The sequence below is a fragment of the Dendrobates tinctorius genome, unplaced genomic scaffold (assembly GCF_039654945.1).
Source record: "Dendrobates tinctorius isolate UK_male_01 unplaced genomic scaffold, ASM3965494v1 ptg000083l, whole genome shotgun sequence".
NCBI lineage: Eukaryota > Metazoa > Chordata > Amphibia > Anura > Dendrobatidae > Dendrobates > Dendrobates tinctorius.
In genome coordinates this window covers 12811220-12955398 of record NW_027361751.1, presented here as the reverse complement: position 1 = coordinate 12955398, position 144179 = coordinate 12811220, and the positions used below count along the sequence as shown (strand labels likewise).

Sequence of the window (144179 nt, the reverse complement as noted above, 5' to 3'; positions counted from 1 at the left end):
GTTTCTGACCAAATACTTATTTTCCACCATAATATGCAAATAAAATGAAAAAAAAAACAGACAATGTGATTTTCTGGATTTTTTTTTCTCAGTTTGTCTCCCATAGTTGAGGTCTACCTATGATGTAAATTACAGACACCTCTCATCTTTTTAAGTGGTGGAACTTGCACTATTGCTGACTGACTAAATACTTTTTTTCCCCACTGTATATATATGTGTATACTTTCCTATGCGCTGGTTTCCTGATGTGTGGCACTGTGTGATATTGACAAATATGCATGCTATACTATTTAGCACTACAAGCCACCTCTGACTATTGTTTGACAGATTATACATCACAACCTAACTGGTCATTGCTAAACACATGGGATATTACCTTAGGCTAGTTTCAGACTAGCGTTTCTGGGCGCAGCGCAGGGCCACCGCTAAGACCCGCCCCCGGCTGCACCCCCTCCTGTCATCTCCTCCGATCGCATGACTGTGCATGCGATCAGCGTACCCTATACTTAGCGTTGGGTGCGCTGATCATGCGCTGGTCTGACTTTGCTGGCGCTGCGCCCAGCGCACAAAAACGCGCTGTGTTGCATTTTTGTGCGCTGGACGCAGCGTCAAAGGGGCGCAGCCTTACTTAGAATAATCTTTACAGACATATTTTGTTTTCACCTTGATACTTGCAGAGTGTTTTCTGGACAAACACAATTTGGAGCAATTTACATATACTTTTTTCAGTCATTGTACTGCTATATGAGCTTATATTTTATACTGTATGCTCTTTCTTGGTGTTTCTCTGCCCTGTGGCAGGTTATACATGCATTTCCTTGTAAGGTTTAATGGACATGTATCTCTTTTTAAATGGTTTTATATGTTTTTTGGCATAATGCATTAATAAAGGCTATTTTTATATGGCATAACTCCGTTGGTCTTGTTGGATATGTAGTTGTATTGAAGTGCCATTGGTTTAGGCCCACTCCCTTTGGATATATATACCATAAGAGTTCACACACAGCTTGATACATATAGTATGAGCCCTCTCATAGCCCATCTATATACAGTGTAAACACCCACATACAAATCCCCATAAAGCCCCCTGTTCAGGATGAGACCACACATAAGCCCACTACCTACAGTATGAGCCCTCACATAGCCTCCAATATACAATATGATCCTGCACATAGCCCACGTAAATATAGTATGAGCCCCCACATAGCCACCTATATGGTGGAAGCCCCATATTTTACATACAGTGAGCCCCCACCTAGCCCCTTTATACAGTGTAAGCCTCACATAGTCCCCCTATATATAGTATGAGCCCCCACATAGCCCCCTGCATACAGTGGAAGAACATATCCTCTCTATATAGAGTTTGCGACCCCACATAGCCTCTCTATATACAAAGAGACCAGACATACCCTCCTATATACAACATGAGCCCTCACATAGCCCCTATATACAGAATGAGTTTCCATGTAGCCTCCTATATACAGTATGAGCCCCCACATAGCCTCCTATATAAAGTAGGAGCCCCCACACAGCTTCATATATACAGTATGAACCCCACATAGCCCCTTTATATCGTGTAATATATTTTTTAAAATGACCAATAATATCACATGGGACAAATATCATCACACCATGGCCAGACCACATATTACCACCACATAGTGACTGAATAATACAACATACAAGGGACAAATACCGTGACATGTGACTCCATGTGTCTCCATTCTCCCCATATGTTCTCCCATCTTGCTCCCCAATGTGTCTCCAACCTGCTCCATGTATCTCCAACTTGCCCATTATGATCTCCCATGCTGCCCCATCGGTCTCCATCTTGCCCAATGTGACGTCTCCATCCTGCTCCATGTGACGTGTCCATCCTTCCCCATCTGACTTCTCCATGCTGTCCCATCTGTCTTCATCCTGCCCCATGTGTCCAATGATCCTGCCCCTTGTGTCCCATGATCCCGCCCCATCTGTCCCATGATCCTGCCCTACCTGTCTCCATCCTGCCTCATCTGTCTCTATCCTGCCTCATCCGTCCCATGACCCTGCCTCATTTGTCTCTGTATAAAAAAAAGGTTTCTCCTTACCTGGCCACGGTCAAGCATTGTCGTCTCCCCCATCCATTTGAGGTGCGGACTCCTCGACACATAACAGTGACGTCATACGCCGGCGACATGTGTGCCAAAGTCAGCTGCCGTCCTGTGATTGGCTGGCAGCTTTTAACTGTTGCCATGTGGGCCCACGCGGCAATAGATTTTAACTGAAAGTGCGTCATAAGACTGAATCGGCAAGATTCTGCCCTTGGGGCCAGATGAGTACAGGGGGCGGTCTGAGCCCCCCTCTGCTCACCGCGCTCCATACGACAGTAAGGACTGTAATGCCCTGATGCTGGTCATGTCCCATTGTATACAGTATGACAATCCACATATCCTACTATATACAGTATGAGCCCCCACATAGTCTCTCTATATACAATACGAGTCACCACAGAGTCTCTCTAAATACAATATAAGCCCTCACATAGCACACTGTATACAGTATGACCTCCAACATATCCTCCTATATACAGTATGACCTCCCACATAGCTTCTTATATACAGTATGAGCCCCCACATAGCCTCCTATATACAGAATAAGCCCCCACACAGCATCATATTTACAGTATGAGCCCCCACATTGCATCCTATATACAGTATGAACTTTCACAAAGCACTCTCTATGTAGTGTGAACCCCCCACAAAGCCCCCTGTATAATGTAAGCAGAGGCGTAACTAACGAGGGGCCCGCCAAAGTCAGCAGAAGCTTCAACTGGATTTACCCCCTGTTGAACCCAGATAGCATGTATGTGATTGAGGGCACATGGAAGTGATGTCAAGCGCTGCCATCGCTTGCACGCTGAAGTCAGCTGCCAGCTTCACAAGAGGACGCCGCAAGTCGGGGGATGGGATGGACAGTAAGTAATTTATCTATTTATTTTAAATAAGTGTCTATACTACAACATGGATCAATATGAGCTGTGAATTATACTTTATGGATGACTATGGGCTGTGCATTATCCTTTATAGATGACTATGTGGGGTGTATTATACTTTATAGATGACTATGTGGGGTGTATTATACTTTATGGATGACTATGGGGTGTACTATACTTTATAGATGACTATGTGGGGTGTACTATACTTTATAGATGACTATGTGGGGTGAATGATACTTTATAGATGACTATGTGGGGTGTATTATACTTTATGGATGACTATGTGGGGTGCATTATACTTTATGGATGACTATGGGGTGTGCATTATCCTTTATAGATGACTATGTGGGGAGTATTATACTTTATAGATGACTATGTGGGGTGTATTATACTTTATGGATGACTATGGGGTGTACTATACTTTATAGATGACTATGTGGGGTGTACTATACTTTATAGATGACTATGTGGGGTGAATGATACTTTATAGATGACTATGTGGGGTGTATTATACTTTATTGATGACTATGTGGGGTGCATTATACTTTATGGATGACTATGGGGTGTGCATTATCCTTTATAGATGACTATGTGGGGGGTATTATACTTTATAGATGACTATGTGGGGTGTATTATACTTTATGGATGACTATGTGGGGTGCATTATAAGTTTATACATGACTATGTGGGGTGCATTATACTTTATAGATGACTATGTGGGGTGAATAATAGTTTATACATGACTATGTGGGGTGCATTATACTTTATGGATGACTATGTGGGGTGCATTATAAGTTTATACATGACTATGTGGGGTGCATTATACTTTATGGATGACTATGTGGGGTGCATTATAAGTTTATACATGACTATGTGGGGTGCATTATACTTTATAGATGACTATGTGGGGTGCATTATACTTTATAGATGACTATGTGGGGTGGATTATACTTTATGGATGACTTTGGACCGTGCATTATCATATATGGAGGACTATGGGCAGCGCATTATACTTTATGGATGACTATGTCAGGTAATCCTCACATGTTTTGAGGCTGTCTAATATCCATGAATATGAAGCCGTGGGGACGCAAACATGTCTCTCGAGCACCCGCTCTACTCAGTGAGTACCCGAGCACCCTAGGCAAACTCAAGTAACAAGCACTTGCGCTCATTGCAAGTCATAGGTGACTAAGGGCTGTCTCAGGAGCAGAGCCTTCTTCATATGTGGCAGATGATAGCTATGTTACATAAGTGACACCTGCCGGTAACTGCAGAGACTGAACCTTCTGCTGATCTCTGCAGTTTAACTATATAAATGCTGTTGTAAATCTCTCACAGTGGCCTTCAGATGACACTATTGCCAGTGTGCACGCACAATGGCTCCCACTGCACTCCACCACACCCCCGACATAGAAAATGCCACCTTATTCTCCCTCTGAAGCTATGGTAAGCATTAGGCCAGGGTCACACTTGAGAGAAACTCGCGCGAGTCGTGCATCTCAATACCTGGCACTCCCGCAGGCACTCGGGATCGGAGTGTGCGGCTCCATGTATTTCTATGCAGCTGAGCGCGCAGGTCCTAGTGCTGGCGGCAGTGCCGGGTATTGAGAAGTGAGACTCGTGCGAGTTTCTCGCAACTGTGACCCTGGTCTTAGGCTGGCCTTCATAAGAGAACTGCAAAACCATGTAATAATGATTTAATAAAAATAAACAAAATAATAAAAAAACATATTTGTTATCTCTGTGTAAGAAAATGTTCCAATTAATCAACATATAAATTTGTTTAAATCGTACCTTAAATGCAAAAAAAAAAAAAGAAAAGTTTAACTGGCAGAACTGCCATTTCTTGGTTGCCGCAATTTCCTCAAAAAATATAACAAAAAGCAATAAAAATATCATATCTACCCAAAATTGTATAAATAAAAACGTCAGTTCATCGCAGAAAAAATAATCTCTCACACAACTCCACAGAGATAAAGATAAAAAGTCAGCATTAGTGATGGGCGAGTAGCATCGTTGCTTGGGTCTCCCCGATCATGCTCGGCTGATCTCCGAGTATTTTGGCGTGCTCGGAGATTTAGTTTTCGTGGTCTCAGCTGCATGATTCGTGGCTGCTAGACATGCTGGGAATTCCCTAACAAACAGGCATTCCACACATGTAATCAGCCTCCGATACCATCTTGTACGAGCATGCTCGGGTGTTATCCGATCATCTGGGGAAAGCTCGTATATTATGGTCAAGTTTCTGTGGCTGCATGATTTGTGGCTTTAGACAACCTGAACATATGTGGGGATTGGCTGTTTCATAGGTAATGCCCACATGTGTTGAGGCTGTCTAACAGCAGCAAATCAAGCAGCCACATGGTCCTGAACGTAATATACGAGCACTCTCAGATATTCGGATAACACCCAAGCATGCTCAGATAAGAAGATATCCCAACACATTCACACTTCACTACACAGCACAGCTGCATGATGTGGGTGTACCTAAAGTGAGAGGAGATCAAGAGGATGGATAGTGTGATCTAGAAGAGAGACAAGAGAAAGCGACAAAAAGGAGTGAGTGATTCTCTGGAGACGAGGTCTGGGGCAGGAAGCCCTGAAGAGTAAAATAGAAAGTGCAAGCCCAGGAGGTAAGGGGACGGATCAGAGCACGGAGCATGAGATGAAGAGAATGCCCTGGGCGATAGTTCCAAGGCTTTGGCGAGGAGAGGCTTAGTAACAGCCATAGTGGCAAACAGGGTCGGACTGAGGTGTCTGAGGCCCACAGGGGGAATTGACTCTAGGGGCACACCATACAGCCATATGCAAGTACCTGTTAGCCATTATCCTCGTTATAGTGAGGCATCGTCTGTAAATCACATCAAGTGTGCGCACATCATAACTGGGATGTACAATTACGGTAGTCTGCATTAAAGGTTTTCTTTAGTTACAAGAAGGTATAATAATACCACATACAATGGAAAAATACCGCCACTCCGTGAACAGAACAAATATTAACCCCTTTCTGACATATGATGTACAATCCCGTCCATGTGCCCTGGGACCTAATTCCCAAGGACAGGATAGTACGTCATAGCGATCAGGGAGGAGGAGGGGGAGCGCCGCTGATCGCTGCTGAGTGTCAGCTGATTATCACAGCTGACACCCAGCACTATGTGTCAGGGGCGGTCACAGACCGCCCCCGGCACATTAACCCCTGTCACACTGCAATCAAACATGATCGAAGTGTACCGGAGGATCAGGGAAGCATCGGCAGGGAGGAGGCTCCCTCCGTGCTTCCCTGCAACCCACAGCTGGGGGCCTCCTTCCCTGCAGGTCCCCGGATCCAATATGGCCAGGGTGGCCTTCGGGGACCTGCAGGGAGGCAGCTTCCTCACTGCCTGCAGAGCGCAGGCATGAGGAAGCCTTGTGCAGCGCCTGTCACATCGCTGATCTGACACAGCGCTGTGTGATGTGTCAGATCAGCGATCTGACATATGACAGTGATGTTCCCCCTGGGTCAATGTAATAAAGTAAAAAAAAAAAAAGTGTAAAAATAATTTATAAAAAATCGCTACATAAATAAATAAAAAAAAGAATATTCCCTAATAAATTCATTTTTTGGAAATAAAAAAACAAACAATAAAAGTACACATATTTTGTATCTCCGCATCCGTAACGACCTGCCCTATAAAAGTGTCCCACTAGTTAACCCCTGTTTTGGACCCCTTAAAAAAAAAATAAAAAACAAAGCAAAAAATAATGCTTTATCATCATACCGCTGAACAAAAAGTGCAATAACGCGCGATCAAAAAGACAGATATAAATAACCATGGTACCGCTGAAAACGTCATCTTGTGCCGCAAAAAACGGGCTGCCACACAGCATCATCAGCGACAAAATAAAAAAGTTATAGCTCGCAGAATAAAGCGATGCAAAAATAATTACTTTTTATATAAAATTGTTTTCATTGCATAAAAGCGCCAAAATATAAAAAAAGACATAAATGAGGTATCGTTGTAACTGTACTGACCCGAAGACTAAAACCGCTCTATTAATTTTACCACACGCGGAACGGTGTAAACGCACCCCCCAAAAGAATTTCATGAAATGTTGGTTTTCGTCCATTCTAAGTTCCAAAAATCGGAATAAAAAGTGATCAAAAAATGTCACGTTCCCAAAAGTGGTACCAATAAAAATGTCAACTCGTCCCGCAAAAAATAAGACCTCACATGACTCGGTGGGTCAAAATATGGAAAAATTATAGCTCTCAAAATGTGGTGATGCAAAAACAATTATTACAATAAAAAGCGTCTTTTAGCGTGCGACAGCTTCCAAATATAAAAACCCGACATAAATAGTAAATCAAACCCCCCTTTATCACCCCCTTAGTTAGGGAAAAATAATAAAAAAAAAATTTATTTATTTCCATTTTCCCATTAGGGTTAGGGCTAGGGTTGAAGCTGAGATTAGGGTTAGGGGTGTGTTGGGGTTAGGGTTGGCGTTAGAATTGGGGGGTTTCCACTGTTTGGGCACATCAGGGGCTCTCCAAATGCAACATGGCGTCTGATCTCAATTCCAGCCAATTCTGTGCTGAAAAAGTCAAACGGTGCTCCTTCCCTTCCAAGCTCTGCCATGCGCCCAAACAGTGGTTTACCCCCACATATGGGGTATCAGCCTACTCATGACAAATTGTACAACAACTTTTGGGGTCCAATTTCTCCTGTTACCCTTGGGAAAATAAAAAATTGTGGGCAAAAATATCATTTTTGTGGAAAAAAATATGATTTTTTTATTTTTCTAGCTCTACGTTATAAACTTCTGTGAAGCACTTGGGGGTTCAAAGTGCTCACCACACATCTAAATAAGTTCCTTGGGGGGTCTAGTTTCCAAAATGGGGGTCACTTGTGGGGGTTTTAACAGATTAGGCACATCAGAGGCTCTCCAAACACGACATGACACCCGCAGACCATTCCATCAAAGTCTGCATTCCAAAATGTCACTACTTCCCTTCCGAGCCCCGACGTGTGCCCATACAGTAGTTTTCTCCCACATATAGGATTTCACCGTACTCAGGACAAATTGGACAACAACTTTTTGCGGTCCAATTTCTCCTGTTACCCTTGGGAAAATAAAAAAATTGGGGACTAAATGATCATGTTTGTGGAAAAAATATGATTTTTTTATTTTCACGCCTGGGTGTTATAAACTTCTGTGAAGCATTTGGGGAAATAAAAATTGGAGGTGAAAAGATCATTTTTTTGTGGAAAAATATGATTTTTTAATTTTACGGCTGTACGTTATAAACTTCTGTGAAGCCCATGGGGGTTCAAAGTGCTCACCACACATCTAGATAAGTTCCTTGGGGGGGTCTAGTTTCCAAAATGGTGTCATTTGTGGGGGGTCTCCACTGTTTTGGCACATCAGGGGCTTTCCAAACGCGACATGGCGTCCGATCTCAATTCCAGCCAAAAAAGTCAAATGTCGCTGCTTCCCTTCCAAGCTCTGTCATGCGCCCAAATAGTGGTTTACCCCCACATGTGGGGTATCAGCGTACTCAGGACAAATTGCACAATAACTTTTGGGGTTCTGTTACCCTTGGGAAAATAAAAATTGGGGATGAAAAGATCATTTTTGTGGAAAAAAAAAATATGATTTTTTAATTGTACGGCTGTAAGTTATAAACTTCTATGAAGCCCTTGGGGGTTTAAAGTGCTCACCACATATCTACATAAGTTCCTTGGGGGGGGTCTAGTTTCCAAAATGGTGTCATTTGTGGGGGGTTTCCACTGTTTTGGCACATCAGGGGCTTTCCAAACGCGACATGGCGTCCGATCTCAATTCCAGCCAAAAAAGTCAAATGTCGCTGCTTCCCTTCCAAGCTCTGTCATGCGCCCAAATAGTGGTTTACCCCACATGTGGGGTATCAGCGTACTCAGGACAAATTGCACAATAACTTTTGGGGTCCGGTTACCCTTGGGAAAATAAAAATTGGGGATGAAAAGATCATTTTTGTGGAAAAAATATGATTTTTTAATTGTACGGCTGTAAGTGATAAACTTCTATGAAGCCCTTGGGGGTTCAAAGTGCTCACCACATATCTAGATAAGTTCTTTGGGGAGTCTAGTTTCCAAAATGGGGTCACTTGTAGGGGGTTTCCACTGTTTAGGCACATCAGGAGCTCTCCAAACGTGACATGGCGTACAATCTGAATTCCAGCCAATTTTGCAGTGAAAAAGTCAAACGGCGCTCCTTCCCTTCTGAGCTCTGCTATGCGCCGAAACAGTGGTTCCCCCCCCACATATCAGGTATCAACGTACTCAGGACAAATTGCACAATAACTTTTGCAGTCAAATTTCTCCTGTTACCCTTGGTAAACTAAAAAAATTGAACCTGAAATAATTTTTTTTGTGAAAAAAAGTTAAATGTTAATTTTTTTTAAACATTAAAAAAATTCCTGTGAAACACCTGAAGGGTTAATAAACATCTTAAATGTGGTTTTGAGTACCTTGAGAGGTGCAGTTTTTAGAATGTTGTCACATTTGGATATTTTCTATCATATAGACCCCTCAAAGTGACTTCAAATGTGATGTGGTCCCTAAAAATAAAATGGTGTTGTAAAAATGAGAAATCGCTGGTCAACTTTTAACCCTTAACGGTCATTAACGTGCAAACCACCCTTGGGGGTTAAGGGGTTACCCCATACAAGAAATAAATACAGCCGTGACTAGACCACATATTACCACATAAAAGGAACAAATAACACCACACCATGAACATACAAGAGAGAAATACAGCCACACAGTGACCAGACAACATATTACCACCACATAGTGACTGAACACTGATCATGAATTAAAATTACAAAACTAACAACACTGTTATTACCACCAGTGACATAATACACTGGAGCTCTGTATAAATGTCAGTGTACAGGTAATACATTGATCACCAGTGACATTATACACAGGAGCTCTATATATAGTGTACAGGTAATACAGTGATCTCCAGTGACATTAAACACAGGAGCCCTGTATATAGGGTATAGTGTACAGTGATCACCAGTGACATATTACACAGGAGCTCTGTATATAGTGTACAGGTAATACAGTGATCTCCAGTGATGCTATACACAGTAGCTCTGTATATAGTGTCAGTGTACAGGTAATACAGTGATCCCCAGTGACATTACACACAGGAGCTCTGTATATAGTGTATAATGTACAGGTAAGAGATACAAAGCAGCAATGGAGTAGCCATAAACCACAAGAATGGAATAAAACAAAATAAAATGTATTGAATACAATACATAAAACATTGAATAACAATATAGAAAAATATAGGTCTTATAGCACTTATAGCAAAGGAAGAACATAAGCACAAGGGGGATGTTCCCAACCATCAAAAAATAATAACCACTGGACCAAAATTCCCCAGTTACTATGGTGATATGTATGGGTAATGGGTAATGAATATAGATTGGCACAAAAATAAATATAGCTTAAAAAGATATATTAAGTGAATATAGAAATGAAGGTTAAAAGACAAAAGAAGTGAATGTTCTATCCTTAGATGTGTCAGTATGATATGTCTAAATTATGTGCCGAAACGTTCTATATATCGCTTCCCTTGCATTATTCTGTTACGCTCCCAGATTGTGTGTTAATAAAATTTAAACTATTTGGCATGATAATCCACAAGAGTGTGCGGTGAATTATATAATTACTCTATATTGGGACCACCAGGTCCGTTACACCAGCACCTCGTTCATAATAAGACCGAGTGCACGCTAAACCTATTCCTAAATTATGTGCTTGGCAATTAGTGCTTGGCAAACACCTTGAAAAAGTGTAAGCGAAACGCTTGTCGGGGCAGCGAGGGGCATTCCATCCTCATATACCATGGGTAAGTTGCGGGTCCCAGTATTGATTTGTGACCATCTGTGACTTGGGTTACAGGTGGGAACTTATGCATTATATTTGGTTTCATTATCTTTGATGATACTCTCTAAATCTGCAAAACCTGCAATTGGTATCATACTGACACATATAAACATAGCACATTCACTTCTTTTGTCATGGAACAGTGGTGAACCTTCCCAAGAGGTCACAAAAGACCCCACAACAACATCAAAAGAATTGTAGGCCTCACTTGCCTCAGTTAAGGTCAGTGTTCATGACTTCACCATAACAAAGAGACTGGGCAAAAGTGGTCTGCATGGCAGAGTTATAAGACGAAAACCACTGCTAAGCTATAAGAACATGAAAGCTCATCTCAGTTTTGCCAGAAAACAGCTTGATGATCCCCAAGACTGAATACTCTGTGAACTCACGAGGCAAAAGTTTAACTTTTTGGAAGATGTCTATCCCATTACATCTGGTGTTGAAGTAACACAGGCTTTCAATCAAAAAACATCATACCAACAGTAAAATATGGTGGCCGTAGTGTGATTGTCAGTGGCTGTATTGCATTTTCCATGCACTAAGAGACGTTCATGAATCTATGCACCCGCTATCATAATACGCATTAAGCTATTGTTCAGTAAAAGACCTTTTGTTTTTCAGTGGTGGTCTCCTTCATTGAACTTTAGAAGACCTGGTCCTGGCAAGCCGAAGCCAACGGCATCAAGCGGCCTGCATGGACCCCCACCTTCATGTTATGTGTCGGGGTGTACTTGCTCACAGCTACTGCCCTGTGTAACCAAAACTAATCCCTATAAATGATTTATTTTTACCATTTCACTTCACTTGGAATATTTGCCCTGTTTTCAGTCCATTAAATGGTAAAATGTATGGTGTCATTAAAATCAACAACTTGGCGCACAACAAAACACATCAGAATTGCTTTTTTACTTCCATATGTCCTTCAAAAAAAGATAACAGTTGATGAATAACCAGTATGTGTCCCAAGATGGTTGTATTCAATGTATCATTCATCCTGTGCAATACAAGCCCTGCAGATACAGCAGATGACCGCAATGTTACCGAGGAGAAATCTCTATACAAAGACCAACACTGATATTACCGCCATAAGGTGACCATACAGTGGTGGATACCAGTCCTGCAGAACATACAAATGATCTCAGTACAGTTATAGATAGTAACTTACAGCTGATGTTCTTTCATTCACTTTTCTCGTCTTTTCCATCTGGCCCAGACCGACATCACCACTTCTCCAGCCAGGAATCGTCTGCAGAGATTACAATAAAGACACATCAGACTTCTCACATTTCCACCACCGTCCCCATCTATTCCCAACCTGCACAAACTCCTTATCCTGCTGATATCCCAATACTGAGCCGCTGCTGCCGTATGTGCCCCTATTACTGTACCTGATTCCCCAATACTGAGCCGCTGCTGCCGTATGTGTCCCTATTACTTTACCTGATACCCCAATACTGAGCCGCTGCTGCCGTATGTGCCCCTATTACTGCACCTGCTACCTCAATACTGAGCCGGTGCTGCCGTATGTGTCCCTATTACTGCACCTGATACCCCAATACTGAGCCGCTGCTGCTGTATGTGCCCCAATTACGGCACCTGCTACCCCAATACTGAGCCGCTGCTGCCGTATGTGTCCCTATTACTGTAACTGATACCCCAATACTAAGCCGCTGCTGCCGTATGTGCCCCTATTACGGCACCTGATACCCCAATACTGAGCCGCTGCTGCCATATATGTCCCTGATACTGCACCCGATACCCCAATACTGAGCCACTGCTGCCATATGTGGCCCTATTACTGCATCTGATACTCCAATACTGAGCCGTTGCTGCCGTATGTGCCCCTATCACTGCACCTGATACCCCAATACTGAGCCACTGCTGCCGTATGTGCCCCTATTACTGCACCAGCTACCCCAATACTGAGCCGCTGCTGCCGTATGTGGCCCTATTACTGCATCTGATACCCCAATACTGAGTCGTTGCTGCCGTATGTGCCCCTATTACTGCACCTGATACCCCAATACTGAGCCGCTGCTGCCGTATGTGTCCCTATTACTGTACCTCATACCCCAATACTGAGCCACTGATGCCATATGTGCCCCTATTACTGCACCTACTATGTGGTTCAAAACACTGGTCCTTTTACTAACCCGCCTAATGTCACCCACTGTGCGCCTTACAAAGTAAAGTGTGTCCTTTGTGCCATCTAGATGGTAAAATTGCCCAATAGAAAATATTAATGTCCTGTACAAGTGCCTAGAAAACAGTGTCCACATTTTGCCCCTAGAAAGTGATAATGCTCCTTTGACAGTAACAATACTCTGAGTGTCCCAACTATGTTCCGAGTCCCCCCATGTACAGCTCTCCTATACACAGTATGGTGGGCCCACGCTGATATAGGTAAGAGTAGCGTACCTGTAGGTGGGCCCCTCTGAGTGTGGGGCCCGGAGCGGCTGCACTGTGTCACTGGTATGGCAGGGGTTATGGGAGGCGATAATCTGTACCAGTGTCACCAGTCTCACTATGGCAGGGATTAATCTGTGCTAGTGTTACCAGTCTGGCAGGGGATTAATCTGTACCAGTGTTACCAGTATGGCAGGGGATGATATGTACCAGTATTACCAGTATGGCAGGGGAAAATCTGTACCAGTGTCACCAGTATGGAAGGGGATAATTGTACCAGTGTCACCAGTATAGAAAGGGGTTAATCTGTACCAGTAATACCAGTATGGCAGGGGTTAATCTGTACCAGTGTCACCAGAACGGAAGGGGTTAATCTGTACCAGTGTCACCAGTGTGGAAGGGGTTAATCTGTACCAGTGTCACCAGTGTGGAAGGGGTTAATCTGTACCAGTGTCACCAGTATGGCAGGGGTTAATCTGTACCAGTGTTACCAGTATGGCAGGGGTTAATCTGTACCAGTATTACCAGTATGGCAGGGGATGATATGTACCAGTATTACCAGTATGGCAGGGGAAAATCTGTACCAGTGTCACCAGTATGGAAGGGGATAATTGTACCAGTGTCACCAGTATAGAAAGGGGTTAATCTGTACCAGTAATACCAGTATGGCAGGGGTTAATCTGTACCAGTGTCACCAGAACGGAAGGGGTTAATCTGTACCAGTGTCACCAGTACGGAAGGGGTTAATCTGTACCAGTGTCACCAGTACGGAAGTGGTTAATCTGTACCAGTGTCACCAGTATGATCAGGTCTGCGATCTTCTCTACGGGACTCAGTGACGGTTCTGCACACAGAGGTTTTCCCCAGTGCTGCCTTCTCATTGGTCCGCTCACTGGTGACGATTCTCAACACTCGTCTCCTATTGATTCGGAAACTGCACTTGGATGACAGCGGCGCCAGTGAGGGCGCTGCCCGAGGTGATGACTGCAACAGGCGCCGTGTCCGGTGTGTGCCCGCCCGGTGTGCAGTGTCCGGTGTGTGCCGTGTCCGGTGTGTTTCCGCCCGGGGAGTCCCGCCATGGCCGCGCTGGAGTGGTTCGCGCACAAGGCCCTGGGGGACAGCGTGTTCTGGATCCAGGAGCGCTTTTATGAGTTGGGGAAGCGGGCGAATATTTGGCTGGTGCGCGGCTCCCACCAGGACCTAGTGATAGACACCGGCCTCGGGCTGCACAGCCTCCCGGACTACCTGAGCGCTGCTGGGCTGCTCCCTCACGGCATGGACGGGGGATTCGGGCGCCGCCCGCTCATGGCTGTGGCCACTCACGTTCACTTCGATCACGCCGGCGGCCTGCACCAGTTCGAGCAGGTGGCTGTGCACCGGAACGAGGCGGAGGCGCTTATCCGGGGAGACAACTTCGAGACTGTGATGTGGCTGTCCGCCTGTGAAGTGGTGAAGCCCCCGACGCCCAGCTGGAGTGCCAGTCAGTACACGGTGCAGGCGGTGACCCCAGCCACATCCTGGAGGACGGTAACCCCCCATAGAGATGATAGGCGGCTGCTCCTCATTCTCGCCAGTAGGTGGCAGCAGGTAGACGATGAGGGCTGCGAGAGTCTGATCTGTCAGGATCCGACCTCCAGCAACCTTGCCTATCAGCAGATATCGGTGTCGGCAGCCGGAAGTACTCGATTGCAGAGCTGGCCGTCTTCTGATAGCGGCCGCCGTTGGGTACAACACATCTGCCTTCTATTCAGATCAATAAGAGGCGGATGTGTAGTCCCCTGCGGAGGCCGCTATCAGACGACGGCCAGCTCCGCAATCGAGGATTTCTGGCTGCCGACACCGATATCTGCTGATAGGCGAGGGTGCTGGGTGTCGGACCCCGACCGATCAGACATGGATGACTTATCCTAGCATCAATGCTCTTTAAAGGGAACCTGTCACCATCAGTGAATATAATGCTGAAGTTTGTGCCCAGTATATTCTGCTTTCAATGGAAGCGTGACAGTCCACATACAACACATGTCCCTGCGTGCCCAATGGTAAAGCTAGGTACGTGGGAAATGCAGGACGCATATAGAAGTAGGCAGAGCTTCAGGGAGGAAGTAGGCCGCCATCCGCAGCCCTCCTGAAGGCAAGTGTGAAACCAGCCTTAAAGAGGACTATCACTTGAGTTAAATACAATGTAACAATTCCTAAGCTCCCCTAATTCCTGTGTTTGTTTCCCTGTTGCTCGAAGTCGCTCCATTGTAGAGATGTTCACGTTTGTTTCTTCTGGAGAGCACTTTATGAAATCTCTGCTTGAAGTCCAGTGGGCATTTCTTCAGGGTTTTTCTCTGGGGGCATGTGTTTTCACCCCCTCCTCCCAAGATGCTGCCACTCAAAGTGCACACCCCCAGAGTAGACTGTGAAGACACGCCCAGTTGAACTGGAAGTAGAAATTTCACATATTGCACTCCAAAAGTAACAAGTGTGTGTATCTCTGCAATGCCTGCACAAAACTAAATAGAGTGGCAGAATCTGGGGGAACTCAAGGATGTTTACATAATACAATTTCTGCGATCATGTGACAGGTCTTGGCAGTCTTTGAGAGCAGTGAAAATCTCACAAGTTTCGTCAACAAGCGTTGAATGATTTCAATATTGTCGATCACACTCATTTAACATCCTGAACTCAGCGCACGAAATACAATCGAAATGCATCTGTGTGATGTGCAATATGTTAGCATGGCAGGGGATAATCTGTACCAGTGTCACCAGTATGGCAGGGGATAATCTGTACCAGTAATACCAGTATGGCAGGGGTTAATCTGTACCAGTGTCACCAGTATGGCAGGGGTTAATCTGTACCAGTGTCACCAGTATGGCAGGGGTTAATCTGTACCCGTAATACCAGTATGGCAGGGGTTAATCTGTACCAGTGTCACCAGTATGGCAGGGGTTAATCTGTACCAGTGTCACCAGTATGTCAAGGTCTGAAATCTTCTCTACGGGACTCAGTGACGGTTGCAGACAGAGGCTTTCCCCAGTGCTGCCTTCTCATTGGTCGGCTCACCGATGACGATTCTCAGGGCTCATCTCCTATTGGTTCAGAAACTGCACTTGGCTGATTCCGGCCTCGGGCTGTGCACAGCCTCCCGGACTACCTGAGTGCTGCTGGCAGGGCTGTGGAGTCGGTAAGCCAAACCTGCGACGCCGACTCAGACTCCTCAATTTCCCTTACACCGACTCCGACTCCACGACTTGGACTCCCAAATATATTGCTTATATTTAAGTGAAAAATTTATTGTAGTACAATGTGAACATCAGACATTTAATCATTTTTTTGATACAATAATCAAGATATTTAGATAGAACATAATATCTTTTTATTGGAATACAACTTTAGAACACAAAAAACTGTAATAAATTGTAAATATGTAATACACTATGTAATATCAATTACATATATACAGTACAGACCAAAAGTTTGGACACACCTTCTCATTCAAGGAGTTTTTCTTTATTTTCATGACTATGAAAATTGTAGATTCACTCTGAAGGCATCAAAACTATGAATTAACACATGTGGAATTATATAATTAACAAAAAGTGTGAAACAACTGAAAATATGTCTTATATTCTAGGTTCTTCAAAGTAGCCAACTTTTGCTTTGATTACTGCTTTGCACACTCTTGGCATTCTCTTGATGAGCTTCAAGAGGTAGTCACCGGAAATGGTCTTCCAACAGTCTTAAAGGAGTTCCCAGAGATGCTTAGCACTTGTTGGCCCTTTTGCCTTCACTCTGCGGTCCAGCTCACCCCAAACCATCTCGACTGTGTTCAGGTCTGGTGTCTGTGAAGGCCAGGTCATCTGGTGTAGCACCCCATCACTCTCCTTCTTGGTCAAATAGCCCTTACACAGCCTGGATGTGTTTTTGGGGTCATTGTCCTGTTGAAAAATAAATGATGGTCCAACTAAACACAAACCGGATGGAATAGCATGCCGCTGCAAGATTCTGTGGTAGCCATGCTGGTTCAGTATGCCTTCAATTTTGAATAAATCCCACACAGTGTCACCAGCAAAGCACCCCCACACCATCACACCTCCTCCTCCATGCTTCACGGTGGGAATGTAGAGTCCATCCGTTCACCTTTTCTGCGTCGCACAAAGACACAGTGGTTGGAACCAAAGATCTCAAATTTGGACTCATCAGACCAAAGCACAGATTTCCACTGGTCTAATGTCCATTCCTTGCGTTCTTTAGCCCAAACAAGTCTCTTCTGCTTGTTGCCTGTCCTTAGCAGTGGTTTCCTAGCAGCTAATTTACCATGATGGCCTGCTGCACAAAGTCTCCTCTTAACAGTTGTTGTAGAGATGTGTCTGCTGCTAGAACTCTGTGTGGCGTTGACCTGGTCTCTAATCTGAGCTGCTGTTAACCTGCGATTTCTGAGGCTGGTGACTCGGATGAACTTATCCTCCGCATCAGAGGTGACTCTTGGTCTTCCTTTCCTGGGGCGGTCCTCATGTGAGCCAGTTTCTTTGTAGCGCTTGATGGCTTTTGCCATGCACTTGGGGACACTTTCAAAGTTTTCCCAATTTTTCGGACTAACTGACCTTCATTTCTTAAAATAATGATGGCCACTCGTTTTTCTTTACTTAGCTGCTTTTTTTCTTGCCATAATACAAATTCTAACAGTCTATTCAGTAGGACTATCAGCTGTGTATCCACCAGACTTCTGCACAACACAACTGATGGTCCCAACCCCATTTATAAGGTGGCTACTTTGAAGAACCAGAATATAAGACATACAGTATTTTCAGTTGTTTCATACTTTTTTGTTAATTATATAATTCCTTCATGCCGCCTGTGCCAGAAGAAGACGAGTGGAGCGAGCGGGTGCCTCTTCAGAGCAGCGGGGGACATAGGTGAGTACTGTTTTTTTGTTTATTTTTTAACGCCGGGCCCTATTGAGGACATTTACCTGTCTATTGGGGACCTGTGCTGCCTATATGCTGCCTGGGAACCATCTGCAGAGACTTTGAAGACTTAGGCAAGAAAGTGAAAGAACTGGGAGCGCAGATGGTCTTCTCTTTCATCCTCCCAGTGGATGGCCATGGAACAAGGAGGTGGAATAAGATCTGCAAGTGAACAACTGGCTACGTCGATGGTGCCATCAGCAACGATTTGGATTTATGGATCACGGAGTGAATTACCTTTACGATGGACTACTAGCTAGAGATGGGGTGCATCTTACGAAGACTGGAAAACATTTATTTGGAAGTCGCCTTGCTACACTTGTAAGGAGAGCTTTAAACTAGAACAACATGGGAAGGGAAGCAAAAGACCAGAAAAAGCCATACACCTGACAAATGCTATTGAGAATTCTGCTATTAGAAGTGGAAAAGAAGAACAAAGACAAAAGAAGCTAATTAATACAAATATTGGAGTAAGAGAAACCAATCACAAACTGAAATGTTTCTATACTATTGCACAAAGCATGGGCAACAAACAAGGAGAATTGGAACTACTAACACAGGAAAAGAAATATGATGTCATTGGAATCACTGAAACTTGGTGGGACAATACACATGATTGGAATACAAGACTAGAAGGATACAACTTATTTGCAAGAAACAGACTTGATAAACGAGGAGGAGGTGTCGCATTGTATGTTAGAAACGCGTATATCTGCACAGAGATTGAAGCTTCAGAGACTGGGAGTTCTGTGGAAACTGTTTGGGTAAGAATACAAGGACAGAACAATGGAAAGGACACCATTGTAGGCATTTACTACAGGCCGCCTGTGCAAGCTGAAGATATGGATGAACTCTTTATGCATCAAATGGCCAAGTTCTCCAAAAAATATGACATAGTTGTCATGGGAGATTTCAACTATCCAGACATTTGTTGGGAATCTCTCTCAGGCAAAACTAACAGGTCAAGGAAATTCTTATCCTCTCTTGATGACAACTTTATATTCCAAAAGGTAGGAGAGAAAACAAAGGGAACTGCTACCTTGGATCTAATCCTTATAAACAGGGAGGAAATGGTTGAGGAGGTAAAAGTGGCTGGGACCCTAGGAGGTAGCGACCATGCTATTTTAGAATTTTGGATAACTAGAGGAGGAAGACCTGTGAAGACTCAGACGTCAAGGTTAGATTTCAGAAAGGCAGATTTTAAGGGATTCAGAAAGAGAATTGGAGGGATCCAATGGCTGGATATCCTTAAAGACAAAAATGTCCAGGAAGGATGGGAAATCTTGAAAAATGAAATTCTCAAAGCACAATTGTTAACAATTCCGAAAAGAGGGAAGAATAGGAAGCATTTAAGGAAACCAGAATGGATGAACACAGAACTTAAGCACATGCTAAAAAGGAAGAAAAAAAGTTTATAAAATGGAACGAGGGAGGCATATGTAAAGAAGAATATAATGATGTCTGCAGAACCTGCAGGGCACAAATCAGATTATCTAAAGCTGAAAATAAATTGAGGTTTGCAAGAGATGTCAAAAGCGATAATAAAGGATTTTGGGGATATGTCAAAAGTAAAAGAAAAGTCAAAGATGCTATAGGATTTTTACAGGATGAAAATGATGAAATGGTAAGACAGGATGTTGAGAATGCCGAACTTTTAAATTCCTATTTTGCATCTGTTTTCTCTCAGAAAGGAAATGTAACATCAACTGTTCTTCACAGTCCTATTAAGGGAATAGAAGAATCCAGGATATCTATAAACAGAAAGATAGTGAGGAAACACTTAGGTAACCTAAATGAATTCAAGTCTCCAGGTCCAGATGAATTACACCCCAGAGTACTGAAGGAGATAGCAGAAGAAATTTTTGAACCCCTCTCCATAATCTTTGAAAATTCTTGGAGAACAAGAGAAGTCCCAGAAGACTGGAGAAGAGCAAATGTTGTTCCTATCTTCAAAAAGGGGAAGAAGGTGGACCCAGGCAACTATAGGCCTGTGAGTCTGACTTCTATACCAGGAAAGATCTTTGAACAAATTATTAAACAACATGTATGTCAGTACCTGGATAAGAATGAAGTGATTAAACAGAGTCAGCATGGGTTTATAACTAATAAGTCATGTCAGACTAACTTAATTTTCTTCTATGACGGAATCACTGATTGGGTGGATCAAGGAAATGCTGTAGATATAGTATATCTTGACTTCAGCAAAGCATTTGACAAAGTATCTCATACAATCCTTATTGAAAAAATGACTAAGTATGGAATGGACAAGGCAACTGTTAGGTGGATTCATAACTGGCTTAGTGATCGGACCCAAAGAGTGGTCGTAAATGGCTGCACATCCAGTTGGAAGAATGTCTCAAGTGGGGTACCACAGGGCTCTGTCCTGGGCCCTGTATTGTTCAACATCTTTATCAATGATTTAGATGAAGGAATTGAGGGTAAACTGATTAAATTTGCTGATGACACAAAGCTAGGAGGGATAGCTAATACTAGAGAAGAGAGAGAGAGGATTCAAAAAGATATAAATAAACTGGAGAAGTGGGCAGCAACTAACAGAATGGTTTTTAACAGGGAAAAATGCAAAGTACTACATCTGGGCAATAAAAATGAAAAAAGCATATACAGAATGGGAGGAATAGGGCTAAGCAACAGCACATGTGAAAAAGACTTGGGTATACTAATAGATTACAGACTGAATATGAGTCAACAGTGTAATGCAGCAGCAAAAAAGGCAAATGCCATTCTAGGATGTATTAACAGAAGCATACAGCCTAGATCACGTGAAGCCATTATTTCCCTCTACTCCTCTTTGGTCAGACCTCATCTGGAATATTGTGTCCAGTTTTGGGCACCACATTTTAAAAAAGACATCAACAAACTGGAGCAAGTTCAGAAAAGAGCGACCAGAATGGTGACCGGTCTGCAAACCCTGTCTTATGAGGAAAGGTTGCAGGATTTGGGAATGTTTAGTTTGCAAAACAGAAGACTGAGAGAAGACTTAATAGCTGTCTACAAATATCTAAAGGGCTGTCACATTGTAGAAGGATCAACTTTATTCTCATTTGCACAAGGAAAGACTAGAAGCAATGGGATGAAACTGAATGGGAGGAGACAGATTAGATATTAGAAAAAACTTTTTGACAGTTAGAGTGATCAATGAGTGGAACAAGCTGCCACGAGAAGTGGTGAGTTCTCCTTCAATGGAAGTCTTCAAACAGAGGCTGGACAGACATCTGACTGGGATGATTTAGCGAATGCTACTTTGAGCAGGGGGTTGGACCAGATGGCCCAGGAGGTCCCTTCCAACTCTACGATTCTATGATTCTATGATTCTATAGGGGACATTTAATAATAATAATAATAATAATAATAATAATCTTTATTTTTATATAGCGCTAACATATTCCGCAGCACTTTACAGTTTGCCCACATTATCATCGCTGTCCTCGATGGGGCTCACAAGGCTAAATTCCCTATCAGTATGTCTTTGGAATGTGGGAGGAAACCGGAGAACCCGGAGGAAACCCACACAAAAACGGAGAGAACATACAAACTCCATGCAGATGTTGTCCTTGTCCAGGCTACACGACACCATATCTTTGTCCTGGCCAGCCCCAGACATGAACATGAATGCTGCTGACGGTGTCCACATGGGAGATAGATACAGAGCCGAAGATCCTTTCTTGTTCTTGGCTGGATCATGCTATGTATTAAACGTTTCATCCTGAGAGTAAAGGGCTGGTTCAGCGCTGTGCTTATCCTGCACGGCCGCACTCCTGGCCACCCAGCTGTGCAGTGACATGTTGTGGCTCCATTCACCTAAATAGGGCTGTGCTTCAGTTACCTTATGCAGGGGAAAATAGTGAAGGGGGCGCAAAAATAAGTATTCATATATTCTTCCAGAATCCTCCATAATCCTTTCCATTATTATTACTCATCTGGTTTAAAGAGGACTTATCACTTGAGTTAAATACAATGTAAAAATTCCTAAGCTCCCCTAATTCCTGTGTTTGTTTCCCTGTTGCTCAAAGTCGCTCCATTGTAGAGATGTTCACGTTTGTTTCTTCTGGAGAGCACTTTATGAAATCTCTGCTTGAAGTCCAGTGGGCATTTCTTCAGGGTCTTCTCTGGGGGCATGTGTTTTCACCCCCTCCTCCCAAGATGATGCCACTCAAAGTGCACACCTCCAGAGTACACTGTGAAGACACGCCCAGTTGAACTGGAAGTAGAAATTTCACATATTGCACTCCGAAAGTAACAAATGTGTGTATCTCTGCAATGCATGCACAAAACTAAATAGAGTGGCAGAATCCGGGGGAACTCAAGGATTTTTACATAATACAATTTCTGTGATCACGTGACAGGTCTTGTTTTGAGAGCAGTGAAAATCTCACAAGTTTCATCAACACCTTCTCCTATTGAAAAACTGACTGATCACACTAGTGCTACCTCACAGAAAATGTCCACAGCAGCTGAAATCAAGACAGGTAGGTGCCAACACTGTCACTGATTATAGAAACTTGATGGCTGCAATAACTGAAACCGCGCTTGAGGGTATGACAGAGAACAAAAATACAAAATGTTAAAATGCAATGAAAAATACACCTGCTGTTAGGATGTATTTCACAGCGGTAGGGTCCTCCTAGGAACAATTGAGCCACTTAATATGGTCCCTGTGTAAAGTGGAGCCCTGGATCAGACGGTGTTTTGGAGTGTTGGTACCACTTAGGTGTACCACATCGTGATAGAGCCCCTTTGAATTAAAATGATCTTACCACTCTGAAAAGTTAGTTGAAATACACAGTGCCCCCCCCAAAAAAAAATATATATACTGCAGAGCAGACTATACAGGTCCAACCGGTTAAACACTTACCCAGTGATTGGTGAACAGCTGCCTAGAAGAGTAGCATGTAGTTACCGGGTCAGAGGCAAGTTATGTGGTAGATGTTGCATGGATGTGGCAGAATAGTGCCGGTTTCGCCAGGTTGGAGGCTGTTTACAGCTTGGCTGTTGCCTGGATGTAGTCAAAGAGGTATGCTCCTGTCATTGGCAGTGAAGTGAGGGTGCAGGGGAGCTGCGTAGAGCTAGGGAAGCCCTGGCCGTTGGCGTCCCTGGATATCAGCAAGGAAAGATGGCCGACAGTGATTCCTAGCGTGTGCCTCGAGCTGTCGCACGCATTGCAACAATTGCTGCTTATCTGCCATTTTTAGCCAGACCCTGGCGCTAGTATTATGTTACGGTGGCGGAACACGCTTAAAAAATATAAATAAAGCGTGTTCGCCGCCCGGGGTCCACCGTGCGGCAGGTGTAATGACCGCTGCTAAATAGGCAGAGCACAAGGACGGTAATGTGCACAGGGAAGAACTGTACCTGATGCACAAAAGCAAGCTCTGTTAAAAGACTCACAGAGCTGCACACATGAACACAAATACAAAAAACGCTGGGTCTGTATTAAGTTCACAGACACTCAACGGCACACGTGTGGTAGCCAAAGATCGGAGTAGTTATAGACGTCACTACAGCCGAGACGACTTACCGTGACTGGACGCGTGCACGGCGTCACAACTGCAGACGCCAAAACGACTGCAGGCGCAAGTTAGTTAGCAGGCGCAATGCAGGACGCAGACTGCTGCAACAGAGGATGCTTGAGCGCGCTGGCGCTAGCGTGCACACTGGCTGTATCCCAATCACTCACACATACGTATTATCAGAGGGAAGGGGTTTCTTAATATGTCATTCACCAGTCCAAGCATTCATCACCAAACACACAGCAGCAAGTATGGAAAATACTAGCGCATGGCATAGCGGCTATGAGCACTTTTTATAGCGTACGGGACCTGCCGGAAATCTCCAGAGCCCCAAGCATAACCAATCAAATCAGGAGCAGGACCTGAGCACCTGACTCCTGAACTCCAATGAGAGCTAGTCCCGTGAGCATGCTCAGAAGCAGGGAAAAAGGACTTAGCCTCTGGAGACAAATGTGAGAATCTGGGTTGCTGCATATGCATAGAATGACCCAGATTCCTAACATTACCCCCCCCTCCTAGGGGCCCCTCCTCCCTGAACCCTCCGATCCACCACCCTGTGTCTGACAGCAGCACGGGTCTCAGACTTGTCAAAAGGCGAGCCTGATTTCCCGGTAGGTGAAACCGAAAACCGGGAGATGCGGACGGTATCTGGGGGGAGACCAGATCACCAGGTCTCAGGAGGGACACCCGGGAAACAATGGGAGACAAATGTGAGAATCTGGGTTGCTGCATATGCATAGAATGACCCAGATTCCTAACAGACGTCACAGAGGCTACAGAGCGGCGCTGGGACCAAAAGAGTGGCCAACGCGTTTTGGAGGACTGCGTCCTTCGTCAGGGTTCTCACCCGCTTATTGACCCCCGCTAATTTATACACCTTATGTGTCCATCTAGCCCCCGCATCTCCTCTGCTTGCCCCAATGATTTATGTGTATACTGTATGTGCACCTCGGTTTTGCCAATTTTATGAGCCTGTGCAATGACTAATATTGCTCAATGTGTGTAATGCTTGATTGGAGGTATATTTATACACACATGCGTATATCAGATGAGGACTGGTATAAAATTAAATAAATATGAACAAGTACATAAAAGTGAAATTAAAACTAAGTTTGATTACATTAGAATATATTTAATGCACTACGGCTTCAGGCAAAATTATAAAAGTGATGAGAGGAATTTACTTATATATAAAAACAACTTTTTAAAATCAATTTTATTAATAATATTTAAAAATGGAAGTATAAAGGCAAAATAAATTAGAATTAGTACAAAATTATATCTTATGGATTAGTATAAAATAACAATAAAATTATATATATATATACATACACACTACCATTCAAAAGTTTAGGGTCACTTAGAAATTTCCTTATTTTTGAGAGAAAAGTTTTTACATTGAAGCTAGCATTAAATGATTCAGAAATACACTCTATACATTGTTAATGTGGTAATCACTATTTAGCTGCAAACGTCTGGTTTGTATTGCAATATCTTCATAGGTGTATAGAGGCCCATTTCCAACAACCATCACTCCAGTGCTCTTATGGTACTTTGTGTTTGCTAACTGTGTAAGAAGGCTAATGGATGGTTAGAATATCTTTGAAAACCCTTGTGCAAGTACGTTAGCACAGCTGCAAACAGTTTGGCTGATTAGAAAAGCTATAAACCTGACCTTCCTTTGAGCTAGTTGAGAATCTGGAGCATTACATTTGTTGGTTCCATTAAACTCTCAAAATGGCCAGAAAAAAAGAACTTTCACATGAAACTCAACAGTCTATTCTTGTTCTTAGAAATGAAGGCTATTCTATGTGAGAAATTGCCAAGAAACTGAAGATTTCCTACAACGGTGTGTACTACTCCGTTCAGAGGAGAGCACAATTAGGCTCTAACCAGAGAAAAAAGAGAAGTGGGAGGCCCCGCTGCACAACTGAGCAACAAGACAAGTACATTAGAGTCTGTAGTTTGAGAAATCGACGCCTCACAGATCCTCAACTGGCAACTTCATTAAATAGTACATGCAGAATGCCAGTGTCAACGTCTACAGTGAAGAGGCGACCCCGGGATGCTGGCCTTCAGGGCAGAGTGGCAAAGAAAAGGCCATATCTGAGACTGGCTAAAAAAAAGGAAAAGATTAATATGTGCAAAAGAACACAAACATTGGACAGAGGAAGATTGGGAAAAAGTGTTATGGTCAGAAGAATCCAAGTTTGAGGTGTTTTGATCACACAGAAGAACATTTATGAGATGCAGAACAACTGAAAAGATGCTGGAAGAGTGCCTGATGCCATCTGTCAAGCATGGTGGAGTTAATGTGATGGTCTGGGGTTGCTTTGGTGTTGGTAAAGTGGCAGATTTGTACAAGGTAAAAAGGATTTTGAATAAGGACAGCGCTTGATTGGAGCCAATTTCATCCTACAACAGGACAATGACCCACAGCATACCTCCAAATTATGCAAGAACTAGTTAAGGAAGAAGCAGGTAGTTGGTATTCTATCTGTAATTGAGTGGCCAGAGCAGTCACCAGATCTCAACCCTATTGAGCTGTTGTGGGAGCAGCTTGACCGTATGGTACACAAAAAGTGCCCATCAAGCCAAACCAACTTGTCGAAGGGGCTTCTGGAAGCATGGGGTGATATTTCTCCAGATTACCTCAGAAAATTAACTGCTAGAATGCCAAACGTCTGGAATTGCTGCAAAGGGAGCATTCTTTGATGAAAGCAAAGTTTGAAGGAGAAAATTATTATTTCAAATAAAAATCTTTTTTTTGAACCTTGTCAATGTCTGGACTAGATTTTAAATTCATTTGGCAACTCATTTGATTAACAAAAGTTTGACTTTTCATATAAAACACAAAATTGTCTGGGTGACCCCAAACTTTTGAACAGTAGTGTATATGCCTATATCCGGCCGTGTCCTTTGAGTCAATATGTACTATTAGAAGTCCCTAAAACCGATCCCAATTGACAGTATAAAATAAGACATATCTATTAAAAATATATACAGTAGAATCTCTCCATCACTCGCTTGACACCTGAATAGAATAATACGACATGTGGAATTGGGAGGGAAAAGTGAAACAAGTCCAATTATTAGTATCACTATGTTAGTTCAAGCCCATTTAAAATGCATATAATTCTAGCACATAATTCAAGCCTTTTGGAGTCAGGCAGTCTAGGGTGACTATCCATTGTGATTCCGTTCTGGACATCAGTTTTATAAAATTGCCCCCCCCCTTTGGGTTTTGTCGAATTTTCTGGATACCAAGAAAGTGTACGCCTTTTGTCGATGTATTATGTTTTTCTTTAACATGGCGTGAAAGTGAGTGCCCCATGTAGCCTTTCTGAATATTAGGTGCTCCTGTATCCGTACCATCGCCTTTTGGTGCAGCCTATGTATAATTTGTTACATGGGCATTCAAATAAATAGATAACTCCTCTAGAAAAACACGAAATACTTTCCCTAAGGGTATGTTTCCACGGTCAGGAAACGCTGCGCTTTGGAAGCTGCATACAGCCGCAGCATCCACCCCGCTGCTGCCAGATGTTACAGCATAGTGGATGGGATTTTATGATATCCCATCTCCCTATGCGTTCAAAGACACGTGTGACAGACCTGCGTATACGCACAAGCGGCGCGTCTTTCCAAAGATATTCTTAGAGTGCAAAGGAGGGTTAATCCAGACTTAGACTTAAATGTCATTGCTGACATAGTCAACAAAGCCCTCTTGATGTTAGAAGAAAGGTGCATATCTATCAAAAGTAAAACTCTAATAGCATTAGGTTTACCAGCACCAAATCGACCAGACTGATATTATGAACAGAGAAATTCTGCAAGAAAAAAAGGTATGATTTGAAAAAATGTAAAGAATTTGTCATATTAAATAAGCCTCTTTTGGTGGATGACCAAAGATCGGCTATATGACAATTATGGCTCAGAATTCGAATGGAAATGGGGGACTATGTCTCCTAGATGCATCAGGAGGTACTGGTAAAACATTTTAATTAATTTGCTGCTTCCATAAATTCGCTCAAACAATGACATTGCCTTGGCTGTTGCATCGTGTGGGATTGCGGCCACTCTTTTAGATGGAGGGCGCACGGCTCATTCAGCACTAGGATTGCCCTTTAATCTAGCGCAGTCAGAAAATCCTGTCTGTAATATCACTAAAGACAAGGGCTGGAGCGAGCCGCGCAACCCCCCACCCCACAGCGGCTAAGTGGAGGCCCTTCATGACGGTGGGTTGGTGGGAAGGGGTTAATAATCCCAGGGGGTGGAGGATGGGGGTTAGATGGGGTATATATATTAAGTGGCTGAGGGGCGGTTACCTCAGTTCCCGCTCTGGAGCCAGGAGGGATTGTGCCGCCCGCCCGCCCTAATTTTATGCAGGAAGGGTTGCATAGGGTGGGGTTGTTTCCATATCACGGGTCATGGTGGCTGGTTGGCGTGTGGGGGGAGGGGGTCCTTGAAGTTGGTGCTAAATTGGTTTTGGGGGATCTGTGGTCATATGGATTCCTCAATGTTATTATCCATGATTTGGGTCTGGTGATTTGGGGGGAATTCTGGCAGTGGTTCGTCGGATCCCCAGGGATTAAGTGGACAGTGTAACCCCGACGGGGCTTTGGTGCTCCCGAGCCAGTGGGGTAACGGCTGGGAGTAATTTATGGTAGGTGTTTGTCCACGAAAAAGTATTCTTTACGTTTTGGTCACCAGATTTGGAGCTTCAAGGACCCTCCCCAAGATTGCTATAGATTTACACAATGTTGTACGTTATTTAAATAAAAGGCTGCTGTGGCCATTATATTGCATTTTGGTGTCCTGGTGTTTTTTGGGGGCTCGAAGGGGTGGGGAGTTTCTTGGGAGGTTGGTGGTTGGATGGGGAATCCAGCCACACATCGCCAACTCCAATGTCAAGACAAGGGCTGGAGCGAGCCGCGCAACCCCCCACCCCACAGGGGCTAAGTGGAGGCCCTTCATGATGGTGGGTTGGTGGGAAGGGGTTAATAATCCCAGGGGGTGGAGGATGGGGGTTAGAGGGGTATATATATTAAGTGGCTGAGGGGCGGTTACCTCAGTTCCCACTCTGGAGCCAGGAGGGATTGTCCCGCCCGCCCGCCCTAATTTTATGCAGGAAGGGTTGCATAGGGTGGGGTTGTTTCCATATCACGGGTCATGGCGGCTGGTTGGCGTGTGGGGGGAGGGGGTCCTTGAAGTTGGTGCTAAATTGGTTTTGGGGGATCTGTGGTCATATGGATTCCTCAATGTTATTATCCATGGTTCGGGTCTGGTGATTTGGGGGGAATTCCGGCAGTGGTTCGTCGGATCCCCAGGGATTAAGTGGACAGTGTAACCCCGACGGGGTTTTGGTGCTCCTGAGCCAGTGGGGTAACGGCTGGGAGTAATTTATGGTAGGTGTTTGTCCACGAAAAAGTATTCTTTACGTTTTGGTCACCAGATTTGGAGCTTCAAGGACCCTCCCCAAGATTGCTATAGATTTACAGAATGTTGTACGTTATTTAAATAAAAGGCTGCTGTGGCCATTATATTCCATTTTGGTGTCCTGGTGTTTTTTGGGGTCTCGAAGGGGTGGGGAGTTTCTTGGGAGGTTGGTGGTTGGATGGGGAATCCAGCCGCACATCGCCAACTCCAATGTCAGGGCTTTGGGAAAGCTAAGGTATTACAAACGTGCAAAGTAATTGGGATGAATGTACCATGGTGCACAAGAAAGCGGTTGAGCCCTTGATCGGACCTTGAAAGATCTGCGGGGAACTGATCGTTTAATGGGGGTATTATAATTTTTGCAGGTGACTTCTGCCAGACATTACCTGTTCTTAAGGGAGCAACACATCTCTGACAAAGGAAGACTACTCTTCTGAAAAGCATCGGAAGAAAGCAAGCACACATGTACTGTCGGCTCTTCGCAGGATCGCACAGTAGCTAGCGGAGGATATTTATGTGCCTGTTCTATCGTCCACATACCTAGTGCCCTTCACTTTAACAAGAGTGCCACCAAGTATATTGCTAGACATTGGACATGTATAGTCACATTTTGGATTTGAACTGGTTACTTTAAAACAAGCTGTAGATACCAATACTCATGCAGTAGTGTAGCTACTGGGGGGCAGAGGGGGCCATCGCCCCAGGCCCCTGTCACATGAAGGGGCCCACCGGAGTCAGTGCCACTTTTTTATGAGGCAGAACACCACACAGGAGGAGAGCAGGAAAATGCCTGCTCCCCTGCCTGACGGTCATTGTGCATGCTCCTGGCTCAGTGGAGTCTCCCTCCTGCAGTGTAAAGTGCTGGCTTAAGGGTATGTGCACACGTTGAAGATTTTATTGCGGATCCACAGCGTTTTTTGCCGCATGGATTTGCATCAAATCCGCAGTGTAGTGCACAGCCAAAGTAAACCTATGGGAAATGGAGATTTCCTGTGCACATGCTGCGGAAAGAAACGTGCGGATTCGCAGCGTTTTTTGTCCCACAACATGTCAATTCTTTGTGCGGATCTGAAGTGTTTCTGCACCCACTGACTTGCAATGAGTCAGGCACATCTGCAGCAAAACCGCAGATGTAAAAAATCTGCGGTTTTGCTGCGGATGTGGGTGTGAAAATCGCAGACCGGGAAGAGGGAAGAGTGTGGGCGGAGCATTGTGCGTGTCTGTGTGCGGGCAGGGTCTGCGTGAATCTGTGTGCAGTGTTGGTGGGGCTGTGTGCGGGGTCTGCAGGGCTGTGTCAGTGTGTGTGAGTGTGTATGCAGGAATCGTCCAATGGGACTACTAGTCCCATCTGGCTATGCCTGCTACAGTAACAACATTAGCCAATGATGGGACAGTAGCAGTCCCATCATCCGGCTAATGTGTTGAATGTAAAAAAAAAACACACACACATATAGTCCATACTCACCATATACTGCTAATCCCCGAAGCCCTCGCTCACCTGAAAAAAATTGAAATAATAAACAAACAATATACTCCCTGTGTCCGACGTAGTCCATATAATAACGATTGTCCCACGGCGATCTCCCGTGGAGAGCGGTCACATCAGTAGATGTGACTGCTCTCCTGGGGCTCTGGTGATACAATGCGGAGGATTATCTCAGTCATTGTATCACTCCGCCACAGACAGGTCATCTGAGTTCACCTGTTACTTTGCGGCACTACAGCGTGAGAATTTTCTCACACTGTAGTGCCGTAAAGCGAGAGGCTTAACTCCGATGACACACTGCGGGAGGTTATCTCCGGTCAGTGTGTCATCGGAGGCCTATAGAGTGGTCACATCTGCCGATGTGGCTGCACTATAGGGGAGATCGTTGTGGGACAATTGTTATTAATGCCTTAACTCCCGGAGCTTTTTTCGATTTTTCGTTTTCGTGTTTCGCTCCCCTTTCCAGACCCATAACTTTTTTATTTTTCCGTCAATATGGCCATGTGAGGGTTTATTTTTTGAGGGACGAGTCGTACTTTTGAACAACACCATTGGTTTTACCATGTAGTGTACTCGAAAATGGGAAAAAAATTCCAAGTGCAGTGAATTGCCAAAAAGTGCAATCCCACACTTGTTTTTTGTTTCGCTTTTTTGCTAGGTTCACTAAATGCTAAAACTTACCTGCCATTATGATTCTCCTGGTCATTATGAGTTCATAGCCATCAAACATGTCTAGGTTCTCTTTTATGTAAGTGGTGAAAAAAAAATCCAAAGTTTGCAAAAAAAAAAAAAAAAAAAATGCGCCATTTTCCGAGACCTGTAGCGTCTCCATTTTTTGTGATCTCGGGTCAGGTGAGGGCTTATGATTTGTGTGCCGAGCTGACGTTTTTAATGATACCACATTTTTGCAGATACGTTCTTTTGGTTGCCCGTTATTACATTTTAATGCAATGTCGCGGCGACCAAAAAAACGTAATTCTGGCGTTTTTGATCTTTTTCTTGCTACGCCGTTTAGCGATCAGGTTAATCCTTTTTTTATTGATCTGGTAATTCTGAACGCGATGATACCAAATATGTGTAGGTTTGAGTTTTGTTTTTTTTAATTTTGATTGTGGGGAAATTGGGGTGATTTACACTATTTTTGTCTTATTTTTAAACACTTTTTTTTTTAATTTACATTTAGCATGCTTCAGTAGCCTCCATAGGAGGCTAGAAGCATGCCATACTTGATCGGCTCTGATACATATAGGTGATGCTCTGATCGCCTATATGTAGCAGATTTACTGCATTGCTATGAGCGACGACCAGCGGGTGGCGCTCATAGCAATCTGCCGGCAACAACCATAGAGGTGTCTATGAGACCTCTGGTTGTCAAGGCAATGCGTTGCTGGACCCCCGATCACGTAACGGGTCGGCAATGAGCTCATTTCCGGCCGCGTGCCGGTAGTACTAATTGAATGCCTGCTCCGGCGGTGAGCCCACCTCAAAGCAGGGGATACTTACTGCTAACATACTATTGCGTCTGGCGAAGAAAATTGTGCGGGAGCCCACGCAATTTTTTCGCTTGTAGGCTGGAACTTGTGCAGTCAAGAAATAGACTTCCACATTATTTATTCATGATTTTCTGGGCGGAATCCATTATATGTTCATTTTGCAAGCCGGCGAGAAAATCTCGCCATATGGATGTTTCGCATTGCACACGGATGACATACAGATCACTGTTCTGGGAACATTTTTACGATTCTCTTTAAACCCTTTCGCTACATGTAGCTGCGCACTGAAATATGTGGGACTCACTTCAAGGGAATTGAGAGTTAGGGTAAGGTAGCACGTGTGGAGCATTGGTGCAGCCAGGGTGGTGGTTGACACATCTGAACTAAAATCTATCCCAAGACATTTTTAGATTGGTCCATAACTGCGACCCAAAAGGGTTTAAAGTGAAAGGGATAGATTTGGTTCACACTGGCATAAGAGGGGGAGGGGGGACATCAGACGACTCCTGGCCAGGTATGAACTTTAATGGATAGTGACATTGGGAACAGTTAAACCAGACGGCTTGAATGAATCCTTGAATTTTGCCACATCCTCTAAAACTACAAACAATGGATATTCCCCTCCATGTAGTGTTTTCAGTTTTTAACTTCACTTTTATATTTCAGAGCTACTTGCGTCTTATTGGGCTCTAACAGATATACCTCTTGAACTCTTCTCCTTCATGGTGGCAGTTGATGACTATGTTGCACGATTGGAAATATGAAGATTCATTACCATGACTGAAATTCTGTGCGCACATAGATGAACATATACTTTATGGATGATTTATATATGCTGCCATTTACATGCTCAGCTTATTTCTATATATTTTGACATTTGTCTGGATGTTCATGCATTACCATGAGTTAATGCTGTTGACAATCTGATATGTTGGTTTGACTGTTGTGCACATGCGCCCGCTTGCCTCCCGCTTCGGCCCCTCGTGGCCCGGCCGCCTGGTATCGTCAGCATGTGACTGAGCTATGGTAACCCTGTGCTCCTGCTCGTATCGCTGTAGGACCTGGCCGGGTCACATGGCTGTGGGGTGGTGGGCCGCGGGATCTTGCGCTGCTTCAACACAGCCAATCATCGCCCAGTCAAAAGACGGACACGTGCCAGGGAATTCTTGTGATAAAAGGTCCTGTTGGGAAGTCCGTTATACAATTCCCCTTAAGAAAGCATGGTTCCGAAATAAGCGGCAACACGCATGTCGGGGTTATGCACTACATCGGTGGTGGGCTACAGTACTGGGCAAGAGGATCCTGGGTCATCCATTAGGTATATTTTGAGCACAATTGTATATGCATTATGCAGTAGGTGTAGCTGAATATCTTGACCTGATAACCTTTCTTTGGCAAAAAGAGAGACATTAGATAAAATTGATACTTGCATTTTGTAATTACATGATAATAACTGTGAACTTATGATAAAAAATGGTGTTTTGATGGTTCGACGGTCCGAATTCCAAGTATAAAGTGTCCTTTTCCATGTCATTTAGATATACTAGCACGTGATTTTTTGTGATTGATATAGTACTAGATGCCACCTATTGGTGTCATTATCCTGCACTTTAAATGTATGTCTTTTTTAGTCTCTAATAAAGATTGCTTATGTAGATTTAAAACACTCCTTTTATCCTCCTTTTTGAACATGTCATTTTTGGAGTTTATGAGTTGCCAAGTGTAGGTCTGTTGACCAATCTATTTATATAATTGTCTTGTAATGTTTTCATTTCCTATTCTGTCCAGTTGTCACCGTATCCCAGAATGCCAAGCGGAGGATTTTCACCCACTGCCATATTGGGACACCCAAGTGATGGGTGTCTTAATATGGAAACTGCTGCTGGTACCAACCTATTGCAAGATACCACCAGCGTAACACTGTACGCACCACACACACTCTATACGCCATACACACACTCACACACACTCACAGCCTCTTGCGCGGTACCACCAGCGGAACACCGTCGCACTGCGCCTGCACGAATTCCGCGCAGGTGCAGTGAATCATTCGGCTGATCGCGGCAGCAGATGCGTGACGTGTCTACAGGCAGAGTAAGCTGGTCACATTAAAGGGGTTTTCCCACGATCGAAAGTTCATTTTAAAAATTGTCTGTGTCTTACTGTGTATGGAGCATACCACGTCTCATGGGCAGGGGAGGAAGCAACAGACAATACTGACATTACGTGAAAAATGAGGATGAATGACCTCATGGAGATCAACATCCAACACTGCGGAGACACCATCACATGTTTCTCAACGCAGTGATTCTAGAGCAATGCCCCCATCCCTTATGGGAAATATGTAAAAACATGCAAAACACAAGCCGCGGAGACACCATCACATGTTTCTCAACGCAAATACTGACATTACAGCAGCGGATCACAGAGGATTCATTTTGTGAGGTAAAATATTTCACTGATTGTTTTTAAACAATATTTTACCTCACAAAATGTATCCTCTGCGATCTCCTGCTGTAATGTCAGTATTGTCTTTTGCTTCCTCCCGTGCCCAGGAGCTGTGGTATGTTTTGTACACGGTCAGACACAGGGGTGAAAGAGACAGAGCACAGGGGTGAGGCAGATCAAACGGGACAGCACATGAGGGGAGAACACAGCACAGGAAGGAGAGAGACAGCACACAAGGGGCATAGCACATGGGGTAGACAGGTCAAAGAAGAGAGCACAGACGGGAGAAGTCAGCACATGGGGAAAGAGAAAGTGGATAGGTGGGTGACCACATGGGGGGAGAGATTGTCAATGCTGCAAAGCCTGCCCCCATAGTGACATTCCCGCTATCGCATCGGGCCTCAGTCTAGTGGTATAATATGAGTTTGGGTTTCTATATATTTAAATATTATATATCAACAAGAGACAAAAAAAAGAAGTAATTAAACCGCATTCAAAATTTTTTATTAAAATTGTATTAAAAAACGCAATGACCTAAAAGGTGCAGACAATCTGTAACATCAAAAGCTCACTAAATAACCATTGTGGGAGCATAGTCTAGTATGGCTGAGCCTGTTCTTACCTGATATCATCTGCCAAAGGAGAGTCTGAAGGCTCGGTTATACTTTAGTTTGGCAAACTTTTATGTGCCCTTTAGCAAATGATAAGAAAACACACACACACACACACACACACTAAAATTTCCCCAATTTTTACAAACTGCCTGTTAACTGACATTCGATTGGCTAACATGCTGATCGTCTTTCGTGCATGACAAAGCCGGAGTATTGTGCCAGCGGTACATGGATGCTGTGATCTTGTGGAATAGTGCAGTGATGGATACTACACACTAAGCACAAGTGAGACACATAAATCCATCCATAATCAATTACCACCACTGAGAGGGTCACTCTTTATAGAATATCATGTACTGTGTGACTAACACAGCTTCCAACCTGGTGCTTTTCTTCCTCCCAAAAGCTATGGAGTAGAGCAGGCTGCAAATTTATGGTCACCATTAGTGTTGAGCATTCCGATACCGCAAGTATCGGGTATCGGCCGATACTTGCTGTATCGGAATTCCGATACCGACTTCCGATATTTTTTCAATATCGGAATTCGGCATCGGAATCGGAAGTTCAAAGTTGATTGACAGCCTGACGTCATCATGATGCGCATCATGATGCGCCGTCATTTCGGGCCTTCCGGGGGTCTCTGCCGGCCTGCCGGGGGGCTGTGTGGACTGCCCGGGGTCTGTACCGGCCTGCCGGGGGGCTGTGCCGGCCTGCCGGTGGTCTGTGCACCCTGTGGGGGTCTGTACCGGCCTGCCGGGGGGCTGTGCCGGCCTGCCGGTGGTCTGTGCACCCTGTGGGGGTCTGTACCGGCCTGCCGGGGGGCTGTGCCGGCCTGCCGGTGGTCTGTGCACCCTGTGGGGGTCTGTACCGGCCTGCCGGGGGGCTGTGCCGGCCTGCCGGGGGGCTGTGCTGATGTCCGGGGGTCTGTGCAAGCATCGTCCGATGGGACTACAAGTCCCATCTGGCGATGCCTGCTACCATGACAGTGATTGACACATTAGCCAATGATGGGACAGTAGTAGTCCCATCATCCGGCTAATGTGTTAAATGTTAAAAAAAAAAAAAAAATACTACATACATACTACATACATACTACATGCATGCTACATACATACTACATGCTACATACATACTACATGCTACATACATACTACATATATACTACATGCATGCTACATACATACTACATGCTACATACATACCACATACATACTACATACATGCTACATGCTACATACATACTACATATATACTACATGCATGCTACATACATACTACATATATACTACATGCATGCTACATACATACTGCATGCTACATGCATGCTACATACATACTACATGCTACATACATACCACATATATACTACATACATACAATACATTCATACAATACATACATAGACATACAGTACATATAACATAGAGTAACATACTTACCAATACTTGTCACATTGTTCCCCGAAGCCATTGTCTTTTCCGGAATAAATATTAACATAACAAACCACAAAAATACTCACCCACGATCCGAAGCAGTCCACGAGTGTGTCCCACGACGATCTTGGGTAGAGAACTGCAGCATCAGATGATGCTGCCGTTCTCTACGGGCTGCAGGAATCCAATGACGGAAGGTAGGTATCCTTCCGCACTGTATTCCTCCGCCACTTAAAAAAAAAAAGTCCCTAGTCTCACTTTATGCCATTGCTGCGTGGGAAATTCCCACACAGCAATGGCATAAAGTGAGACTAGGGACTAGGGATACCTACCTTCCCACACAGCAATGGCATAAAGTGAGACTAGGGACTTTTTTTTTTTTAAGTGGCGGAGGAATACAGTGCGGAAGGATACCTACCTTCCGTCATTGGATTCCTGCAGCCCGTAGAGAACGGCAGCATCAGCTGATGCTGCAGTTCTCTACCCAAGATCGTCGTGGGACACACTCGTGGACTGCTTCGGATCGTGGGTGAGTATTTTTGTGGTTTGTTATGTTAATATTTATTCCGGAAAAGACAATGGCTTCGGGGAACAATGTGACAAGTATTGGTAAGTATGTTACTCTATGTTATATGTACTGTATGTCTATGTATGTATTGTATGAATGTATTGTATGTATGTAGTATATATGTGGTATGTATGTAGCATGTAGTATGTATGTAGTATGTATGTAGCATGCATGTAGCATGCAGTATGTATGTAGCATGCATGTAGTATATATGTAGTATGTATGTGGTATGTATGTAGCATGTAGTATGTATGTAGCATGCATGTAGTATGTATGTAGTATGTATGTAGCATGCATGTAGTATGTATGTAGTATGTATGTAGCATGCATGTAGTATATATGTAGTATGTATGTAGCATGCATGTAGTATATATGTAGTATGTATGTAGCATGTAGTATGTATGTAGCATGCATGTAGTATATATGTAGTATGTATGTAGCATGTAGTATGTATGTAGCATGCATGTAGTATATATGTAGTATGTATGTAGTATGTATGTAGCATGTAGTATGTATGTAGCATGCATGTAGTATGTATGTAGCATGCATGTAGTATGTATGTGGTATGTATGTAGCATGTAGTATGTATGTAGCATGCATGTAGTATGTATGTAGTATGTATGTAGTATGTATGTGGTATGTATGTAGCATGCATGTAGTATGTATGTAGTATATATGTGGTATGTATGTAGCATGTAGTATGTATGTAGCATGCAGTATGTATGTAGCATGTATGTAGTATATATGTAGTATGTATGTAGTATATATGTAGTATGTATGTTGCATGTAGTATTTATGTAGTATGAATGTAGCATGTATGTAGTATGTAGTATGAATGTAGCATGTATGTAGTATGCATGTTGTATGTATGTAGCATGTATGTAGCATGTAATTTTTAATTTTTTTTTTACATTCAACACATTAGCCGGATGATGGGACTACTACTGTCCCATCATTGGCTAATGTGTCAATCACTGTCATGGTAGCAGGCATCGCCCGATGGGACTTGTAGTCCCATCGGACGATGCCTGCACAGACCCCCGAAGCCTGCACAGACCACCGGCAGGCCGGCACAGCCCCCCGGAGCCTGCACAGACCACCGGCAGGCCGGCACAGCCCCCCGGCAGGCCGGCACAGCCCACCGGAGCCTGCACAGACCCCCCGGCAGGCCGGCACAGCCCCCTGGCAGGCCGGCACAGACCACCGGAGCCTGCACAGACCCCCTGGCAGGCCAGCACAGCCCCCCGAAAGGCCCGTACAGACCCCAGAGAGGCTGTACAAGGCAAAAACAGGGTTTTTCTTATTCCGATACCGGAAGTCCCATAGACTTGAATGGGACTTCCGGTATCGGAATCGGCGATACCGATACTTTTTTTAAAGATCGGCCGATCCATTCCGATCCGATACTTTGAAGTATCGGACGGTATCGCTCAACTCTAGTCACCATGTATTACAGATGGACAGCCTTAGAGCTCGATGGCTCTGAGAAGAACAATGGCAAAACCCAAGCACCCAGATTGTAACACATGAATCTATTACAACTAGTGTTGAGCGATACCTTCCGATATCGGGAAATATCGGATCGGATTGGATCGGACTGATACCCCAAAAATATCGGATATCGCCGATTCCAATACCGGAAACCAATGCAAGTCAATGGGACACAAATATCGGAATGAAAATAAACCCTTACTTTCCTTGTAGGTTAATTCTACATGAAGGAAAACAACTAGGAATAATGTAGAATGTATTGGGGGAGGTGGAGGAGACATTAAAGACAGAGGTTTAGCCCAATCAAATGGAATAGCAGGAATTAATTTTTTTTTAAGACGTTCGGAGTTACAAAGATATTGACTATGTTAAGCTTTTTTATATTTTGTCAGATATTTATGTTTCACTACTTCCATGCCCTTCACCTTCTTTTTTACTTCTCTCACACTTTCTCCTTCATCATCCTGTGGTGCTAATAAAAATATGGATATCTTATAGCCTACATATTGTAACATATTGCTTATATGCTTTGATATAGTGTGGTCATTAGACCAAGGGTAGAAAGTATTGCAAATATGAAATATGGCTGTTTGAATCCAAACACTATATTGCAATATACTAGGGTGTAATATCATTAATCTACTCCTATATAGTGTTTTCAAGCAATCTAGCTGGATACGGATGGAACCACACTAATAGGAGAAATCTGGAAAAATGAGCAGCACTAATGCAAAAAAGGACAATGTGTGAGGCAGTGACGCACGCTGAGCTGACTACAACCGAAGGTGGCTGCAGAACACACTACAGCATGAGCTGCACTCACACACAGAGACCTTGCAGACAGCCGTGAACAGCGCTGCAAGGCAAAAGAAAGCTTCTCACACAGCGGTTGCTAAAGTAGCCTGGGTAAAGCACAATAAAACAAATCACTAGCTCAAACTGTCCCTCAGAGTCAGAACAGCAGCGTCCTGTCTCTAAGTAAATTCACAGCAGAGTGAACCCAAAATGGCAGCGGCGGCTTTTATAGTGCATCATGACATCATTTCAGCAGCCAATCACAGCCATGCCATTAGTTAACATGCCTAACATGCATAACAGGATGTGCCGACACTTCTTAGGATTCCTCATTGGCTGAATAAAATCAAACTGGCTCTTTGCATTATGGGAACTTCCGATTCCGGTGTTCGATATTCTAAAAGTATCGGAACTCAGTATCGAAATTCCGATACCGCGAATATCGTCCGATACCCGATATTGCAGTATCGGAATGCTCAACACTAATTACAACACTTTCAATACGAGGCTTCATGTACACATAGGTGCAATATGGATCCCAATACACCTATGTGGTGCATTTCTACAGGAAACGATAAGGCTATGCTCAAACATTGCTGAATAATTTTAGAAAAAAATCAAAATTTGATCAAATTAGTGGAAAGTTTTTTTTTTTTATGGCTGACAAAATAGTGACTATTCTGAAGAAGCAAGTTCATGAGCTGATGAAAAAAAATACACAATTGCAAGTGTAAAAAAAAGCTGGGAGAGTCGTTTTGGACAGCCATGATTTACCTAATGTAGGCCATAGTTTACTTTCTCATATTGGTCAGGCTTTGCTTACCTTAACCCCCAAGGGTGGTTTGCACGTTCATGACCGGGTCAATTTTTACCATTCTGACCACTGTCCCTTTATGAGGTAATAACTCTGAAACGCTTCCATGGATCCCGGTGATTCTGACATTGTTTTCTCGTGACATATTGTACTTCATGTAATTGGTAAAATTTCATTCAAATAACTTGCGTTTATTTGTGAAAAAAACAGAAATTTGGTGAAAATTTCGCAATTTTCCAACTTTGAATTTTTATGCCCTTAAATCACAAACAATTTTATATAAAAATAATTATTTTTGCATTGCTTTATTCTGCGAGGTATAACTTTTTTATTTTTTTGCTGATGATGCTGTATGGCGGCTCGTGTTTTGCGGGACAAGATGACGTTTTCAGCGGTACCATGATTATTGATATCCGTCTTTTTGATCGCACGTTACTTCACTTTTTGTTCGACGGTATGATGATAAAGCCTTATTTTTTGCTTCGTTTTTTATTTTTATTTTTTAAGGTGTTCGCTAAAGGGGTTAACTAATGGGACAGTTTTATAGGGTGAGTCGATGCGTACTTTTATTGTTTGTTATTTTTATTTCCAAAAAATGAATTTATTAGGGAATATTTTTTTTTCAATTTATTTAGCGATTTTTTATAAATTATTTTTACACTTTATTTTTTTTTTAACTTTATTACAATGTCCCAGATCACTGTGACAGATCAGCCATCTGTCACAGGCACTGCAGAAGGCTTCCTTGTGCCTGCGCTTTGCAGGCACTGAGGAAGCTGGCTTCATGCAGGCCTCCGAAGGTCCCCTGCCATTTTGGATCCGGGGACCTGCAGGGTAGGAGACCCCAGCAGCAGCACTGCACATTGCTCTGCTGCGGGGGTCGCAGGGAAGCACGGAGGGAGCCCCCTCCCTCCCGATGCTTCCCTAAACCCCCGGTACACTGCGATCGTGTTTGATCACAGTGTGCCAGGGGTTAACGTGTCGGGGGCGGTCCGTGACCGCCCCTGACACATAGTGCCGGGTGTCAGCTGTGATAATCAGCTGACACCCAGCCGCGATCAGCGGCGCGCACTACGTGAGCGCCGCTGATCGCTATAACGTACTATCCCGTCCATGGGCATAGGGGCCCGGGTCCCATGGACGGGATAGTACGTCAGATGGCAGAGAAGGGTTAAACACCTATCACTAATGTAATTAAACTGTGCTATTACTAACATCTTTATTATGAGACCAAGACATAGTTCAAACATGGGAAGCTCACAAAAATAAGTGTGTTTCACATCCTGCAGGATAGGCTTCCTCCCCCCCAACCACTGACCCGGTGTGTACAGGAGCGAACTCTGTTACTGCACACAACCGCAGAACACAAGTGCCGGAGCCTGCTACCTCACAGGGCTTGGCAAGGTGAACACTTGCTAAGAGACACAGGAAGCAGGGTTAGAGTCCCTCTAGTCCCACAAGCGTTTGACACCACAACTGCGATGCCTAAACTAAATAATATAGTCGCACCACGTATGCACTGCACCAGTTCTGAGGATGGCACTAACCACCTAGAGCAAGGAGGTAAGTGCTTGACTTGCGCACAGCGCCTCTGTGAGGAACGCTGCTGCACATGCGGTCCAGTGGAGCCTTGTGCTGACTGGCGCTATCTGGTGCCAACACTCATGTGGAGAGCGGGATGCTCTGTGGCACATAGATCATGCCACTAATGGCGCTGACTCTATATCCTTAAACCCTAACTTATACACAACCGAGGGTAGGGGTTTCATAATGAGTCAGTCACCAGTCTCATACATCCGTCATCACACACACAACTAACCATCAGAGTCTATATTAGCGCATGGACGAGCGGCCATGCAAACCTTTTACAGCAGCGTCCTTCCGGGACCTTCCTGATGGTCCAATCCGAGCTGCTTGAGGACCTGAGCATGTGACCTCCGACCGCCAATGAGAGGTCGTCCCACGGGAATGTTCAGTAGGCTGCAAAAAGGACTTAGCCTCTGAAGCTGCTCGCTGCTGACTAGTGCGGATTGCTAAAGCTGGACCAGAGGTGGCAGCAGCAACCAACCTGACAGGACTAGCTTGCGCAAGATGCCAGGAATGACACCTTTGCTGAGCAGCCTCCTCGGCGATTGGGACTGAATGGGAGACCACAGAAGGCATGGCTGGGGATACCTCCTGTGCAGAGGTCGGAATCTGACACCTAACATTACTCCCCCTCCTAGGGCCCCCACTGTTGTGAATTCGCTTTCTGGCCTACCTCTGGTTACTAGTGAAGGTAGTGGAGCTGGTTATATTGACAGAGGGGTCGCGACTTCTCTTTCCAGGCTCCCTCTGGTGGTTACTGGAGGTAATGGAGCTGATCTAATTAACAGAGGCCTGCCACCTGATAATGAGGAGGACGATTGGAGATCTGGAGTTTCTGACTGGATTTAAGACAGCCGACTCCCTCTATCCCTGCTGGTGATTTTTTCCTGCCTCCTGAGGTCTTGGTTTCCAGCTCAGTCCCTGCATGCTCAGCTAAGTGTTCTTTTGCTATTGTTCACATTTGATCTGGATTTGTCTATTTCAGTTTTGTGTGGTCAGCCAGCTACGGCTGGGGCTGTGCTGAATTTCCATCCTTAAGTTACTGCTTGTGCCAGTTTGTTTTGTCCCTTATTAGATTGGCCTCTTTTTGCTCTGCTTTCAGAATATTCCAGAGTGCTGATATAGTGAGTGAAGTTGTGTGACTTCAGTATTTTTCTATCAGACGTGTTGGACATTTTTTGCAGGGTTTTTTGAGTGATTGCAGACAGTGTCTTTCCTTTCCTGTCGTGTCTAGTTAGTGTGGGCCCCATCGTTTGCTTAGTCTATTTTCCTACCTGCGTTTGTGTTTTCATCTTGTCTCACCGACAATATATGTTTGGGGGCTATCTATTCCTTTGGGGTCTGCTCTGGGGCAGTTTAGATTTCCCCTTTCTTACTTTAAGCTTATGTAGTTCTCCGGCTGTGTCGAGGCATCTAGGATCATCGTAGGTGCGCTCCACGTCTACTGCTAGTTGTGTGGATAGGATCAGGGGTCTGCAATCCGCTTAGTTACCAACCTCTCTGGTTTTCTGTGGCTTAGCTTGGTCTTGCTCTCCTCCTCGGTGACCCAATCATAACAGTCCCTCCCTGCTACGCTCAAAGGCCGTAATGAGCAAGGAAGCACGAATATTCTCCACAGGCTCCCAGGTCCTATCCTCTGGGCCATGACCCTTTCAGTCCACCAGGTAATACCTTTTACCATGTACCACCTTACACCCCAAGATGGTGTTCACCTGATACTCATCCGAGGAAAAGCTTTATGTCTCAGTAGATGACTCAGAAAACCGGGACAAGTGAACGGGCTGAAGGAGAGACACGTGGAATGTGTCTGTGATACCCAGGTGTGGAGGAAGAGCCAGACGGTAGACCACAGGATTAACTTGCTCAAGGACCTTGAAGGGACCTATAAAGCGAGGCGCTAACTTAGTGGACTCAACCCGCAGCCTGATGTTACGAGCGGAGAGCCACACCAAGTCGCCGGGAGCAAAGGTGGGAGCAGGGCGCCGGTGTGTGTCAGCGGAAGACCTCATTCTCTCTTTGGAGGCCCATATGGCATTCTGAGTGCAGTCCCAAATGTCACGTGCCTCTACCTCCCAGTCTGCCACCCTAGAGTCGGTGGACGACACGGGCATGGGCACAGGAACTTGCGGATGCTGGCCGTAATTAAGGAGGAATGGGGTCTGACCAGTGGAATCGGCCACAGTGTGGTTCAAAGCGAACTCCGCCCACGGCAGCAAGGATGCCCAGTCATCCTGTCTGGCCGAGACAAAATGTCGAAGATATGTGACCAGCGTCTTGTTGGCCCTCTCTACCAACCCGTTCGTCTCGGGATGATAGGCCAAGGAGATATTCAGCTCAATACTGAGCAGGTGACATAACTCTCTCCAAAAGCGAGAAGCAAACTGGAGACCCCGGTCGCTGACAATCTTGTCCGGCATACCGTGCAGGCGGAAGACATGCTTAATGAACAATGCCTCCAGGCCCCGTGTAAAAGGTAACCAAGAAAGAGGCACCAGGTGCACCATCTTAGAGAAATGGTCGGTGACAACCCAAATGACCGTGCAGCCACAGGATTTGGGCAGTCCCACCACAAAATCCATACCGACCATCTCCCAGGGCCTGTCCGCTACCGGCAGGGGGTAAAGTAGCCCAGTGGGCCGTTGCCAAGGGGATGCATTCTGGGCGCAGGAGACACACATAGTCCCTGATGTCACGGGCCATATGCAGCCACCAGTATGTCCTCGCCAGAAGCTCAGAGGTCCATTTTGTCCCAAAATATCCACCCACCCTGGACGACTGAGCCCAAGAGAATACCTCTGGTCGCAGACGGTCAGGGACAAATGTCTTGCCCAGTGGTACAGACTCATGAGCAACCGGAGCCACGGTCCTCAGGTTCTCGGAAGGGACAATCAGCCGATGCTCCTCCTCCGATGACACCACGGAGCGGGAGAGCGCATCGGCTCGGACATTCTTCTCCCTGGAGAGAAAATGTAGGGTAAAGTGGAACCGGGAGAAGAACAGGGACCATTTGGCCTGGCGAGAGTTCAGCCGCTGGGCCGTCTACAAATATACCAAGTTCTTATGGTCAGTGAACACCTGGAAAGGGTGGCGAGCCCCCTCCAGGAGGTGTCTCCACACCGAAAAGGCCAACTTCATCGCTAGCAACTCCCTGTCCCCAATGTAATAACTCCTCTCCGCCGGTGTGAAGGTCTTGGAGAAAAAGAAGCATGGGTGCTTCCGACCTTGCGTGTCCTTCTGAAACAGGACCTCTCCAGCACCGATGGAAGAGGCATCCACCTCCATAGTGAAGGGTTTATCTACATCGGGGCACTGCAGAGTGGGAGCACTAGCGAAATGGGACTTAATGGAGGAGAAGACCTTCGAGACAGGTTCTGACCATAAGTTGGGATTCGCCCCCTTCTTGGTGAGGGCCACCAAGGGAGCTACCAAAGTTGAGAAGTGGGGGATAAATTGTTGATAGTAATTTATGAACCTCATAAAGCCCTGCACCGCTTTAAGAGAATGGGGCTCCTGCCAGTCTATTACCGCCTGTAGTTTGGCAGGATCCATGGCCAATCCCTGGGCAGAGATGATATAGCCCAGGAAAGGCAAGGACTCCTGCTCAAACACACACTTCTCTAACTTTGCATAGAGGGAGTTTGTCCGCAGGAGGTCGAAGACTTTGCAAACATCTCTCTGGTGGGAGTCAACATCTGGAGAGTAGATGAGTATATCATCGAGATAGACTACTACCGAGGTGGTAAGCATATCTGGGAAGATATCATTCACAAAGTCTTGGAAGATGGCTGGGGCATTACAGAGCCTGAAAGGGCATCACTAGGTATTCATAGTGCCTATCCCTGGTGTTAAATGCAGTCTTCCATTCGTCTCCCACACAGATGCAAATCAGGTTGTAAGCCCCCCGCAGATCAAGTTTGGTAAACACTCTCGCTCCCCGTAGCCTATCAAACAGGTCCGATATCAGGGGCAGAGGGTATTTATTCTTAACGGTGATAGCGTTAAGAACCCGGTAATCGATGCAGGGACGTAGTTCTCCATTCTTCTGGACGAAGAAGAATCCCGTCCCTGCTGGTGACACCGACTTCCTAATGAATCCCCTTGCCAGATTCTCCCTGATATACTGAGACATGGCCTCTGTCTCTGGGAGAGATAAGGGATAGACTCGACCCCGAGGAGGCTCTGCACCAGGCAAGAGGTCAATAGGACAGTCATAGTGGCAATGGGGTGAAAGAGTCTCCGCCGCCCTCTTGGAGAACACGTCTGCATACTGTTGATAATGTTTGGTGAGACAGGAAAGATCTGCGCGGACTTCGGTGGAAGCAACCTGAACTCACTCCCTCTGATATCTACCCTCACAGGCTTAACCCCAACTGAGAATCCTCCCCGAGGACCACTCTATATGGGGAGAGTGGAACCGTAACCAGGGAACCCCTAAAAGGACCTGGTCGATACCCTTGGGCATGACGAGGAGGGATATCATCTGATGTGAAGGAGACACCGAGAGTATCAATGGGGAGGTCTGGTGGGTAATCTGTGAGGGTAGAGTCGCACTGTTCACCACTCTGACGGTAACTGCCTTGGCCATCATAACCAGGGGTATTGCGTGCCATTGAGCGAAGGCAGAAGGCATAAAATTGCCCTCCACTCCGGAATCCATGCAGACTTCCACCGCCAGAGTGGATGAACAAACCCAAGCATCCCCTTAAAGGTCAGCTTGGAGGAAAACGCCGCTGATTCTAGTGAACCCCCTCCTATCACCACAAGAGGCGAGCTTTTTCCCAGCTGCTGTGGACACCGGTTGGCAAGGTGACCAGACTGCCGGCAAACATGTAATACCACAGGTACTCGAGCGGACCAGGGCCTGGATCCCGCACGAAAAGCTTCCCTTGGCTCGGACACCTGATCGGGAGATTCCAGAGGTTTAGCGAAACTGGGTGCCAATCTAAACCTCTGCTTACACTGGAGAAGCGAAGGTCTATACGGGTGGAGATGGTGATAAGCTCCTCCAGTGTGGCAGGAACCTCCCTGGTGGCCAGGGCTTCCTTCACATGGTCAGCAAAGCCTCTCCAGAAAGCAAGAATGAGGACCTTATCTGGCCACACCAACTCAGAGGCCAGCGTCCGGAACTGGATGGCAAAGTGTCTGACCATGGACGAGCCCTGTGACATAGCCAGCAGCCAGAGCGCGGTGTCATGGGTGACTTGAAGCACTCTGCACCACATGATCACCACGCTCCCACAGTGGTATGGCCCACTCCAAAGCCCTGCCCAACAAGAGGGAGAGGACAAATCCCACTTTAGTCCGCTCGGAGGGGAATTGTGCAGCCAGCAGCTCTAGCTGTATAGCGCACTGACTCATGAAACCCCTACATGCGGCACTATTGCCCGAGAACTTCTCGGGCAGCGGGAGGTGGGACAAAGTCGGGGCAGGGAAGGCAGTGGTCACACGGGAGACAGCCTCTGTGGCTGCCTGGAGTGTGACCACGGTAACATCCGAAGCTGAGGCTGAACGCTCAATAGCCACCAACCTGCCCTCCAGCTGCCAGATGTACGCACAGAGTCGCTGTTCATCCGCCGTTAGAGCCAGACTCTGGCGCTAATATACTGCTAGGGTCGGCGGAACGCACCAAATAAAATACAATAGTAAGGTGCATTCGCAACCCGGAGTCCACCGTGCAGAGATGGTAATGGTATACTGCTGCTCGATAATGGCGAACACTGACTGAACACCGGTGGGGTAACCGCTGACCCAGTGTGTAGAGGAGCGAACTCTGTTACTGCACACAGCTACTGAACACAAGTGCCGGAGCCTGTTAACCTCACAGGACTCGGCAAGGTGAACACTAGTTAAGAGACACAGGACTCTGCCCCAAGGATGCAGGGTTAGAGTCCCACTAGTGTTTGACACCATAACTGCGATGCCTAAACTAAATAATATAGTCGCACCACGTGTGCACTGCATCGGTTCAGCGGATGCCACTAACCACCCAGAGCAGGGAGGTAAGCGCTTGACTTGCGCATGGCGCCGCTGTGAGGAACGCTGCTGCGGTCCAGTGGTGCCTTGTGCCGACTGGCACTATCTGGTGCTAACACTCATGTGGAGAGTGGGATGCTCTGTGGCACATAGAGTCAGCACCAGTAGTGGCATGATCTATCTGCTTAAACCCTAACTCATACACAACCGAGGGAAGGGGTTTCATAATGAGTCAGTCACCAGTCTCATACAGCCGTCATCACACACACAACTAACCATCAGTCTATATTAGCGCATGGCCAAGCGGCCATGCAAACCTTTTATAGCAGCATTCTTCTGGGACCTTCCTGATGGTCCAATCCGAGCGGCTTGAGGACCAGAGCATATGACCTCCGGCCTCCAATGAGAGGTCGTCCCACAGGCATGTGTTATGAATGGGTCACCGAGGAGGATGGCAGGAACAGGCTAAGCCACCAGAAGACCAGAGAGGTTGGTAACTAAGCGGATTGCAGACCCCTGATCCTATCCACACAACTAGCAGTAGCCGTAGAGTGTTCATACGATGCCCTAGACGCTTCGTCACAGCTGGAGGACTAACTAAGCCTAAAGACAGAAAGATGAAATCTAAACTGCCCCGGAGCAGATCCCCAAAGGAATAGACAGCCCCCAAACATATATTGTCAGTGAGACAAGATGAGACACAAACACAGGCAGAGAATAGACTGAGCAAACGGTGGGGCCCAAGCTGTCTAGACAGGACAGGACAGAAAAGATACTGTCTGGAATCATGCACATAACCCTAAAAAAGTCCACTACTTCTGATATAGTAAAAACCTGAAGTCACACGACCTCACCCCCCGCTAGATCAGCACTCTGGTATAAACTGGCAGCAAAGCAAAAACATACTAACATAACAGGGGACTGAACAAGCTGCAATATATGAAGCAGGGCCCAGCGCTGCCCTCAGCAGGGAGCATGCTGAATGGTAGCAGCAAAACAGAAAGCAAAAAAAACACACCACCAGATTAGATGCAAAGGATTAGCAAAAGAATTACTTAGCTGATCCATGCAGATCAGGCAGGGGACAATAGAGCTCCAAATGCACACTAGGAAATCACCAGCAACCTCCAAGAGCAGCCAGCTCAATTATATGCTCCCAGCCAGTAATCCCAGGTTCCCAATTATTGTTGTCACATGGGGAACTTCCATCCACCTGGCCAGCTCCACTATTCTCAGTAACCACCAGAGGGAGCAGAGGGAGCTTCGGCTCAGAACTTCGAGCAAGGGAATTCACAACAGGCATGCTCAGCAGGCTGCAAAAAGGACTTAGCCTCTGGAGCTGCTCGCTGCTGACTAGTGTGGATTGCTAAAGCTGGACTGTTATGAATGAGTCACCGTAGGAGGCAAAAACAGAAATACTAGCTAAGTCCAGAAAACCAGAGAAGTTGGCAGCTATCGGATTGCAGACCCCTGAACCTAACAACAACAACTAGCAGTAGCCGTGGGGGTTTCCTATGGTGCCCTAGACCCCTCGAACACAGCCGGAGAACTACATAGCCTAAAGACAGAAAGGGAAATCTAAACTGCCCCAGAGCAGACCCCAAAGCAATAGGCAGCCCCCAACATATAATGATGGTGAAGCAAGATGAAAAAACACTCACACAGATAGAAAGATAGGCTGAGCAAATGATGGGGCCCAAGCTAACTATATAGGACAGGATAGAAAAGCTGCTGTCTGCAATCCGCCAAAACCCTCTCAAAAACAAGAGCCAACAGACTGATAGGGAAAAAAGCCCTGAAGACGCTAGGCTTCAAAAGACTATATCAGTACTCAGGTATTTTCTGAAGACAGAGCAAAAAGGAATTCAGCTCACCCAGCAGGGAAAGGCAGAAATCAGAAAAACAAGGCAAAACAAAACCAAAACACAAATGCAAAAAGCAGAGCAGAAAAACTTAGCTTTTGAGGAGCAGGAATCAGACTGGTCTCCAAGAATCCCTCAGAGAAATCACCCGCAAGGCAGAAGGGCGTCGGCTGCCTTATATCCAGTCAGCAATCCCAGTCACCCAGTCATCATCATTCTGCTCAGGTGCTTTGTAATCAGCCTCACTACCTTCCTTCACCAGAAGAGGGAGTTCATCAGACCTCAATGGTGAAGGGGAAAATGAACTCACAACACTGGACCAGAGGTGGCAGCAGCAACCAACCTGATGGCACTAGCTTGAGCAAGACGCCGGGAACGACACCTTTGCTGAGCAGCCTCCTCTGCGGTTGAAACTGAAAGGGAGACGACAGAAGGCAAGGCTGGGTTTTTCTACAAATGGAACTGTGGAGATCATGAACGCTGTATGATCCAAAACTTTCTTGTAAATAGTTTGCAGCCCTTTGGGTGCTCTCTCTTGGTTTTACATATAAAGATTCTTTGCGAAGATGATGTTTTTGAATGGACACTTTTCGAAGAATGATGTCTACCTCAAGGAACACTGCAAGAAATCCCGGCTGGGAGCAGTGTTCAGCACTTTGCAAGAATTTTGAATGTTTTATGATAACGTATTTGATAATGTTGTGTCTTATGAAAAGTAAATGTCTTTTATAGAATATTTGATACAGAAAATTAGAAAAGTTTTGAGATAGGATGTGAGAATTGAATAAAGACTGAAGAATTGAAAGTGACAGGTGACAGGCCAAGTGTAGATGGTCAGTGTTTTGCGTCCAGTAGAGAAAGAGAAAAAAAAAAAGAGAATAATTGATAGCAAATGTAATAAAGAAAATGTGTTGAGTATAGCACTTTGAATTGAGAACTGCACTTATGTAAATTTTTGATACTAAGATAGGAAGTTAGCCTGTTTGTAACGTTTAAGAAATGTGCCTCCTACATTAGGAAGATTAGATAAGTATTGTTAAACAACATTTACAAATTTTTGTGTGTTCCTGTATTGTACCTTTTGTTGTCTTGCAGCCCGCGGATGTGCTGTGTTTAATGGGGGTATGTGGCGCCCCTGAGGCTTCAGTCGCCACAGAGGTACTGCACCTTCTCCTAAGGTGTAGTGCCCCACCATCCACGTAAGGTGGGAACTCCTGACCACATTCCACACCTGCATTCCACACACAGGATAGTTCAGTGGGGCCACCTAACAGCTTCAGGCTGGGGGTTAGCAGAGCATCCCTTGTGGAACCCTGCTTCGTAACACGAGATGTGCTGGGAGGAGGTGGAGTGAGATGATACAAAAGAGTGGGAAGAGTGAGAGTTAGTTGGTAAGAGGAGAGAGAAGAGAAAAGATGGGTGTCTGAAGGACGTGCTGCAGCAGGTCCCAGTGATCTGGGCTGCTGGCACGAGAAAGACCAGAGAAAGAGATTGATAACCTAACCTTCCATAAGATAGATAGAACAGATCGGAACGAAGGAGAATAGAAGGACGTGGGAAGCTGGTTGAAGAAAGATAGAGAACCCTTCCAGTCCAGAGCGCAAAGGCCGGGGCCTGGTCCCCGAGGTTGATTGGATCTTTATGTCCGGCAACAGACACCGGAGGAGTAGTGAGCTGCTAACCCCTTGCTCCCATCATAGACTTGGGACACAACAGCAACTGAATAGAGAGCCGGGACGCAGTGAGGAGTCCCCGAAGCAGGCTACAGCTGTCTGTCATACAAGTAAAGACTAGGAACAGCTAGAGAGAGGCATTCCAGGGTAACTAAGTACTGGAGCGCTTTGCACCTAAAGGCGCATTGGAGAAGTCGTTCAGTGAAGGTACATATTGGCAGAGTGTGGAAGGGAGAATCCTATCCTGCCTGGAGGTTGGCTGGAGCCCTGACCTGGAGAACACAGTACGGAGGCAGGCAGTTGTGTGAACTGCAAACAGTGAGTAAAGCTTTGGAACCGCATAATCTAGTGTCCTCCAGTTATTCCAGTACCGCTACACCTGGGTAACAACATACATATCATTCTGCGCCTCTCCTCATCCATTGCACCTACACTGCCCTGGGACTACAGCTCCATCTGTGGGGAGCTACACCATCTTTGCTGCACCACACCATCAGTCCCAGCGAATCTGCATGCAGCGTTGGCTCAACATCTTACTTGCCAAACACCACGGGTGGCATCACGAACTATCCAAATAAACTATTACACCATTAACATCACCGCCATTGATATTGGGCACCCAGGGCCACGGACCAGGTCACCGCTGCTGTGACACACATTCCCACCTGGACACCAGCCCGGTACCGAGTACCCCGCTGCCCTGGGTGTGAGAGGACGACCCACAAGTGTGTCAGACAGAAAGTTCTGTGCAAGAAGAAGAGGACAGATCCCTGCATCTCCGCTCTGCTACCCTTTTCTCCTGCAGTCAGCGGAGCTGCAAGGATCACTCCCTGCCCGCCGCACAAGAGGGCAATTTGACCATTGGCCCCTGGAGCCTCAGGGCCAGAGACACAGGCCTGATTGCCTTCATTATTAGTCGCCCTGCAGGGGCCGCCCTCCACCTCCGGGCCCAGGTGCAACTTCACCAGTTGCATCAGCTGTATGTCCGCCCCTGGATCATACCACAGCTCCTAGGCACGGGGGGAAGAAAACGAGAGTATACAGATATTACAGCGGGGATCACAGCTTATTCTTTCTTTGAGGCAAAATAGTGCTTAAAAACAGGCAGCGAAATGTCTTACCTTACAAAATGAATCAGCTGTGATCCCGTGCTGTAATACCTGTATACTCACATGTATAGCGCCATGGAATAAATGGTGCTATAATAATAAATAATAATAATAATACTCTTTTGTGTCCTCCCCTGGCCTAGAGCTGTGGTATGATCAGACCATGTTCCTGCACATTTATAAGATTATCTAAGCACAGGAACATTTCTTATAACACACCCAATTGTGAAACTATTTATTATTCCAAAATCTATTGATTAAAATTAACTTTTGTTTGTGGGAAAACCCCTTTAAAAGTCTCAAAATCCCAAAGCAATTTACAAGAAATCAATTAAAATTATTTCTCTCAGCATATATTTAGGTAATAGTAATTGATCTGCTATGCGAGCAATGAAATGTCTTCATTCATTATATTAAATTAATCAGTACTGTAAAAAGGTAGAATTTCCTTATTGCTGATATTGATATATGCAGTTCTAATATCTAATGCTGTTCTCAGATTTATAAAGGAAATAATCTTTTGTGGATAGCATATTCAAATTTTTTGTGATTAGTTTTATTGTTGGTGGGTTAATATTGATAACTTTAAATAAACGTTTCAGCCCTGATATAATATAACCTATTCTTTTTCACTCATCAACAATTGCTGTTTACTCCTTTCTAATTCTATGACTTGACCTAGCGCAGCTTGGATAGCATAAACTATAGTCTGTGTTGGAGACTATGTCCCTCAAAATAACTCTGCTGGAGATTTTTCACTACACGTTTCCTCACTCATTTGATCCTGCCATGAATCATCGGGGAATGACAGTTTGAACTGGGATATTTTTTTCTATTTTAGTTCATTACAATGTAAGGAGTACAGGGGGCTAGTTTAGTGCCCTGCACTCCTTGCATATGTTCCTGGTAAAAGCAGTTTATTCCATACGTTGTGTAATGTTGATATATTGTGTATTGCATTGTACCTATGTTTATGTGTTGTGAAGATATAGGGATAGTGTAGGACTTAGAGCAGTAGGGGGAGCACAGTAGAATAGGATAGGGATTAGTTACTGTTAGACCAATAAGGTTTGTCTGGTTAGGAGGGGCTAAGGAAGAGTAGTTGGGGAGCTTCCTGGAGTTAGTGTGAGCTGGGAGCAAGGACAGTCCAGTCGTGTCTGGGGGAACGTTTAAGCAGAGGAGCCGAGCGGTCCAGGGCCTAAGAGATGACAGTCACATGGTGGTGGAGGAATTTCAAGGGAGCACAAGAATGGTAGCAGCTAACTTCGTGAGAACAACCCTTAACGTCCAAGCCTACGGCCTGGAAAGGAATGGAAGAGCCATCCTTCAACTTCACCTTCTGAGAGGAAGCAGGAGATTCCTAAAGTGGGTTAGTCTAACCAGTCAGGAAGCTGCGGTTCCGGTGGATACGGTACGGAAATCTGATATTCCGGGAGGAGTGAGGGACAGTACAGGGAACAGAATGGTTATATTCTGCAAAGCATCTTGTGCTGTTTCTGTGACTAAACTGGACGAGCTGAATAAAGTTGTTTTGCTGAAAATGAACTTGGACTCTGACTATCATTGTGTGGTGCTAGATGAAAAGGAGCCCCAGCAGTTTGGAATGGACCCCGACTTACAAATGAGTGGACTGCAATGTGTTAATGTGGCGGGGAGCCAGTGTGTGCCAGTACTGCCACGACTACTCCCCTGGTCCCCGTTTCAATAATCATATGATAGCATATAGGCATGGTTGATGGCTGCAGACTACCCTGCCTCCTGTGACCCCTCTCCACAGCTGCAGCCCCCCCCGTTAAGCTAAATTCAGACTATCAAACGGAACCCCATTTGAGGCATTAAAAACATTCATTTTTTCCAATTTTCCTCCTCAACATTTGAGGTGCGTCTTATGGTCCAGTGCTTCTTATAGTCTGCGAAATACGGTACTTAGTGAATGTACAATATTTTGAAATGTGTGAACATGTGTAGTAGTTATAATGATTATAACACCTACATTTTATTGTAATTTAACTAGAGTTCCGTAGGTCCCAGTGAAAATTTGGATCTGCCCTCCCTCCCCACACACACGCACATACTAGCAGGTTGTTCAGATGCGTGTGTCCTAGTAACACTGATAGTTTGTGTTAATTCCCAATAAAAAGTACAAACATTAAATAAAAATCTCACAGAAAAGCAAGGCAATAAAATAATTTTCTGAGCTGTGGTGTAACTAGAGTCCGATGGACCCCGGCATGTTGGTCAGATGTATGGATGCTTGTAGTGTTCTAAATCCCCCCATACTCTATCAAGTTGTAATGTCCCACATCCTAGGCCCATCCTGGTATATATGCCCCTCATCCTGATATATATATGCCTGCTATCATGGTATATATGTTTCCCATCCTGGGCTCCTTCCTGCTATACATGCCCCCTGTCCTGGTATATATGTTCCCCATCCTGGTATAGATGTCCTCCATCATGGGCCCCTTACTGGTATATGTGCACTGTCCTGATATATATGCCCCCACCTGGGCCCATCCTGATGTATATGTCCCCCTTCCTGGTATATATGTACCCCATCCTGGGAACATCTTGGTATATATGTCTCCAATCCTGGGCCTATCCTGGTTTATATGTCCCTCATCCTGGTATATATGTCCCCCATCCTGGGCCCATCCTTGCATATATGTCCTGTGTTCTTTAACGCATAAAAACCCCAATTCTACTCACCTTAATCCCTCTCACGCGCGGAGGGGTGTCCTTTACTGTAGCCAGCAGCTGACTTCAGTGATAGGCAGTACATGACGTCGTTGCTATGCTCACCCAGTCACGGTTAAGCCAACATTAGCTGTTGGCCTCTGATTGACCTGCAGCTTGTATTGCAGTGCAGGGACCCGGCAGGCCTCTGTGCCACAATACATTGTAGCTGAATGTGTGTCCTCGGACGCACATCCAGCTGAAAATGCCGCCGGCAATCATTAAGCCCTTGTTTCTAAGTAATATTTTTAAATATTATAGTGGAAATAAAAAGTCTACATACCTGTATTAAAATGACACTTTTTTGTCATGTAAAATATATCATGCCAACAAGAAATAATGTCAGAACTTTTTTTTTACCTTTAATGTAACCTATAATCTGTACAAATCCATTGAATCATCTATTATGCACTCATACAGGCCTCTTTGTGGCTCTGATATTGTAGTGATATTCCCATTTTGGCCCCCATACTTTAATAATGTACCCCCATTTTGGACTCATATAGTAATAATGTCTCCCTATGTAACCCCTATGTATTCAAAATGTTCAATATGGACCCAAGATAGTGCTACTGTCTCCATTTGTGGCTGCCTCTGTGCCTCCCACGGCTTGCCTCCACATTTCTCTACTACTATTACAAAGAAATAACCCAATCTTCTACATTACCTGCTCTCACACTGAATGGCTGTTTTCATCATCCTTCTCCTTCTCCTGGTTTACTGCTCCGCCATTATTCTGCAACTTCTGGCTACTGGTCTATATAGGAAAGGACGGAGCACCAGCCAAAGCATGGGCGGAGGCCGGTATGACAATGGGTTAATAATAATAATAATAATTTTTATTTATATAGCGCCAACATATTCCGCAGCACTTTACAATTAAGCGGGGACATGTACAGACAATAAATTCAATACAAGTTAAGACAATTCAGACAATGACATTAGGAGTGAGGTCCCTGCTCGCAAGCTTACAATCTACAAGGAAATGGGGGGACACAGTAGGTGAGAAATGCTTGTTAATTCAGGTCTGGCAATTATAATAGGGATTTTCATATAAAGCTGCATGATCCGGTCATCAGCCCGTGTGTTTAAGCGCAATAGACAAGTATCAAGTGCAGTTATCATGTGCATGAAGGGTGTGGAGACAGATGAATAGTAGGGTGCAGATTCAGAATAATATTTGGAAGGAGGGAACAGGGCAAAGTTAGCTTGCTGAGTAGTTGATGTGATAGGCTTCTTTGAAGAGATGGGTTTTCAAAGCGCGCTTGAATAGGTCAGGGCTAGGTATCAGTCTGATCGTCTGGGGAAGTGCATTCCAGAGAGCTGGAGCAGCACGAGAGAAGTCTTGGAGACGGAGGTGCGAGGTTCGGATTACGGGGGATGTTAGTCTTAAGTCATTTGTAGAACGGAGGGCACGTGTAGGGCGATAGACAGAGATGAGAGAGGAGATATAAGGCGGTGCAGAACAGTGGAGAGCTTTGTGGGTGAGAGAGATGAGTTTATACTGGACCCTGTAGCGAATAGGTAGCCAGTGTAATGACTGGCACAAGATGGAGGCATCGGTGAAGCGGCTGGACAGAAATATGACCCTGGCTGCCGCATTCAAGATGGATTGGAGAGGAGAAAGTTTGGTAAGAGGGAGACCGATCAGAAGAGAGTTGCAGTAGTCCAGACGAGAATGAATAAGAGCGACAGTAAGAGTCTTAGCAGTTTCAAAGGTGAGAAAAGGTCGGATTCTGGAGATGTTTTTAAGATGCAGGTGACAAGAGCGACTGAGTGATCGGATGTACGGAGTAAAGGAAAGTTCAGTGTCGAATATGACCCCAAGACAGCGGGCATGCTGCTTGGGAGTTATGGTTGAACCCTCCAGGGTTATTTCGATGTTAGGTAGAGTGAGGTTAGTAGAGGGGAGAAACACAAGAAGTTCAGTTTTAGAGAGATTTAGTTTCAGATAGAGGGAGGACATGATGCTAGAGACAGCAGACAGACAATCCTTGGTATTTTGAATTAGGGTAGGGGTGATGTCAGGGGAAGAAGTGTATAATTGGGTGTCATCAGCATAGAGATGATACTGGAACCCAAATCTGCTGATTGTTTGTCCAATAGGGGCAGTGTATAAAGAGAAGAGGAGGGGGCCTAGGACTGAGCCCTGCGGGACCCCGATAGTAAGGGGACGAGAAGAGGAAGAGGAGCCGGAAAAAGATACAGTGAAGGAGCGGTCAGAGAGGTAGGAGGAGAACCAGGAGAGGGCTGTGTCCTTGAGGCCTATAGAGCGGAGCATAGTGAGGAGGAGCTGGTGATCCACAGTGTCAAATGCGGCAGAGAGATCCAGGAGAATCAGCAGGGAGCAATGACCTTTCGATTTAGCTGTTATTAAATCATTAGAGACTTTAGTGAGGGCAGTTTCAGTAGAGTGTAAAGAGCGGAAACCAGATTGTAAGGGGTCGAGAAGAGAGTTATCCGAGAGATAGCGGATTAGACGGGAGTGGACCAGGCGTTCCAGGAGTTTAGAGATGAAGGGAAGGTTAGAGACAGGTCTGTAGTTAGCAGTGCATTTCTGGTCCAGGGATGGCTTTTTAAGTAAAGGGGTTATGATGGCATGTTTAAATGAGGAGGGAAATATACCTGAAGAAAGAGAGAGGTTAAATATTTTAGTCAGGTGAGTGGTGACTACTGGTGAGAGAGACTGCAGGAGCTGTGAAGGAATAGGGTCACTGTTGCAGGTTGTAGGCCGAGCAGAAGCGAGGAGCTTGGAAACTTCTTCTTCTGAAACAGGCTCAAAGATGTCTAGTGAGCTTGAGGTGCGGCAGGGAAGGGGATCCAGGCACTGAGGAGATAGGGCTGAGATATCCTGATGGATGTGGTTGATTTTTTCTAGGAAATAAGTGGCCAGATCCTCACCGCTGAGGTTGGTGATGGGGGCCTGTACTTTAGGTTTCAGGAGGGAGTTTAAGGTTTCAAAAAGTCGTCTTGGGTTGTTGGATAGTGAGGTGATGAGGGTGGTGAAGTAGGATTGTTTGGCCAGATGAAGGGCAGAGTTATAGGTTTTGAGCATGAACTTATAGTGGATGAAGTCTTCTTCATCCACTATAAGTTGGATGAAGGGAGATGGTTGGAGGGAGATGAAGAAAAAAAAAGGAAAAAAGAAATGTATATCAAATGTAAAGAGGGCAGCATATCTAAAGAAGAATAAAATGCTGTTTGCAGGGAATGCAGGGCAATAATTAGAAGATCTAAAGCCAGTAATGAAGTAAGGCTTGCAAGGGAGACCAAAAGCAGTAAAAAAGATTTTGGGGGTATGTGGAAAGCAAAAGAAAAGCCAAAGATGCTTTCTGATTTTTACAGGATAAAAAGGGTGAAGTGGTCAAAAATGATATTGAGAAGGAGGAATTTTTAAATTCCTATTTTGCATCTGGGGTCTCTAAGGGCTGTTTCACACTTCCATTTTTTCCCTTCAGTCAAAATCCGCCAATTTTTTTAAAAAACGGATCTGCCAAAAAGGGGCGGATCCTTTTTTTCCCCCATAGACTTACATTATTGGTGGATCTTGACTGATGGTCGTCCGTCCCACCCGTTTTTTTACGGATCTGCCAAGATTTTAGCGGCTCTCGGGCGGATGAGACGGACCCTGCAACGTTTTTTGTGTTTGACGGTCCGCTATTTTGAAACGCATGCCTGGAATCTTAAATGCCGTTCCGGGAGCCGCTAAAAAATCTCTCTCTCTCCTCACCTGACTCACTTGGAACATGAAAAAAGACAAAAAAGACAGAGCCAGGAAATTATAGGACAGTGAGCCTTACTTCTGTACCAGGAAAGATATTTGAACGAATTATTAAACAGTATGTATGTAAGTACTTGTATAAGAATACAGTAATTAACCAGAGGCAGCATGAGTTTGTAGAAAACAAGTCATGTCAGACTAATCTAATTTCCTTCTATGATGGAATCACTGAATGGGTGGATCAGGGAAATGCGGTAGATATAGTATATCTCGACTTCAGCAAAGGATTTGAGAATTGAAAAAAATTATTGAAAAAATTACCAAGTATGGGATTGACAAGGCTACGGCTAGGTAGATTCATAACTGGCTCAGTGATCATACTCAAAGAGTGGTAAAAAATGGTTGCACATCCAATTGGAAAAGTGTTTCAAGTGGGGTACCTCAAGGCTCTGTCCTGGCCCCAGTGTTGTTCAACATTTTTTATAAATTATCTCAATCAGGGAACTGAAGATAAACTAATCAAATTTGCAGAAGATGCATAGCTAGGAGGGATAGCTAGCACTAAAGAAGACAGAGAAAGGATTCAGAAGGATCTAGATAAGCTTGAACAATGGGCAGTGACTGGTAGAATGGTATTTAACAGGGAAAAATGCAAAATTCTACATCTGGGCAAGAAAAATGACAATTACATATATAGAATGGGAGGAATAGAACTAAGCAACTTTGTGTGAAAACAACTTGCGTATACTAATAGATAACAAACTTCACATGAGTCCACAGTGTGATGCAGCAGAAAAAAAGCAAACACACTTCTATGATGTATTAAGAGAAGCATAGAGTCTAGATCACATCAAGTAATTATCCCCATCTACTCCTCCTTGGTCAGGCCTCATCTGGAATACTGGAATGGTATTTAACAGGGAAAAATGCAAGATTCTACATCTGGGCAAGAAACACGACAATTGCATATATACAATGGGAGGAACAGAACTAAACAACAGCATGTGTGAAAAAGACTTGGGTATACTAATAGATCACAGACTTCACATGAGTCCACAGTGTGATGCAGCAGCAAAAAAAAACAAACACAGTTCGAGGATGTATTAAGAAAAGCATAGCGTCTAGATCACATCAAGTAATTATCCCCCTCTACTCCTCCTTGGTCAGGCCTCATCTGGTATATTGTGTCCATTTGTGGACACCACATTTTAAAAAAGACATTGAAAAACTGGAGCAAGTCCACCAGAGAAGAGCTACCAGGATGGTAGCAAAGTTTGTCCTACAAGAAATGTTTAAAGGATCTGGGAATGTTTAGCTTGCAAAAAAGAAGGCTAAGAGGAGACTTAATAGTTGTCTACAAACATCCGAAGGGATGTCATAGTGTAGAGGGATCATCATTATTCTCATTTGCGCATGGAAACACAAGAAGCAATGGAATGAAACTGTGAAACTGAAAGGGAGAAGATACAGATTAGTTATTAGAAAAAAATTTTTGACAGTGAGGGTGATCAATGAGTGGAACAAGTTGCCACGAGAGATGATGAGTTCTCCTTCAATGGAAGTCTTCAAACAGAGGCTGGACAGACATCTATCTGAGATGGTTTAGTGAATCTTGCATTGAGCAGGGAGTTGGACAAGATGACCCTTGAGGTCCCTTCAGGGCCAGTTTTAGGCAAAGTGGGGCCCTAGGCAAAGTTTAAAATGGGGCCCCAAACGCTAACATATTGCACATCACACAGAAGCATTTTGATTGTATTTATATGCGCTGAGTTCAGGCCGCTAAATGAGTGAGATCAACAATATTGAAGTCGTTCAACATGTTTTCCGGCCTCTTTACACCATCTGAGAAAGAATCATGGGGACAGAATGATCACTAATGGATCACTAATGATCACCATACAGTATCATGCTATCAGCAGCACATCTACAGTTTGCACCCCATAGTCCTCTATATAATATGTGCCCCATAGTCCTCCATATAATATAATGTGCCCCATAGTCCTCCATATAGTATAATACACTCCTCAGTCCTCCATATAGTATAATACACTCCTCATAGCCCTCCATATATTAAAATACACTTCTCAGTCCTACATATAGTATAATACACTCCTCATAGTTCTCCATATAGTATAATGCACCGCCATAGACATCCGTGTAGAACAATTCACTTCCCATAGTATAATGCACCCCATAGTTCTTCATATAATGTATTCCCCATAGTCCTCGATACAGTATAATGCAGCCCATATATAGTATAATGCAGCCACCCCATAGAGCATAATGCAGCCATCCCAAAGAGCATAATGCAGCCCTGCCATACAATATAATGTAACCCCCATAGAATACCCCCATAGAATATAATGCAGCCCTTCTCTTATAGTATAATGCAGCCACCCCTTAAAGTATAATGCAACCACTCCAAGAATATAATGTAACCCCCCATAGAATATAATACAGCTCCCTCATATAGTATAATGCAGCCCCTCCATAGAATATATGGCAACCCCCTCATAGAGTATAATGCAGCCCCTTATATAGTATAATGTAGCCCCTCCATAGAATACAATGTAGCTCTCCTCATATAGTATAATGCAGCCCCCATAGAATATAATGTTACCCCCTCATAGTATAATGAAGCCCCCATACAATATAATATAGCCCCCCATAGAATATAATGCAGTCCCCATAGAATACAATGTAGTCTCCTCATATAGTATAATGTAGCCCCGTCATAGAGTATGATGCAATCACCCCCCATAGAACATCATAAATATAATACAGCCCCCATAGAATATAATGTAGCCCCAAATAGAATATAATACTGCCCACCTCCCCATAGAATATAATGTAGCCCCCCCATATTATATAACACAGCCTCCCCCATAGAATATAATGTAAAATGTACCCCTCATGGTATATAACACCATTGCATAGCATATAGCACAGCCCCACATGGTATACAGCACAGCTCCACATGGTATATAGCATAGTACCATGGTATATAGCACAGCCCACCATGGTATATAGCACATTACCACATGGTATATAGCACAGTACCACATGGTATACATCCCACCATGGTATACAACCCACCATGGTATACAGCCCAGCCCAGCATGGTATACAGCCCACCATGGTATACAGCCCAGCCCAGCATGGTGTACAGCCCACCATGGTATACAGCCCAGCATGATATACAGCCCATCTTGGTATACAGCCCAGCCCAGTATGGTATACAGCCCACCTTGGAGTACAACCCAGCCCAGCATGGTATACAGCCCATCATGCTATACAGCCCAGCATGGTATACAGCCCACCATGGTATACAGCCCACCATGGTATACAGCCCAGCAGCACGGTATACAGCCCAGCATGGTATACGGCCCACTGTTGTGAGTTCATTTTCCCCTTCATTACTGAGGCCCGAGGAACTCCCTCTTCTGGTAAAGAAAGGTAGTGAGCCTGATTGTCAAACACCTGAGGCTGATGATTGTGACTGGCTGAGTGGAGTTACGGACTGGATATAATGCTGCCGACGCCCTTCTGCCCTGCGGGTGATTTCTCTGTGGGATCCTTGGAGACCAGTCTGAATTCCTGCTCCTCCAAAGCTAAGTTTGCTGCTCGGCCTTTTGCTTTTGTGCTTTGACTTTGTTTTTTGCTTTGTTCTTCTGGATTTCTGCCATTCCCTGCTGGGGTGTGCTGAATTCATTTAGCTCTGTCTTCTGAAAATACCTGATTGCTGATTCAGTTTTTGAAGCCTAGCTGCTTCAGGGCCTTTTTCATATCAGCTGGTTGGCTTATGTCTTTGATAGGGTTTTGGCAGATTGCAGACAGCAGCCTTCCTGTCCTTTCCTATCTAGGTAGTTTTGGGGCCCCGTCTTTGCTCAGTCTATCTTTCTGTCTGTGTTAGTATTTTCATCTTGCTTCACCGTCATTATATGTTGGGGGCTGCCTATTGCTTTGGGGTCTGCTCTGGGGCAGTTTAGATTTCCCCTTTCTTTCTTTAGGCCTATGCATTTCTCCGGCTGTGATCGAGGGGTCTAGGGCATCGTAGGAACCCCCCACGGCTACTGCTAGTTGTGTTGATAGGTTCAGGGGTCTGCAATCTGATAGTTGCCAACCTCTGGTTTTCTGGGCTTAGCTTGTATTTTTCCATTTGCCTCCTACGGTGACTCATTCATAACAGAATCACCCGCCCATACCGCAGATTCTAGGGTACTCAATAGCAGGAAAGAATTGTAAAAAAAAAAAAAAAAAAAAAAGAGTATATTTTTTCCTCTATATCTCTGAGGCCGTAGGGGGAATTTTTTTTTCTCTCAATGGAGATAAAGCAATTGTCTGATCGTGTGGAGCAGCTCGCTGCGGAAGTGCGGGGAATTTCCGCCTACCTTGCTCATTCACATGCTGCTGAACCAAAGATTCCTACACCTGATGTATTTTTTGGGGATCGGTCTAAATTTTTGAATTTCAAAAATAATTGTAAATTATTTTTTGCCTTGAAGCCTAACTCGTCAGGGAGCTCCGCGCAGCAGGTTAAAATTATCATCTCTTTGCTGCATGGCGATCCCCAGGATTGGGCGTTTTCTTTGAAACCAGATGATCCTATTCTGACTAATGTGAACGCATTCTTTCAAGCTTTGGGGTTGTTGTATGACGAACCTAATGCCATTGATCAGGCTGAAAAGACCCTGCTGGCATTGAGCCAGGGTCGTGATTCTGCAAATTGTACTGTCAAAAATTCCGAAAGTGGGCAGTACTTACTACCTGGAATGATAATGCCTTGGCTGCTCTCTTTCGGAAGGGGTTGTCAGAAGCCGTAAAAGATACTATGGTGGGATTTCCTGTTCCCTCTGGTCTTGACGATTCTATGTCATTAGCCATTCAGGTTGATCGGCGTTTGTGCGAACGCAAAGCTGCATGAGAGGTGTTGCCACCTGTTGAACAAATGTCTGAACCTATGCAATGTGATAGAGTTTTTTCCAGAGAGCAGCGTCAGGAGTTCAGAAGGCGTAATAAGTTGTGTTTTTTCTGTGGAGATGCCTCGCATATTATTTCTGTCTGTCCCAAACGAGAGAAACGCTTTGCACACACGTTTTCTGTTGGGGGTGTTCAACCTAAGTTTCTTCTGGCTATTACTCTGATCTGCTCCCTGTCCACATTTTCCGCCAAGGCATTTGTGGATTCGGGAGCAGCCCTAAACCTAATGGACTTGGATTTTGCTAAACGTTGTGGATTTCCGATGACACCTCTGCAGACGCCTATCCCTTTAAGGGGAATTGATGCTACTCCTTTGGCTAAAAATAAACCCCAGTTTTAGACCCAGGTGGTAATGTGGGTCGCCCCAGACCATCAAGAAAATTGCAGATTTCTGGTGTTGCATAATCTGCATGATACTGTTGTTCTGGGGTTTCCCTGGTTACAGATTCATAATCCAGTTTTGGATTGGAAATCTGTGTCTGTGGTGAGTTGGGGTTGTCGGTGTGCCTTTAGTGAGGCTCCGGTGTTTTCCACCTCTCCTCAGTCGCATGATGTTCCTGATTATTTGGCGGACTTTTATGATGTATTTAGTGAGAATGAGTCTGCGTCTCTGCCTCCTCATAGGAGTTATGACTGTGCAATTGAACTGAGCCCGGGGTGTAAATTTCCCAAGGGTCGGCTCTTCAATTTATCTGTACCCGAGCACGAGGCTATGCGATCCTATATTAAGGAGGCATTGGAGAAGGGTCATATTAGACCATCCTCGTCACCCTTGGGTGCCGGTTTTTTTTTTGTAGCCAAAAAGGATGGATCATTAAGACCTTGTATTGATTATCGTGCCCTCAACAAAATTACTGTTAAATATCAGTATCCGTTACCCCTGATTTCTGATCTATTCTCCAGAGTTAAAGGTGCTTGCTGGTTTACCAAGCTTGACCTCAGGGGGGCGTATAATCTTATTCGCATTAAGCATGGAGATGAATGGAAGACGGCGTTTAATACTCCGGAGGGACATTTTGAGTACCTGGTGATGCCTTTTGGGCTCACTAATGCCCCTTCTGTCTTCCAGTGCTTCATGAACGATATTTTCCGAGATTTTGTCGATAAATTTTTGATTATCTATCTGGATGATATTTTGATCTTCTCCAAGGATTGGGATTCTCATGTGGAACATATTCGGACTGTGTTCCGGATCTTGAGGGAGAATTCCCTGTATGTCAAGGGATCTAAATGCCTTTTTGGAGTACAGAGGATTTCTTTTTTGGGATTTATTTTGTCCCCGTCAACTATTGAAATGGACCCGGCCAAGGTACAGGCCATTCACGATTGGGTTCAGCCCACTTCTTTGAAGGCCCTCCAGAAGTTTTTGGGTTTTGCTAATTTTTATCGGAAATTTATAGCAAAATTTTCTAGTATTGCCAAGCCATTGACTGATTTGACTAAAAAGGGTGCTGATGTGTTAAATTGGTCTCCGGAGGCTGTTTCTTCCTTTCAGGAGTTGAAGCGAAGATTCACCTCCGCCCCGGTTTTGCGGCAACCTGATGTCTCACTTCCATTCCAGGTAGAGGTGGATGCTTCTGAGATTGGTGCAGGAGCTGTTTTGTCCTAAAAGGATCCTGTAACATCTAAAATGAATCCCTGTGCTTTCTTTTCCCGAAAGTTCTCTCCATCTGAACGTAACTATGATGTGGGGAATAGGGAACTGTTGGCCATGAAATGGGCATTTGAGGAGTGGAGACATTGGTTGGAGGGAGCTAAGCATCAAGTCGTGGTCCTCACTGACCACAAGAATTTGATTTACCTAGAGTCGGCTAAGCGCTTGAACCCTAGACAGGCTAGGTGGGCCTTGTTTTTTACACGTTTTGATTTTGTGGTTTCTTTTCTTCCTGGAACAAAGAATGTCAAGGCAGACGCCCTCTCTAGGAGCTTCCTTGCTGATTCTCCTGTGGTGACCAAGCCTGCTACCATCTTAGGCGAAGGGGTAGTTCTTTCTGCCATCTCGCCCGATTTGAGACGTGCTCTGGAAGAGTTCCAGGAGGACAAACCTGAGCGTTGTCCCAGTGGAAAGTTGTATGTTCCTGACCAGTGGAAGAAGAGAGTGATGTCTGAAGTTCATTGCTCTGCTTTGGCTGGTCATCCAGGTATTTTTGGTACTAGAGATCTGGTGAGTCGTTTTTTTTGGTGGCCCTCCTTGTCTCGTGATGTCAGGAATTTTGTGCAGTCCTGTGGGACTTGCTCCCGGTCTAAATCGTGTTCTCGCTCTAGTGGGTTGTTGATGCCTTTGCCTGTCCCCAAGAGGCCATGGACCCATATTTCAATGGATTTCATCTCTGATATGCCTGTCTCTCAGAGGATGACTGTTATTTGGGTGATTTGTGATAGGTTCTCTAAGATGGTTCATCTTGTACCACTCCCTAAGTTGCCGTCTTCCTCTGAGTTGGTGCCCCTGTTTTTACAACAGGTGGTTCGTTTGCACGGGATTCCTGAGAACATTGTATCTGACAGAGGAGTGCAGTTTGTGTCTAGATTTTGGAGAACTTTCTGTTCCAGGCTGGGAATTCAGTTGTCCTTCTCCTCTGCTTTTCACCCTCAGACCAATGGGCAGACAGAGAGAACAAACCAGACCTTGGAGTCATATTTGAGATGTTTTATTTCTGCTGATCAGGATGATTGGGTTTCATTTTTGCCCTTGGCCGAATTTGCTTTGAATAATAGAGCTAGTTCTGCCACTTTGATGTCACCTTTTTTTTGTAACTTTGGGTTTCATCCTCGTTTTTCTTCAGGGCAGGTGGAGCCCTCTGCCTGCCCAGGTGTTGACATTGTGGTGGAGAGAATGCACCAGATCTGGGACCAAGTGGTGGATAAGTTATCTCTCTCCCAGGAGAAGGCCCAGCGGTTTTCCAACCGACATAGGACCATTGGTCCCCAGTTTAAGGTTGGTGATATGGTGTGGTTATCATCAAAAAATATTGCTATCAAGGTGGCTTCTCCTAAGTTTAAGCCTAGATTTATTGGACCTTACAAGATTGTGGAGATTATTAATCCGGTCTCTTTTCGTTTGGCTCTTCCTGTCACATTTAAAATCCATAATGTGTTCCATAAATCTTTGTTGAAGAGGTTTGTTGAACCTGCTGTTCCGGGGGTGGCACCTCCAGACCCTGTATTTGTTGAAGGTAACATGGAGTATGAGGTAGAGAAAGTACTGGATTCCCGTCTGGCTAGACGGAGACTCCAGTATTTGGTTAAGTGGAAGGGTTATGGTCAGGAGGATAATTCCTGGGTCTCCGCCTCTGATATTCATGCCAAACGATTAGTGCGTGCCTTTCATCGGGCTCACCCTGATCGCCCTGGTGGCATAGTTGAGGGTTCGGTGACCCCTCCTCAAGGGGGAGATACTGTTGTGAGTTCATTTTCCCTTTCATTACTGAGGCCCGAGGAACTCCCTCTTCTGGTAAAGAAAGGTAGTGAGCCTGATTGTCAAACACCTGAGGCTGATGATTGTGACTGGTTGAGTGGAGTTACGGACTGGATATAATGCTGCCGACGCCCTTCTGCCCTGCGGGTGATTTCTCTGTGGGATCCTTGGAGACCAGTCTGAATTCCTGCTCCTCCAAAGCTAAGTTTGCTGCTCGGCCTTTTGCTTTAGTGCTTTGACTTTGTTTTTGCTTTGTTTTTCTGGATTTCTGCCATTCCCTGCTGGGGTGTGCTGAATTCATTTAGCTCTGTCTTCTGAAAATAGCTGAGTGCTGATTCAGTTTTTGAAGCCTAGCTGCTTCAGGGCCTTTTTCATATCAGCTGGTTGGCTTATGTCTTTGATAGGGTTTTGGCAGATTGCAGACAGCAGCCTTCCTGTCCTTTCCTATCTAGGTAGTTTTGGGGCCCCGTCTTTGCTCAGTCTATCTTTCTGTCTGTGTTAGTATTTTCATCTTGCTTCACCGTCATTATATGTTGGGGGCTGCCTATTGCTTTGGGGTCTGCTCTGGGGCAGTTTAGATTTCCCCTTTCTTTCTTTAGGCCTATGTATTTCTCTGGCTGTGATCGAGGGGTCTAGGGCATCATAGGAACCCCCCACGGCTACTGCTAGTTGTGTTGATAGGTTCAGGGGTCTGCAATCTGATAGTTGCCAACTTCTCTGGTTTTCTGGACTTAGCTTGTATTTCTGCTTTTGCCTCCTACGGTGACTCATTCATAACAGCCCACCATGGTATGCAGCCCAGCACAGCATACAGCCCAGCGTGGTTTACAGCCCACCATGGTATACTGCCCAGCAGCACGGTATACAGCCCACCATGGTATACTGCCCAGCATGGTATACAGCCCAGCAGCACGGTATACAGACCAGCATGGTATACAGCCCACCATGGTATACAGCCCAGCCCGGTATACAGCCCACCATGGTATACAGCCCATCATGGTATACAGCCCAGCAGCACAGTATACAGCCCAGCATGGTATACAGCCCAGTGTGGTATACAGCCCACTGTGGTATACAGCCCAGCAGCATGGTATACAGCTCAGGACGGTATACAGCCCAGCACGGTAGACAGCCCACCGTGGTATACAGCCCAGCAGCACAGTATACAGCTCAGGACGGTATACAGCCCAGCACGGTATACCGCCCACCGTGGTATACATCCCAGCAGCACGGTATACAGCCCAGCCTGGTATACAGCCCACCATGGTATACAGCCCACCACGGTATACAGCCCAGCAGCACGGTATACAGCCCAGTGTGGTATACAGCCCACCATGGTATACAGCCCAGCTGCACGGTATACAGCCCAGCAGCACGGTATACAGCCCAGAGTGGCATACAGCCCAGCATGGTATACAGCCCACCATGGTATACAGCCCAGCACGGTATACAGCCCAGCAGCACGGTATACAGCCCAGTGTGGTATACAGCCCACCGTGGTATACAGCCCAGCTGCACAGTATACAGCCCAGCAGCACGGTATACAGCCCAGAGTGGCATACAGCCCAGCATGGTATACAGCCCACCATGGTATACAGCCCAGCACGGTATACAGCCCAGCGTGGTATACAGCCCACCATGGTATATATCCCACCATGGTATACAGCCCCCCCTAGAATGGTCCCAGACAGTACTCACACTGATTAAAAAAAAAAAACACTCCTCACCTTCTCCTCGTGCCCTGCGCTGCTCCCGGCTCCTGTCTCCTGCTCTGCCGGCTGGCAGTGAGAGCACGATGACATCATCGCGCACCTGCTGTGTCAGAGGCAGAGCGGAAAATGATGGGAGAGGGAGCGTCAGCTGACGCTCTCTCCTCCATCATTGCTGTGAACTGTACCGGCGTCTATGACGCTGGTATAGTTCAATGCGGCGGCGGGGGAGTCAGCGCTGGGGGCGGGCAGGCCCCCCTGCCTCACAGGGGCCCCATAGCAGCGTCATGATGTGCCGTTAGCTGGGCGCCCCTGGGCCGGGGAGCGAGGGCCCTAGGCAGCTGCCTGGTCTGCCTGCCCCTAATGCTGGCCCTGGGTCCCTTCCAACTCTAACTTTCTATGATTCTATTAATAGAGGGGTGAGGGCTGGAAGCATGGGGTTATAAATATAGTGAAAGGGGCGGAGGGTTTTCAACATCCTGCTTCCAGGGCAGATTGCAGTACCCCCTGTGTCTCCCTGAACTTACCTCATGGCGTCTGTGTAGCAGCTGCTGGAGCATTTGAAGGCGGTTGCTGGAAGCACTGTTGTCCGGCATCTTGGATGGGGGTGCAGGGACGACGGTGACTGCAGTGCTGCGAGAGGAGTCCCTGCAGGCCATGGCTGCCCACGAGGCTGTCTCCTGACATGGCATCCCAGACTCATTGTTGGTGCAGGAGCCCCTCTCGAGACCCTCCATGCCGAGGTCAGCAAAACCTAGAGAGTAGGCTCCAGCCTAGAAAAAATCAGCTGAGTTTTGCGACAGTTAGCAGGCATCAGCCCAAGAAAGGGGCAAGGCCTGCACTCGCCGCTTTTGGTGACATCATGGCAGGTCATAATTACAGATGCAGATTCTTTATTGTAAGGATTTACGATCACGATATAGCAGTGTTTTGGAGGCAGCGTATTTTCCCTGCATCCGAAATGCTGCGTTCTAGTCATGCAGGTAAATCCGCATGTGTTCAGTGAACCATGCAGATTTACCAAAGCTAATGAATGGCTATGGGTGAGACTACACAGTGGAGATTCCTCTGCAGACAATTGACCTTCTGCGGCCCGCAAATCTGAACTGTGGGTCAGTTCACGCAGCATCAAATAGAAGTAGAGTGGGCATCCACTGTGCTTCTAATGTTGAATGCATTTTGGACGCAGTGCAGGTGAGCTGTGTCCAAAACGCTACTATTTCGGTTTGTGGGTACATAGCCTAAGAGCAGTGAGACTAAAAAAACTCTGTGCCACATGATGTTGTACTCTCTGCCACATGATGCGACCATCCCGGCTGAAATCCACTGGTGAATGTGCTGCTGAGAGGGAAGCATCATTCATCAGCGGTGACCTCATCACTGGCATTTTCCCATGGTTATGAGGTCACCGCAGTTCAGCCTGGCCTTGATGATGTCACCGCTGTCAAAGCAAGGTTAATCAATGAGAATCCAGAATTGATGTGCACAAGTCACAGCGTTTTATTTTTAGCAGCATGTCAATTCTTTTTGCGGATCTGCAGTTTTTCACCCATTGACTTCAATTGAGTCACTCAAATCTGCAACAAAAACGCAGGTGTAAAAAGGTTTGCAGATTTACTGTTGATTTGGTGTGGATCTGATGCGGATTTGGCACAAAAAACGCAGTGGATTTGTAAAAGGAAATGAAGTCAGAAGGAGGAAGAGTTTGTGGGCGGAGAATCTAGACTAGAGCCTATCTTGGTTGAAGCACATCAACAATGGAGGTTGGACTTGAAAATGACAATTTTTATTTTTACATTAATGTATCTTTATTGCGCTAAGAAATCTGCAAACAAATACACATACAAATCCGCATCTAAATCCGCATCATAAAAGCATGAAATTCGCACAAAAAAACATGCGGAATTTACACTGCGTTTTCTGCCAAGAGATGCAGAATCTGCACAGAAATTTCCGCAAGCAAATCCGCAACGTGCGCACATAGCCTAAGGACTAGAGTCTGTAGGCAGAGGGAAGTTTTGTGTTTTATAAAGTAATACATTAACAAGTTTTAAATGTTTTTGGACAAAATTCTAGATAGTCTTCACTCTCATACTATGTGACATTGACATTCTAGATGAGCAGAATGATGAAAAGTTATGGAATATTAATGTACTTGGTAATTTACATTTTGAACCCCCCACCTACCACCTACCCTATTAAACAGGAAGGTTACACCCTCAGCCTGTGAGAAGCAGCCTGATACCATCAGTGCTGTAACATTCACTGCCCTGCTATAGCTCTCTGAACATTGTATAGGGCTTACTGACACAGTCATGAAGACCACATCGCTGTTACCAGCTTCTTTTCTTGGTGCATTCAGCATCTTCTGTGCTGTGCTTTGCGAAGATCCATCACCAGGTAAGGCATAAAACAACATTGCACAGCTCATTTTATCTGCCCAAATAAAAGTTCAGATATAGTCAGAATTTCTCTCTTAAGAAAATGTCTAGCACTTTATTTTACCATATGTTGTAATGTGATTTAAGTGCATCAGTATAATTGTCTTACTACAAATCTATATGTGTTATATAGCACAAATGCATATAGCAGCATTAGTCCAAAATGAAAAGCTACATAATTGCCCAAAACAATAAATTCTGTATAAATTGAGAGGTTTTTTTTGCTTTTGGGAGAGATAGGCTGCAACTAGGTTTCATGTAAAAAAAACCATGAACTATCAAAAGAGTTTAACACCTATCTCAAAAAATTAAAAGTTAGAGTTTGTTACTGTTTTAATGAGTATATTCCTAAAAGGGTTTCCCCAAATTTATAACCTATCCATATGATAGACGACAGATGTCTGATGAATGTGGGGGGTCCCACCGCAGGAATCCCACCTATCCCAAATAGGTGATTAATGTTTTTGATTTAAAAATAAAACAAAAAACGTTTATAGCTATGGTTCGGCTATGTTCACAGTTGCCGTTTTCGCTGCGTTTTTTAATGCTTTTTTATGCTAATTTTCAGCAGTGTTTTACTGTACCAGTAAAGCCTATGAGTTTTCAGAAATCTCATGCACACACATTGCTTTTTTTTTTGTCATCAGTATTTTCTGCTTTGCATGTTTTTTTGGACATAGAGCATGTCACTTCTTTGAGCGTTTTTTCAGCGTTTTTCACCCATTGACATAAATGGGTAATGAAAAAACGCTGCAAAAATGCACTAAAAACACAGGTATTAGGTTTTGCTGCGTTTTTGTGGCAAAACCTGATGCTGTGGAATAGGACTTTTTTTCAACACTAAACTATCAGCATGCACAAGTGACAAATCTAGCATGCCAAAACAGCCGCAAAAAACGCATCAAAAGCGCCGCCAGAAAAACATTCTTTTTTCTGCAGTCTCTTTCTTGCCAAGAGATCAGGTTTTCCTACAGAAAAACAATGCTGAAAAAAGGTCTAGTTTGAACTTACCCTAGACCTATACTTGTTGCCTGTGAACATTATCATGATTTTGTCAGTGAACTCAATGTCAGAAAAAAAGTCGAGGCTGACAATCGCGAAAATCCAACCATGTTGTTGCTATTGCCATTGGCTGTGATATATGTTCTATGCTGGTCATCATCATGCCCCTGGTTCTAATATTTTTTTTGGGCGGGAAAGCTGGATATTAAAAGTACACACAGTACATCCACATTGATTGCAAAAAAAAAACAAAGCTGTGTAACAAAAAAGATGTCATTTACCTAAATAACCCTCTTGATGAAGGATTCCAAATAGCAGATTGGATAAACACAATAACAATGTCTTCACATGTCATCATATCACTTAACTGCTTAACGAATTGATTGTGCGAGCAGCAAATCACAAAATTTTAAATAGATGGTGATGAGTCACTTTAAATACTGTGCAATGCAGAATGTAGTGAACCTTGATAGCAATGCAATTTGCCACTCATGGATGGTTGAAAGAATACAGGTGTACACAGATGATGGTTAAAAAATGTAACAGCTCCTCACACAAAGACACCAGTCTTGTAGATGGCTTTGGTGCCGCACTCCCCTTCAGAGTAAAGGTACTGTCACACTTAGCGATGTACCAGTGATCCCGACCAGCGATATGACGCGGTCAGGATCGCTGGTGCATCGCTAAGTGGTCGCTAGTGAGCTGCCACACAGGCAGATCTCACCAGCGACATCGCAGGGGACGGGGGTCGCTACTTACCTGTCAGACGCGGCGATCCTGACGTCCTCCCGCCCGCGTCCACGCGTCGCTTGTCGGCGCCAGCAGGAAGCCCAGCAGGAAGTGCCCGACGAGAAACGGTCCAGGACGTTCTTGCGCGATCAGCGATAACCAGCGGGGGGGAGCGGTCGGAGGTAAGTATCAGACATAGCGATATCGCTAGCAATATCGCTATAACGTCACAAAACCAGTGACGATATAGCGATATTGCTAGCGATATCGCTTAAGGGGGTTTTACACATAGCGATATCGCTAGCGATATCGCTATAACGTCACCGATTTTGTGACGTTATAGCGATATCGCTATATGTGATACTTAACTCCGACCGGCTCCCCCGCTGTCCATCGCTGATCGCGCGAGAATGTCAGGCTCCATTTCTTGTCGTCAGCTTCCTGCTGGGGCTTCCTGCTGTGACGACGAGCGACGCGTGGAGGCGGGCGGGAGGACGCCAGGATCGCTGTGTGTAAAAGGTGAGTATCGTGCGCTGCGTCGCTGCTGCATCGCTGTGAGGTCTGCCTGTGTGACAGCTCACTAGCGATCATTTAGCGATGCAGCAGCGATCCTGACCGGGTCGGATCGCTGGTGCATCGTTAAATGTAAAAGGGCCTTTAGTGTGACATAGCCTTAAGGCATCAGCCTTCATACTGCTCTAATGGGACTAATTGTCATTCCTCTTGAGCAGCTAATCTTCACTTATCTAGTGGATACTTTCTTCACAGTCAAGAATAGGTTACATCTTCCCCTAACTCTCTAAATCCTGGGTGATACACAATATTGGTAAATGCTTGTTTACAGAACCCCCCAGCACACCGAAAAGAGGTATTACAGCACAGAAGACCCCGTTACACTGGTGGCAGACAGCGGGATATGATACCCCATCTATAGGAGTAAAGGACTGAATGGAAAACAACTACCAGAGGAATACATTAAAAGACCTGGTGGAAGCTCGAGGGTTAATTGCCAGCAACAAAACAAAGGCGGATTTGATAGCAGCCATCATGGAACAAGACAGTGCAGCGCCCCCCAATGTGAACGTGGAAGAGAAAGAATTCCAGAGGGAGGTAAAGAGCAGACTGGCGTTCTATGGCCCAAACCCTGCAGTAGAGATCGTATGAGAGGTGATGGCTGATGTGCGTACTGATCTGAATAAAAAGATGGCAGAGCGGACCAGGATAGAGCTAGCCAAGATGGAGATGGCAGAGCGGACCAAAGTAGAGCTAGCCAAGATAGAGCTAGCCAAGATGGAGATGGCAGAGCGGAGAGAGGAGAGTCAGCGAGCAGGAGGAGTTCTGGCCTCCGCCCAGGTACCGTCAGCAGTAAGCCACAAAAAAATCCAGTATAATGCCTTCCGACAGTTGGGGGAGGCAGAGGAAGACATTGATGGCTTTCTGCAGGACTTTGAGCGGCAGTGTGCCCTTCATCAAGTGAAGCCGGAGGATTGGGTTCAGGTTCTGGCCAGCAAGCTGACAGGTTGGGCAGCGGACGCCTATCGCACGGTACCTGATGAGAACTGTATGGACTATGAGTGGGTCAAAGAAGTGATTTTGGCTCGGTATGCGCTGACACCAGAAGCATACCGCCAAAAGTTCCACGGACTTATAAAACAGGTAACAGATACCCATGCTGAATGGGCCTGTAAACTATGGTGGTCACTGCTACAGTGGGTACAAGGGAGCCAAGCAACCACTAAGGAGGACATCCTCCAGCTCTTCTTGTTAGAGCGATTCTTTACTGGACTAAACCCCGAGACACAAGAATGGCTTCGGAACACACGGCCAATGACTCTTGAGGAGGCCGCTGGTCTGGCTGATGAACATCATGATGCCAGGAGGTCTCAGTTGTCAGGATCAAAGACTGTCACTAGGGGCCCTCCCATGGGTCTGGAGGCCCCTAAACCAAAGAAGATTGTCGGGGGACCAGCTAGTACCCCGGCTTACCAGAGTCCCCCCTGGGGTGCGATGCCATGCCTGCCATCAGCTGGGCCATCTGCAAAGACAATGTCACAACCAGACTCAGAGTACCCAGTGGCCAAAGGCGGGAACAGCTACCGTCAACCGGGCCGCTGTACACTACTACCAGGGCGAAGCTGACCCGGCATTGGGGGCTATGACTAATCCGGGGATTAAAGAGATGGAGGAAGTGCTGCATGAAGTAGACCCTGTGCAGCCAGCCCGGGCAGATAATCGACAACAGCATCGACAGGCAGTGTGGGTTAATGGGAAATGTATGTAGGGACTAAGAGATTCCGGAGCAACTTTGACCCTTGTGAAGCCTCATCTCGTCCGGGACTAAGAGAAGACGGACCAGACAGTGGCCATCTGTGTAGCAGGGAGAGCCATTCATCGACTGTCCACTGCCAGGATTCACCTGAACTGGGGAGTCGGGGATGGCCTTGTTGAGGTCGGCCTGATGGAGGATTTGCCTGCAGATGTCTTACTGGGAAATTACTTGGGGCTCATGGTGTCTGCATTCTCGGTCGCCCCTCTGGCTGAGACCTATCCTGTGACCACCCGGAGACAAGCTCGAGCTGCGGAGGCGGAATCACACTCAGAGGAGGCCCAGGTAAGACACCCCAGCCCTACACGTATCCCCATAGCCAGACACATTTCTTGGGCCACCCCAGCTGAGTTTAAAAGGGAGGTACTTGAGGATCCCTCATTACAGGGGTATTGTGGGAAGGCACAGGAGGGGAGAGGAGTACTGGAAGGAGAACAATTTGTATGGCATCAGGGATTCCTCTACCGGGTTACAGAGCAGCGCCACACAGGGACGAGCCCCACTATAAAATGACAGCTGGTAGTTCCCAAGAAGTATAGGTAGGAGCTACTGTGAATCTCTCATGATATACCCTTGGCCGGGCACCTCGGCGTTAGTCGCACCAGGCATCGTCTGACACAAAACTTCTTTTGGCCGGGGGTAACCTATGATGTTCGTCAGTACTGTCAGACCTGTGACAGTTGCCAGCGCAGTGACAAGAGGGGAGATCACTGCAAGGCCAAACTACACCCGCTCCCCATTGTGGACGAGCCATTTAGCCGAGTAGCGGTCAATCTAATAGGGCCATTAGCCAAACCCAGTCCGTCAGGGAAAAAGTATATATTGACAGTGGTAGATTATGCCCGCCACACGGTATCCAGAGGCGGTTGCATTACCTAACATACTGGCAGAGACAGTGCCGGCTGCCCTGCTCCAGGTTTTCTCCCGGGTTGGATTTCCCCGGGATGTTATCTCGGACCAGGGTACCCAGTTTACAGCAGAGGTGACCAACCAACTGTGGAAGCTGTGCTGCGTAAAGTCCATTAGAAGTGCCCGTACCACCCGCAAACCAATGGATTGTGTGAACGTTTTAATGGAACATCAAAACAACTCATTGGGACTTTTACCAGGACCTACAGGGACTGCGAGAAATTCTTGCCACACCTCCTGTTTGCCTATTGGGAGGTGCCCCAAGAATCCACGGGGTTCTCCCTGTTCGAACTGTTATACGGGAGGCGGGTAAGGGGACCCCTAGACTTAGTGCAAGAACACTGGGAAGGGGAGGGAACCATAGAAGGGATACCTATTGTGCCCTATGTGCTGGAATTCCGGGACCGCCTACAGGAGCTGACTCAGGCTGTACGTGGGAACATGCAGGAGGCCCAACGGCGCCAGCGCATATGGTACGATTGGAGGGCCAGAGAACGCACCTTTGAGATAGGACAGAAGGTCCTGGTGTTAGAACCAACTAGGCAGAACAAATTCAAAGCTGCATGGCAGGGGCCCTACCACGTAGTGGGGAAAATAGCCGACACCACCTACAATGTTGCTGATTGTGACAACCCCAGGGTTATCCGCATGTTCCACGTGAATATGCCGAAGCCCTACCGGGAGCGCCCTGAAGAGGTAATGGGCATCTGGGCATCCGAAGCAGAGGATTTAGCAGGACTCCCCTTGCCTGATGTCTTAGGGGAAAGGACTCAGTCTAAAACATGGGACCAGGTACACTTGGGAGAAAACCTGTGGCCCCGGGAGAGACAGCAGGCGGAGGCGTTGTTGAGGCAACGACAGATGATGTTTTCAGAGAGACTGGGGTACACCCGCCTGTCACAACACAAGGTTGAGACCCAGGATCAGACCCCCCTGAGACAACCCCCCTTCCGCGTCCCTGAGTCTGTACGAGAAGGGATGCGACAAGAGATACAAGAGATGTTGCGTTTAGGGGTCATTAAAGAGTCAAATAGTCCCTGGGCATCCCCCGTAGTGTTAGTGCCCAAGAAGGATGGGACTACCCGGTTTTGTGTAGACTATCGTAAGCTAAATGAGAAAACGTGACGGATGCGTATCCCATGCCGCGTGTGGATGAGTTGTTAGACCGGCTGACGGGGGCAAAGTATTTGACCACCATCGATCTATGCAAAGGCTGTTGGCAGATCCCCCGAAGTCCTGCCGCTATTCCCAAGTCTGCATTTGTCACCCCGTTCGGCTTTTTCCAGTTTCGAGTTATGCCATTCAGGATGAAGAATGCCCCTGCGACCTTCCAGAGGCTGGCTGACCGGCTTCTGGATGGTCTCCAGGACTATGCTTGTGCCTACCTGGATGACATCGCCATCTACAGCGCGACATGGGATGAGCATCTAAATCACTTAGAGACAGTATTGGACAGGATCCACAAAGCCGGAATCACTTTGAACCCCACCAAGTGTCACGTGGGCAAAGCAGAGGTTCAGTATTTAGTACATTGGGTGGGAAGTGGGAAACAGCGACCAAAACCAGCCAAGATTGAGGCCATAGACAAATGGCCCACCGCACGCACTAAAACCCAGGTCATGGCGTTTCTAGGGACAGCAGGGTATTATAGGAAATTTGTCCCCAATTACAGCAGCATAGCCAAGCCCCTCATTGATTGATCTGACCCGTAAGAACCTCCCCCGCCAGGTAACCTGGACCCCGAGTATGAGGAAGCCTTCCGCCAGCTAAAGGACGCCCTCACAAATACCCCGGTATTGGCCGCACCCGATCCAACTAAACGTTTCCTGGTTCACACCAACGCTTCTATGTTTAGACGGGGGGGCAGTGCTGAGCCAATCGGGCCTGATGGTCAAGACCACCCGATAGCTTACCTGAGTTGGAAACTACTGCCCTGCGAAGTAAGCTATGCGGCCATCGAGAAGGAGTGCCTGGCAGTAGTATGGGCACTCAAGAAGTTACAACCATATTTATATGGATGACAGTTTTCCCTCCTAATGGAGCATAATCCCCTAGTGTGGCTTAATCAGGTCTCTGGAGACAATGCCAGATTACTGCGGTGGAGTTTAGCCCTACAACCTCTAGACTTCACCATCCACTACAGACCCGGCAAACAAAATGGTAATGCCAATGGATTAAGTCGACAAACGGAACTTGTACCAACCCCATAGACTTCGGTCATCCCCAAGCCAATCCGTTAAGGATCAGACTGTGTATGCCGATCACGTTGCTGAAAATGGGAAGCCGTGTTACAGAACCCCCCAGCACACCGAATAGGAGATGTATGCCCTTAATGCAGCAACCGACCGACTGCGACCCCATGGGCAGAGGTAAATGAGATATCCCACTTTTGACCTCCCCCCACCTTTGTAAATCCCACGGCTATTGTATTGTACGTCTGGCGTCTTAATTGGAGCCTGTTATCTACTGGCACGACACACATTGATTGTCCTGCCCTCTGTATGTATATATATTCTGAGACGGATGAGTAAAATGTTGTCACACTGGAAATACATGGAGTAGCAGTGATATTTAAATGTTCCCATGTTACAAAGCCTTTCGAACCAGCGTCCTTCATTCAGAAGTGAGGAAAAGCAGAGTGAACCTCCTGAGAAACGGGGTGGTAATGTAAAGAGGTATTACAGCAAGAAGACCCCGTTACAATGCTACTCAACCCACTTGCTAGATTGCTGTATAGAACAGTTTCTCCATTGCTTGTCTCCACCGTCTGTGCATGCCTCATCTTTACTGTCATGAAAACAGGTGCGCTTATGCTTTCTGCTCATTACAGAGGCATGGCATCACAGTATAATGCTGACCTATGCCGCTCTTTGACCTAGTAATGTTACAATTTTACCGGCAAAGAGAAAATGAATAACATTCCCTTCTCACAATTGCATTTCAGACATCTAAACCACAACAGAATCAGACATTAAAGCCAACGTGTCAGCTGTTTTGGCTGCTATACGATGCGGCCACTGCCATTCAGGGCTTACCTACAGCATTCTATAATGCTGTAGATAAGCTCCCAGTCTGACCTGCAAGATAAGAAAAATAAGTTTTATTATACTCACCCTGGAGGGCAGTCCGGTCCGATGGGCGTTGCAGGTCTGTGTCCGGCACCTCCCACCGCCCTCCTGCTTGCTTCATGGCTCCCCGGCTTCATGCCCCTGCGCAGGTGGACTTCTCTGCCCTGTTGAGGGCAGAGTAAAGTACTGCAGTGCACAGGCAATGGGAAAGGTCAGAGAGGCCCAACGTCTACGCCTGCGGCCTGCAGGAATTTGCTTTGCCCTCAACAGGGCAGATGAGTACGCCTGCGCAGAAGCACGATGCCGGGGAGCTATGAAGCAAGCAGGAGGGTGGTGTCACAAGAAGATGAGAGGTGCCGGACCCGGACCTGCAACACCCATCGGATGGGACCCCCCCCCCGGGTGAGTATAATGAAACTTAGTTTTCTTATCTTGCAGGTCAGATCGGGGGCTTATCTACAGCATTATGGAATGTTGTAGATATGCCCTGAAAAGCAGTGGCCACATCTTATAGTGGCCAAACAGCTGAAAGGTTCCCTTTAATTACAATGAGGAGGCATCTATCATATAATCATAAGTTGTGACATCACTACTTACTTTCATCTCTGTTTGTCACGTGTCGCAGAACTGTTGCAAAGAGATAACATATCACTGAGGCGAATCTAACAAAAAAGGGATATCACTACCGAGCAACAGCACATTGCCGGTGGTACGCAATAATAATGGTTAGAAAATAAGATGATCTTTTGTTATTTGACAATGTGACTTCTAAAGTCCATTAGCAGTAAACCTTCCTCCACCTTTTTGTACTTTCCCTCGCTTCTCTGGGAATGTGGTTTACAAAGCGTTTTTCCATAAAACATCAAAGTCACTTAGCAACATTTTCCCAACTTACAGTATTTGCGAATTGTGGATCACTGAGCAAAGGCTGAGTAAACAAAGCTTTCTGATCCACAGCGCTAAAAATCAGCAGAAGCTTCTGTTATGGGCGAATGCAGAAGTTACCATTAGTTACTTATTTGAAGAGGTTGTCCAGTAAAAAACAAGTTATCACCTGTTGGCAGGTTAAGTGCTAACTTACTGATTAGTGGCTGTCCCACCATTAGGGCCAGCACCTATCTGCAGATCAGGGAACTTTAATGCCAGTATCAAGATGACTCAGCTGGTCGGACCCCTGACTGTGCCAGGCCATTCTTTCTCTATGAGGCTCAAGGCAGGACCATGGGAGTGAGTGGAGCCCATGCACAATGATACTCCATTCTAACAGAGATAAAGGTTCCTTGTCCTGCTAATTAGCATAGGTCTCAGACCAGTCAGGATCCCAAAAATATATATTCATTGCATGTTTTTTTTAACACGGCAGTAGTGATGAGCGAGTATGCTTGTTGCTCGGGTTTTTCCGAGCAAGTGTGAGGGAGCAAAAGGGCCGAAGTCGTGTCTGAGATTATCGAGTCTTGCGCGCCCTGGTCTCCCGTCACATACAAAGAACGTCCTTTAGTCAGTGTACTTGCCTCTCTGCTCTCCACACCTTCAGGATCTCCTCTGAGTTGCTGAAGGCCCACTCCATACGATTGCGCACAGAGACACAGTCCAATTGCAACTTTAAAAGCAGAACTTTACTTTTTCCTCTTCGCAGCACATCCTTATTAGATACAACATCAGCATAGGGTTCCATACAGTCCACATTCTCCACTTTCCCTGCACTTCCTCCTACGGCCTTCAGTACATGCCTGGGTGGTACCGTCTCCTGCGGTACCACAGTATCCTCCTTGTTCAGACTCACGACACCTAGGAGTTCCCTTGTCCATTTCGCCCAAGATCTAAGGGGTTCAGCCATGCAGTAAGTTGCCACATTGTAGAGCGGCCTGCTTCCCCGTACTGTTGTGACCTCCTCTGTAACTTCTGTCTCGCCACTGCTGTCACCATTGCTGCTATGGCTGTTCTTCTGGCACACTGGGCCCTGGATGGCTGGGCTCGACTTTTAACGTTGCAGAGCCGTCCGTCCTATACGGGCTCTATGGCACTACTCGCTACAAACCAGGAAATTCTCTGCCTTATCCACAGTGACCCCTCCTATATTAACTATTTGTTATGTAAAACTATGTATGTTAATGTTTCCCCATCTAGTGGACGAACTTAGGTACTACACTCTCCCTATAATACATTATATGACATATATTCCTATACACATAGCAGCAACAGATATATATATATATATATATATATATATATACAGTTGTGGCCAAAAGTATTGACACCCCTGCAATTCTGTCAGATAATACTCAGTTTCTTCCTGAAAATGATTGCAAACACAAATTCTTTAGTATTATTATCTTCATTTAATTTGTCTTAAATGAAAAAACACAAAAGAGAATGAAGCAAAAAGTAAAACATTGATCATTTCACACAAAACTCCAAAAATGGGCCAGACAAAAGTATTGGCACCCTCAGCCTAATACTTGGTTGCACAACCTTTAGCCAAAATAACTGCGACCAACCGCTTCCGGTAACCATCAATGAGTTTCTTACAATGCTCTGCTGGAATTTTAGACCATTCTTCTTTGGCAAATTGCTCCAGGTCCCTGATATTTGAAGGGTGCCTTCTCCAAACTGCCATTTTTAGATCTCTCCACAGGTATTCTATGGGATTCAGGTCTGGACTCATTGCTGGCCACCTTAGAAGTCTCCAGTGCTTTCTCTCAAACCATTTTCTAGTGCTTTTTGAAGTGTTTTGGGTCATTGTCCTGCTGGAAGACCCATGACCTCTGGGGGAGACCCAGCTTTCTCACACTGGGCCCTACATTATGCTGCAAAATTTGTTGGTAGTCTTCTGACTTCATAATGCCATGCACACGGTCAAGCAGTCCAGTGCCAGAGGCAGCAAAGCCACCCCAAAACATCAGGGAACCTCCGCCATGTGTGACTGTAGGGACCATGTTCTTTTCTTTGAATGCTTCTTTTTTTCTCCTGTAAACTCTATGTTGATGCCTTTGCCCAAAAAGCTCTACTTTTGTCTCATCTGACCAGAGAACATTCTTCCAAAACGTTTTAGGCTTTTTCAGGTAAGTTTTGGCAAACTCCAGCCTGGGTTTTTTTATTTCTCGGGGTAAGAAGTGAGATCTTCCTGGGTCTCCTACCATACAGTCCCTTTTCATTCAGACGCCGACGGATAGTACGGGTTGACACTGTTGTACCCTCCGACTGCAGGGCAGATTGAACTTGTTTGGATGTTAGTCGAGGTTTTTTATCCAACATCCGCACAATCTTGCGTTGAAATCTCTTGTCAATTTTTCTTTTCCGTCCACATCTAGGGAGGTTAGCCACAGTGCCATGGGCTTTAAACTTCTTGATGACACTGCGCACGGTAGACACAGGAACATTCTGGTCTTTGGAGATGGACTTGTAGCCTTGAGATTGCTCATGCTTCCTCACAATTTGGTTTCTCAAGTCCTCAGACAGTTATTTGGTCTTCTTTCTTTTCTCCATGCTCAATGTGGTACACACAAGGACACAGGACAGAGGTGAGTCAACTTTAATCCATGTCAACTGGCTGCAAGTGTGATTTAGTTATTGCCAACACCTGTTAGGTGCCACAGGTAAGTTACAAGTGCTGTTAATTACACAAATTAGAGAAGCATCACATGATTTTTCGAACAGTGCCAATACTTTTGTCCACCCTCTTTTTTATGTTTGGTGTGGAATTATATCCAATTTGGCTTTAGGACAATTCTTTTTGTGTTTTTTCATGTAAGACAAATTAAATGAAGATAATAATACCAAAGAATTTGTGTTTGCAATCATTTTCAGGAAGAAACTGAGTATTATCTGACAAAATTGCAAGGGTGTCAATACTTTTGGCCACAACTGTATATATATATATATAAATAATACAACTGAGTTTGGTTATTCCAGTTTGTTATAATGCATGTAATAATGAAAAGTGTTAAAAGGGGTCAACCACTATGTAAATTGTTGGCAGCGGATTATTCAGGATACTCTCCAAGCGTGTGACAACAGAGCTTCTTTATTCAGGAACAATCAGGAACAATATATGATAAGCTTAATAGATCAGGAATAAATCATGAGCTTTTTTACTGACAGAAGATTGCTTTCAAGGCTGGGAATATAGAGAACATCCTTTATTGTGATCTTTCGCCCTTGTGCTGAGGAAACTGGATAGTGGAGGTAGCTATCTCCTACTCCTTTTGAAGTCATATAGTGACCATTAACTAAGATAACCTTTTCTGACTTGCGTTCATTAAGGTCAGTGAAGAAATCCTTGTTATTTGTCATATGGCTGCTTGCACCAGAATCTATACACCATATAGGCTTTGCAGATGGACCTGTACTGGCATTAAATGCAGCTTCAACACATGCAGAATATTCCTTTACAGCTGTTTAAACCCTTTGATGACTTCTGCTTTTTAAGTTGACTCATTCTTGCTTTCCAAATTCTGCAGTCTGTGTCACGCCACCCGCTGCCACGCTCTCCGCTGCTTCTGTCGCGCCGCCCGCAGCTGCGTCCTCTGCCCCTCCTCCCGAGCACCGGCGCACTCACCTCACCCGGCGCGCTCCCGAGGTGCGCACGCGCCGTCCTGCTCCTTCTCTGCCGCCGCTGCAGCTGGCCTTCCATGCCCGTCGGGTGCGCCTGCGCACTGCACGCCAGTGATCCTGCCACTCATCTCCCCTGTGGCTGCTGCTGCTCCACCTCCTGGCCGACCCTGACCCGGAAGCGCTGCCTGCAGTCCTATATAAGGTAGCCTCGCCTCCTGCCCAGTGCCTGACTATCAATTGTGTCTAGCACTGCTGATTCAGGTCCACGCGTCCCTGCGCTTTCCCAGCCTAGCACTCTGTCCTGCGCTCTGTGTCCCTGTGTCTTCTTGTAATCTCTCCCTGTGTTCTCTCCTAGTGCCTGCCTCGCCCGTCCCCGGCCGCAAGTCCTCTCCTGCAGTATTTACCTTCGTCAGCCTAATCTGTTCCAGTCTACAAACCCTCTCCTGCTGGTCTTTCCGCAACCCTTGTGGTCACCTTTGGCTTTCCTCCTGCTGTTGTCCCTGGGTATCAGCTTCCGCGGCGATAGTCTCCCCGAGGCTTGCCCCAGATGCTCCCTGTATAGGGGGTGGTCCACTTGGCCAGCTCGCCCCGAGGAGGTTCGTCGTCGCGGTCCTGCGGGTTCACTTCTGGTTCTCCTTAGCCCTACAGTATAGTCAGGCCATGGACCCTGCTGGTACCCTGACCCCAACCCAAAAGGAGCTCCTATTTCTACGGGAGAATCAAGCAAGGATAAATTCCTTCCTTAAGTCCATGGAGTCCCGCTTGTCGACTCTACAGGCCTCTGATCCTGGGACTGCCTCCCAGCTGGGCAGCCTCCAACAGGAGCTGGCTCAGCAGCGAGTCACCCAGGCCCATATATTGAACTATATGGCATCTATAGATAACCGTCTCCTTGCCCTGCAATCTGTGGCCTCGACCCCTGTCCAGGCTGCGGTATCCCATCCGCCGCCCCGTTTGGCAAAACCCCCGCGTTATGGTGGTGACCCTAAGTCGTGCAGGGGGTTTTTAAATCAGTGCCAGCTCCATTTTGAGCTATTGCCTCAACAGTACCCCACCGACAGAGCCAAGGTGGCCTTTGTCGTTTCCCATTTGGAGGGTGAGGCTTTGGCCTGGGTAAACCCTCTCTGGGAGCGTGATGACCCCTTGGTCTCCCAACTCGCCATCTTCCTTGACTCTTTCCGTAAAGTGTTTGACGAGCCGGGTCGCGTAGCCTCTGCCACCGAGTCACTTTTTAACCTGCAACAGGGCACGCTCTCCGTGGGTCAGTACTAGTGTTGAGCATTCCGATACCGCAAGTATCGGGTATCGGCCGATATTAGCTGTATCGGAATTCCGATACTTAGTTCCAATACTTTTTTCATATCGAATACCGGAATCGGAAGTTCCCATAATGCTAGGAGCCCGCTCGATTTGATTCAGCCAATGGGGATCCTCAGAAGTGTGGGAATATCCTGTTAGGCATGTAGGCATGTTAACTACTGGCATGGCTGTGATTGGCTGCTGAAATGATGTCATGATGCACTATAAAAAGCGCTGCAGCTGCCATTTCTGGTCACTCTGCTGTGAATTCAGTTAGGGACAGGCTGCTGTTGAAGACTGTGAGGGACAGTTAGAAATAGCGATTCTAAAAACAATATTGTGCTTTATCCAGGCTACATAAACCACGACTGTAGCTTGCTTTTCCCTAGCAGCGCTGTTTTCACAGCTGTCTGCAAGGGCTGTGTGAGTGCAGACTCACGCTGTGTAGTGTGTCCTGCAGGCACGTCTGCTTGTAGGCCGGCCAGCGTGTTTCTCTGCCTCATACACATTTTTCTTTTATTGCTGCTTTTTTTTTCTCCTGTATAGTGTGCTTCCATACGTATCCATATACGTTGGTTGCAAACACTAAAGGAGTGGACAGCGGAGCCTTTCAGCAGCCTTTCAGTGCTATAGCCCATTCCTCTGCACTGTTTTTGGCTGTCTGATAGGTCTCTCTGTGTGTGAGTGCAGCTCACGTTGCAGTGTGTTCTACAGCCACCGCTAGCTGTAGTCCGCTCAGCGTGAGTCACTGCCTCATACATAGTCCTTTTTTTGCAGCAAATTTAGCCAGATTTTTGCTCCTATATTTGTGTGCTTCCAACCGCATCCATTGTCATTGGTTGGTTGCAAACACTATATAGGATTAGATAGAGGAGCCTTTTTGCTGGCTTGTGCCCTTCAGGGCCAGCCAGGCTAGTATCACCCTATTTTTTGGAGCCTCATCAATTGCATTGTAGGTTAGCTTCCTGCATTGTAATCACTCCAAAAAGTTTGTGATACTATAGCGTTCAAACTTTGGTCACATCCTTTCCTTTCCTTTCCCCCCACCCAAAAAAAAAAAAGGAAATAAAGTTCACCAAACACTCCACTTTACAGTTGTCTAGGCCACATTAGATCATATTAAAGTGTAGTACACACACTCTTAGCCAAATTAGTGTTTCTTATACTGGTTAGCAGGTGTTCAGGAATAAGAACACTAAGCCACCCCTTTTTTACTTTTCTGACTATCTTTATCAGTCTACCAAGATGAAGAAGGCAGGGAGTAAGGCACGTGGTCGTGGCCATGGAGTTTCAGCAGGGAGAGGACGGGGGGATTCAGCAGGGAGAGGACGTGGGGATTCGGTATCTGCTGCGGCCACCAGTGACCCGGCATCCCCCACTTTTACCAGGCAACAGTCCTTCATGCGCAGCTTTGTAGGACCTCGCCGTACCCCACTGCTGCGTGACGAACAAATTGAAGCCGTTGTCGGATGGATGGCAGCTAACGCATCCACTTCAATGACTTCCGCATCCTCCCAAGGCCAGAGCACTGAAGAGCAACCATCTGTCTCTTCACCACCTGCCAAATTGCCCAGGCAGTCTGAGAGCCCTGGACAGGAGCCATCTCAATCTTTACTTCTGTTCTCAGAATCTGTTGGCTTGGAAAGAGGTGGCCAGCCAAGCAGCATTCTAGAGCGTGAAGAAGAGGGAGTATGCAGTGATGCGCAACTGCTTTGTCCCTCTGAATCTGAAGAGGCGGGTGCGCCAGTGCCTATGGTCAGCACACCTCAGTATGCATCAGATGATGATGAGACTCAGTTGCCAATTTCTGGTGCGTACGGTGCTGGCGAGACAACCCAGGACCAGCCGGTGCTTGAAGAGGGGAGTGGAGATGATGAGGTCCTTGACCCATCATGGCGTCAGCCACAGGAAGGTGGTGGGAGCAGCTCTGAGGAAGAGATTCCCCGAACGGCCAAAAGAGGAGGGAGAGGACGGGGGCAGACTTGGTTGCCTGTAGCCTCCACTTTGGCACCCGTGAGGAGCAATCCTCTTCCAAAACACAAAACGGGCGCTCCCAGGACTTGCAGTGCGTGGTCTTTTTTTGACACAGTTGCAGATGACATTTGCTTTGTCAAATGCAAGCTGTGTCATCAGAAAGTGAAACGAGGGAAAAATGTGAGCAACCTCAATACCACAAATATGTGGAAACATGTGCGTACCAAGCATGAGGTGGAGTTACACAGACACACTGAAGATGTAGGCCAACCTTCAGCAGCACCTACCACCTCTTCAGCTCGTGTTGGGGCCTCTTCCTCCAGCTCACACACAGCTGGTTCGGCTTCCTCACTGGAACGCCATGGAAGAACCACTGCCACTGTTTTCCAGAGACCCAGTGAAATTCCACCCACTGAACCACGTTCGCAGTCATCAGCACCCTCCCAGGCCACTCACCAGCAATCGGTAGCACAGGCATGGGAGAAAAAGCGGCCATACTCGGCAAACCATCCCCGAGCACTGGCTCTGAATGCCGGCATTACCAAACTAATGGCCCTTGAGATGCTGTCATTCAGGCTGGTGGAGACTGACACATTCCGGAACTTTATGTCATTAGCAGTTCCACAATACAATGTGCCCAGCCGCTTTTATTTCAGCAGGCAAGCTGTCCCTGCCCTGCAAAAGCATATGGAGGGAAAAATTAAAAATGCGCTACTAAATGCCGTCAGTAGCAAGGTCCACCTGACCACCGATGCGTGGACCAGTAGCCATGGACAGGGACGATACCTTTCCCTCACTGCCCATTGGGTCAATGTTGTGGAGCCGGGTACAGATCTGGAGAGTGGCTCTGTACGTATTCTGCCAACTCCAAGGATTGCAGGAATGCAGTCTGTACATATTGAGTCCTCCTCCTACTCTAGTTCCTCGGAATCAGCACTGTGTGAGCCTGTTAGGCCAGATATGAGCACAGGTGTGGCCAAACGTCAACAGGCTGTCCTTAAATTAATTTCTTTGGGGAATCGGAGCCACACAGCACAGGAGCTCTGGAATGCCATCAAGCAGGAGAGCGATGTGTGGTTTGTGCCAGCGAATCTCCAGCCAGGTTTGGTAGTGAGTGACAATGGCCGAAATCTAGTGGCAGCTCTGGGCCTAGGCAACCTCACTCACATACCATGTCTGGCACACGTGCTCAATTTGGTCGTGCAGAGCTTTCTGAGGGACTATCTGGATCTTGATGCACTGCTGCACAAGGTTCGCCTAGAGTGTGCTCACTTGCGGCGTTCCAGCATGGCAAGATCGCGCATTGCATCTCTGCAACGCCGATTCCGCCTGCCAGAACATCGCATCATATGTGACCTCCCCACCAGGTGGAATTCAACGTTACATATGTTGGAGCGGTTGTGTGAGCAGCAGGCAGCAGTAATGGAGTACCAGCTGCATCAGGCGCAAACAAGTCGCACTGTGCACCGGACACACTTCACCACCACTGAGTGGGCCACTATGAGGGACATCTGCCAAGTTTTGCGTGCCTTCGATGACTCCACGCGGATGGCCAGTGCAGATGATGCACTAATCAGCATGACTGTCCCCCTCATTAGTCTGCTTCAAAAAACCTTACAAGCACTAAGTGAGGAGGTTTTTGAAGAGGTCGAGGATGAGCAGTCAGAAATGCCATCTGTTTCTGGCAAGTCTGCGCAACGTGCTTCCACACAAAGGCCCAGGCAGGGGACACTTAGTGAGGAGGATGACGAGGAGTCAATGGAGGAGGAGGAACACATCTCTCCAGAGGAGGGAGGTACACAAGGCTCTAGTAGTCAGTGTGTTCAGCGAGGGTGGGGTGATGCTGAGCAGGCAGAGATGCTGCCTCAAGCTGGGGACAGCGTTTTCGGTCCAGTTGGCAGTCTGCAGCACATGGTTGATTTCATGCTGCAGTGCTTGTTAAATGACCGCCGCATCGCCAACATTCTCCACACGGCTGATTATTGGGTGTACACCCTCCTAGATCCTCGCTACCGGGACAACTTACAAAGCCTCATACCACAGTTGAACCGGGAGCGAAAAATGCGGGAGTACCAAGAAACACTTGTGCAGGCCATCATGTTCTCCATTCCCCCCACAAGTGTTGCTGGTAGTGCTTTTCAAAGCAGCCATGTGGGTAGAGGCAGTGGAGGAAGCTCTGCACAAAGAGGTAGCAGAGGCAGTGCCGCAGGACAAGGCAAGGCCAGTATGGCCCAAATGTGGAAAAGTTTTGTGGGACCGCCACAAACGGCTACACCATCACAGACGGCTCCAGTCAGCAGGAGGCAACGTTTCCGTTAGATGGTGACAGACTACTTGTCGTGCCCTGTTAGTGTTCTCCCAGACGGCTCTTCCCCGTTCAAGTATTGGGTCTCTAAGCTGGATACATGGCCAGAGCTTAGCCAGTATGCATTGGAGGTGCTCGCTTGCCCTGCTGCCAGTGTATTATCGGAACGTGTCTTTAGTGCTGCAGGTGGTGTGGTAACAGACCGTCGCACGCGACTAGCCGCCGATAATGTTGACCGGCTTACTTTTGTGAAAATGAACAAGGCCTGGATCTCACCTGAATTTGCCAGTCCTCTTCCAGAATAAATAATTGGCTGGCAACAGGATCCAGGTCTCCTGTTGTGTTCATGTTTCTATGACCTGAACTTTATTTCCTGGGCTACAGCAACGCCCGTTGTTGCTCAGAAGTGCTGTCCGCACAGACAAAACACTCGCTCATGTGTAAGTGGGGTTCGGTAACGTCAGCTGATCCCCTGCTGTGTGTACGGCAAACTCTCCTGCTGCCTACAACTTCTGACTACCTCTGATTTAATATGTTCTCTGATTTGCCCTCTGTCTCCACTCTGTTTTGAGTATTTCCTCCGGCCTACAACACCGCCTGTTTCTGCTCTCAAGTGCCGTCTGCACAATCCACACTTGATCCTGTGGTACCTGGGTCCTGTAACATCTGCTCATCTCCAGAGTTGAGCACGGCAATGTCTCCTGCTTTGTCTACATTCCCACTACTTGTAGTGGAAATGTGGACAGAGCAGGAGACATTGCCTGACTCACCTCTAGGGAGAAGCTGCTGTTACAGAACCCCAGTAACACAGGAACAAGTGTGGGTTGTGCAGACGGCATTTCAGAGCAGCAACTGGCGTGGTTGGAAGCCAACGGAAATACTCGAAACAGAGTGAAGACAGAGGCCTAATTGGAGTACGTTGACAGTTAGTAGTAGTCTAGAAATAGTCGCAAACTGCCACCAAGTAGGCCTCGGCCTACTACCTGATTTTCCCTGGGCTCCGACACCGCCAGTTGGTGCTCAGAAGTGCTGTCCGCACAGACAAAACACTCGCTCATGTGTAAGTGGGGTTCGGTAACGTCAGCTGATCCCCTGCTGTGTGGAGGGCAAAGTGTCCTGCTCCCTCCACAGTCAAACAAACTCAGATTTACACCTGGCTCCAAGTAGGCCTCGACCTACTACCTCATTTTCCCTGGGCTCCGACAACGCCAGTTGGTGCTCGGAAGTGCTGTCCGCACAGACAAAACACTCGCTCATGTGTAAGTGGGGTTCGGTAACGTCAGCTGATCCCCTGCTGTGTGGAGGGCAAACTGCTGCTGCCTCCAAATTGTAACTACTTCAGATTTAAACATTCTCTGATTTGGCCTCTGTCTCCACTCTGTCTCTAGTATTTCCCCTGACCTCCAACACCGCCAGTTCCTGCTCACAGTTGCCGTCCACGCATTCCACACGTGTTCCTGTGTTACTGGGGTTCTGTTACGTCAGCAGATCCCCCAATATGTGTCCGCCACTGTCTCCTGCACTGTCCACCTTCCCACTGCAAGCGGTGGGAATGTGGACAGAGCAGGAGACAGTGGCAGACACACATCAGGGGATCTGCTGACATTACAGAATCCCAGTAACACAGCAACACGTGTGGATTGGGCAGACGGCTACTGTACGCATAAACTGGCGGTGTTGGTAGTCACGTGAAATCCTGGAAACAGAGTGGAGACAGATGCCTAATTGGAGCACGTTGACAGTCTGTTGTAGCCTACAAACACTGTAAAACTGCCACCAAGTAGGCCTCGGCCTGCACCCTGGTTCTCCCTGGGCTCCAACAACGCTAGTTGGTGCTCAGAAGTGCTGTCCACACAGAAAAACACACTCGTTCATGTGAAAGTGGGGTTCGGTAACGTCAGCTGATCCCCTGCTGTGTGGAGGGCAAAGTGTCCTGCTCCCTCCAAAGTCAAAATACCTCAGCTTTACACCTGGCTCCTAGTAGGCCTCGGCCTGCACCATGATTGTCCCTGGGCTCTAACAACGCCAGTTGGTGCTCGGAAGTGCTGTCCACACAGAAAAACACACTCGTTCATGTGAAAGTGGGGTTCAGTAACGTCAGCTGCTCCCCTGCTGTGTGGAGGGCAAACTGCTGCTGCCTCCAAATTGTAACTACTTCAGATTTAAACATTCTCTGATTTGGCCTCTGTCTCCACTCTGTCTCTAGTATTTCCCCTGACCTCCAACACCGCCAGTTCCTGCTCACAGTTGTCGTCCACGCATTCCACACGTGTTCCTGTGTTACTGGGGTTCTGTTACGTCAGCAGATCCCCCAATATGTGTCCGCCACTGTCTCCTGCGCTGTCCACCTTCCCACTGCAAGTGGTGGGAATGTGGACAGAGCAGGAGACAGTGGCAGACAAACATCAGGGGATCTGCTGACATTACAGAATCCCAGTAACACAGCAACACGTGTGGATTGGGCAGACGGCTACTGTACGCATAAACTGGCGGTGTTAGTAGTCACGTGAAATCCTGGAAACAGAGTGGAGACAGATGCCTAATTGGAGCACGTTGACAGTCTGTTGTAGCCTACAAACACTGTAAAACTGCCACCAAGTAGGCCACGGCCTGCACCCTGGTTCTCCCTGGGCTCCAACAACGCTAGTTGGTGCTCAGAAGTGCTGTCCACACAGAAAAACACACTCGTTCATGTGAAAGTGGGGTTCGGTAACGTCAGCTGATCCCCTGCTGTGTGGAGGGCAAAGTGTCCTGCTCCCTCCGAAGTCAAAATACCTCAGCTTTACACCTGGCTCCTAGTAGGCCTCGGCCTGCACCATGATTGTCCCTGGGCTCTAACAACGCCAGTTGGTGCTCGGAAGTGCTGTCCACACAGAAAAACACACTCGTTCATGTGAAAGTGGGGTTCAGTAACGTCAGCTGCTCCCCTGCTGTGTGGAGGGCAAACTGCTGCTGCCTCCAAATTGTAACTACTTCAGATTTAAACATTCTCTGATTTGGCCTCTGTCTCCACTCTGTCTCTAGTATTTCCCCTGACCTCCAACACCGCCAGTTCCTGCTCACAGTTGCCGTCCACGCATTCCACACGTGTTCCTGTGTTACTGGGGTTCTGTTACGTCAGCAGATCCCCCAATATGTGTCCGCCACTGTCTCCTGCGCTGTCCACCTTCCCACTGCAAGCGGTGGGAATGTGGACAGAGCAGGAGACAGTGGCAGACACACATCAGGGGATCTGCTGACATTACAGAATCCCAGTAACACAGCAACACGTGTGGATTGGGCAGACGGCTACTGTACGCATAAACTGGCGGTGTTAGTAGTCACGTGAAATCCTGGAAACAGAGTGGAGACAGATGCCTAATTGGAGCACGTTGACAGTCTGTTGTAGCCTACAAACAATTTAAAACTGCCACCAAGTAGGCCTCGGCCTGCACCCTGGTTCTCCCTGGGCTCCAACAACGCTAGTTGGTGCTCGGAAGTGCTGTCCACACAGAAAAACACACTCGTTCATGTTAAAGTGGGGTTCAGTAACGTCAGCTGATCCCCTGCTGTGTGGAGGGCAAACTGCTGCTGCCTCCAAATTGTAACTACTTCAGATTTAAACATTCTCTGATTTGGCCTCTGTCTCCACTCTGTCTCTAGTATTTCCCCTGACCTCCAACACCGCCAGTTCCTGCTCACAGTTGCCGTCCACGCATTCCACACGTGTTCATGTGTTACTGGGGTTCTGTTACGTCAGCAGATCCCCCAATGTGTGTCCGCCACTGTCTCCTGCGCTGTCCACCTTCCCACTGCAAGTGGTGGGAATGTGGACAGAGCAGGAGACATTGGCAGACAAACATCAGGGATCTGCTGACATTACAGAACACCAGTAACACAGGAACACGTGTGGATTGGGCAGACGGCTACTGTACGCATAAACTGGCGGTGTTGGTAGTCACGTGAAATCCTGGAAACAGAGTGGAGACAGATGCCTAATTGGAGCACGTTGACAGTCTGTTGTAGCCTACAAACAATCTAAAACTGCCACCAAGTAGGCCTCGGCCTGCACCCTGGTTCTCCCTGGGCTCCAACAACGCTAGTTGGTGCTCGGAAGTGCTGTCCACACAGAAAAACACACTCGTTCATTTGAAAGTGGGGGTCAGTAACGTCAGCTGATCCCCTGCTGTGTGGAGGGCAAAGTGTCCTGCTCCCTCCAAAGTCAAAATACCTCTGCTTTACACCTCGCTCCTAGTAGGCCTCGGCCTGCACCATGATTGTCCCTGGGTTCCAACAATGCTAGTTGGTGCTCGGAAGTGCAGTCCACACAGAAAAACACACTCGTTCATGTGAAAGTGGGGGTCAGTAACGTCAGCTGATCCCCTGCTGTGTGGAGGGCAAACTGCTGCTGCCTCCAAATTGTAACTACTTCAGATTTAAACATTCTCTGATTTGGCCTCTGTCTCCACTCTGTCTCTAGTATTTCCCCTGACCTCCAACACCGCCAGTTCCTGCTCACAGTAGCCGTCCACGCATTCCACACGTGTTCCTGTGTTACTGAGGTTCTGTAACATCAGCAGATCCCCCAATATGTGTCCGCCACTGTCTCCTGCGCTGTCCACCTTCCCACTGCAAGTGGTGGGAATGTGGACAGAGCAGGAGACAGTGGCAGACACACATCAGGGGATCTGCTGACATTACAGAATCCCAGTAACACAGCAACACGTGTGGATTGGGCAGACGGCTACTGTACGCATAAACTGGCGGTGTTGGTGGTCACGTGAAATCCTGGAAACAGAGTGGAGACAGATGCCTAATTGGAGCACGTTGACAGTCTGTTGTAGCCTACAAACAATCTAAAACTACCACCAAGTAGGCCTCGGCCTACACCATGATTGTCCCTGGGCTCCAACAACGCCAGTTGGTGCTCGGCAGTGTCTTTGGCAAGGGGTCTCCCTGTTGCCCAGCCTGGTTCCAGCACGCCTGCTGTTTCCGGGTAGTGTCAAGGTCACTATGCCACCAATCCGTTGTCCTGTCGTCTTGCGGCCGGGTTAGCCGACTCTACGGTGCCTGCAGTTTAGGTGACTCCTATGTGGGCTGCGGGAACTGGCACTGAAGGCTGGATCCGTAGTGCCAATGGGACATGGACCCCCTGTAGGACTGTGGGTTTCGGTAACTGCGGCCGGCTTGCGGCCTGGCTACTTTGCTTTCAATGGGTACCTTCTGCTACCCACCCGGGTTCCAGCACTGTCTGCTGGTTCTCGCCAGAGCCTTTGGCCTAGGTGCCTCCATCTCGGTATCCGAGGTCCAGCACCGTCAGCTGGTCCTTGGTAGTGCTTTCTAGCACCGGTACCTCCTGCCTTGTAACCGTGGTCCAGCACCGTCAGCTGTTCCTCGGTAGTGCCATTGGCTCTTGTAGCTTTTGATACCCATCTGGGTTCCAGCACCGTCAGCTGGTTCTCGGCAGTGTCTTTGGCACGGGGACTCCCTGTTGCCCAGCCTGGTTCCAGCACGCCTGCTGTTTCCGGGTAGTGTCAAGGTCACTATGCCACCAATCCGTTGTCCTGTCGTCTTGCGGCCAGGTTAGCCGACTCTACGGTGCCTGCAGTTTAGGTGACTCCTATGTGGGCTGCGGGAACTGGCACTGAAGGCTGGATCCGTAGTGCCAATGAGACAGGGACCCCCTGTAGGACTGTGGGTTTCGGTAACTGCGGCCGGCTTGTGGCCTGGCTACTTTGCTTTCAATGGGTACCTTCTGCTACCCACCCGGGTTCCAGCACTGTCTGCTGGTTCTCGCCAGAGCCTTTGGCCTAGGTGCCTCCATCTCGGTATCCGAGGTCCAGCACCGTCAGCTGGTCCTTGGTAGTGCTTTCTAGCACAGGTACCTCCTGCCTAGTAACCGTGGTCCAGCACCGTCAGCTGTTCCTCGGTAGTGCCATTGGCTCTTGTAGCTTTTGATACCCATCTGGGTTCCAGCACCGTCAGCTGGTTCTCGGCAGTGTCTTTGGCACGGGGACTCCCTGTTGCCCAGCCTGGTTCCAGCACGCCTGCTGTTTCCGGGTAGTGTCAAGGTCACTATGCCACCAATCCGTTGTCCTGTCGTCTTGCGGCCGGGTTAGCCGACTCTACGGTGCCTGCAGTTTAGGTGACTCCTATGTGGGCTGCGGGAACTGGCACTGAAGGCTGGATCCGTAGTGCCAATGGGACAGGGACCCCCTGTAGGACTGTGGGTTTCGGTAACTGCGGCCGGCTTGCGGCCTGGCTACTTTACTTTCAATGGGTACCTTCTGCTACCCACCTGGGTTCCAGCACTGTCTGCTGGTTCTCGCCAGAGCCTTTTGCCTAGGTGCCTCCATCTCGGTATCCGAGGTCCAGCACCGTCAGCTGGTCATTGGTAGTGCTTTTTAGCACAGGTACCTTCTGCTTAGTAACCGTGGTCCAGCACCGTCAGTTGGTCCTCGGTAGTGCCATTGGCTCTTGTTCCTTCTGCTACCCATCCGGGTGCCAGCACTGTCTGCTGGTTCTCGCCACAGCCTTTGGCCTAGGTGCCTCCATCTCGGTATCCGAGGTCCAGCACCGTCAGCTGGTCCTTGGTAGTGCTTTTTAGCACAGGTACCTTCTGCTTAGTAACCGTGGTCCAGCACCGTCAGTTGGTCCTCGGTAGTGCCATTGGCTCTTGTTCCTTCTGCTACCCATCCGGGTGCCAGCACTGTCTGCTGGTTCTCGCCACAGCCTTTGGCCTAGGTGCCTCCATCTCGGTATCCGAGGTCCAGCACCGTCAGCTGGTCCTTGGTAGTGCTTTTTAGCACAGGAAACTTCTGCTTAGTAACCGTTGTCCAGCACCGTCAGTTGGTCCTCGTAGTGCCATTGGCTCTTGTTCCTTCTGCTACCCATCCGGGTGCCAGCACTGTCTGCTGGTTCTCGCCACAGCCTTTGGCCTAGGTGCCTCCATCTCGGTATCCGAGATCCAGCACCGTCAGCTGGTCCTTGGTAGTGCTTTTTAGCACAGGTACCTTCTGCTTAGTAACCGTTGTCCAGCACCGTCAGTTGGTCCTCGGTAGTGCCATTGGCTCTTGTTCCTTCTGCTACCCATCCGGGTGCCAGCACTGTCTGCTGGTTCTCGCCACAGCCTTTGGCCTAGGTGCCTCCATCTCGGTATCCGAGGTCCAGCACCGTCAGCTGGTCCTTGGTGGTGGTTTCTAGCACAGGTACCTCCTGCATAGTAACCGGGGTCCAGCACCGTCAGCTGTTCCTCAGTAGTGCCATTGGCTATTGTTCCTTCTGCTGCCACTACGGGTTCCAGTACTGTCAGCTGGTTCTCGCATGAAGACAACCACCAAGATACAGAACAAAAGACAGAAGAACAAGATGCAGAAGAAGCAAAAGCAGAAGAACAGAAAGCAGAATAACATTAAGCATAAGACAAAAAATCAGCATAGAAGAAATCAAAATTATAAGCAGAAGAAGACTAAGCAGTAAATGGGGGTGAGTTCTTTCCTCCTTGTGGTGCCCCTGAAAAATGCCTGCTGCTGCAGGCCAAACTGAACGCGGACAAATCCTGTTGTAAATCTTTTGTGACAGGCAGAACGTAAGGTGTAATCTTATAACTTTTATAGATAAGTACTACAGGAATGCCTGTCGCCATAAGAAAATGAAGAAAAAGAAGAATAGGAAGAAGATGAAGAAATAGCATATGAAAATTAATAATAGCTGAATAAGAAGAATATGAAGAATGGAAAAAAAAAATTAATGGGAAGAAGGTGAAGAAGAAGAAGATGAATAAGGTGAAGAAAAAGTTGATGAAAAAAATGCTACTGCTGCGGATCATGAAGGAGAAAGTGTGGGAGAAGTACAAAAGAAGGTGAAGAGCATGGAAGTTGTGAAACATACATATCTGACTAAATATAAAAAAGTTAACATAGTCAATGTCTTTTTAACTCCGAACGTCTTGAAAAAAAAAATTGGAATTAATGCTATGCCATGTGATTTGAATAAACCACTATGCTTTTAATGTCTCCTCCACCTCCCACAATACATTCTACATGATTCTTATTTGTTTTCAATTATGTAGAATTAGCCAACAAGGAAATAAAGGCCTTTTTTTAATTCCGATACCGGAAGTCCCATTGACTTGAATGGGACTTCCGGTATCGGAATCGGCGATACCCGATATTTTTTTCGTATCGGGCGATACCATCCGATACGATATTTTTGGGTATCAAACGGTATCGCTCAACACTAGTCAGTACGCCATTCGCTTCCGTACCCTGGCCTCCGAGGTAGGATGGAACAATGAGGCCTTGGTAGGAGCGTTTTGGCGGGGACTCTCAGGCCGAATTAAGGACGAGCTGGCGGGACGGGATACTCCAACCTCTTTGGAGGATCTAATTTCCCTGGCTATCCGCATCGACTTGCGCTTCCAGGAGCGTTCTCGAGAGGCCGCCAGGGATAGGAGGTTTCCTCGCGTCCCATCCGCTGCCCACAGCCCACCTCGCTCGTGCCCTGCTCTGGCGTCGGCACCTTCCGCACCTGAGCCCATGCAAGTAGATCGCCTCAAGCCGGTGGAGCAACGCCGAAAGGAAAGGTTCACTCAGGGTCTTTGTCTGTATTGTGGGAGTGCATCACACTTTCTGCGTTCCTGCCCTGAGCGCCTGGGAAATGCCTCCGCCTAGGACAGGTAAGAGAGGCCTCCCTAGGTACCTATGACTCCTCTCTACCCTTGACTCTTTCTGTTCTCTTGCATCTGGGTCCCAAGCGTTCCTCCGAGTGGGCTTACATAGATTCTGGTGCGGCTGGAAATTTTATTCAGCTTGAGGCAGTCAGTAGGCTTCGTATTCCGGTCAGGTCCCTAGAGACTCCTCGGCAGATTGCGTCGGTCGACGGCCAACCCCTGCGGGTGTCCGTTACGCAGGTCACCGAAGAGTTGGACCTTCAGGTCGGAGCCTTGCATCTGGAGAAGATAGCCTTCTATGTGCTGCCGACCTTATCACACACTATCCTGTTGGGCCTTCCTTGGCTAAGAAAACACGAGCCTACCTTAGACTGGCGGTCTGGTGACATCATGCGGTGGGGACAGTTCTATCAGAGGGGGTGTTTGCTTTCCGTCCAGCCAAGAAACTCTCCTCGTCCAACATCGGTATCCCCAGATTTACCTTCAGCCTATTGGGCCTATGCGGATGTCTTCAGCAAGAAAGAAGCAGAGAGTCTGCCTCCTCACCACCCCTACGATTGCCCAATCGATCTTGTTCCCGGCTCCACTCCACCCCGAGGTCGGATCTACCCGCTGTCGCCATCAGAGACCCAAGCCATGTCCGAATATGTTCAAGAAAACTTGGCCAAAGGCTTTATTCGTAAGTCTTCTTCGCCCGCGGGTGCGGGTTTCTTTTTCGTCAAGAAGAAGGACGGGACCCTTCGTCCCTGCATTGACCATCGGGGCCTCAACGATATTACAATTAAAAATAAATATCCGCTTCCTCTCATCCCGGAGTTATTCGACCGCCTCCGAGGGGCGCAAATCTTTACCAAATTGGATCTGCGTGGAGCCTACAACCTAATCCGCATTCGCCCTGGAGATGAGTGGAAGACGGCTTTCAACACTCACGATGGCCACTATGAATATCTGGTTATGCCCTTCGGCTTGTGCAACGCACCCGCCGTGTTTCAAGAATTTGTTAATGAAGTCTTCCGAGACCTCTATTCTTGCGTGGTGATGTACCTGGATGATATTCTGGTGTTTTCCCCGGACCTGTTTACTCACAGAAAGGACATCCGTCAAGTGTTGTTGCGCCTGAGAGAGCATCATCTCTATGCCAAACTCGAGAAATGCGCCTTTGAACAGTCTTCTCTACCGTTTTTGGGCTACATCATTTCTAATACTGGTCTACGAATGGACCCGGGAAAACTGTCAGCCGTACTCAACTGGCCGCGTCCCCAGGGAGTGAAAGCTATCCAACGGTTCCTGGGGTTCGCCAATTATTACCGGCAGTTTATCCCACACTTTTCCACCCTGACCAGCCCTATTTCCGCTCTGATCCGTAAGGGGGCCAATCCCCACTTCTGGTCACCTGAGGCCGAAGACGCCTTCCGCTCCCTGAAACAAGCCTTTGCTGCGGCTCCCGTACTCCATCGTCCAGAGGCCAATAAACCCTTCACTCTGGAAGTAGACGCCTCTGCCATCGGAGCCGGTGCAGTACTTTCCCAGACGTCACCCTCTGGACGACTGGTCACCTGTGGCTTCTTCTCGAAGTCATTCTCCACCCCGGAGAGAAACTATACCATTGGTGATAGAGAGCTGCTCGCTATCAAGTTGGCCTTGGAGGAATGGCGATACCTCCTCGAGGGAGCGGTGCATCCCGTCAGGATCTACACTGACCACAAGAACCTGGCATACATCCGGACAGCGCAAAGACTTAATCCTCGACAAGCCAGGTGGTCTCTGTTCTTCGCCCGGTTCGATTTCGAACTCCATTTCCGCCCCGGTGATAACAACCTCAAGGCGGATGCTCTATCCAGATCCTTTTTGGTTACCGACTGTGAGGAAGAGCCTTCACACATCGTGGATCCTAACAAGGTCATTGTGGTTGCTCCTGTAAACCTGACTTCCTTGCCCCCGGGTAAGACGTTTGTTCAAGAGGACAATAGGAAGCGAGTCTTACATTGGGGTCATGCCTCCAAGCTGGCAGGTCACGTCGGCCTCAAGAAAACCCTCTCCTTCATCTCTCGTTACTATTGGTGGCCCTCACTTGCTCGAGATGTTCAAAGTTTTGTCGCCTCTTGTCCGTCTTGTGCCAAAAATAAAGTTCCCCGACACCTACCCGCTGGTCTTCTCCACCCGCTCCCAGTTCCTTCTACTCCCTGGCAACACATTGCTTTGGACTTTATTACCGATTTGCCTCGGTCTTCGGGTCACACAGTCATCCTCGTGGTCGTAGATTGATTTTCCAAGATGGCCCATTTCATCTCCCTGCCTGGATTACCCTCCTGAACTAGCAAGAATTTTCATTACCCATGTTTTCCGGATTCACGGCTTTCCTCAGCATATCGTTTCGGATAGAGGAGTTCAGTTTACCTCACACTTCTGGCGAGCTCTGTGTAAATTGATGGATGTCACATTGGACTTCTCCTCTGCCTACCACCCCCAAACTAATGGTCAGGCTGAGCACACAAATCAAATTTTGATAACCTATCTTCGCCACTTCTGCAACGTTCACCACAACGACTGGTCCCACCTGCTCCCGTGGGCCGAATTTGCCTACAACAACCACACCAACGAGTCTTCGTCTAAATCACCTTTCTTCATCGTCTACGGGCAACATCCTAGTGTACCTCTGCCGGTACCCCCTGTCTCGGGTGTGCTGGCGGCCGACCTTCTGACCGAGGAGTTCTCCAGGGTCTGGCAGGAGACCAAGTCCGCGCTTGAACTAGCACGGGACAGAATAAAAAGACACGCAGACAAAAGGCGCCTGGATTTTCCGTTGTACCATCCCGGGGATAAAGTGTGGCTGTCCTCCAAGTTTGTTCGTCTTAAAGTCCCCTCGTATAAGCTAGGCCCTCGTTATATCGGACCTTTTGAGGTCTTAGCCCGCATCAATGTCGTTGCCTACAAGTTAAAACTCCCCGCCTCGCTACGAATTCCCAATTCTTTTCACGTGTCCCTCCTGAAACCTGTCATATTCAACCAGTTCCATGCCTCTGTGGGTCACTCTCCCCAGCCAGTTTCTGCCCAGGATGTCTTTGAGGTCCAAGACATTCTTGCCGTAAAAAGATCTAGAGGAAAGACCCTCTTCTTAGTTGATTGGAAGGGTTTTGGTCCCGAAGAAAGGTCTTGGGAGCCCCGGCAGAACATCCAGGCCCCCCGGATTCTAGCTAGGTTCCTTGCCAGTCTCAAGAAGAGGGGGCGTAAGGAGGGGGGTACTGTCACGCCACCCGCTGCCACGCTCTCCGCTTCTTCTGTCGCGCCGCCCGCAGCTGCGTCCTCTGCCCCTCCTCCCGAGCACCGGCGCACTCACCTCACCCGGCGCGCTCCCGAGGTGCGCACGCGCCGTCCTGCTCCTTCTCTGCCGCCGCTGCAGCCGGCCTTCCATGCCCATCGGGTGCGCCTGCGCACTGCACGCCAGTGATCCTGCCACTCATCTCCCCTGTGGCTGCTGCTGCTCCACCTCCTGGCCGACCCTGACCCGGAAGCGCTGCCTGCAGTCCTATATAAGGTAGCCTCGCCTCCTGCCCAGTGCCTGACTATCAATTGTGTCTAGCACTGCTGATTCAGGTCCACGCGTCCCTGCGCTTTCCCAGCCTAGCACTCTGTCCTGCGCTCTGTGTCCCTGTGTCTTCTTGTAATCTCTCCCTGTGTTCTCTCCTAGTCCCCGGCCGCAAGTCCTCTCCTGCAGTATTTACCTTTGTCAGCCTAATCTGTTCCAGTCTACAAACCCTCTCCTGCTGGTCTTTCCGCAACCCTTGTTGTCACCTTTGGTTTTCCTCCTGCTGTTGTCCCCGGGTATCAGCTTCCGCGGCGATAGTCTCCCCGAGGCTTGCCCCAGACTCTCCCTGTATAGGGGGTGGTCCACTTGGCCAGCTCGCCCCGAGGAGGTTCGTCGTCGCGGTCCTGCGGGTTCACTTCTGGTTCTCCTTAGCCCTACAGTCTGTTTTAAGGTGGCCAGGCTTTTTACAGACAAAACATTAACAAGTTTTTCTTAGATTGCTCTTATATTTAGGGAAAGCCTGTGTCTTTAATGCTGTTTCTGCTCTGGATTCATTACTGCTGCTTACATGTTGTATTTTTCTCTTGAATTCATCCACAAGTTTTCCTTTAACATACTCTAGTGTTGCCTCATCATCTGGCCGTGCATCTAGTGCAGTCACAAGTGTGTCATAACTTTCTGGAAGATCACTTAAAAGAAGTGCAGCAACATTAAAATAATTTCTTTTCCAATACCCTCGAGATGCTCCACAATCTCTAGGGTGTTTGTTTTATAGTCCTGCATATTTTGTCCATCACTTAGCTTAGACTGATACAGCTTTCTCAAGAGATAAAGCTTATTGCTGAGATTTGATCTTTCATGCACTTTCTGTAACTCATCCCACATCTCCTTTGCAGTTGCACACTTGCATATACTGTATGCACAATCTGATTATCATTAACACTGAGGGAGATCGTGCCTTGTGCTTTCTAATCCTTCTCTAGCCAATCATCTGGTAATAGATGAGGCACTTGTTCCTGAGTATATTTCCACATACCTTCTCTTATGAGCAGCATTTTCACTTTGAATTTCCAGGACTGGTAGTCGTAGTTAGTGAGGCTTGGCACTGAGAACTCAACAGGATTGCTGCTAGTGGACATCTTCTCTGTGACTCTGTGCTGCTTTTGGTCTGGGCTTCTGTTGCTGTGTTACTCTGGGGTCCTGTGTCACTCTTGGCCCATAACCTGTTGGCAGCAGATAATTCAGGATACTCTCCAAGCATGTTACAAAAGAGCTTCTTTATTCAGGAACAATCAGGAACAATATATGATAAGCTTAATAGATCAGGAATAAATCATTTGTGTGTCTCTATCTGTGCAGCATCTACAGCAGGCTGCTTCTCTCATACACAGACACAGGAAAACAGGAAATACAGTCACATGCCCTCCCTGTGTGAGCCTTTGGGAGTTTTTTGTTCTAACTTTATAAACAGCATACAAATCTAGCAACTAAACACGCATGGACAGGAATGGAGTTGTTGCACCAAACATATTCCAACATATATACCTCCTTGCGACTAACTCATGCTAACATGCACGAGCCTCTTCATGAGACTATTAAAATCAATAGGAGGGCGGATGTGCAATACCTGGCCAGTATCAGTAGATGGAGCAGCTCCTTAATTTAGTACTTCTGTCCACCGGCACCAATAACAGCTGATCGGTGGGGGAGCTGGGTGTCACACTCCCACTGATCAGACATTGTTACCCAACCGAAAAGGTCATCAATGTTAAAGTAGTGGACAACTTCTTTAAATGTGCGCATGTGCCAGATGTGAGATATACCGTAGGTACAAGTACAATCTGAAAGAGTAAAAGAGAGGAAGTTATGCTGTTTTTTTTTAATTGCAGCGTTTATGTCAAATAATACAGAACATTGGTTGTGTGAGAATCATGTGGGAATAGTGGATGAGGGCAGGTAAATCTCGCCCAGATACCTTTCCTATGTGGCCTAGTCTGGTCAGTATATCACCTGGTTACTAATGAATAATGGGAGGTGGATATAAAAGGGTGCCAGGTGGTTGTGTGAGTGTCTCAGCCTGGGGACACAGAGAACCTGTCTGTGTGAGAGACACACGTGAATGAAAGCAGTGCCCATGGTAACTGTGGTTTGGCTGGACGGGAGAAGCCTGCCAGTTGGTAGTTAGGTTTTACCTTGTTTAGTTAGTGCCGGACAGGCAAGGATTTGTTTTATGTTTTTATTTCCTTTATGCATTGCTTTCACCTTTAATAAACCTGACCCAGTGTCAGTTATACCCGGACCCTGGCTCTGCGCCTGAGTTTCATGCTGAACGCAAGTGACCTTTGACCCCAGCAAACGCGATCCTGGAGTGTTTTATCACATTGTGGTGGAGAACGCGGGCATCACGTTGGATGCATGAGCATGGAGGACGTGGTGAAAGCGCTGGTACAGTCCACCGCTGTCCAGCAAGAAGCTAATCGGGTGATGATGGCCCAGCTGAAGGAGTTGGTGGACATGACAGCTACCGATTGTTCGCTTCTCCAGCAGGTGGCGCAGCACCTGGAAAGCTTACCTGAGGTTAACCTGGAAGCCGAGTCGGGAGTGATTCACGTGAGTCGGTATATAACGGCAGCGGTCGTGCCCCCAGCACCGGGTCCCCCTGCGGCTGTTTCTTACCCGGCCCGTCGCGTGCCGCCACCGCCTCCTCCTCTCTCTGGCTCACGCGCGCCTCCCTCCTCCTCCTGCTCACGCGTGCCCCGCCTCCCTGGTCTCCCGACAGCTGCTGGCCTGCACATGCGCATTAGGTCGCGGGCGCGCGGCCGTCGGGTTGTTTAACCCTGCGGTGGGCGGCGGCCGATTAGCGGTCAGCCAATCGCCTGCCAGCAGGGGATATATCAGGCGTCTCCCATAAGGGGAAGATGCCTGATTATTGTGTGTGTCTACCTGCTCTAATTTGGCCGCCTATAGCTTGTTTATAGGTCTTCCGTATGTCTTGTGCTTTTCCTAGTTCCAGTCTTGCTGTCTCTGCCACTGGTTTTTGTCCTGTCTTCCTGCCCGTCCTCTGTCCTGCCTGGTCCGGGTGCCACTGCCTACGTTCCCCGGTCCCCTGTCTCTGTTCCGTCCTCCAGTGTCTGCTCAGTTCCCAGTCCTGTACTCCTGCCCACTGCCTGTCAGTCATCCGTGTTGACTTCTCTCACTTCCTGCATGGAGTCCCATTCCTTGGTAAGCCTCTCCAGCCTGTAGTCATTCTAGTCCCTTGAGCCGCCCCTCTTGGTTCCAGCTGTCGCGGTGTCTGACCCCCCGCCGGCCTGCCCCTAACGGTCCCTGTATGCCCCTAACGGTCCCTGTATAGGGGTCGGTTCCACCTGGTGTGCTCGTCCTGGGGGCCTCAGTTCCGCGACCCAGAGGGTCCACTCTTGGACGCTGCCAAAACCCCTGAAGCATCACAGTCCATATCCCTGAAGCGTCACACGGTACTGGCAGAAGATGACGACCAAAGATGACGTCGAAGGCATACCTGACCATGTTTGAACGGACGGCGGTGCGAGAAAAATGGCCGAAGGCACGATGGGCCGGCCTGATTGCCCCGTTTCTTTCCGGTGAGGCCCAAAAGGCTTATTATGACTTAGAACCTGAAGCCGCGCATGACTTTGACAAACTGAAAGCCGAGATCTTGGCCCGGCTGGGAGTGACGACCCGAGGTGCAGACAGCGCCAGAGAAAATCCAGAGAGTCATCATGGACAAGTACCTGAGAGCTCTACCGCCAGCCCTGAGGAAGTGGGTAAGCTATGGAAATCCTACGACGGCAGATCAACTGGTGGATCTGGTTGAACGTTACTCCGTGGCGGAAGGACTCCGAGACGACGCTACCCCATCTCGACCTTCAGCATCTCCACGTGGAACCGGTAAGACTGTTCCAGGGAGTAGGGGAGAAGGAAAAATCCCTAAGACAGTGGGGGAGGAAAACGGGACTGCCCGCACTGCGAGGCCGAGAGTAACGAACAATGGTCTAAGCAAGGGGCCCGTTAGGTGTTTCCGCTGCCAAGAGATGGGCCACATTGCTGCGAACTGTCCTGTCACTGCTGAACCCATGCAGTGCGACGTCACAGACTCTAAAAACCGCATGTCTATGGTTGCACGGGTAGTGAGTGTGAATGCCGGTCAAAAGGATGTGGAAAAACACTTGTGTGATTTAACTGTTGATGGCAAAAATGTGGTGGCATTGTTAGACTCAGGAAGTGTGGTGACTCTGGTGAAGGCCAGTCTGGTGTCAGCCCCGACTGGACGATCAGACAAATTTTCTGTAACGTGTGTGCATGGAGACACCTGTTCGTACCACACCACGGTCATATGCAGTACTACTTCCTATGGGTCTGTGCAACATAAAGTGGGACTCGTCCCTGCGTTATTGCATGATGTTTCTTGGGCCGGGACTTTCCCCACTTCTGGCAATTGTAGGAGAATCAGTTGATGCCCCAGGGTAATAGTGTACATGGTTCTTCTCCCAGGGCGCGTGTGGGTCCCGAACCCCTGGATGAGGTCCCCCCGGAAGACTCGGGGAAGAGTCTGCTGGAAATGACCTGCAGTTCCCGTTTTCAGTCATGGCGGGTGACACGGAGGAGACCAGGGAAGAGGAGGAGGCCGACAGCCGTCCACCTCCCCATTTGCTGGATTTGGAAGTTCAGAAAGATGACTTCCAAAGCGAGCAAATAAAGGATCCTACCCTTTCTCAGGCTAGGACAAATGTAAAAGTGATAAATAGGGTACCCGTAGAACCTGGTTCTAGGCTGGCATATCCTTACATGGTCCTGGAGAATGATTTACTATATCAGATAGAGAAAAAGGGGGAAGACACGGTGCAACTACTAGTCGTGCCAAAACCCTACCGGCGGCAGGTGCTGGACCTGGCCCATGGACATGTGATGGGAGGTCACCTGGGAGTCCAGAAAACCACCGAAAGGATATTACACTGTTTTGCTTGGCCAGGCATGCATCACGATATTCGTGTATATTGTGAGTCTTGTCATGACTGCCAAGCCTCGGCGCCTAAGCCCCGGTTCTGTAGCCCTTTGGTACCCCTACCTATTATTGAGGTCCCGTTTGAGAGGATTGGGATGGATTTAGTTGGGCCCCTTCCACGGTCTGCAAGTGGACACCAACATATCCTGGTCCTCTTGGATTATGCCACTCGTTACCCGGAGGCCATCCCTTTGCGTAACACGGCCACCAAGACGATTGCCAAGGAACTGGTGCATGTGTTTAGTCGGGTCGGTATACCAAAACAGATACTCACCGACCAGGGGACTCCATTTATGTCCAGGGTAATGAAGGAGCTCTGCCGGTTGTTACAAATCGAACTGTTACGCACATCCGTGTATCACCCTCAAACAGACGGGTTGGTCGAATGGTTCAATAAAACTCTGAAGCAGATGGTGAGAAAGGCGATAGACAAGGATGGGAAGAACTGGGACTATTTACTTCCGTATTTGCTTTTTGCCATCAGGGAAGTGCCCCAGTCTTCCACGGGATTCTCGCCTTTCCAGTTATTGTACGCCCGATCCTCGCGGACTGTTAGACATCGCCAAAGAAACCTGGAAGGGTCCGGTCACTCCGTTTAAAACGGTAATAGATCACGTATCCCAAATGCAGGACCGTATTGCGGCTGTTATGCCTATCGTCAAAGAACACATGATGCAGGCTCAAGGATCCCAAAAAAGAATCTATGATCGGGGCGCCAAGATCCGTATGTTTGCACTCGGAGATAGGGTGTTGATCCTGGTCCTCACGGTGGACAGTAAGTTCCTAGCAAAGTGGCAGGGCTCCTTTGAGATTAAAGGAAGAGTTGGTGAAGTAAACTACAAAGTATACCAGGCAGATAAACGGAAACCTGAACAGGTTTATCATGTAAATCTGATAAAACCCTGGAAAGATCTGTCTGCCTTGTCAGCGGAGCTGGCCCGTCCCATCTGCTCGCATACCGTACCGGAGGTACGGGTTGCAGCGACTCTCTCAGAGCGGCAAAAGACTGAGGTCAGGCAGTTTCTACTTCACAACCAAAAGTTTTTCTCAGAAAAACCCGGGCAGACTACGCTAATGAAACATGACATCGTAACGGAACCTGGTGTCACAGTTCACGTGAAACCCTACAGAATTCCGGAAGTGCGCCGTGAAGCCGTTTCCCGAGAAGTGAAGGCAATGTTAGAGTTAGGTGTCATTGAGGAATCGCACAGTGCTTGGTCCAGCCCGTTTGTGTTAATTCCTAAACCGGACGACACCATCCGGTTCTGCAATGACTACAGGAAACTGAATGCAGTCTCAAAATTTGATGCCTACCCTATGCCCCGGGTCGATGAGTTAATATATCGGTTAGGAAAAGTCCGGTATATTACAACCCTAGACCTAACAAAGGGGTATTGGCAGATCCCTCTGGCGGAGGCGGCCAGAGAAAAGACGGCATTTGCTATGCCGGAAGGTTTATTTCAGTATGTGTATATGCCGTTTGGACTGCACGGAGCACCAGCGACCTTACAGAGACTGATGGATCGAGTCCTGAGACCGCATAGGCAGTACGCTTCGGCCTATTTGGATGACATTGTCATTTACAGCTTGGACTGGGAGACTCATCTCCAGAAAGTACAAGCTGTGATTGACGACCTGTGGGAGGCAGGTCTAACCGCGAACCCCAAGAAATGTCACATCGGGCTAGAAGAAGCCCGGTATTTGGGGTATTTAAGTGGGAGGGGTATTGCTAAACCCCAGGTCGATAAGATTCAAGCTGTTCAGGACTGGCCACAACCTGTCAACAAGAAGCAGGTGCAAGCCTTTCTGGGGATCGCCGGCTATTATCGCCGGTTCATACCCAATTTTGCAGCCATCGCTACCCCCCTGACGGATCTTACCAAAGGGAAAGACTCTGTCATGATTAAATGGAATTTAGCGGCTGAAGAAGCCTTCCATAGCCTAAAACGGGCACTTTGCTCTCAACCCGTACTGGTGACTCCAGACTTCTGCAGCGAGTTTGTGGTACAAACGGATGACTCTGATACCGGTATCAGGGCCATACTGTCACAAGTGAGGGACGGAGTGGAACACCCAGTCCTCTATCTCAGCAGGAAGCTGAATAAACATGAGCGAAAGTATGCAGTCGTAGAAAAAGAGTGCCTAGCCATTAAGTGGGCTCTAGAGGCCCTCAAATATTACCTGGTGGGCCGAAAATTCAGGCTGATCACTGACCATGCCCCTCTCAAGTGGATGCAGTTGCACAAGGATCGGAATAGCCGGGTGACCCGGTGGTTCCTTGCCGTGCAGGCCTACACTTTTACGGTGGAGCACCGCCCAGGGGTACAGATGGGGAATGCAGATGCCCTGTCCCGAGTGCACTGTTTGGTGGGTGTCATTGCTCGACCGGAGTGGTCTGAGCAGAGGGAGGGGGGGATATGTGAGAATCATGTGGGAATAGTGGATGAGGGCAGGTATATCTCGCTCAGATACCTTTCCTATGTTGCTTAATCTGGTCAGTATATCACCTGGTTACTAATGAATAATGGGAGGCGGATGTAAAAGGATGCCAGGTGGTTGTGTGAGTGTCTCAGCCTGGGGACACAGAGAGCCTGTCTGTGTGAGAGACACACGTGAATGAAAGCAGTGCCCACGGTAACTGTGGTTTGGCTGGACGGGAGGGGGGTGGTGAGTATGACGGGGGAGCAGAGCAATACTTACTGCTCCCCGTTACATCGCTTTCTCCGTGTCCTCTGGCTGTGACATTTAGCGGAGGGCATGATGACGTAGTCAGTGCGCACCCTCTGTTAACGTCACTGCACAGGACCCGGGATACAACGATGGAAACGGTAATGGTAAATATAGCCAGTGCCGGGAGCCTGAGCCGGCGGCTACATCGGCACCTGGCCCCAGCGACGGAGAGGTGAGTATGTCTTTTTTTTTTTTTATAGCAACAGCAGCATATGGGGGTATTTACATATGGAGCATCTACTTGGGCCACCATTAACCCTTGTGCAGCAATATATGGGGGGTATTTATGTATGGAGCATCTACTTGGGCCACCATTAACCCTTGTGAAGCAATATATGGGGGGTATTTATGTATGGAGCTTCTACTTGGGTCACCATTAACCCTTGTGCAGCAATATATGGGGGGTATTTATGTATGGAGCATCTACTTGGGACATCATTAACCCTTGTGCAGCATATGGGGGGTATTTATGCATGGAGCTTCTACTTGGGCCACCATTAACCCTTGTGAAGCATATGGGGGGTATTTTATGTATGGAGCATCTACTTGGGCCACCATTACCACTTGTGCAGCATATCGGGGTATTTATGTATGAAGCATCTACTTGGGACACCATTAACCCTTTTGCAGCATTTTATGGGGGTATTTATCTATGGAGCATCTTTTTGGACCACCATTAACCCTTGTGCAGCACCACCCTTGGCTTATACATGAGTCAATAAGTTTTCCCAGTATTTTGTGGCAAAATTAGGGGGGTCGGCTTATACGCGAGTCGGCTTATACTGTACACGAGTACATACGGTAGGGGACCCAACCCCCTTAGAAAAAACATATAAGCAACATACTTCTCACTGTGGTAGTGACTGTGGTTTGGGAACTCTTTATATAACACAAATTAGGTCACTTTGATATACCCTTGGCATGGTCAATATGTTGAATTGTGTGTGTGTGCGTGTGTATATATATATATACAGTACAGACCAAAAGTTTGGACACACCTTCTCATTCAAAGAGTTTTCTTTATTTTCATGACTATAAAAATTGTAGATAAACTCTGAAGGCATCAAAACTATGAATTAACACATGTGGAGTTATATAATTAACAAAAAAGTGTGAAGCGACTGAAAATATGTCTTAGAATGCTCGTCTGCATTGTTGGGTCTGGTATCTCTCATCTTCCTCTTGACTATATCCCATAGATTCTCTATGAGGTTAAGATCAGGCAAGTTTGCTGGCCAATCAAGCACAGTGATACTGTTGTTTTAAAACCAGGTAATGGTACTTTTGGCAGTGTGGACAGGTGCCAAGTCCTGCTGGAGAATGAAATTTCCATCTTCAAAAAGCTTATCGACAAAGGGAAGCATGAATTGCTCTAAAATTTCCTTGCAGAGGGCTGCGCTGACTTTGGTCTTGATAAAACACAGTGGACCTACACCAGCAGATGACATGGCTCCCCAAACCATCAATGATTGTGTAAACTTCACATTAGACCTCAAGCAGCTTGGATTGTGGCCTCTCCTCTCTTTCTCTAGACTCTGTGACTTTGATTTCCAAATGAAATGCAAAATTTACTTTCATCTGAAAACAACACCTTTGACCACTGAGCAACAGTCCAGTTCTTTTTCTCCTTGGCCCAAGTAAGACGCTTCTGGCATTGCCTATTGGTCATGAGTGGCTTGACACAAGGAATGCGACACTTGTAGCCCATGTCCTGGATACATCTGTGTGTGGTGGCTCTTGAAGCAATGACTCCAGCAGCAGTCCACTCCTTGTCAATCTCCCCCAAATGGCCTTTGAATGGCCTTTTCTTAACAATCATTTCAAGGCTATGGTTTCCCGGTTGCTTGTGCACCTTTTTCTGCCACACTCTTTCCTTCCACTCAACTTTCCATTACTATGCTTGGATACAGCACTCTGTGAACAGCCAGCTTCTTTAGCAATGACCTTTTGTGGATTACCCTCCTTGCGAATGACTGCCTTCTAGACATCTGTCAAATCAGCAGTCTTCCCCATGATTGTGGAGCCTACTGAAACAGACTAAGGGACCTTTTTAAATGCTTAGGAAGCCTTTGCAGGTGTTTTTTTATAATTCTAATTTACTAAGGTAATGACTTTTGAGTTTTCATTGGCTGTAAGCCATGATCATCAACATTAACAGAAATAAAGACTTGCAATAGATCGCTGTTTGTAATGACTCTACATAATATATGTGATTCACTTTTTGTATTAAAGAACTGAAATAAAATAACTTTTTGATGATATTCTCATTTAGTGAGAAGCACTTGTATGTGTGTGTATGTTATATGTCCATTTGTCTAATATTCCTTTATCTCCTTTAAGGCATTACACCTAGACTGAACATGAGTGATTTCTTCGACAACAATTTGTATTATGTACAAGGTATTGTATGACTATATATAATGGCAGAAACTTTTAAAGAAACCGAATCATTTTACAGATGTATAGTATTGATCATTTTTCTCTCTTTTGGCAAAATATTTCTCATTAAATGTAAACAATGCATCAGTCTAAAATATGGTCACATTTTCAGAATAAAAAATGTCAATGGTCCCATCTACTTTCAAAATATAAAGGAAATGTCCAACAACACTGACAAAGATGTACAAGTACTTACAATACCTATTCCTTTTGATTTCTTAAGCTAATTTGTGGCGATATATAACTGCTGATCGGTAAACACAGTATTTAACAATTGGCTGTCATTTAAAAGCCTGTTTATACCAACAGATTGTGTTTCAGAAGCACACTGAATGATCTGTAATAGATCATTCAGAGCACATAGGCTGCCATTGTTCTCAGCAGCGCAGGACCTGTTTACAAAGGACGATGCGGTGTTGAGAACGATAATCTTTTGGGGAAACCAAAAGATCATTTAATTCAACGACCAAGCACGTTGCTCATTCGTCAGGTAATAAGCAGTCTGTTTGGCCAGCACAATTAGCATGAATGAGTATTCCTAGGAATGCTCATTCATGATAATCACAGAAGAAAAATGCATTTTAAGAATAGACTGTCAAAAAATTAACCACAAAAATAGGTTAATATCTAAAAATGTTTTTCAATCCATTAAAAATATGATTCTGCACACCTACGAGATAGCATCTCTTATGCATTTCTAGCCTACTAGAGGCCCTTCATCTTAATATAGCTACAGTGGGGAAGAAAAGTATTGTTTAGTCGGCCACCAATTAGTTCCCCCACTTAAAAAGATGAGAGAAGCCTGTAATTGTCATCATTGGTAGACAACTAGGAGAGTCAAAAAGAGAAAACAAATCCAGAAAATCACCTTGTCTGATTTGGCAAGATTTATTTTTCCAATTATGGTGGAAAATAAGTATTTGATCACCTAAAAACATGCAACATTTCTGGCTCTCACAGATCTGTAACTTCTTCTTTAAGAGGCTCCTCTGTCCTCCTCTCATTACCTGTAGTAATGGCACCTGTTTGAACTTAATTGCATTAAGGCATGTCAATGTGAAATACATGAAGTGTGAATAGCATAATGGCTTTTGAAATTTACAGTACAAGAATACTACACACTATCTTCTATAATTATTTCACCTGGAACCAGCCAGGAGATTTTAGTTTTTCCAGGCACCTAAAGGGAACCTGTCAGCAGGATTGTGCTCAGTGACCTACAGACAGTGTCAGGTCAGCGCCGTTCTACTGATTAAAATGATACCTTGGTTGATGAAATCCATCTTGTGGTTGTTGTTCAATCTTTATTTTCAGTTAATGAGATTCTTGTGCTTCGGGGCGGTCTGTGGGGTTCTTAATGTGGTGCTCTGATTAGCTATTCATCATTATGTCTTCTGACAGGTCACCGATCCTTCATTGACCTGCCTCCTACTTTACATACTGATTATTATATGTATTAAGAAAAAATCACCTTCAGCAGGCAGGCACAAGCGGCGTCTGCACTGCAGCATGATCACATTATAATGTGCATTAACTTGTTTTATTTAGTCATATACATTGATTATGAAAAAAATAAATCTTTCTTAAAATGGCACCAGCTGCGCAGTAGCACCTATCAGCGATCTGATAGACGCTACTGCGCAGGCACCGACGGCGCCATTTTGCTGGATGAAAAAAAAAAAATACTCCTAGATGGCGCCACCGATGCCTGCACAGTAGCAACTGTTGGATTGCCGATAGATGCTACTGCGCAGGCGGCACCATTTTGAGAAAGATTTTTTGTTTCACAATCAATGTATATGACTAAAGTAAATAAAACAATTTAATGCACATTATACATGCGATTATGCTGCAGCACCGGTACCAATGCTGGTGTCTGCCTGCTGAAGGTGATTTCTTTAATACATATAAAAATCAGTATGTAAAGTAGGGGGCAGATCACTGAAGGATCAGTGACCTGTCAAAAGCCATACTGATGAATACCTAATCAGAGCACCACATGAAGACCCACCACAGACCGCCCCGGAGCACAAGCATATCATATCAACAGTTTCACTCATCATGGCTCCGCAGTCTGTCACTCGATGAAGGTCCCGTGGGTAGCAGGATGCTGGCTGCGGTCAGTGTGGTGTCTGCTGGTATCCTCGCCCAGCACATGGTCCTAGTTCTGGCAGCAGCGGGCGGTCTCTGGCTTTGCCTGCTGAGCCCCTAGTCCATATATCCATGGAGTAAAAGAATTAGAGCTCTCTGCAGGATTCCTCCCGGCGCGTGCCTTTGAGCAGCCGCCATTACCAGAAGGGCTGCCCTGTATTGCTCTGTCTGGCGTGCGCCTCTCTGGATGTCAGCCGACACCCGGACTTTCGTACTGCGATGCTCCATCTATCACACGCATGCTCCTCCACACACCCGCCGGTTTTGGTGAGCCCCTCACTTTGCCGCCCTTTCTCTTCACGCCATGGCCTGTTGCTCCCTTGACAGTGGTTGCAGTCTGCACCTCATTGGCGTTCTGGCGGAAAGACCGCTTCAGTTGCCGCGCAACTAATTCTACTTCACACTGACTGGCCACGCCCCCTTCATCCTGGTTACTGGCTCGCTATGGCTGCAATCTTGTTCCCCCCAGGAGCAGGAGGTTCATTCCCAGCAGTTCCGGACCCGAGGCTTCAGCAGCAGTAGCAGCCCGGTCTTCCCTTCTGCATCCCCGCCTTCCTTTAGCTCGCCATTCCACGGGCGACAGTTCCTTCACCAGTTGTTCACACTTCTCGACTTCTTGGATAATTCTCTGCCAGATAAACTGATCTTGCTCCTAGCAGGAGGGAAGCACTCCAGCTGTGGTTCGCTCTGACCGTCCTAGTTCCAGCATAGACGACTCAATGTTCATCCCCCGGGGAGGGGTAGGTGGCACATCATTGAGGCTTGGTCACAGAGCTAACATTCCCTCTTCTTAATCGAAGTCAGGGACAGGAGCTGGGAGCACCTCCCTAGTTTTTTTTCAACTCTTCCCAACTTTTGGGTTCCTTGGACAAGCAGGGCCGCAGCATTCTATGATGGACTACTTTAGTGGGTGCTTCCCCCTCCTGTTCAGGCTGATCTTCATACACCGGACCATTGGGACCAACTCGTCGTATCACTCGATGTGGAATCTGCTCCCACCGGCTTTCCAATTTTCCCCACGGCGGCTTATTCCAGACCAAGACTCAGTCCCCGAGTCTCAGAGCTGTCCTGCGAATAGGTGGTGCATCATGGTGCTTAAGTTCCTGAAACTTCAGCTGCACCAGTCGACGGAGAGTCTGCAATCTATGCCGGTGTTCCTTAACCCAAGAGGACACCCCCGTCCGTGGGTAGTCCTCCTCCGAGTCCAGTTCCAGCTCTGTAATCTCTTGTCCTTTTCGCCCGAACAACAAGCTGTACGGCATGAACCCGGTCGTGCTGTGCACTCGGTTGTTGTACACCCACACCAACTCTGCCACAAACTCAGGCCACCATTTCTTCTGGTCTTCTTCCAAAGTACGTAACATCTGGATTAAGGTTCGATTTAAGCGTTCACAGGCCCCATTCCCTTGAGGGTGGTAGGGAGTATTTCTGAACTTCCCAATCTGGTACAAACAGTGCAGTTCTTTCATAACTCGTTCTTGGAAGCAGGCGCCTTGATCAGAGTGGATCCTTTTCAGGCAGCAGTACACACGGATGAAATCTCAACAAATAGCCTATGCAGCTGATTCAGCAGTCTGATCTCTAGTTGGAGTTACCACAGCAAACTTGGTGAAGTGGTCAGTCATCACCAATGTTCGTAGCCAAGATGTGTTGGTCCTACAGTCAGGTAGTCAATCATCAATACTTCCAAAGGGGCGGAGGTCACAATGGTCTGTGTTGGGGTCCGCCAGCTCGCAGCTCGCAGCTTCGGCATTGTTGACACCCATCTTCCACCGCATTTCTCAGTCATGGGTGATACACCAATTTTGGAGCCACTGGAACATTTTCTCTGCACCGAAGTGAGCCCCCGCTCATGAGCCTCGGTAGTCACAATCTTGATTGACTTCTCCTGGAGTACTACTTGCCAAGTGACTCCCTCTTCCCGCAACAGCTGTACTTTCCGATACAACAATCCATCTCTCAAGCAGTCTTTCCCATTGTTCCAGAATCCGCAGGGTGCCTGAGGACAGCGCATTCCTCTCCCTCGGACTAGGAAGTTGCTTCAATGCCACCCACTGTCGCAGCTGGAGTTGGATCCAGTCATCTCGGGACCGTCCTAGGACCAGATATTCAGACTCCTCCATCTGTCTCTGCATCGCCACCAATGAGGTAGACAGGTTTCGTAATCCAGGAATCTCTTCTTTCTCAAACTCCTCATCTTGGTCACGACCAGGATATTCGTGTGTCACCCTGGAGAGTGCGTCGGCATGAGTATTCTCGGCCTTGGCTCAGTAGACAATCTTGTACCGATACTTTGCCATGTGGGCCACCCATATTTGCACCCGGGCCCCTAGCTTTGCATGCGCAAGGTGGGCTACGGGGTTGTTGTCCATCCTCACCAGAACCTCCGATCCAGATAAGTACTCCGCAAACTTCTCAGTCATGGCCCTTACCAGGGCCAGCAGTTCCAACTGGAAAGAGCTATAATTGTCTGGCTTTCGCTCTGAATCATGCAGGGAGAGGCTCGTGTAGGCTATCACCCGTTCAGTCCAGTCCCACAACATCATGCTATCTGCTGTCAACTTCGGGAGATTACTGAGCATTGCCTCCAATGACAAACTGGACATGGGGGTACCCATAGTTGATTGGTCTGCAGCATCTATGTCCCCGGACTGCATCCTGCCGACTATGCCAAAATGTAATATGCAGGTGCTGGGATGCAGTAACACAAATGCTGCAGAGCAGAGGCTAACTATGTTTAGTTAGTCAACAGTAGGGAACTCTGTGCAGGGAGATAGCAGGGTAAAAGGGGTACAAAACTAAACTGAATAAACGGCTGTTTAACTAAACAGTCTCTGGTTAACAGTCTCACTTATCATGGCTCCGCAGTCTGTCACTCGCTGAAGGTCCCGTGGGTATCAGGATGCTGGTGGCGGTCGGTGTGGTATCTGCTGGCATCCTCACCCAGCACACGGTCCTACTTCTGGCATTAGCTGGCAGTCTCCGCTTTTGCCCACTGAGCCCCTAGTCCATATATCCGCGAAGCAAAAGAATAGATCTCTCCGCAGGATTCCTCTTGGCGCATGCCTCTTTGAGCAGCCACTGTCACCTGAAGGACTGCGTTGGAATGCTCTGTCCGGCATGCGCCTCTCTGGATGTCAGCCGCCACCCGGACTTTCATACTGCGATGCAGAAAACACTGCGGCAGCCGGCAAAGGTGCTCAATCAGTGAAATCCTAGGTGCATTGCTGCCTGGGAAATACGAATATGCAATTAAAGTCCGTGGAGCCTCATTTAAGAGTCTCAAACACGGGACTAGCCAGATCTTCCTCACCTAGGAATTCACTGATTGAGCGCCTTTGCCGGCTGCCGCAGTGTTTTCTTTGACTGGTCTCCCTGAGGTCAGTGATTGTTTCATGATGTTGGTCTACTAGGCATTGCTCCCACCTAGCCAGAATCCTACTCCAAACTGATGAGGGGCAACACCCCGAAACAGCTGTCTGTGGATGGATACCTGGCCTTGGTATTTCCCTTGTCATATCTGTAAACTCATAAAGAGCTGGATATTGACTTAAAGGGTCACTTAATATGGTGGTAATGGTGGTTTCCGAAAGGAGGCACTCCTTGGCTAGGTCCTTCCCTGGAGGAAGATCTGGCTAGTCCCGTGTTTGAGACTCTTAAATGAGGCTCCACAGACTTTAAATGTATTTGCATATCTCTAATTAAAAGACATTTCTAAAAACTCACCAGGAATGCGTAGAGATTTTTACGTTGCGTTGTAATAGCATGAGATTGGAATAGGCTTCTGCACACCTCTATGGAGGTGGTTTGAGAACAAAAGGAACAGGCATAGAAATTCAGCATGCCCAATCATTCACCTGTAGGAGGAGAGTCAAACACTTTAGTTTGGTATTCATCTTTTGTTTTCCGGCATGCCAAGATCTTCTTCTAACCAACTGTTCTCAATCAGTCTTCATCATGAACAATGGATATATCTTGACATTCTGTCTCTCTCTTTTTTTTAACAGGTAATTTTTCAGACGAAAACAATAACAGCTCTATAGTTGTATTACCTTATGGTCAAGGTCTAGGAGGTAAGGACCAAACATACCAAGAGTTTTGGGTCACAAAATTTAAGAACTACATAATTATAATATAAGTCTAGTATTAAAATGTTAATTAAGAAAAAATTGTATAGTTGTACCTAATTCAAATTTAAGTACGGCTAAATGTGGAAAATAATAATTTTGGAAAGGGGCAGTTCGACAAATCAGTGGGAGAGGAGTCAAGTACTCTAGTTGGATTCCGCACCCAAAAAATAAGGACTTCAGACGACCTCGATATGTGAAATAAAGCATACATATACAGTGGGCGCGGAAAGTATTCAGACCCCTTCAAATTTTTCACTCTGTTTCATTGCAGCCATTTGGTAAATTCAAAAAAGTTAATTATTTCTTAATGTACACTCTGCACTCGATCTTGTGAGGAAAAAAAAACAGAAATGTATAAATTTTTGCAAATGTATTAAAAAAGAAAAACTTAAATATCACATGGTCATAAGTATTCAGACCCTTTGCTCAGACACTCATATTTAAGTCACATGCTATCCATTTGCTTGTGATCCTCCTTGAGATGGGTCTACTCCTTCATTGGAGTCCAGCTGTGTTTAAACTGATAGGACTTGATTTGTAAAGACACACATCTGTCTATATAAGACCTCACAGCTTACAGTGCATGTCAGACAAAATGAGAATAATGAGGTCAATGGAACTGGCCAAGGAGCTCAGAGACAGAATTGTGGCAAGGCACAGATCTGGCCAAGGTTACAAAAGAATTTCTGCAGTACTTAAGGTTGCTAAGAGCACAGTGGCCTCCATAATCCTTAAATGGAAGAAGTTTGGGACCACCAGAAATTTTCCTAGACCTGTCCGTCCAGCCAAACTGAGCAATCGTGGGAGAATAGCCTTGGTGAGAGAGGCAAGGAAGAACCCCAAGATCACTGTGGCTGAGCTCCAGAGATGCAGTATGGAGATAGGAGAAAGTCACCTATCACTGCAGCCTCCACCAGTTGGGCCTTTATGGCAGAGTGGCCCGACGGAAGCCTCTCCTCAGTGCAAGACATATGAAAGCCCACCTAGAGTTTGCTAAAAAAACACATGAAGGACTCCCAGACTATGAGAAATAAGATTCTCTGGTCTGATGAGATGAAGATAGAACTTTTAGGTGATAATTCTAAGCGGTATGTGTGGAGAAAACCAGGCACTGCTCATCACCTGCCCAATACAATCCCAACAGTGAGACATGGTGGTGGCAGCATCATGCTATGGGGATGTTTTTCAGCTGCAGGGACAAGACAACTGGTTGCCATTGAAGGAAACATGAATGCGGCCAAGTACAGAGATATCCTGGATGAAAATCTCTTCCAGAGTGCTCTGGACCTCAGACTTGGCCGAAGGTTCACTTTCCAACAAGACAATGACCCTAAGCACACAGCTAAAATAACAAAGGAGTGGCTTCAGATCAACTCTGTGACCATTCTTGACTGGACCAGCCAGAGCCCTGACCTAAACCCAATTGAGCATCACTGGAGAGACCTGATAATGGCTGTCCACCAACGTTCACAATCCAACCTGACAGAACTGGAGAGGATCTGCAAGAAAGAATGGCAGAGGATCCCCAAAAAAACTTGTTGCATCATTCCCAAGAAGACTCATGGCTGTACTAGCTCAAAAGGGTACTTCTACTCAATACTGCGCAAAGGGTCTGACTACTTATGACCATGTGATATTTCAGTTTTTCTTTTTTAATTCATTTACAAAAATGTCTACATTTCTGTTTCTTTCAGTCAAAACGAGCTATGGCGTGTATGTGGCGCCCCCAGGAGTATAGTCACCACAATGGCATTGCCTTCCTCCTAGGGAGTGTGATGTCATGCTTGGGTCTCTCTGGCAGTTAACCACAACACACAACACAGTTCCATTCCAGGCCAGCAGAGGGAGCTCTGAACCAAAACTGGGGGAGGAGCTGCTCTGGGGGCCAGGAAGGGGAAAAAGTGAGGAGTTTGTGTGAGGAGGGCAACGTGTGTGGACGTGAGGAGAAGAGCTGGGAGATTGAGCAGAGAGTTCAGGCCCATTCCCAGCTATAGTGCATGATCTGGAGCCCGGTCTCCAAGGCTGTACGGACACTGATGGTCCTGCAGGAGAAACCGGAGGAATAGGAAGCTGTAAATGCTCTATTCCCACATAAGACTCGGAGGCACAACAGCGACGTGTGAGCCAGAAGAAGAAGGTTACAGCTGTCTGCCATACGAGGGAGTTCTAGGGAGAATAAACAAGTGGAACTTCAGTGTAACACAGTACTGCAAGTACCTAAAACTAAGCGCTAGGAAGGAGACTACACAACCTATCTGCCTAAAGAGATTCCTAAGTTGCTTCCAGGCTAGCCAGCTCCTGTGCCATCTGTAATCTGGACCCTGGACTGCATTTGCCAAGCAAAGTAAAGGTAAAGAAACTGCACCCTGTTGTGTCCTTGCTTTCTTCCTGCAAACTCCCCAGCTCTGCTGCATCTCTGTGCCAAACACTACAACCTCTTCCTCAACACCTATTCTTTCATCTACTCTGCCCTGGGACTACAGCAATGCCTGTGGATGGCTACACCATCATTGCTGCACCCTACCATCTGTCCCAGAGGATCTGTCCGCAGCGTCGGCTTAACATCTTCATTGCCGATCACCACAGGTGGCGTCATGAATCATTCGCTCATAAACTTTATTCCATCACTTAATCCCCTTTTACATGTGCGCCCAGGGCCACGGACCGGGTCACCGCTGCTGTGACAATCCCCTCTGAGAGACCGGCCCGATACCGAGTACCCCACAGCCCTGGGAGGGCGACCCATGTACATTAATGAGAAAAGAATGAACTTTTTTGAATTTACCAAATGGCTGCAATGAAACAAAGAGTGACAAATTTAAAGGGGTCTGAATACTTTCCGTACCCACTGTATAATGCAATGTTGTGTAAACTAATTGTTCACCTTCATTCAAATTTGTTAATCGCAGTGGATAATTATTGGAATAGAGTACAACATTTCAGATTATCCTGATAATATATTCATCTGAACACGGAGGAAACAAATAGGATAAACATGAATTAAATTGTATAAAAAAATGAACACATGTTCCTTAATAGAAAACATTTAAAATGAATTTTATGTTTTGACATGCAAACTGCCTCTTCAGAGAAAAAGAGGACTTGAACTCTATAGCGCCACCTGTTGGTAGTAGCGATCCTACAAGTCACAATTGACCCTTTAACGAGTCTTGCAATACGACTTAAGATTAAAGCCAAATCAGAATCTCAATTTGCAGACACGGTGTTTCGGGCTATTGGCTCTCGGCAGTGCAAAGTATGAGAACTGATTTGGCTAGGTGAGAGGCTCTGGACTGGGGTCTAAGGCTAAGTGCACACGTACCGGAACTCTCGCGGCAATTACCGCGAGAATTCCGGAATTCCAGTCCGCGGGAAAATCGCATTTTAAATTCCCGCGATTTTCCCGCGGAAAAACTAGCATTTTGCAAGCGTATTTAGCTTGCAAAATGCTAGCGTTCTCCAAGCGATCTGTAGCATCGCTTGGAGAACTGATTGACAGGTTGGTCACACTCGTCAAACACAGTGTTTGACGAGTGTGACCAACTTTTTACTACTGAGGCTGCTTATGCGGCATCAGTAGTAAAAGATAGAATGTAAAAAAAAAATAAAAAATAGTGTTATTCTCACCCTCCGACGTCCCGCGCATCCGTTCCCAGTAATCCTTTGCGAAAATGCCCGCGATGACGTCAGTTCTCGCGGGAACGCGACGTCTCGTGGTAATTCGCGATGACGTCGCGCGAATTACCGCGAGACTTCGCGATCCCGCGAGATCGGACGCCATCGCGGGCATTTTCGCAAAGGACTACTGGGAACGGGAGCGTGGAGAGAGGCGGGAAGGCTGCGCGGGACATCGGAAGGTGAGAATAACAATCTTTTTTATTTTAAATTCTATTTTTTACAGGGATATGGTACCCAAAGCCCGGAGGACAGTCTCCTCTCCTCCGGACCGTGGGTACCATCCGCAATTGTTCTGCTTACTTTCCGCATTGTGTGCACAGCCACATGCGGGAAATAAGCGGAACAATGCATTCCTATGGGTGCGGGATCGCCGCGATTCCGCAAAATAATGAGCATGCTGCGGTTTTTACCGCGAAGCGATTCCGTCGCGGTAAAAACCGCAGCATTAGCACAGCATTGCGGAATCCCATAGGAATGCATGGGATGCTTATTTTTCGCGTTTTCGCGGCAAAATCGTGCGGTTAAAACTGCCACAGAAACGCGAAAAAAACGCCACGTGTGAACTCAGCCTAAGGGGTAAGGTTTCTCTTTGTGGAGAGTGACATACCAGCTCTGGATTGTCAAGGTAAGGAGGCTTATTCGCCGTGCAATGCCCCTCTGGGAAATTTAATACGCAAATTGCCTCTTCAGAGAGAAAGAGGACTTGTTCTGACATGTAATCTTAATCCAAATATTGTAATGCGATAGATGAAGATGAGTGAATAAACGCGTAGGGCCTTGTTCCAGGGGACAGGCCAGAATTCTATGGCTGCCAGATGGAAGCTGCATGACACACAAATGACATCACAGGGACCTATTAATCAGGAGAGGTGCCATGAATTTCAGAATGTAGGAGGGCATTCACAGGGTTTTCATCTGGCAGACATGGAATACAGACCTCGCCGCAGGAACAGGGACTTGAAAATCAATTTGCTCATCTCTAACCACAGAGCACTTATGTATTGATATCCACCCTTCATAGTGTGCATAAGAAAGAAGGGATGGACCCTGAAAATGACAGAAAACAATGCATGTGATGCACATGATGAAACAGTGGTGCCAGGAGAATATAATGGAAACATTTTCTTAAAAGAGAATCTGTCACCCCATTTTTTGAGTATCAGCAGCAGGCACCACCATCAGGGGCTTATCTACAGCATTCTGTAAGGTTGTAGATAACCCCTGATGTAACCTGAAAGATAAGAAAAATGAGTTAGATTATACTCACCCAGGCGTTCGGTCCGGTCTGATGGGTGTCGCCGTCCGGTCCGGCGCCTCCTATCTTTTAACAGTAACGTCCTCTTCTTTGCTGCCTGTCGTGGCTCCTGCGCAGGCGCACTGCTCTGCCCTGTTGAGGGCAGAGCAGAGTCATGCAGTGCACAGGCGCCGGGAGAGGTCCGGCGCCTGCGCACTGCAGTATTCTGCTCTGCCCTCAACAGGGCAGAGCAGTGCGCCTGCGCAGGAGCCATGACAGGCAGCAAAGAAGATGACGTCACCGTTAGATGATGGGAGGTGCCGGACCAAAACACCCATCGGAACAAGACCGGACCGCCCCCCGGTGAGTAAAATATAACTTATTTTTCTTATCTTTCAGGTTACATAGGGGGCTTATCTTCAGCCAGGGTCGGTCTGGCCTGGCAGGGTACCGGGGGTTCCCCCCGGTAGGCCCTTGACTGTGGGAAGGAGCCTGGAGGAGGAGAAGGAAAAAAAATGCTGTTTTAAGGGGCACGGGCCCTTTAAAAGCGCAGGGGTGCGCGCACGCAGCGTTCATTACCTGAACCGCGTCGACGCACGTCCAGATTGATACTGGCATGTGTGCGCCCAGCGTATGATGTCAGTGTCATGCGACGTGTGCACACATCCACCGCTGGCCTCTGCTGTGTCGGTGGCCATTTTACAATGAGCGTGCTGACTTGCAGAGGAGGAGGATGCTGCCAGGAGCGCAGGCAGGTAAGAGTAAAAGATTTTTTTGTGCTTCCCTATCTCTCTCTCAGATAGGGGATGGGGGGCTGGAAGGATGCACATACAGGGGATGGAGGGGGCTGGATAGATGCACATCTGGTGGGGGCCAGGTTGGGGGGTGGTCCACTGCTTACCATGTCCGGACGACACAGACACCAGGTGAAGCAAGGACAAGACGGAGGCAGAGTTCAGTTGTAACAGTTCCGGATTTTATTTGTCGTCCTCCTGACGACCACAACCACGCAGCACAGCCTCTTTACAGTTCTCCTTCTCCAGGCCCGGGTACCTGCACCTTTCCTCCAGTCGTAGTAACGTCCCTCGCAAATCTTTCGCTGGGGCTGTCCTAGACCAATCTACCGCCAGCGCTTCACCTGCTCGAGGTCGTCGTCCAATCGGTACCCCCAGGGCCTTGTCTGTCCTGCGGTCCATTGGGTCAGGGCCACCCCCTGACTGTCTCTTTCCTGTCAGTCCCCTGGTCGAGCTCTTCGCTGTTCTCCGTCTTCTGCTGAGCTCCTCCCGGGACTAGCCTGCCAGGAACCCCAACCAGTCCTATTTATCCCCTCTCTCACCAGGAATTCACCTCCTGGGTTCCTATCTCCCTGCCCCCCATGACTAAACGTTTCTCAAGCCCTAAGCTGCTGTTGAGTCCTGAACTACTCGACCCTGCCATCTTGAGGTCATTTCTAGGTACTGCACTCTCTTGTCTGTCCTTCCCAGCTATCACCCTGCTGTCCTTGTCAATCTCCGTCCATAGTGCACCAACCGTTCCCTCCTACTTCCAGTCAAGTCCGTCCAGTCACCTTCCCCACACTCCCCCTTCCTTTGTCCATTGTTGTCCTGACAATCGCACTCCCTATCTACGTCATCCTAAAGCTTGTCCACAGTCTGTTGTGGACCGGTCACTGGGCCAAACCCGCCGCCCACAGGGGCCGAACAAAACCGGGAGCACCATGCTCCAAGCAGCCCCCTGCCACTCGTCGGCGCACATGCCACGTGACAACTTCTTTCAGGTTGGCGAGGTCCACCCGGACTACTCTACGGCGTGTACCTCCCACCACTCTCCCCTTCTACTACCTTCAGCTGTCCGGGACGCCATGAACGAGGCCTTTTACCTACCGGGTCATCATTGGCGCCCGCCCGTCCTTTTGGGGTGTCTGTGGTGTCGGGGACCCGACCGACGGACCACTGTCTGGTTCGATATCTCTCGTCTCTTTGTCCTTCACTTAAAAGAGTCATGGTCGGCGTCTTCGTTACATCTACCTCATACCCGGGACCTGTTACACACATTTTTTTTTTTTTGGTTACACACACTATTCATTAAATCAACTCTTAACATACTGTATATATAATTACCACTACTTTAATAACAGTAGGAGTTACTCAACCGGAGTAATTCCCCCCTTTTTTCTGTATTTGTTTTTTTTTTTTCGTTTTTTCCTTTTTTTTCTCCAACACAACATTTTCTCACCACACAACATCTTTGTTTAAAACGGAATATAAATGCTCCCCCTCCCTTTAGCATTAGTATCTTCTCCCCCCCATATCCCCGCTATGTCAGGAGAAAAAAAGATCAAGCAATAAAAACATTCTTTTTAACCTGGACGAAAATCTGTCCTCGTGGCCTGCACAACGGTGCAGCGAAATCCCGACAGTCCGGGCCATCTCCTGATAGCCGGTAGCAAGGGGCCCCACAGCAGTGGAGCTCCCGGGATGCAGGAAGTGTCTCTAGGGGTCCTTTTTACAGGGGCTCGTGACCTTCGGGTTCAGCGATTACAGCTACCGCGTAGTAGCCATGGGGACAGTACTCCTTGTAGTACGACACCAAGTCCCCCTCCAGCAACGCCCGGCTGTGACGGATGGAGGTCACGTTGATGTACACCTTCTGGTCGGTTGCGAGGTCCCGAATGAACCCGTATCCCTTCTCCAAGTTGGTGTACACGAGCCACCCCGTAGATTGTGAAGCAGCCATGCCAGCCTCCCCTCTCTCATGGAGCAGGTTCCAGACCTCCTGCTCCCAGGCTTTTTTCTTCCGTATGACCTCCGCGACCCAGACGGAGGGTCCGGTGTAGGCCCCGATGTCCGGTGGGTGGGACACGGCCAGGGTTGAGAGCGGGGCAGAGGCGGCCGCAGATTCCGGTAACCCAGCAGCCGCTGGGACCGGGCAGCGGGCAGGGGCAGCCGTGGTTCCCTAGGGGTATGCCGCAGAGCCCGACAAGCAGGCCGACTCCGGGGGTGACGCAGATACAGCCACGGGGCAGGCCGCAAACGGAGTCGTGGACGGGGCCGGAGTGGCGGCCGGCTTCAAGGGATAGGCCGCTGCTGGTAGGTGGAACGCAGCAGCGCCGGCCGTGGCGCCGCCGGGTGGGGTGGCTCGGGGACGTGGACAGCGGCATCGCTCAGCCTGGCGAAGGCAGCAGAGCCCTCTGCAGCCGGGTCTACCGCAATGCAGGAGGCCGCGTGGGGAGGCCGGGTGGTGGGGGCTGGCCGCAGAGGTCCCCTGGCGGCCGGGGGACCTCTTACCTTCCCCGGTGCCGCGGCCTCCGACAGGTCACCCTGCAACTCCTCCCGCAACCTCCGATCTTCACCCCACCATCCGGCAGGGCCAGCCTCCAGGCTCGTGGGTCCCGCAGGGAGGCTCCCAGGCGATGTCTTCAGCGGCTGCTCCCGCAGGGCCCGCAGTCGCTCCTCCTGTCTGTCCAATGTCCGGGGGGCTGTCCGTGGCTCCAGAAAGCAGGTCTCCCAGCGAGATCCGACCTCTTGACGCCACCGCCATTCCAGGCGTCCGAGGCCACGGCAACTGCAGCGTCGCATCCCGTCCGCTGTACGGCAGTCGAATGGCGCCAAACAGCTGCAGCCGGTCTTCCCACCCAGGTCACTCCCGCCCTTGGGTGGAGCGATGGTCGGCTGCTCCACCCATCTTCCCGGGTCCAGTATCAGGGGGTGGCGGTCTCCAGACATACACTGCTCCCCCCAGGAGTAAGTTGGAGATGGCCTCAGTCCTTCCAGAAAAACTGCAAATGCCAGGGCCTCTTTCTTGCATTGCAGTACCACAGCCATGTTGATCGGCTTCTGCCACCACCCCGGATCCTCTGATGACAAGCGATGAACCGGAACCAAGTCTTCAAATTATAATCCACAGGTGAGCAGTTTTTTGTAATCCACAGGTATTTGTAAACCACAGGTGAACAGTTCTTTTGGAGTCCTTCTGGTGCAGGCCTGCCGCGGAAGATGTATTAGCGGTGGCAATCCTGCCAACTACGCCAAATGTGGTGGGGGCCGGGTGGGGGATGGTCCACTGCTTACCACGTCCGGACGACACAGACACCAGGTGAAGCAAGGACAAGACGGAGGCAGAGTTCAGTTGTAACAGTTCCGGATTTTATTCGTCGTCCTCCTGACGACCACAACCACGCACCGCAGCCTCTTTACAGTTCTCCTTCTCCAGGCCCGGGTACCTGCACCATTCCTCCAGTCAAAGTAACGTCCCTCGCGGATCTTTCGCTGGGGCTGTCCTAGACCAATCTACCGCCAGCGCTTCACCTGCTCGAGGTCATCGTCCAATCGGTACCCCCGGGGCCTCGTCTGTCCTGCGGTCCGTCGGGTCAGGGCCACCCCCCCGACTGTCTCTTTCCTATCAGTCCCCTGGTCGAGCTCTTCGCTGTTCTCCATCTTCTGCCGAGCTCCTCCCGGGACTAGCCTGCCAGGAACCCCTACCAATCCTATTTATCCCCTCTCTCACCGGGAATTCCCCTCCTGGGTTCCTATCTCCCCGCCCCCCATGACTAAGCGTTTCTCAAGCCCTAAGCTGCTGTTGAGTCCTGAACTACTCGACCCTGCCATCTTGAGGTCATTTCTAGGTACTGCACTCTCTTGTCTGTCCTTCCCAGCTATCACCCTGCTGTCCATGTCAATCTCCGTCCATAGTGCACCAACCGTTTCCTCCTACTTCCAGTCAAGTCCATCCGTCAAGTCACCTTCCCCACACTCATACAGGGGAGGGGGGGCTGGATGGATGCACATACAGGGGAGGGGGGGCCTGGAAGGATGCACATACAGGGGAGGGTGGGGGCCCTGGAAGAATGGACATACAGTGGAGGGGGGCCTGGAAGGATGCACATACAGGGGAGGGGGGCCTTGAATGGATGCACATACAGGGGAGGGGGGCCTTGAATGGATGCAAATACAGGGGATGGGGGGCTCTGGAAGGATCCACAAACAGGGGAGGGGGGCCCTTGAAGGATGCACATACAGTGGTGGGGGGCCCTGGAAGGATCCACATACAGTGGAGGGGGGCCCCTGGAAGGATCCCCATACAGGGGAGGGGGGGCTCTGGAAGGATGCACATACAGAGGAGGGGGGAATTGGATGGGTTCACATACAGGGAAGGGGGGGCCTTGCATGGATGCACAAACAGGGAAGGGGGGCTTGCATGGATGCCCATACAGGGAGGGGGGGGCCTTGCATGGATGCCCATACAGGGAAGGGGGGCCTTGCATGGATGCACATACAGGGAAGGGGGGGTCTTGCATGGATGCACATACAGGGAAGGGGGGCCTTGCATGGATGCACATACAGGGAAGGGGGGCCTTGCATGGATGCCCATACAGGGAAGGGGGGCCTTGCATGGATGCCCATACAGGGAAGGGGGGGTCTTGCATGGATGCACATACAGGGAAGGGGGGTCTTGCATGGATGCATGTATAGGGAAGGGGGGCCTTGAATGGATGCACATACAGGGAAGGGGGGGCCTTGCATGGATGCATATACAGGGAAGGGGGGCCTTGCTTGGATGCCCATACAGGGGAGGGGGGAGCCTTGCATGGATGCACATACAGGGGAGGGGGGTGCCTTGCATAGATGCACAAAGAGGGGAGGGGGGGCGCAGGATGGATTCACATACAGGGGGGGCCCAGGATGGATACACGCACGGGGCGCCAGGATACATACACACACGGGAGGGCAGGGGCAGGACAAGAGGCCTGGATGGATACACATTTGGGGGGGCAGGATGGATACATGTGGGGGGCCCAGATGGATACATGGAGCAGGATAAGGGGCCAGATGGATACATATGGGGGGCCAGGATAGATATATGGGGGCAGGATAAGAGACAAGGATGGATATATGAGGGAGCCAGGATGCATATATGTGGGGGGCCAGGATGGATTTATGGGGGGACAGGACAAGGGACCAGGATGCATATATATGGTGGGTCAGGCTGCGTATATGGAGCGGCTAGGATGGGTATATGGGGGAGGGGGCCAGGATGGATATATGGGGGAGGGGAGAGGCAGGACAAGGGACCAGGATGATTATATATGGGAGGGCCTGAATGCATATATATGGGGGCCCTGGATGGATATATGGGGGGGAGGGACCAGGATGGATATATGGAGGGGAGGCAGGATGGATATATATGAGGGGGTAAGAATGCATATATGGGGGGCCTGGATGGATATATGGGGGGAAGGGCAGGACAAGGGACCAGTATGCATATGTATATAGGGAGCCTGGATACATATAAATGGCATGCCAGGATGCATTTATGGGGCAACCAGGGTGTATATATGGGGTGGAGATGGTGGCCAGGATGAATATATGGAGGGGGGCAGGATGGATATATATGAGGGGGCAAGAATGCATATATGGTGGGCCAGGATGGATTTATGGGGTGAAGGGCAGGACAAGGGACCAGGATGCAGATATATGGGGAGGGGCCAGGGTAGATATATGTGGGGGGGGCAGGTTGCATATATGTGGGGTCAGGACAAGGGACCAGGAAGGATATATGCGGGTCCAGGAGAGATATATGGTGAGGCAGGACAAGGGACATATGAGGGCCAGTATTTTTACCTGGGGAAGCGGGATGGATATCTGGGGGCCAGTCTGGACAAGTGACATAGGAGGCCAGGCTGGGGCATATTATAAAATATAGGGGGTCAGGCTGGGCGAGATTAAATAAAGGGGGCCAGGATGAGGGACTTTATTACTGTTTGGAGGCCAGAATGAGGAACATGCTATATTAGTTTATGGTGACAAGTGGGGAACATAATTTTTTAGGGTCCAATTAGGGATATTATTACTACTGTAATATAATTTACTTTTTAGGAAACGGTTTTCCATGTAGGGAACAAAAGGGGGATCCTGTTACTGTGCAGGGCGGTACTACGTCGCTTTTTTTCTTCACCTGACATAGTGTAGAAGTCAGGGAAAAAGTAAGGAAAATGCTCTGGAATCGATCAACTATTGATGACTGTGTGTTATTTTTTGCAGAGATGAGTCCTGGTTGGAAGAAGTGACGGCGGTCTGTGCTGGTTGAAGAAAAGTGAAGACGAAGGACTTCAACTACAGACGTCACTGGTGAGTCAGTGCATATACACACACTATATACTGTGTACAGAGCTCCTGTGTATAATGTTACTGGTGATCACTGTATTACCTGCACACTATATGCTATATATAGAGGTCCTGTATATAATGTCACTGGTGATCCCTGTATTACCTGTACACTACACTATACAGAGAGCGCCTGTGTATAGTGTCACTGTTGATCCCTGTATTATCTGTTCACTGACAATATATGCAGAGGTCCTGTGTATAATGTCACCAGTGATTACTGCATTACCTGTTCACTGACACTATATACAGAGCTCCTGTGTATAATGTCACCAGTGATCACTGTATTACCTGTACACTGACACTTTATATAGAGGTACTGTGCATAATGTAACTGATGGTAATAACAGTGTTGTTAGTATTGTGGTTTGTATTCATAATCAGTATTGTAGTATTCAGGCACCATGTGGTGGTAATTTGTGGTCTGGTCACGCTGTGGCAATATTTCTCCTTGTATGTGGTATTATTTGGTCCCTATATGCTGGTAATATATCATATTATTCGGTCACTGTGGTGGTAATATTTGGTCTGGTCATGGTGTAGCGGTATTTGTCCCTTGTATGTAGCATTATTCAGTCACTATGTGGCCCGGTTATGGTGTGGTGGTATTTGTCCCTTGTATGTAGTATTATTCAGTCACTATGTGTGGTGGTATTTGTCCCTTGTATGTAGTATTATTCAGTCACTATGTGGTCTGATCATGGTGTGGTGGTATTTGTCCCTTGTTTGTAGTATTATTCGGTCTCCATGTGGTCTGATCATGGTGTTTTGGTATTTCTTCCTGTATGTGTGGTATTGGTCTTGGTATAGTGGTTTGTGTTGTGTACTGCGGTCATTTGTTCTCTCTGATATTATTTAGGAGAAGATTCTTTATTTCAACTAGAGATTAAATATTTTGTACACAGCGGCAGAGATGCACTTACAGGGGGTTTCCTGTGGAAAAAAGTAATCATCTCTCCACAGGATAAGTGATAACGTATTAATTGGGGGGGCGGGGTTCTGACTACTTGGACCCATTCAGCAAAATGTGGAACTTTTCATCTCCATTAGACTGGAGTGGCATGTCTGACTTAACCATTCATTCCCTCAGGGGCTGCACTTGTTTTTTCTATAAGCTCCAAAGAGAATGAATGGAGCTGCGGTCAGATAACCCAACTACCAATCCATTTTAAAATGGGGATAAGTGTCCTTTCAACGATAAAACTTCCTCATTCTTCCGATCGGTGCAGTTTCTAATGGTCGGACCTAAGCGATCACCTGTCCTGTGGAGCCCATGAATTGGTGATAAATTGTTTTAGCTAAAGAACCCCTTTAATGTAAACTACTGTAATTATACATCCCAGTTATGGTGGCGCACAGTAGATGTGCAGGAGCCGCAAGTGTTTTACAGCCGATGCTCCACTATAATGGGGATAACGACTGACAGATATTTGCATATAGCTGTAGGGTGGGCCCCTAGAGTCCATTTCCCTGGTGGGCCCCAGACACCCCAGTCCGACCCTATCTACAGCATTACAGAATGCTGTAGATGCTGTAGATAAACCCCTTATGGCGTTGCCGGCTGCTGATACTCGAAAAGTGGGGTGACAGATTCCCTTTAAGCGCCACCTAATTATATAACGCCCAACTTGTATCACTTGAATCAAAAATAACATGAATGACTTCTTCAGCTCACAATTACATGAACAGACCAAATGCCATAAACCCTAATTAAAATGATGGACATTGGATTAAAGCCGTTAAAGGGATCCTGTGACTTCATTCAATCTGTCCAAACTATGGGCAGCATGAATCAGATCTTATTTGCATGATTTAAGAGTTATCTCTGGCTATGTCCACAAATGGGAGAGACCTGTGAATCAACTGGGGAGAAGTCGTCACTGGACGTAGCTGAATTAGTCAGGTCTCTCCCTATAGTCTCTAGTCGGCTATTCAAATTACGTTTTCTCTGAAACCTCGGGGTGTTTAAGAGAAAAACATATCTGCCTTAAATTGTGCAGCCAGGCTCTACATCATGCTGCCCGTGATTTGGGGAGCATAAATCTGTAGTAATCACAGGCACGCGGGATGCAGTGACGAGACGAGAGACGGCATGAGCTTTAAGATGTAACTTTTATATGTATATAGATGCCTATAGGGTCTATCTCAAGCAACCAAACAAGCTAACAGCAGTTGTCCTCACAGGGATCAACACAAGAATACACTGGTAACACAAACACGACTAACCCGGCAAAGACAGGTCACTATAGGGCCGCGGTATGGCCGACTACGGGTCCTGAATGCTAACTACAACGTGTCACTTATCCTCTCTGAAGTCCGGCAGAGGGCTGATCGGTGATGCTTCTGCGCTTCAGCCGCTGGGCCCAGCTGACGAGGATCTGGCGAAGACTTCGGACGTTCCAACGAAGTAGGCGAAGTGGGGGCACAGCAGGCCCCTGGAGAGTTCCTCTGCGTTGCGTCTCCCAGCGGAGGTGGTCCGGCGTTGTCCGGGAACCGGACAATGGAGGCCGCAGAAACAAGATGGGGACAGGCCGCGGGTGGCGGCGAACAGGACGCAGGCCAGAGCCGAGCTGCGGGGGCTGTGGGCGGCAGCGTAAAGGTTGCAGCCGCGGGTTGGGGTGAGGTGGCGGCAGCCGCGGATGGCAGTGGGCAGGCCACAGCCGGGGGCTGGAGTCGGGTGGTGGCGGCCGCAGACAGGCTGCAACCGCGGGCTGGAGTGAGGCGGCGGTGGCCGCGGACAGCAGCGGGCAGGCTGCAGCCGAGGGCTGGAGTCGGGTGGTGGCGGCCGTGGGCGGCAGCGGAAAGGCCGCAACCGCGGGCTGGAGTTGGGTGGTGGCGACTGCCAGGAGCGCGGACGGATGGTCAGTGTTCTGCTGCTGGACAGCTTGGTGCCGTCTCCCTTCTGTCCGCTGTGAGTCTCCCTTCAGTCTCTCCAGTCGCTGCTCTCCTCCCTTGTCTCTGGCTCTCTGGCGCCCTCTAGCTTCCTGGATCTTTCTCTCCTGCTTCGTCGACTGCCCTCTGTTGGCGTCCTCAGCCCCTTTTATACTAGCTCCTCCCCCAACCTTTGTAGAACTCTCTGTGGTCCGTCTCCTAATTATGTCCCCGGAAAGAGTCCCCCTAGGAACCTTGGTGACAGTCCCCTTGGTTTCGGTCCGGGCACACAGCAGGGACTCCTCCTCCTACAAATCAAGTGAAAGAATACCTTCAATACAGACTGCAGTCCTGACCTCTCTCATTATAGAGAGTAAAGTGACTGAAAATGATCCAGTGCAAATGAATTAGTGGTCCAGATCCTCATTATGCTACTTGTCTCTCTGTATCAGTGTTTGCTGTCAGTAAACCTTTAGATCTGTTTGATTGTCCATCGTTTATAGTAATTAATGATATTCTTTCTATTGATTAAGTTCAGCACAGGAATATTGTTATGTCATCAAATTAGTACACCATTATGAAAGAACATTAAGGCTATGTACCCATGTTGCAGAAATACTGCGGAAATTTCCGCAACATTTCCGCACTCCCGGCTGGTCCCTGCTCTGTCCCCGAGTGTCTCCCTTGTGCAGTGTCTCCCCCTCTTGCGCAGTCTTCCCCAGCACCCTGTGTGATGAGCGCAGCCTCCGGTCTCTTGTCATCTTAAATGAATAGTAATAAGCTGTCAGCAGAGCGGAGTCACTACACTATATTGGCATAAATTCTGTATTTTAAATATTAATATTATTTCTGTTTCAGATTTTCAAAACAGCCCTGTTGACTTTTCTTTTATCTACTTTAGTGCAAAGTATAATTTAACAGGTATGAAAAAAGCTTATTGTGTAAATGTGTATATGCTGCAAAATATAGTATTCAATTTGTTCACATGAATAGTTTTCATGTTAGACAGGATTGTGAATGTTCTTACCACAATGAATTAGAAAGATCATCATTACAATGAAAGAAAACTACCGTATTCACTTTTTATATTAAATTCATAACGATTAGGGATATTCTCATTTTATTATATGGGTGTAGTTAGACAGCATGGAAATAAGTAACGTGACGTGCATGAGAGGTGGGTATAATGAAGAGAGGAGGCAGGGATTTCTTCCAGGCACCGCATGCCCCGAAGCCTGGAAGAAAGCATTAACATATAACATTAAAACTGCTTTTGTCAACATCTAAACCTCAACTATGATGCATACAGGTAAGGCTGGTATAACCATTCTATTACATATATGCCCATAGTAATAGCTTAAATTTGTAAAGGGGGTTACAGATTCCCTTTAAGCAAATACCGTATATACTTGTGTATAAGCTGACTCGTGTATAAGCCGACCCCCCTAATTTTGCCACAAAAAACTAGGAAAACTTATTGACTCGCATATAAGCCTAGAGTGGAAAATGCAGCAGCTACTGGTAAGTTTCAAAAATAAAAATAGATGCCAATAAAAGTAAAATTAATTGAGACATCAGTAGGTTAAATGTTTTTGAATATCCATATTGAATCAGAAGCCCCATATAATGCTCCATACAGTTCATGATGGCCCAATAAGATGCTCCATACAAAATACACCCCATATAATGCTGCACAAAGGTTAATAATGACCCCGTAAGATGCTCCATAGAATATGCTGCCGCATAAGATGCTCCATAGAATATGCCCCCATAAGATGCTCCATAGATTATGCCCCCATAAGATGCTCCACAGAATAGGCCCCCATAAGATGCTCCACAGAATAGGCCCCCATAAGATGCTCCACTGAATAGGCCCCCATAAGATGCTCCACTGAATAGGCCCCCATAAGATGCTCCACTGAATAGGCTCCCATTAAGATGCTCCACAGAATAGGCCCCATAAAGTGCTCCACAGAATATGCCCCCATAAGATGCTGCACAGAATAGGCCCCCATAAGATGCTCCACAGAATAGGCCCCCATAAGATGCTCCACAGAATAGGCCACCATAAGATGCTCCACAGAATAGGCCCCCATAAGATGCTCCACTGAATAGGCCCCCATAAGATGCTCCACTGAATAGGCCCCCATAAGATGCTCCACTGAATAGGCTCCCATTAAAATGCTCCACAGAATAGGCCCCATAAGGTGCTCCACAGAATATACCCCATAAGATGCTCCACAGAATAGGCCCCCATAAGATGCTCCACAGAATAGGCCCCCATAAGATGCTCCAATGAATAGGCCCCCATAAGATGCTCCACTGAATAGGCCCCCATAAGATGCTCCAATGAATAGGCTCCCATTAAAATGCTCCACAGAATAGGCCCCATAAGGTGCTCCACAGAATATACCCCATAAGATGCTCCACAGAATAGGCCCCCATAAGATGCTCCACAGAATAGGCCCCCATAAGATGCTTCACAGAATAGGCCCCTATAAGATGCTCCACAGAATAGGCCCCCATAAGATGCTCCACAGAATAGGCCCCCATAAGATGCTCCACAGAATAGGCCCCCAAAAGATGCTCCACAGAATAGGCCCCCATAAGATGCTTCACAGAATAGGCCCCTATAAGATGCTCCACAGAATAGGCCCCCATAAGATGCTCCACAGAATAGGCCCCCATAAGATGCTCCAAAGAATAGGCCCTCATATGATGCTCCACAGAATAGGCCCCCATAAGATGCTCCACAGAATATGCCCCCATAAGATGCTCCACAGAATATGCCCCCATAAGATGCTCCACAGAATAGGCCCCCATAAGATGCTCCACAGAATAGGCCCCCATATGATGCTCCACAGAATAGGCCCCCATAAGATGCTCCACAGAATAGGCCCCCATAAGATGCACTACAGAATAGGCCCCCATAAGATGCTCCACAGAATAGGCCCCTATAAGATGCTGCACAGAATAGACCCCCATAAGATGCTTCAGAGAATAGGCCCCTATAAGATGCTCCACAGAATAGGCCCCCATAAGATGCTCCACAGAATAGGCCCCCATAAGATGCTCCACAGAATAGGCCCCCATAAGATGCTCCAAAGAATAGGCCCCCATAAGATGCTCCAAAGAATAGGCCCCCATATGATGCTCCACAGAATAGGCCCCCATAAGATGCTCCACAGAATATGCCCCCATAAGATGCTTCACAGAATAGGCCCCCATAAGATGCTCCACAGAATAGGCCCCCATATGATGCTCCACAGAATAGGCACCCATAAGATGCTCCACAGAATAGGCTCCCATAAAATGCTCCACAGAATAGGCCACCATAAGATGCTCCACAGAATAGGCCCTCATAAGATGCTCCACAGAATAGGCCCCCATAAGATGCTCCACAGAATAGGTCCCCATAAGATGCTCCACAGAATACACCCCCATAAGATGGTCCACAGAATAATCCCCATATGCTGCTGCTGCAAAAAAAATGACATACTCACCTCTCCATCGCTGCTGGCCCAGAGCCTGGCACCTGAGATATTCACCTGTCCATACTTCCACGCTGCTCACCGCTGTCTGCAACGTCATCTCTCAGTGACGTTCAGGCAGAAGAGGGCGCGGCGCGCACTAACAACGTCACCGCGGCCTCTGACCTAAACATCACAGACAGAGGACACGACAGACAGCGGTGAACAGCGTGGGAACGGGGACAGGTGACTATTGCTATACTTACCCCCTCCTGGCGCGGTCTCTGCAGCCCTACAGTCTCCGGCACCTGCTTTCAGCGGTCACGTGATACCGCTCATTAAAGACATGAATATGCGCATATTCATGTCTCTAGTGAGCTGTACCACGTGACTGCTGAAGGAAGGAGCCGGAGAACGTGGGACAAGCAGGGGGGTTGCAAAGACGGCGCCAGGAGGGGGTAAGTATGATCTCTGACACCCCCGCCGCCCCCCCTGTATATAACTCGCGTATAAGCCGGGAGGGGGACTTTCAGCCCAAAAAAATGGTCTGAAAATTTCGACCTATACACGAATATATAAGATAAATAATTTTGGTTGAAGTTACCACTGCGTGTTCATCCTCTGCGCCGTTGCATCCATTCACCTGTTTACAGATATACATTAAAAGGCTTCACTGTTTTTTAACAGCACTTCCCCCTATTCCCACCACGTCTAGGTTTGTTAAAGGGAACCTGTCACCTCATTTTCCAGCTATAAACTGCGGCCCACTGCCTTTCGGAGCTTATCTACAGTATTCTAGAATGCTGTAGATAAGCCCCCGATCTAACCTGAAAGATAAGAAAAACAAGTTTCATTATACTCAGCTAGGGGCGGTCCGGTCCGATGGGCGTTGCAGGTCGGTTTCCGGCGCTTCCCATCTTGATGCGATGTGGTCATCTTCCTTGCTTCGTGTCGTGGCTCCAGTGCAGGCGTACTGATTTGGGCCTCTCTGACCTTTCCCGGCGCCTGCGCACTGCAGTACTTTAATCTGCCCTCAGCAGGGCAGATCAGTACGCCTGCGCAGTGGCTGCAGCTTATAGTTCAAAAATGAGGTGACAGGTTCCCTTTAACCCTCTCTAGCCCAATGAAACGAAAACCATTTAAATCTCCATTGTGTTTTTCAAGAAAATGTTTAGTTGCATCTGAAGAACCAACAGTTTTGTATTTAATTACATCTCAACCTGCAGTGATCTTCGTTCTACTGAACCGCCGCACGACCAGCTTTACCCTCTCCTAGTGTATCATCACCGATTCCCTGTAGACTGTCAGCCCTTGCTGGCAGGGTCCTCTCTCCTTCTATATTTGCCCCTTTTCACATGTAAAGCGCCATTGAATAAATGGCGCTATAAAAATGTATAATAGTAATAATAATAATAATAATAATATGTTCTGTAATTCTCGATTGTAATTGTGCAAAAAATAATATAAATCACTAGAATGAATTAATGTTAAATTTCATTCCGTCATTGCCAGTTTATCTACTTCTTCTGTCTGTCCTGATCAATGTCATCTTTAAGCTCACAAATATTTGTGTTTTCTCTTGCAGAATTTTTTATTTTAAATGACATTTCAAATTACACTAAACTCTACCTGTCTAGCACATGGCTGACCACGTTTGTACCATCGGTCTACACTCTGGTGTTCACTGTGGCTCTGCCTCTAAATCTAGTGGCGATCCTAATGTTTCTATTGAAGATAAAAGTCAAAACGCCAGCAGTAATATACATGCTGAACTTGGCGACTGCTGATGTGCTCTTTGTTGCTGTGTTGCCCTTCTACATTGTTTATAGATTCTCTGGGAACAACTGGCAAATTGGAGAAGGAATGTGCCGATTTGCCATTGCGGCATTTTACTGTAACATGTACTGCTCCATCCTGATCATGACAGGTATGAGCGTGGACAGGTTCCTGGCTGTAGTGTTTCCAATACACTCTCGCTCCTGGCGCACAAAGAAACGAGTTTGGCTAGTATGTGTCTTCATCTGGCTTGTATCCGTAGCTAGCACCGTTCCTCTTCTGCTTACCAAGCAAACTCTCTACATTCACTCATTGGACATTACAACTTGCCATGACGTGTTGGAATTAAAAGACCAACAGAACTTCTATATGTACTACTTTACTGCCTTTTCTTCCATTTTCTTCTTCCTTCCACTATTCGTTACAATGCTCTGCTACATTAAAATTATTCGAACCTTGAGTAAAAACACAATGGACATTGGAAATTCTACTAAAAGGACAAGAGCTATACTCGTAACCATTATAGTCCTTTCTGTATTCGTTATTTGCTTTGGTCCAACCAATATTATCTTTCTAATGCATTATCTGCACTTCATTGATGGACATTCTGAGTCTCTGTATTTCTCATACATTCTTTGTGCTTGTATCAGCAGCATAAGTAGTTGTCTTGATCCTTTAATGTATTACTTTGCCTCATCAAGGTTTCGGAACTATGTGTATAGTTTGTTATGTTGTAAGATGAGCAACAAACTGCAAACTAATCTTCTCCAGCCACCCAAAGAATCGTGTACGGAAGGTTCTTTTATTAAAGAAGCTTAAAGGGAATCTGCCAGTAGGTTTTTGCTACTTCAACTGAGAGCAGCCTGATGTAGGCAAAGAGAAGCTGAATCCAACAATGTATTACTTACATTACTGGGTGCAGCCATTCTCACACAATCAGAGTTTTTAGATTTAGCATTGCAGCAGAGCTGAAAAGCTGTCCCCACCCACACCACAGCTAACCCCGCCCACACCAGGCTCTCTATGTACATAGTCTATAGACAGTGAGCTGCCTATCACAAGAGGCTGGACCAGGTGGCAGCTGCTGTGTGCAACAATGTGTGCTACTGGTGCCAAAACAATCATTGCAAGCAAACAAAACCAATTTATAAGAGGCATTGCTATAAATCTGTGTTTTAACCCCTACATTATGCTGCCTTCTGAGTACATAGCAAAACAGTGCTGACAGTTTCACTTTAATATTGAACTAGAAGTATTTGCTACATGAATTTTGATAAGTGCGGTATGTTAATCTGAATGTGCAGTTAGAATGTTTCATTCAGTACCCAAATAAATTCCCTTTATGCATGGGTTTTCCTTACTTTAATGATGTAGGAGTATATACTGTATGCATTTGCCATAATATACATAGTTGTGTGACCACTGTCCTGTAAAAGGGATCTGTTACAGCAGTTATGATCTGCGTGCAATGAACTGAAAAAGACATAAAGGAGGAGTATTGGAAGGAGAACCCTATGAGCTGCTCCTAGCCAATCAGCAACTTTAGGGGTATTGTCAGTTAAGCTGATTGGCTTGAAGAATCTGACAAATATTAAGCTCCTCACAATGCTCCTCCTTTGTGTTCTCTTCAGATGGTTGTCTACCCAGTATACAATTCTGTAGGCTGTACTTACTTGGACCTAGAAACAAAATAACATCAAGTAATTGAATTAGTAATTATGATTAGAAATATTAACTTATACTTCATATGTAACGTAATTCATGTTATTTTTTCAAATTAGGTTAATAAAATGATATATAAAAATGGTATTGTAAATGATAGCGTACAATATTATCTGACTTCTAACTCCCACATAATGTACATCTCCATCTGACAACTAAATAGTTACCGTATTTTCTGGTGTATAAGACGACTGGGCATATAAGACGACCCCCAACTCTTCCAGTTAAAATATAGAGTTTGGGATATACTCGCCACATAAGACTACCCCTCTTCCAGTGCTTGCTGCGCTGTCATATGCATGACAGAGTGGCAAACACCGCTTATGACTGACGGGGAAATCATCCCCTCTGGTCAGAGGACCGCGATTCCCACGTTGTCAAAAGACAGCGGGAGCACTCAGCTGTGATCAGAGGTATAAACTTTACCTCAGGTCACTCGTGACAGCTGATGGGCCAACCGCTCCCATCATCCGACACCTACAGCCGCTAATTACAGTGAGAGCAGGAACTGCGGATGTGAGTATTCATCTGCCGCTCCTGCGCTGTAAATAAATACGGTAGTTAAAAAAAAAACCGACGTGGGTTCCCCCCTATTTTGATAACCAGCCAGACAAAACTCATAGCTGGGGTCTGCAACCCTAAGCTGTCAGCTTCAGCAAGGCTAGTTTGCAAGAATGGAGGGGTCCTCATGCTGTTTTTTAATTATTTAAATAAATAATTTTTAAAAAAACCACATGGGGTCCCCCCATTTTTGACAACAACCTTGCTAAAGCTGAGAGCTAGGGGCTGGTATTCTCAAGCTGGTAAGGGGACACTGATATATGTCCCCAGCCTAAAAACAGCAGCCTGCTGCTGCCCTGAAAAGGCACAGCTATTAAATGCGCCAATTCTGGTGCTTTGCCCGGCTCTTTCCACTTGGTCTGAAGTGGTGGCAAGTGGGGTTCATATTTGTGGGGTTGATGTCACCTTTGTATTGTCAGGTGACATGAAGCCTATGAATAAGTAATGGAGAGGCAACTATGAGACACCTATCAATTACTTATCCTATAGTTGTATGGTAAATAAAGACACAGCCAGAATAAAGTTCTTTATTTGAAATAAGTCTAAAAACAGTTTTCCATTTTTATTTAAATGCCTAATTCCAGCGAAGCCCTCTGTAATGCGCAGCCAGGGTTCACCGCAATCAGGCAGTGTTGAAATTATTATGCCTTAAAGATTGCAGTCACACAGCTCAAGAGTTGTGGATGGCTATCCAGGCCGAGTTTGAGCAATGGCTGTCTCCACTGAACCTGGAGTTTTGGAAGGCTGTGGTGCGAACCTGGCGGGGCAACCTCACACACGTGCCTTGAATGGCTCATGACTTCAACCTGGTGGTACAGCAATTTCTACGCCATTATTTCAGTGTGGATGCACTACTGCAGAAATCACAGTTGTTGTGTGCTTGTGTGTCATTGACTTGCTTCTCTACAGAGGTGTTTTGGGCTACCGTTTAGCTGGTTGATATGCGCTGTGCCGACATGGTGGAATTCCACTCTGCACTTTTTGCAGTGACTGTAGCAGCAGCGATGGCCCCTGGTAAAATATAACATTTTACATAGTCTGACTGAACACAGTACGAATGTGTAGCAAATAACGCTTGTGGAGTGGGCACAGATGAAGGACCTATGCACACTTCTGCACAGTTTTGAAATGGCTACTAAGATGGTTAGCGCTGACGTTGCCATCATCAATGTCATCACTACAGTCATCTACATGCTAGAGCAGACTTTTAATAATCTGCATAATGAGGTAGTCATTCCAGAGGAAGAGGAGGAAGCAGAGGATTATTATTATTATTATTATTTATTGTTATAGCGCCATTTATTCCATGGCGCTTTACATGTGAGGAGGGGTATACATAAAAACAAGTACAATAATCTTAAACAATACAAGTCATAACTGGTACAGGAGGAGAGAGGACCCTGCCCGCGAGGGCTCACAATCTTCAAGGGATGGGTGATAATACAGTAGGCGAGGGTAGAGCTGGTCGTGCAGCGGTTTGGTCGATCGGTGGTTACTGCAGGTTATAGGCTTGTCGGAAGAGGTGGGTCTTCAGGCTCTTTTTGAAGGTTTCGATGGTAGGTGAGAGTCTGATATGTTGTGGTAGAGAGTTCCAGAGTAGGGGTGATGCGCGAGAGAAATCTTGTATGCGATTGTGGGAAGAGGAGATAAGAGGGGAGTAGAGAAGGAGATCTTGTGAGGATCGGAGGTTGCGTGCAGGAAAGTACCGGGAGACGAGGTCACAGATGTATGGAGGAGACAAGTTGTGGATGGCTTTGTATGTCATGGTTAGGGTTTTGTAATGGAGTCTCTGGGCAATTGGGAGCCAGTGAAGGGATTGACAGAGGGGAGAAGCTGGGGAATAGCGGGGGGACAGGTGGATTAGTCGGGCAGCAGAGTTTAGAATAGATTGGAGGGGTGCGAGAGTGTTTGAGGGGAGGCCACAGAGCATGAGGTTGCAGTAGTCAAGGCGAGAGATGATGAGGGCATGGACTAGGGTTTTTGCAGATTCTTGGGTGAGGAATGAACGGATGCGTGAAATATTTTTGAGTTGAAGTCGGCAGGAAGTGGAAAGGGTTTGGATATGTGGTTTGAAGGAGAGATCAGCGTCAAGGATTACTCCGAGGCAGCGAGCTTGTGGGACTGGGGAGAGTGGGCAGTCATTTACTGTAATTGATAGGTTCGTAGGGGGGGTCACGTGAGATGGGGGAAAGATGATGAATTCTGTTTTGTCCATGTTGAGTTTCAGATATCTAGTGGAGAAGAAGGATGAAATAGTGGACAGACATTGAGGGATTCTGGTTAGTAGGGAGGTGATATCTGGTCCAGAGATGTAGATCTGTGTGTCATCAGCATAAAGATGATACTGAAAGCCATGAGATTTTATGAGCTGTCCGAGGCCAAAGGTGTAAATAGAGAACAGCAGGGGCCCAAGGACTGAGCCTTGTGGGACTCCGACAGATAGGGGGCGAGGTGAGGAGGTGGTGTGTGAGTGGGAGACGCTGAATGTCCGGTCTGTTAGGTATGATGAGATCCAGGAGAGGGCCAAGTCTGTGATGCCGAGGGATGAGAGGGTCTGTAATAATAGGGAATGGTCCACTGTGTCAAAGGCAGCCGACAGGTCCAGGAGGAGGAGGACAGAGTAGTGTCGCTTGCTCTTGGCAGTTAAGAGGTCATTGGTGACCTTAGTAAGGGCAGTTTCAGTGGAGTGGTGTGACCGGAAGCCAGATTGTAAGCGGTCGAAGAGGGAGCAAGAAGAGAGATGGGAGGACAGTTCAAGGTAGACGTGTTGTTCCAGTAGCTTGGAGGCGTATGGGAGAAGTGATATAGGGCGATAGCTAGATACAGAGGATGGGTCAAGAGAGGGCTTTTTGAGGATAGGTGTGATGGAGGCATGTTTAGGATGATGCAGAAGTGATAACAATATCTCTAAGTACTGGACTGTTGTCGCACAGGCGGGTGCTATGGGAAGGTGGATTGCAGCGACCAATATGGGCTCATGGTACCAGACAAACTATTAGTGAAGGTGCAGGAGCCGAGGAACAAATGGAGGAGGATGAGGAGTAAGAGGTATTGGGCTTACAACAGTCAGGAGATGAAGAGGATAATGATTCCTCTGTTATCCATGGTTGGTGGGAGGGGACATAGGAAGCAAACTTGACTGTTACCCCACTATCAATACACCATGTACTTAAACCTCATGGAAGTGCCTGACACATTAGCGCCTTCTTGCTGCACTATCTACAACATGATTGTTGGCCGTATTATTAGGTTTAGAAATAGTGCTGACTACTGGGTTCCAATCTGTTAGATCCACAGTACAAGAGTAAATT

The 144179-nt window shown here is 47.1% G+C and overlaps 1 protein-coding gene across 1 annotated transcript; it reads left to right on the top strand.

Moving 5' to 3' along the window:
• The first annotated feature begins 71382 nt into the window (after positions 1-71382).
• On the top strand, positions 71383-140181 carry LOC141097225 (proteinase-activated receptor 1-like). Its single transcript, XM_073584339.1, has 5 exons — positions 71383-71540; positions 112014-112073; positions 118271-118336; positions 134198-134260; positions 138395-140181. Exons 1-5 carry the CDS (start codon positions 71456-71458, stop codon positions 139402-139404), a joined length of 1284 nt encoding a protein of 427 aa, XP_073440440.1. The 5' UTR covers positions 71383-71455; the 3' UTR covers positions 139405-140181.
• Positions 140182-144179: the final 3998 nt, after the last annotated feature.

What these genes read in the sequence shown, in the direction of transcription:
- LOC141097225 (XM_073584339.1), top strand. Translation starts at nt 71,456, where the DNA reads ATGAAGACCACATCGCTGTTACCAGCTTCTTTTCTTGGTGCATTCAGC. An exon ending in TTGCGAAGATCCATCACCAG is followed by an intron (nt 71,541 to 112,013) that starts GTAAGGCATAAA and finishes ATCTCCTTTAAG; the next exon opens with GCATTACACCTAGACTGAAC. An exon ending in TTATGGTCAAGGTCTAGGAG is followed by an intron (nt 118,337 to 134,197) that starts GTAAGGACCAAA and finishes TTTCTGTTTCAG; the next exon opens with ATTTTCAAAACAGCCCTGTT.